The sequence below is a fragment of the Amblyraja radiata genome, chromosome 7 (genome assembly GCF_010909765.2).
Source record: "Amblyraja radiata isolate CabotCenter1 chromosome 7, sAmbRad1.1.pri, whole genome shotgun sequence".
In the NCBI taxonomy this organism is placed as follows: Eukaryota; Metazoa; Chordata; class Chondrichthyes; order Rajiformes; family Rajidae; genus Amblyraja; species Amblyraja radiata.
Genome location: NC_045962.1, coordinates 57,587,060 through 57,731,238, shown reverse-complemented (window position 1 = coordinate 57,731,238; position 144,179 = coordinate 57,587,060). Strand labels below are relative to the sequence as shown.

Here is a 144,179-nt window from a genome sequence, read left to right as displayed (position 1 = left end):
GAAGGGCCGAATGGCCTACTCCTGCACCTAATTTCTATGTTTCTAATACTGTCATTTAAGTAGACACATGTTTACTGATCATTTGCCTGCTGAGATAGTAAGAAATTCATTGCTTTTAAAAGATTTCATCTTTATATTGTAAACTATCTCCCAAGATGTACAGGTTTGTAGGTTAATTGGCTTGGCATCATTGTAAATTGTCCCTAGTGTGTGTATGATAGCATAAGTGTGCGGAGATCACTGGTCCGTCCTGTTTGATTGGTTTGAGTGTAATTTTTAAGGAGGAAACTAAGTATGTTACTCAGGGTCATTAGTTAATGTAATTTGTATGGACTTATCATAAGGCCTTTGATAAGTTTACCATCAATACCTGATCCAAGAGAATTGGGACAATGTGGCTTGTTGGCTTGCTGAGGATGATGGTCAAATGTTGCTTTTGCAATTAGCCCATCTTCTCATATTTTTCAGGATAAAATGTAATTCACCATTTTTCTGCACATCTTGCAAAATAATCTTGCAAACTAAGACCATCCATTTCACCATCCATACCATCACCAATATTCATGTCATCTGCAAGTTTACTAATGTTTGCTCTTATGTTTGCTACCCAGATTGTTAAAATGTGTAACACACAGCAGGGAATGGTCATGGGCATGGGCATGGGTGTCATTTTAAACTTTGAGCCTTTAGGTCTCGGCCTTCAAAGACTCTTTTCCTGAGTCTGGCAAAGGCTCCACTGGCACAACTCAGGCAATGGTTGACCTCAGAGTCAATGTCAGCTTTTGAGGAAAGAATGCTGCCAAGTTAGGGGAAGTGGTCAATGTTTTCAAGAGTGGTGTCGTCCACTTTTATAGTGGGTAGGGCTGGGTAGATGCTGTTTGGGTGGAGGTTGCTGTAGGACCTGAGTCTTCTTGATATTTAAGGCTAGGCCCATGGCTCTGTATGCCTTGGATAAAGGCATTCAGGATGCCCTGGAGGTCTTCTGAAGAGTGTGCTGCAATGGCGCAGTCGTCCGTGTACTGAAGCTCCATGATGGCGGTGTTGCTGACTTTGCTCTTGGCCTTCAACCTATTAAGGTTGACGAGCCCACCATCAGTTCTGTAGAGGATTGGGAGCCCCTCAATGAGATGAAGTATGGCAGTAATGAAGATGACAAACAGGGTGGGTGCGATGATGCATCCCAGTTTGACCCCCGTTTCCACAGTGAAGGGCTCGGACTCAGAGCCGCAGTTGCCGAGCATGTGACCGACATGCCATCATGTAGAAGCCTCAATATTCTGATGTACTTGTCGTGACAGCCGTACCTTGATAGTATGCTCCAAAGAGCCTGGCGGTCTACAGAGTCAAAAGCTTATGTCAAGTCTATGAAGGCCATGTACAAAGGCTGCCTTTGTTCACGGTATTTTTCCTGGAGTTGGCGTGCTATGAATATCATGTCTGCTGTTCCTCTGGATGTACACACTGTGATTCTGGGAGTACCTCCACAGACAGGGGTAGAAGTCGGTTTGCGAGGACATGAGCAAGGACTTTACCTGTTGTTGCCAGGAGTGAGATGCCCCATGTAGTTTGCACATTCAGCCTTGTCCCCCTTCTTAAAAATTGTGACTATTAGAGCATCCCTGAGTTCTGAGGGACGTTCTTCTTTTTCCCAGACCTTGAGGAGTAGGGCGTGGATGTGGTACAGGAGCTCTGGTCCACCTTCCTTTAAGATCTCAGCCTGGATCCCATCTGGACCGGTGGCCTCGTTGTTCTTAATGCTCTTGATGGCATCTTGAACTTCTATCATAGTGGGAGGTTCTTCCATGTTTTCTCTGATGAGACTCTAGGGGATGAGGCGGGTAATGTCTGGTTCAGTTGTGCTGTCACGGTTGAGGAGTTCCTGGAAGTGCTCTTTCCATTGGGCGTTGTCGTTCAGCAGTTCTTGTCTGCCTTTTGAGCGCAGGGGGTTTAAGCCACTGTAGCTTGGACCATAGGCAGCCTTAGTAGCGCTGAAGAAGCCTCTGGTGTCACCCAAGTCTGCTAGTTTCTGGATTTCCAGAGCCTTATCTGCCCACCAAGAGTTCTTAAGCTCCCTCACCTGGCTCTGGACGTCCGCCTTGGCTCTGGAGTGAACCGCTCTTTTAGCCTTGCAGATTACATCATTTTGCCAGGCACGAAAGGCTTTCCTTTTCTTGCTGTTCTATCTCTATGTCGTTCTCGTCAAACCGGTCCTGGTGTTTTCTGGACTTGCACCCAAGGATGTTTTTAAAGGTATCAAGGATGGTGGATTTGAGCCAGCTCCAGTGCCCTTCAATGTCATCAGGATATTCCTGTTGGAGGCTTCCCCCAAGAGAAGCCTGAAGTCGCTGCTGGGTGGCAGTTTCCTCCAGGCTTTCAAGGTCAGCCTTGGCCAGATCTGCTTCGTTTGAATCCTCCTCTTCCTCTTGAGTTTGATGGCCATCATGGTGCGGATGATGCGATGATCTGTCCAGCAGTCATCTGCATCGATCATGGCCTTTGTAATGTTCACGTCACGGCGGTCCCTGGCTCGTACATAATCAATGAGATGCCACTGTTTGGAGCGTGGGTGTTTCCAAGATGCCTTAAGCTTGTCTTTCTGGCAAAAGAGGGTGATGATGAGGTCATGCTGAGCACATTTGCTCAGAAGCGGAGCTCCATTGGAGTTGATGTTCCCGATGCCTTCTTTTCCTATGGTACCCTTCCAGAGGTGTTGGTCCCGGCTGACCCTGGCCCTGCCCTTTCCCAGAGTGGAGTGAGCAGAGTGGATCCTAAAGAGGACTGCTCAGTCATGGGTGCAGCGGCCAAAGGGCTCTTCTGCCTCGTTCCAAGAGTCCAGCGACTGAATCTAGCACCCACCGCCTGATGTACCAGCTCATGACTAGGGGCTTCCAGATCTCACAATCCTGTCGCCACTTGCTGATCGCCATAGGACTTAATCCAGGGTGTTAGGGTGGATTCCCTATATGGAGGGCGACTGTGCGTAACTTTGTTTAACGTGGAGAGACTGGTGCACGGCCAGCCACCACACGGTTCTTGACAGATCTGGGTCAGGATCCGGTGGCATGGAGTCCAAGACGACCGGAGACCCTTTTCTGCTGCAGCCTTCATCCACTTTCCCAGCCGTTGTGACGCTTCACTAAAGTGTGCCATCATCCTCCGCCTGTTCCACCGTTGAGGTCTTGTTTGGATTACTCTTTGTCAGACACCTCCCCCTCGACTTTTCCACCTTGGGTGGCCCTACCAGGACCATAGCTCCGGACGGCATCGCTCTCAGGAATCACTTCTCATGTGACAATCTCGGCAATCCAGATGTCAGTCACATTTGCACATCTTCTGTGGCAAGTATATCCTTTTTAGACATAAAGGCAAATCTGCACACAATGCATTAGGTGTGGTCTCACCAAGTTCCACTAAAATTGTACCTCGACTGCAAGGGAATTGAATATACAAACAAAGGTATTGTTACTTCTGTACACAAATTATCTTGCAGTGAAGTACGATGCACTACTTATCTTAACTATTCACCAAGTTTACACGTTTGCTTTCAGTGACTAATGCATTCGGACATTCAGATCTTCATCTTCATTTTGCAATCAATCATAATTTTAACCGTGGTGACTGCAGACCTCTCACAGATTCAATATTGACAATTTGAATCCCAGATGAGTCAATAAACTTCTAGAATAACATAAGTATGATGCAGCCCTGCGGAGGACAGTTCAACGTAATATCACTTATCAAACAGTAGCTTGCACTATAATTTTAACATGGACAAATAAAGATGATTCTAAACATCTTTTTGCCAAGAAATATCATTACGTTAGGCAAATCTGCATGTTAAAACTAAATATGATGTTAATATATTAATGTCACCTCATATATTTTGTTTATCCAATCACATCCACTAGATATTTTCTGAGTACAGAAGATTCCCCAAGAGCAAGACATTTATACAGGTAAGCAGAATCTATTCAAACCCCACCAGTTTCAATATAAAATCATTCCTAACTCCATATTGTGATTAAATGAGTTCAAAAGGTAGTCATGTTGAGAACGGAGTAAATTACCTTATGAGCTCTGAATTTGCTAATGTCGTGCCATCTCTGTCTGAGCAGCAGTTTTAAACAAGTACAGCTATCTTTATTTAATTTGCCTAATTTATTTATTTTTTTGCGTACAGATTTTTATTTTTTTGAGTACAGATACAGATACAGACAGTACAGATACTTGCATCAATTTTATGAGTTTATTTCATGCTCGTGTGCAGATTGCATTGATACACAGCCAAATCCATGATCATTCCAAAATGCACAAATACAAGTTAAAATGGTAACTGACAACCAAATGGTCTGCACACCTGTTGTAATTTGCTTTTTCATTACTTTAGTTTCAAGCGAGTTGAGTTAGGTTAGCACCCCTCATTGCTGATCAAGAAAAATATCTCATATGCATTGATTTAATATATGGGACAGTCAGTTTACATGTTAATTGTATGAATTGTATTTAATTGTTAAGTCTCAACATTTCTCTCTCTCTCTCTCTCTCTCTCTCTCTCTCTCTCTCTGGTATTCTGGTGGAACTGTTGATACATTCTCTGGGTCTTGGAATCTCTATCATTTTTTTCTAATGTATCTGGTTTGATACTAACTGCTACACTGGCAGAGATGTCACCTTCTGATAATATATAAAACTAAATTATGAAGTATAAGATTCCACAGCAATATTTTGAAGCCTAGTGATAATATTGATCAACATTTGCTTTTCAGTCAATATTCCCTGAACGAGTTATTTGATCATTATCCCATTGATTGGTGTGTGAACTTGCTAAGTAGAAATTGGTTGCCACATATTTTGCATTACAACAGTGGCAAAACTATTTAAAAATTCTTCTTCGCCTGTAAAGTGCTTTGGATATCCAGATATCTTGAAAGGTGCTAGATATTAATCAAATTTTCTTTTAATATATTGTTATATTACACACGGTATTGGGGGTTCAGTATTGATGTGGATAGAGAACTGGCTGGCAAAAAGGAAGCAAAGAGTAGGAGTAAACGGGTCCTTTTCAGAATGGCAGGCAGTGACTAGTGGGGTACCGCAAGGCTCAGTGCTGGGACCCCAGCTATTTACAATATATATTAATGATTTGGACGAGGGAATTGAATGCAACATCTCCAAGTTTGCGGATGACACGAAGCTGGGGGGCAGTGTTAGCTGTGAGGAGGATGCTAGGAGGCTGCAAGATGACTTGGATAGGCTGGGTGAGTGGGCAAATGCATGGCAGTATAATGTGGATAAATGTGAGGTTATCCACTTTGGTAGCAAAAACAGGAAAGCTGGCTATTATCTAAATGGTGGCCGATTAGGAAAAAGGGAGATGCAACGAGACCTGGGTGTCATGGTACACCAGTCATTGAAAGTAGGCATGCAGGTGCAGCAGGCAATAAAAAAAGCGAATGTTATGTTGGAATTCATAGCAAAAGGATTTGAATATAGGAGCAGGGAGGTTCTGCTGCAGTTGTACAGGGTCTTGGTGAGACCACACCTGGAGTATTGCTTATAGTTTTGGTCTCCAAATCTGAGGAAGGACATTATTGCCATAGAGGGAGTGCAGAGAAGGTTCACCAGACTGATTCCTGGGATGTCAGGACTTTCTTATGAAGAAAGACTGGATAGACACAGATTGTACTCGCTAGAATTTAGGAGATTGAGGGGGGATCTTATAGAAACTTACAAAATTCTTAAGGGATTGGACATGCTAGATGCAGGAAGATTGTTCCCGATGTTGGGGAAGTCCAGGACAAGGGGTCACAGCTTAAGGATAGAGGGGAAATCCTTTAGAACCGAGATGAGAAAACATTTTTCACGCAGAGAGTGGTGAATCTCTGGAACTCTCTGCCACAGAAGGTAGTTGAGGCCAGTTAATTGGCTATATTTAAGAGGGAGTTAGATGTGGCCCTTGTGGCTAGAGGGATCAGGGGGTATGGAGAGAAGGCAGGTACGGGATACTGAGTTGGATGATCAGCCATGATCATATTGAATGGCGGTGCAGGCTCGAAGGGCCGAATAGCCTACTCCTGCACCTATTTTCTATGTTTCTATGTTTCTATGTTATCACAAACTATATCTAACTAGCACCTAATCAGAAGCCATTCTTTTCATATCCCTCTTGTTTTTACTTGGATTTGTTGTTCATCTGTAACTTCTCCTGGTTCCAATAATAAATAGTCAACCTGACACTTCAACCACAACTTTGTTTCTTCACCCAGCTTTCTAAGTGTTTCAAACATTTATTTCAGGTTTCCATCATTGGCTGCATTTTTAATTATGTTTGTTAGTGTAATACATGGTTCAACTTTCAATGCATCCAATATGTATTGGTTTTCAGTAATAACACAAGTAAAATATTTTCTATCCAGTGTTGTAACCTTGTTGTTTTTACTTGTTCTGTTAAACAGTGTTCACACTGCAGGATCATTTCACCGCCAGTGTCTTTCCTGTAATTTCCAGAGGGATAACTGCACCTACTTCAATGCTCAATTCAGCCCCAGTAACGGGCACTTCATTCTGCACTGTGAAGGTAGGCTCTGAGTTAGTTGAAAGATGCAATAAGTGCAATTGATTAGCAATCTTTGCATGCTTAAAATTTCCTGCTGCTAGTGCAAGCAAGGAGAAATCTGCTGTGGACTATTCATGGTCAATCTCCTTGCTGATCAAGGGTAAAATCTCATATGCATTGATTTAATATTTGGGACTTAGTTAGTATACATTCATGGTATGGGCATCATTTACCTTCTTAATTGTCAATGTTTTCAGTGATTCTAAAATTGATGTGTGTAACTTTGGAAGTCCACTTTACAGGGTTGAGATAAACTTACTGTCATTGGATCGCGGGTGGTTTGAGTGAGGGAAATGCTCAAGGAATGTCCATTTAAGGCAACATTTCTTCAGAGAGAAACAGAGTTAACATTTCAGATTCATAATCTTTTAGCCACACGGAATCTTTGGCTTGTGTGGCTAGATCATTTTACAATGGTGGATCAGGAATGTCTTAAGGAGAAGGATTTTATTAACCTGAGGTCTGCTAAATACAGGTCAAGGAAACATAATATTTACAAGATATTTGTGTGACATTATAATCATAATCCAATCCAATGGAACTGTATTTGCCTGGTTCCATTCTTAGCTATACAGCCACAGCTACAAAATCAATGGTTACTCTTCCCATGCCTCTACTTTTACCTCTGCTGAACTCCAGAGCCATATGCTTGGCACTTCTATTCTTACAAATATCATCCGAAAACACAATGTTGTTTTCCACGGGCCTCTGCCAGAACTTCTTTTGGCTTCTCCACAAACTCTAGATGCCTTACTACTTGCCTTTGTTTTGCAGCCTGTGAATCATATGTGTGAAGGATATTTTACTTCATTGAAGACTTTTTATAAATAAAAGTTTAGTTGTTGATGTGAATATGTGAATAATAAGGACAAAAGGGAAAGTTTGATTTCTGCCTACCCCATTGTCCTTGCATGTTCAACTGAGTGGATTTACAATAAATGTATTTTAATATATTGCCAGGTTTACATATCACAAAAAACTAGCAAAATATATATTATCCATCTTTACCTCAGAAATTATTTTTTTCAGTATGCAATAAGGACTTAATGATTATATATATTATTATTATTATTATATTTATAATTTAAGACTGGGAGAGAGTTTTTAAATCACAATATAACAAGAAGAAAACCAATCCTTAAAAATATTATGGAGGGAGCTTAGAAAGTACAATAACATAAATTCTTACTCTTTTGTGGTGGTCACATGGGGAAATGTGCTCAAATCTCACAACTGTGATTAAATTGACCAGGTTATATAATTCATAATATTATTGGTCTTGCAGCCTTTGGTGTACCTTGCACCAATTGTAGTTAGTAATGTTTGGATCCAGGCCTAAATCGTATCGTGAAGAAGAGCTTGATGTCTACCAATGATCAGAGCACGAGTGGGATGGAGAAGTCAAGTGACAGAAGCATAGGGTTATATTAAGGACAAAAGGGATGATCCTTTAAGTAGACAGCTAATCTGCATTTGGTTGAATTGGTGAGCTACAAATATAACATACAAAACTGAAAGATTTAAATTGTTGCATGTAGTACCATTCTATTCAAACTATTAGTCACAGTGATTGTTGCATAAAAATGTGCCCTATCAAATTATGCTTCAATTTGGAGGCATTTTCCTAACCTCTTGAACCTAATCTCTTGAACTTTCTGTATAACAATCACAAAGCTTTTCTGATTTAAAATAATAACAGGCAAAATTATATTACAAAGTGCATAAAGTTAATTCTATTTATCAAAGTCATAGAAAAGGTGAAATGTTGGATGCTACAAGAAGTATTTAATTCTACAGCCATGTAAAGCATGAACAACAATTTATTTTGAAGAACATCAGTGTTCCTGGAGGGAAATGATTTAAATTCTTTGTTTTCCCAGTCATTTATAAATGTTTTGAGTTAATTTAAACTTTTGTTTGAAAATTAAATCTGGTAAAAATTAGATCTTGTAGCCTTTGTAAACATTCATCTTTACTGTATAGTTTTCTGTTTTCTCTGGTCAAGTGGGACACTATGATGGTGAAAAAACTTTATAATTTCAGAACTAATATTGTCAGTGGTCGTGTTGTTAGGCAAGATCAAATTACCTGGATATCATCTTATTCATATTTCATTATAAAGCTGCTGGTTGCACAGAATTAATGATGAGACATAAGTATAATAGGCATTGTTGCGTTGCAGGGTCAGTCTCGTCTGTTGCAGCTCTCAAACTAGTCTGAAATATTATCCTTCCTGATTGCATTGCAAGTATTCTATATGCATACCAACAATCAGAGTAATGAATAACCTAATAGTCAGGGGGAATATTAAAGATAGTTCAGGGAAGAAAATTGCATTTTTTAAAACATGCATAGTATTTTGTAAAGTAGTAGAACAAATCTGTTTTGTAGATTTTCTTTCCCTTCCAGGAATGTCATCTGCTATGTCTTCCGAGTAACTTTTGTAATATCTTACTATATTATAGCAATAATAAATTGACAATACAGTGCCTAAAAATAATAATTTGTTTAATTTGCAACATGATCTTCATTTGTGCCTTAATCCAAATTCTGGTAAGCCAACAATTATTTATGATTGTAAAGATACCCACAGGTTTTGAGAATTTGGATCATTGATGGAAAAAGAACATGTTTAGGATACAAACAACTATGTTTAGTAAAGTAGAGTGAAATGCAGTATACATGATTACAATCAAGCCACCCACAATGCAAGGATACAATATTTAGAACAAGATAAAAAAAAACAACTAACGATAGCTCAAAGGTTTCCAATGAAATAGATGGGAGGTCCGGACTGTATTACTGATAAGAGGACGGTTCAGTTGCCTGATGGGAAGTAACTGCCCCTGAATCTGTAGGGATGCGTTTTCAAACTTCGGTACCTCTTGCCTGATGGGGGCTGGGAGATTGGAGAAGAGAGGGAGTGACTTGGGTGTCCTTGATTATGCTGATGGCCTTGCTTGTGTAGGGAGTGAATGCAACAGTGAGATATCATAGAACAGTGTGAAGAAATGTTTGATGGCCGGCGTGGACAGAAATGAAAACGTTAGCTCTCTAAAAATTCAGCCTTAAAAAATTCATATTTACTCGAATCCAAAGAAATTTACTAAAATCCATAGAAACCCCCACTAAGCGTAAAAATAATGTACTATTATAGCAGTCTGAATGTGACAGAAAACAAAACAATGCAAAGAATGTCAAACTACCCTGAAGCTGGAGGTAACTTAGAAATTACAGACAATCTTTAAGAAGGAGATACAAGAGACTCCAGATGCTCAATTTAAGGCTGCACAATGGTGCAGAGGACGATCTGTTGCCTCAGAGCACCAGAGATTTTAGCACCAAGTTTTATCCTCACCTCGGATGCTGTCTGTGCAGTTTGCACATTCTCCCTTTGACTGTGGGTTTTCTCCCTGCTCTGGTTCTCTCCCACAATCCAAAGACTTGCAGGTTTGTAGGTTAAATGTGTTGGAAGGAACTGCAGTTGCTGGTTTTAACAGAAGATACTCCAGCGAACAAAACGCTGGAGTAACTCAGCGGGACAGGCAGCATCTCTGGAGAGATGCAATGGGTGATATTTCGGGTCAACACCATTTTTCAGTCAGAAGAAGGGTCTCAACCTGAAACATCACCCATTCCTTCTCTCAGGAGATGCTGCATCCCACTGAGTTACTCCAGCATTTTCTGCCTATCATAAGTTTGAGGGTTAATTGGCTTCTGTAAATTTCCCCTGGTGTGCACGATGTGGAGGTGGAATAACATAGACCTCATGCGAAAGGGTGATCGATGGTTGATATATGTGAATAGCTCGTTCTAAGCTACCCCCAATCGAGTTTCAGTCATTAAAATACTGAGTCAAGCACATACGCATCTAAACTTTATTTTGGAAAAACACAATAACAGTTCCCCACTACTATACCTAACCACCGCGGGTTTGATCCTTGTATCTGCTTGGCCAAGCCCTTCTAGCCTCATGCAAGCAGAGACACTCCAAAAGGTCACGCAGTCCCAAGCATTCTTCCAGAAGATCGACACAGGACCTCATGGGGGCTACCTTTTATAGGTCCCTGAACCTTGAGGGGCCGAACCATATGGGGGTGGTCTCTTTACAGTCCAATAACAGATATCGATTAACACAGTACATGATAGACATTTCATTAACCTAATAATAAAAATAGAGGAGGTGGAGAGGCTTTTCAGAGGACAAAAGAGCCGGAAATCTCCAGGACCTGACAATGTTTCCCCCTCTACTCTCAAGCTCTGTGCCAAACAGCTGGCACCGGTCTATACAGACATTTTTAACCAGTCTCTGCAAACATGTACTGTCCCTGCCTGCTTCAAAATCTCCACTATTGTCCCTATACCCAAAAAGGCAAGGATTACTTGTCTTAATGACTACAGGCCTGTCGCACTAACCTCTGTAGTCATGAAGACACTCGAAATGCTTGTGCTGGCCAAGCTGAAAAATATCACAAACTCCCTGCTGGACCCTCTACAGTTTGCATATCGGGCCAATAGATCTGTGGATGATGCAGTCAACCTGGGCCTGCACTTTATCCTACACCACCTAGACCACCAGGGGACCTATGCGAAGATCCTGTTTGTTGATTTTAGCTCTGCATTCAACACCATTGTGCCAGAGCTCTCCAAACTTTCCGAGTTGACTGTGTCTGAACCCTTCTGTCAGTGGATCACCAATTTCCTGACAGACAGGAAGCAGCATGTGAGGCTGGGAAAGCACATCTCGGACCCGCAAACATTCAGCATTGGAGCACCGCAAGGCTGCGTACTCTCTCCTCTCCTCTACTCTCTCTACACCAACGACTGCACCTCCACACACACCTCTGTCAAGCTTCTCAAGTTTGCGGACGACACAACCTTGATTGGACTGATCCAGGATGGGGAGGAATCTGCCTACAGACAGGAAGTGTCACAGCTGGCATCCTGGTGCCATAGCAACAACCTAGAGCTCAATGCTCTTAAGACAGTGGAATTGATTGTAGACTTTAGGAGAGCTCCCCCTCCCCTCACCCCACTCACCATCAACAACACCACAGTTACATCTGTGGAGTTGTTTAAGTTCCTGGGAACTATCATCTCCAAGGACTTTAAGTGGGGGGCTACCATCGACTCCACAGTGAAAAAGGCACAACAGAGGATGTACTTCCTGCGGCAGCTGAGGAAGCACAATCTGCCACAGGCAATGATGGTCCAATTCTACACGGCCATCGTAGAGTCTGTTCTCACCTTCTCCATCATGGTCTGGTTTGGCTCATCCACCAAGCCAGACACCTGAAGGCTGCAGCGAATCGTCCGATCAGCAGAGAAGATTATTGGCTGCAACCTTCCCTCCATTGATGAACAGTACACTGCAAGAGCCAGGAAACGAGCGGGCAAGATCATCTCTGACCCCTCTCACCCTGGCCACAAACTCTTTGAATCACTTCCCTCTGGAAGGCGACTCCGGACTGTCAAAGCTGCCACAGCCAGACATAAAAACAGTAGTTGCTCTACTCAACAGCCAAAAATCTGTAGCCTCCCTTTGATCTGGTATTTTGTTGGTTCACATGCTTGATCAATGGTGTTTTATCATTAATGTTTTATTATTATTAATGTTTAGTGTTTTCTGAGTCATTCGTAACTGTCACTGTATGTCATGGTGTTACGTGTGGGCAGAGCACCAAAGCAAATTCCATGTATGTGAATACTTGGCCAATAAACTTACTTCCTTACAGTAACCAATACATTGTATTCAAACTGAGCTTCTGGAAGGAAGCAAACATAGCAACATTTGCCCAGATATTCAAGAAACCAAGACAAGGCTCAACACTTAACCCAATCAACATCTAGCAAAGTAAAGCTTTGCAACAATATTTACAATGTGTATGTCTGGTTTGCATTCACCCAATCCGTTTCATGCAATTTACACCTAATTGTAAGAATCTGCAGATGTCCCATTCTTTCCCTGCAACTCTTATCTGGGCTCTAGACAAGCTGGCACCATTCTGCACCTTGTCCCATTTCTGCAGAAGGCACATTTAAATTCACCAAATGGCCTAGCAGCACAGAAGCCTTTACTCAATTTTAGTGGCATGGCATCTCCAATTTGACCAGAATTAATAGGCCGAAGGGCCTGCTTCCACATCTCTCAACCAAAGTGCAAAGTATTGAAAATGTTCAGCAGATCTGGCAACATTTATGGAAAGAGAAATAAGGTTAAGGTTTCATGTTGCTGAATGTTCATTATCATTTGAAGTTATTGATTGTTTTGGGAATCTGGTGTAGCATATGAGTGATATGGCCTGCCCTAAGCTGATTGAATGTTCATCAGTGCTTAGCAAGACAGTCAGTAGCTGTGGAGAGAGAAACAGAGTTAACGTTCAGGTCAAGAACCTTTCATCAGTTCTTTTACTGAAAGCATGAACTCCTCTTTCTTTTTCCACGGTTGCTGGCTGACCTGCTGAGTGCTTCTAGCATTTCCAACAGTTCTTTTAGATTTCCTGCATTGAAAGCATAGAGCAGGGCAGAGAGCATTGCCATGTGGTGGACTATAATTTTTATTAGATCGATTCCTAGGGCAGCATGGTGGCACAGTGGTAGATTTTCTGTCTTACAATGCAAAAGACCCGGGTTTGATTCTGCTTACGGGTGCTTGTCTATATGGTGTTTGTACGTTCTCCCCATGATTTTCTCCAAGATCTTCGGTTTCCTCACATACTCCAAAGATGTACAGGTTTGTAGATTGATAGGTATAAATGTATAAAATGTAAAATTGTCCCTAATGTGAGCCAGGTGGTGTTGATGTGCGGGGATCACTGGTCGGTACGGACTCAGTGGGCCGAATGTGCCTCTTTCTGCTCTGTATCTCTAAATTAAACTAAAATCCAAACAAATCTGAGGTCTTGATCTACAATGTATCTTCTCTTTATTCAATCAAAGGCTGTGTACAAATGCTGTGGTGAATTTCATCATCAAAATCTGCCATTGCCAAAAAGGTGGCTTCAAACATATGGGAACCAGTTCATATTTCTAGAGTCTCAACGTGAATCTTCATTATCAAAGAGTATTGTTGCTCAGCAGAACCGGATTGGTAGAGGACCTTTGCTTGTGGAGGCTGAGTCTAAGGCGCACCCTCGAATGTTTCAGTGAAACATTTGACTGTTGTTTGGAGAGCTCAACATCCAAGCATGAACAGCAGATCAACTATTGAGGCTTGGTTAACTCTGATACTAGAGAGGAGTTGCAATAATTTAAACAGTCATAAATAATGGCAGTGCTGCCCCTTACATTTGTCTTAGGTATGTTTTGTGGGCCTCCAGAAAGCCAGAGCTCACATTTAAGTCTGAGCAGACAGGTAAGGATGAACCTGGAGATGGATTTCACTGTGGTGGCCAATGCAGATAACCTTCTGTAGTTACCATAGTCCATATATTAACATCTTTTAAATATGCACATCGATCATTTTCAGATAAAAACACGTTTTTATTTGTTTTACCTTCAACATCAAAGATTATTTTAAGAGAAGAAATGTGACAGCTGGAAACAGTCATGTTGCTGTCTACTTTGCAATGTACAAGAGTGTGCTGTGAGATAATCACGTAATTCATATAAACAAAGATAAAAGTTATTTTCATATGTACCATGCCTGTGGATAGTGTTTGCCTAAAAACAATGCAAACATGACCTCCTAGTGTTGTCGTAATGAAAAATGTAAAAATTGTGAGTATGTAAATAGTCGTTTCAAATCCAGATAATGCTTCATATCACCATATTATAAAATATTTACTAATGCAGGATATTAGAATATTTGTTTATATTCTGTGCTTTTTTTTTCAGGTCCCAATGTACCAATGGTCTCTGTCCATAGCACAAGCAATCCAAACAGTAAGTATTACTCAAGAATAATAAAATTAATTTAGTTGAAACCATGGGCCAGGGTTCAGTCATATACATGTATGTTGAAAATATTGCTGAAAACAAATAATCTCACTAGATCCCAAAACAGCAAGTGAAAGCCTTTTAATTTTGTAAAATGGAGAGCTGAAGTGTTTACTGTTATGGTTACGGTAATTATGGTGCAATGAACAAATGCAATTGACACTTGACACTTCAGTATACCCTCACTGTCATTCCACCTTATTCTGAAGGAGCTCTGTCCTTCAATACAGCCACTGAGATTCTGCATTTTGCTTAGATTTGCATCATTGCCACCTACATTTGTAAACAAATAGGGGGGAAAAAGTCCAATGGTTTTTAATTGAAGTTTTCCCCTTTGAAAATTGTGAATGCAGCAAAGGACATCACATTTCTAAACAAAAAAAGGCGACAAGGGGAGAGAAGAAGTAACCAAGTGAATAATGTTTTTTTAATGATAATTGAGTTTGACCTTCTGTTGCCTTCCACAAAGTGCATTTTAACTTAATTGGCCATTAGGAGTTGAAATGAGGCCCAGTCTGTGTGGTTAGGTGGATGTAAAAAACTCCACATTTTTGTTTAGAAAGACATGTGGGGTTGTAGGTTTATTGGCCTGTAAAATCAATATTCTCCCTAATGTGCAGGGAATGGATGAGAATGTGGAATAAAATAGAATTAGTGTAATTGATGGTCGGCGTGGATCTGTGGGTCAAAGGGCCTGTTTCCATGCTGTATCTCTAGACTAAAGCAGCATGGTTGTTCTGTTGATTTTTTAAGTTAACATCCGCTCCTCACATAAAATAACTAAACTAAATGTTTGAAATGCTTATCCTGTTGCTATTTGTAGAATTGTGCAATGCATAAATTCATATTTTCCCTATGTTGCAACAGGGACTATTTCAAAAGCACAAGTGGTTGCTATGTGCTTTCAAAATGCGGAGGTATTCACAGTATGAATTTTATAAAATGGATAAAGATTAGTATTTAACATCTTTTAAATATATTGGTCAGCTGTAAAACTGCATCGTGATTACTTCTGAATAAAGGATAAACTTGCCTTTGGCTGTCAGGACATTTGCAACATTGCAGGCAGAACCTGATCTCTCCCTTACAATAAAACCCTGTACATCAGAATAGGATTGCCAGCAGGGGTAGAGGAAGGCTTGTGTACACAAAGGATAAAATAAATGTTGACAACTCGCTATGCCACAGCCTGAAGTTTAGCCAGAACTGTGAAAGTTTAATTGTTTCAGACATGTAAAACTACTCCAAAATTATTCCAAACAAATCTTTAAAAATATTTAAATACTTAATAAAACATTTTTATCTTTACCTGAGCTCCCTAAAGGTTACTTTAAAAATAAAATTGAATTACCTGGGCAGATACCCCTCCGTAAATAGTGATGAATTACGGTAATTTCCCATCTCATTCTGATGTCAATGGGAACTCCAGCCTCAGAACACTCAGTACATTATTGCTGTCACTCAGATAAAAGTGACTTAGCATGTTTTGTTCTCACTTTCAAATGATATCTAATGCATTTAATAATTAGAGCAAGATTGGGCCTAAATTAATATTAGTGATATTAAACCGTCCAAATTTTTTTGAAAATAACAAAAGCAAAAGCATACTAGATATTTAACAGCCAGCAAAACCTAGGAGTCTACCTTGCTACTTATCAATGTTTTAGCAGAACTTGGCATGGGTCTATTCTGATCCCTCAATGTGATAGGATTTATTTAAAGAAGGCCCTTATATAGCAAGCAGTCTTGATGCTAAGCTTCATCCAGCAAGTGGGTCCTGGAAAGGATCTACAAAAGCAAGTGCAGCGTTTCAACGTAAGTTAGCATCAAGCATATGAGGTTTCCTAAAAACAACATATTCTAGACCAGTAATAGATTTCAGTGTGATTGTATTCTCATAATTTTACTTGTCGTGTGTTTATATTATGAATGGATCTATTAAATGATCTTCCATTGTGAAATCTTGACACCCATTAAATAAGTGGTAAAATAAAATGTGTGCAATTTGAAAATGTTAAGTAACTTTGTGGATTGATGTAGGAACATGTTTTCTTAGTTTCATTAGTAATCATTAATTTCTTTTTAATCATTTAGGCTCCTACATATTGGAAAATAATACTGTTCTGCATGAAATTATCAAAGGAAAAAGGATCCACAAACCAGAGTACAGGACTGTGCATATTTATGATTATGGTGCGTCAATTATTTTCATTTTTAATTATTTTTATTGCATAGCAATGAGTTATACAATAAAGCTTTGCTCCTTTGTAACAGGTTGTTGGAAGGTATCCAAACGTATTGGAAATTTAAAAAAAAAGAAAACGTACAACATTCCCTATTAACAGGACAATTCCAGACAGAAAACAATATTGTGCAGTAAAGAACAGTAACAAAGCAGATTCTACCTAATATCTCAAACTGTCCCATAATTTCACAAGGTAGTTTGGACAATATTTGGCTAGTTAAAAGTAAAACAAAATGGTGACAATCTCACGTTGCAGGACTATTCCTCAAACATACCTTAAGAGTCATTGTCAGTGATTTATACATTACAGAAACAGGCCCTTCAGCTCGACTGATCTACAGCGACCAAGATGTCCATCTAAGCCTGTGTTTGGCCCATATCCCTCTAAACCTTTTCTATCTAAGAACCTGTTCGAATGTCTTGTACACATGGTAATTGTACCTGCTTTGTACAACTTCATCTGGCACCTTGTTCCATATACCCGCTACCCTCTGTGTGGAAAAGTTGTCTTCCGGGTCTCTTTTAAACCTTATCTCTCACCATAAATCTATGCCCTGTAGTTTTACTTAATTACCCTGGGGGAAAAAAACAGGGTATATAAATACACCTTATCTAAGCCACCATTCATTTTGTAAACCTTTATAAAATCACAGTTCAAAATTCTATGCACCAGGGAAAAAACTCCTAGCCTCCAGCCTCTCCTTCCAAGTTAAGCCTTCCTGTCCCTTTAACGTCTTTGTGAACCTCTTCTTCACCCTTTGCAGCTTCATGACATCTTTCCAATATCTGACAACCAGTACTGCACACATTCTTTACAGTATGGTCTCTCCAGAGACTTGTACAATTGCAACATCACAATCCAACTCCTGTACTCATTGCCTTGACCAAAAAAAGCAAGGATGCTGAAAGCAGTGTTCACCAGCTTGTCAACTGTGTCACAATTTTCAGGGAACTAAGTGCTCGTACCTCTAGGTGTCCCTGTTCTACAACATTTTATAGGGGTCTACCATTTAGTACTGCAAATCCTGCGTTGGTTTAACGTCAAAATGTAACATCTTGCACTTTTCGGAGTTAAATTCCATAATCCATATTCCATATTAAATTTTGTCTGTCTAGGAACCTTCTGAAGAGCAGGAGTACATTTTTTTTAATGAGACTGCAGGAGTCCTCCAGTTGCTCCCAGAACCCACAGATGTGCATATTGATAGGTTAACTGGCACCATAACCTGCCTCTAATATGTAGATGAAGGGTAAATGCTAGGGGAAGTTGATGGGAATATGGCAAGAATAAAATGGAATACATACAAAATTAGTGTAGATATAAGTAATTGATTGCTGGCACACACTCAGTGGGCTGAAGGTCCCTTTTCGACGTTCTGTGACTTCATCTTGTTAGGCAGGATACACCATACGATTCATTGACCTATGAGTTAGGTTTAGCATAATATATTGGGGAGGATCAAGGTGAATTTGAATTGCTTGTTCTCAAAGCATTCCATTAATTTTCACTATATCAATTCTTATTTAGTGTGATCATTGGAGATTGCAATGAATTTCAACAACTCTATTATGATCGTATCATCAGAACAGTATAAATTAATCCATACAATTTTTTGTATTTGGGAATAGATTCATTCCTGTGTCTAATAAGAAAGCAAGAGCAAAAAGTATCCCTTTATCTGAATAGACAAACCGATGATGTGCAGAAGCAGTTGCATAAATACTCCTTTAGCAAAAGATCAACTGACGGCTCAGAAAAACAACAAAAACTGATATTTTGTGTTTACACATGAATTCATGCATGGAGGCCCGTGGGAGGCAAATCAAACCCATTGTCCTCCATGAATAATTCTCCTTGGTACAATATGGACCACTCTCGAGGTGAAAATTTACATACAAATTATCAACATAATTCAGCAATGCCATTACGATTGGCAGCATTTGAAATCACATCTATCGTTATGGTCATCAGTTGGGAATGAGGTATATTGATGGTTTGGAGGGGGATACATCCTTCAGCCAGCCTGCAATAAACATGATCTCAGATGATTTGTGATTACTTGTCTGTTCAATATATTGCTGTAACCTTAACCAAGGCATAATAAAGGTTATACATTTAAAAGTAACAATATGGAAAGTGAGATCACAGAAACATTTTTTCTCCTTTTCCAAGTCAGTCAACAGAAGGTATGAAGTTTATTGGAAGAATAATTACTTCTGTCGATATTATTTTCTACTCTTTCTTGATCACTGCTATTTTCACTATCTTGAAAGGTTTCAATGTTTTTATTTTCTGAATTTTATATCTGCTGGTCATTGGAATAAACGTATTGATTAATTCGTCTACAATCTTTTGATTTAGTAAAAACTTTTTTTTTATAACAGACCTGCTTTGTCTGCACTTAGCATTGTTGTAATTGTTGATCATGATTACTTGGGATGTGGTTTATCTCACATATAAAGCTACTTTTACAAACATACATCTCAGTTTTCTAAAGGACCAACCCAATGAATCCGAAGAAGGTCCGCGACCCAAAACATCACTTATCCATGTTCTGAAATGCCTCTTGACTCACTGAGTTACTCCAGCACTTTGTGTCTTTTTCTTGAAACCAGCATTTGTAGTTCCTTGTTCCTATCCAATATATATATTACTGCATATGCCAAATCAACATTCTAACTTCAGGAAAATAGAAGATGTGGACAATTTTTTGAATCATTCAAAAATCTTTGCACATGACGGAGTGCAAAGCTCAAGATTGTTTCCATCAGCTATTGAAGTTTTTCCAGAACTATTTGGACAACTTGTCTTCTATTAAATTTATAATTTACTATTAGGAACGATGCTGAGACACAGGAGTTATTCATTTGTTTGATACAGCAGTATGGTTTCTTATGCTCCCATCTAAATGTATAGTTATACCATATCTGGCAATGTAAGAAGCTTCCTGTTTGCAAAATATTCCCTTTTATTATTTATCTTTTTGAGGAAAACTGTGGACAAAGGTTATGGAAGAAAGACATGTTAAATGATTCATATTCTAATTGTCCTTTCCTATTACATTGGAAAATCATCTTTCTGCTATTGCACATATTATGAATGTGTGTAGTCATCTTCCCAAAATGATGAACAAAGCTCAGACTGGACATGAATTTGAACAAAATCTGCCATTGCAGTTTACTTTGTAATATTCGATAAGATAAACAGATTTTTGAATGACAGCCATTAAGACAAAAATTGATTATTAGAATTTAATGCAATAGATTTTTTTAAAATCTGATTAACAGAACTAGATATTTTGATTAGCATTTTTCATTTTATTACAAGCAGCATCGTTCACTGGAGAACAGCACTGGACATTTTCTATTCCCTGTGCTCTGCCGTTAAACTGGATTCATTTTTAAACATGTAATGGTACTTGACAAACAATCAATCAGAAATTAATTGAAAGATATTAAATGTAAAGATATGTTTCTGTTATTTCATCCTGTCTGACCACTCATAATATTCGCTCTTTCAATCTTTTACAGAATGTGCCTCTAGAAAATATTTATTAAATTCAGAAACTTGTTTTAATGGGAAAGTTTTGAATCTTTTTGAAATTTTGAAATTTGTTCCAGCAAAAGTCTTCCTTTTATGACTTCCATAACTTTTATCTTTGTAAATTTAGCTTTATTTTGATTCATTGTTTTAGTTAAAAATTACAAGCAACACATTCTCTTCCAATGGAATGAACAAATTCAGAATTCAGAGTTCATTTTCTTTGTGCAGAAATACGGCTTTGTCAGCATTTTTCCTAAAAGTAGGGCAATAAGGCAGAAAAGGGGACAGTTTCATGCTATTCCATGCTATGAAAGATTATCCATTTAGTTGCAGTCTTAAATATATAGAACATTCAGCTGCAAGATATCTGAAATGCTGATTAGCTTTGGCGAGGAAACAAATGTTTCACTTCATTAAAAACTATGATAACCAGTTTCTCTTCAATGCTTTGGACATTACTTTTGCTATTAATACAATCTTGTTTCTTGAGTGAATGCAGATGAGGTTACAATTGTTTTTCAACAAAAACATCAAAATGGATGTTTTTACATATTGATTGGACTTTTCCGCAAGACTTCACTTTAGATCCAGTAAAAATGGAACATCGCTGTAAGGTTTAGTGATCATTTACAAGTCAAATCTCTGATGTTACAGTCCACTCCAAATTATGGCAATGCCCAAGAGGAAAGAAGCCTTCCAAACAGTTTGCAATTGGTGTTTTGTGGAAATAGCAAGAATATCATATCTATTAATAATTAAGCCCCTGTCCCACTTTCACAACCTAATTAGCGACCTCTGCCGAGTTTGCCCTTGACTCATACTCGCAGCATGGTCGCTACGAGGTCATAGGAGGTCTTTGTAACTCTTCCTCATGCTCGTGAGTGGTCTCTGCGTACTCGTGGCCTCAAGTAGGTCGCGGCGTTTTTTCCAGCCTGATAAAAAATTTCCACGAGTAAAAAAAAGGTTGGCATGGAAAAAATTAATACTTTCTACTCATAGGTAGGTCGTAGGTAGGTTGTAGTAGATCGTGATGGTGGTCGTAGGTAGTCGTAGGTCGGTAACTGGCCCGAGAAAAAAAATGCAAACATGACATCATTTTATAATTTCCACTCGTAGCTAGTCGTAGTTGGTCTTGGGTGTGGAAGACTGAGGTTGAGGGGGGTCGTAGGAGGTCGTAGATATAGTCATAGGAGGTCGTGGACATAGTTGTAGGAGGTCATAGGGTTTTTTTTTTACTTCAGCGAGTCAACACGACCTTGACATTTTTTTCAACTCGTCTAGGGTCTTCTAAACTCATGGATTAGGTCGTCCAAGTGGGACAGGCCCTTTAGCATATTTAGCCAAATGGAAGTTATGGCTTTATATTGCAGGCTTGCGGACAGCCCTTGGTTTCTGTTTTGATCTTAAGTTATCTCATCAATTACTGATAGAAATATGTCTGTCAGGTAACAAAATCATAAATCCTATTCCATATACCAAGAAAGCATAAAAAAATACATTTCTCTCACTGCAACTTCAGCTACAGAGAATCAGCTACAATAAGTGTTCACTCATCACAATACCAAGAAAACCCATGCCAGGATAGATATATGAATTATTTTATAATTTACATGGACATTTTAAAATTATATTTAATGACAATTCAAGCAAACACAATTTTCTGAAAATAAATATATAAGAAACAGATAAGATTTTGTGAGTATTAATGAAACCAAAATATGATGTTTGTGTACAATTTAAGATTTACTCTGAACATGTTATGCCTTTATTCTCAGAGCTCACTCTACAGTTATCGTTTCCCGAGGGCTTTGATGAAAACAACCTTTATCCTGTCCTACTGTTTGTGTAAGTAATCCTGTTATACGAGATTAAAACTTGCTGCTGACATGATTCTGAAATCTCTGATTTTTGTCTTCTGGTTTAAGCTACTCGGGTAAAAATTTTGATTCTAATGATAAATCATCTCCTATTTTGTGGTAGCAGGCGCTCACTACTATTAAATATTAGACAGCAACTTCCAGTAAACATGTATATTTTTAGTCAAAACACTAAAAAGATACTGTCAGTTACAGGTATTCTGGTCTTCCCAAAGCTTTGCTGCACAACATCACGCCACATGAATCAGTATTTGCACAGGTTTAATAGAGCTGGAGCATCTTCTACCAGGTATCCAATAAACAAGCTAAAAGTGTTAAGCATGCCCATGTACAGTGCATTCAGAAAGTATTCAGACCCCTTCACTTATTCCACATTTTGTTACTTTACAGCCTTATTATAAAATTGATTAAATTCTTTTTTTTTATCATCAATCTACACACAATACATAATAAAAAAGTGAAAACAGGTGTTTAGAAATTTTTGCAAAGTAATTAAAAAGAAATAAATGAAATATCACATTTACATATTCAGACCCTTTGCTATGACACTCAACATTGGGCTTCGGTGCACCCTGTTTCCATTGATTATCCTTGAGATGTTTCTACAACTTGATTGGAGTCCACAAGTGGTAGAAACATGATTGATTGTACATGATTTACATGATTTGGAAAGGCACACACCTGTCTATATAAGGTCCAGCAGCTGACAGTGCATGTCAGAGCAAAAGCCAAGCCATGAAGACGAAGGAATTGTCCGTAGGCATCCGAGACAGGATTGTGTCGAGACACAGATCTGAGGATGAGTATAAAACCATTTCTGCAGCATTGCAGGTCCCGAAGAGCACTGTGTTAAATGGAATTTAAATTGAAGAACTTTGAAACTTCTTAAATTCTTAAGTGGAAGAACTTTGAAACTACCAGGAGTCTTCATAGGTACACAAAAAAGCTGGAGAAACTCAGTGGGTGCAGCAGCATCTATGGAGCGAAGGAAAAAGGCAACGTTTCGGGCCGAAACCCTTCTTCAGACAGGAGTCTTCATAGAGCTGGCCGCCAAGCCAAACTGAGCAATCGGGGAGAAAGGCCTTGGTCAGGGAGGTGACCAAGAACCCGATGGTCACTCTGACAGAGCTCCAGAGTTCCTCTATGGAGATGGGAGAACCTTCCAGAAGGACAACTATATCTGCAGCACTCCACCAATCTGGCCTTTATGGTAGAGTGGCCAGATGGAAGCCACTCCACAGTAAAAGGCACATGACAGCCTGTTGGACTTTGCCAAAAGGCACCTAAACAAGAATCTCTGGCCTGATGAAACCAAGATTGAACTCTTTGGTCTGATTCATTAAGGGCCTGTCCCACTTGGCGATTTTTTTCGGCGACTGCCGGCATCATATCAGAGTTGCCAAAAGAATTTGAACATTTCAAAATTCAGCGGCGATAAAAAAATGTTGCGACACTTGAAAAACACCGCGCGTCAATACGTCATCACGCCGCGTCACACAACGGTGACCTGATACGTCAGTCAATGATGCCGGCAGTCGCCGATAAAATCGCCAAGTGGGACAGGCCCTTAATGAATGGTGAATGCTGCTCAATCACCATTGATTGCAAATTCAAGGCAAAATATTTAACCTGATCATAATTTTAGAGTAAACTTAAAAGCGTGATCATTAAATGACAGGTTCAGTCTATGATCTGTACTCTAGATTCACGTTGAAAGGTATTAACTCTAGGTGGGACCTGGCTCAATTGAAACATTAAAGCATATCACGACACTGAGCAAATCGTAGTCTGAGTGTTGAAAGCAATTCCATGTGGAAATCTCAGCATTTCCACTACGTTTTGGGTCTTCTGCACAAATGAGGAAAATCCCAAATTACTAGTCCACCTCCATCAGAGATTTACAGCTATTCTCTGTGGTTGGATTCTCATGGAGTCCACTGTTGAGTTTCCCATGTCTAACCTGTCACAGGTATGACAAGACCATTATTTGAATGCCCATCTGGGGCTGCGGAAACAAAAGGAAAAAATAAAGTATAATACCTTAAAACATAAATAGTTAGGAACATCACTTTAAATTATATTTTAAGTATTATTTGATTTTTTTAAATTTAATATATCGGTTATTTATAATTACTAAACAAAATTCATTCATTATTAAGAATTTTCTAATATGCCTGATTATCAAAAACATTCAATAACATTTTGAAAATCGGAAAGTTTTTTCAGACTGCTGTCAAACCCTTCCAGAGCAGTTTCATGGGTGGAGCTTGTTCTGGTCCGCCCAAGTGACCCAGTTACATTAATATAGGTAAGGCTTCCATCAAGGACCTCCTCCCCACACACTTTATGGACTATTTGGAGGTGTGAGATTAGCTTTCAAGTTCCTAAGGAGCCAAATTTGTGGAAATGTAGCCAGATAAGTCCCACTCTGGAAAATCCCTGAGTTCAGACAAAATACACTCCGGATAATCAATGCCCATGTCAAAATTTCCTTATTAAGTAATTGTGACAGTGGGCATTTATTGGAATATTGAAGCGAAGGTAGGGATTGCTATACTGATAACTCAGTTCAAATAGTCCCCCATGTATTAAATGTCTTATAATATAAGACATTTCAGGCATAATGGACACATAATAATAGAAAACCTTATGATGATCTGGAGATTCTAGCTAATCAAGTAGAATATGGAAAAAAAGCGACCATGTGTTTTTATAATGCCTTGGTCAATTTCAGAATCTGCCACAGTGCTTTACAGCTATTACGTACTTTTAACATCGAATAACTCCTATCTTCTTCTTGCGTATGGCGTGCATAGCCTAAAGTTGGAGGACAACTTGTTCTATTTAATCTTATTTGATTGTGCACACCAGGTTGATTGCATTCGTCAAAACAGGGCGGACCACATGAAGGTTGCAATCTAACATAGAAACATACAAAATAGGTGCAGGAGGAGGCCATTCGAGCCAGCACCGCCATTCATTGCGATCATGGCTGATCGTCCCCAATCAATAACCCCTTGCCTGCCTTCTCCCCGTATCCCTTGATTCCACTAGCCCCTAGAGGTCTATCTAACTCTCTCTTAAATCCATCCAGTGATTTGGCCTCCACTGCCCTCTGTGGCAGGGAATTCCACAAATTCACAACTCTTTGGGTGAAAAAGTTTTTTCTCACCTCACTGTTAAATGGCCTCCCCTTTATTCTAAGACTGCGGCCCCTGGTTCTAGACTCGCCCAACAATCTCCCACCACAATCACTCAGGAAAATCATTAAGTCCAATGATGATGAACAAAATTAAGCTATGTGTTTTATTTAAAGCAAATATTGGTACCAGGATAAATGCTGGCCAGAAAACAGGAAGAATTGATTTGCTATTGAAATAGTAAAAAGCTGATTTTTTTGAGAAGTTGATGAGCTTTTGATTACCATTCAGTCTGATAGATGGCCCTTCCAACAGTGTTGTGCTGTAGCATCAGCTTAGATTTTATGGTCTAGTCTATGGAGTGGAACTTGAACTCTGAACTATCTGATTCACAGGCAAACTGAGCCACATCTGACAACCATCCATTTCAAAATTTATTTCCACCCAGTAAAATGTACCAATGATGTCAACATTAATTATCACATTGTCAGTGGGTGTTGGGCTGCATCAAGGGTCAAGTGGTAAGCCACATGCCATTGCGAAGGCTTCAGACTGGCATAATGTTAGATATATGTGCAGTGGGCAACTTTGCTTATAGAAAGGTAATGTGGGTCCAAAATAATATTTAAAGGTATGAGTATCAGAGGAGGGCAAAAAGGTAGGAGGTAAGGGGCAGAATAGCATGGGAGAACCATGGAAAGATAAGGAGAGATCCTCTGGCTTACATGCACTTGTATTCCCATAGTACTCTTGGCCTCCACAGGTTAGAGCAACCCTCACAAAAATATTTTGAATTCACTTTTTCTTCATGGATAGAAATGAAGATAGCTGTTAACCTTATTAGATTATTTTTTGTTTTGGGATGCATTTGTGGTTCAGAACAGTTCAAAGATGCAGACAAGTCAAATTAATGACTGTAACATTAATAGTCCCAGTATTATAGTCAATCTTAACTGTGATCTCAGGTAGAAAATAGAGATTGTTCACACCAAAACACAAATTGAACCATATGCAATTAAGATGCTGTAGAAGTATTATTTGCCTGTCAAAATGTAGCAAGAGCTTTTATGGTCTAAAAATAATTTAATTCTTATTCAATATGAATCTTTCATGCAATCTTTCCATGGTTTTATGTCTCACTGTTTTATGCAAGAAACTAAATGCAGTGAATGATTGTCAATAATAATTACTGTTGTTGTATTGGTATTTGCAGTGATGGAGCCCCAGGGAGCCAGCTGGTTACTGATAAGTTTTGGATTGACTGGGACTCAGTACTTGTCAGCTCTGATAATGTCATCCTTGCTCGCTTTGATGGCCGAGGGAGTGGTTTTCAAGGGCTTAAAATTCTTCAGGACATCCATCGAAGGTTGGGAACGGTGGAAGTCGAAGACCAAATTAGAGCAGTGCAGTATGTATTTAAAAATCTGTTCGATTTTCATTCTCAGGTTGCTTTCTGGCTTTTTTTTCCCAAGGATTGATAATTTAGAACATAATCCAGTAAACCCTTTTCTGTTGAAGAGGGAGATATGGGAAGAGAATCAGTGTCATTTTTCATCCAATGTGTATAAGAAGAATGCTGTGATTAGGTGCAATTCATTGCATTGTCTGCTTTATACGTAATTTGTAAAATAAATTTTACAAACCTTCAAAGTAAATGTCAAGGCTTATATACCTGATAACATAAATGCCAATGGTGAAAAGAAAACATGTACCTAACATTGGAGAATTCAATGTTCATTTTGTTAGGTTGTAAACTGCAAAAACAGTTTTGGAGGTACTGTTCTTCCAGTTTGTGTGTGGCCTCACTCTGGCAATGGTGGAGGCCCAGGACAGAAAGGTCAGTATGGGTATGGGAATGATGGATAAAATGGTTAGCAATGGGGAGATCCAGCTGGCTTTGGGGGAAATGAGTATGAGGTGGTCAGAAATGCTGTCTATTAATACAATGTTTGAAATAGCAGTACTACTTTAGTTTAGAGATACAGCATACAGAGATACAAGCCCTTTCGCCCACTGTGACCGTGCCAACCAGCGATCACCTCATACACTAGCACTATCCTACACACTAGAGGACAATTTACAATTTAAACCAAACCCAATTAACCTAGAAACCTTTACGCCTTTGGAATGTTGAAAGAAATCGGACCTGAAGAAAACCCAAGCAGTCATGGGGAAAACGTACAAACTCCATACAGACAGCACCTACGGTCAGGACGAACCCAGGTCTCTGGTGCTGTCAGGCAGCAACTCTCCTGCTGTGCCACCGTGCTGCCCGTTTAGCAGCTACTTGCTGTGGCAAAGTCAAAATGGTGGCTATGAATATGGTTAGAGAAGGCCATGTGGAGAAGGAGATTGAAGGATTGTGCAGCGTTAGGAAATATAGACAAGATCAAGACCTTAAAATCACTGAAGATGAGCAATCTTTTAGATTAGTCAAAACTCATGTTATTCTTAAATAATCATTATTAGAGCCAGGATGTTTTGGCACTAAAAAACTGAAATAGACAGGCAACGGCATAATAAAATTACAAAAAAGGCACGGAAAAAGGCATTTATTGACAAAAAAAAAAGGCATAAAAAGGCATGTATTTCCACCACCAAAATATGGTTAAAAATAATGTTGGTATACTACATTAAATGACAAAAGTTGCCTAGTTGCACATAATTACTAGCATTTTTTTTTTTCAAATTATCTGGTTAAACTATGCCATCTGTCAGACAGAATATGCTTCAGTTGTGAAAAACTTCTATCTACCTCAGCTGAGGTCACTGGTGCATACCCAAAACAAGTTGCAGACTCTATTGTTGTCAATATCTTGTGCACTACAACTACCTTTGAGAACTTTAGCTTTGTTTTGTATTTCTTCAAGATCTTTGTTAGCTAAAATCGCTCTCTCACGTTTGCCTTGTATGCCTTTACCTACATCACCAGGAACTTTACGAATATCGTCAGTTACTTTGTGGAAAACCTGTAAGTTATTCACTAATGTTTCACCACGTTTCTCAAGGGAAGTGATAGCTTGTGGGAAGTTTGCAAAATTGGAAGCAATAAACACAAGATAGCGGTGGAGGGACTTTGTCTGCATTATTTCACTGACGATCCTGACTGCAGCAGATTCTTCTTCTTCAAAACAGTTGATGATTTATTTTATCTTTTCAAAATTTGCAGCATAGTAGAGTACAGCAGAGAGCCATGTACCCCACCTAGTCAAAACGGGCTGAGGAGGTAGCGGAATCTCGGGTGCCATTACCTTGAACAACTGCACATGTGATGGTACTTTGAGGAAGATTTTCTTGACATTGGAAACTAGGCGATTGACATTTGGAAACAAGCTACGTATGTGCTTGGCAATTCTATGAAGTCCTTGATCTAAGCATGTCAAATGCAACATTTTGGGGAATAAAACTTTAAGAGCAGGAGCAGCTTTTTTCACGTACGGAGCTGCATCAGTCACAAACAGAAGAACATTCTCGTGTTTTATACCTTCTGGCCAAAGTGCAGCAAGTGAAGATGTAAACAACTGAGCAATAGTTGAGCTGTTTGACTTATCCAATACTTCAGATGTCAACAAATACTCCTTTGATGGTTGAGCTTCCTCCAGTGTAGCGATGACCACATTGGCAACATATCTCTCCACAGCATCGGTTGTTTCGTCTATTGAGATCCATATTTTGTTGCATGCATCTTCATCTCTAATTTTCTGCACAACAATGTTGAAGTTGCTGTCAACATAATTTTTCCATAATGATGACTTGCTTGGTATATGTTCCTCAGTGTATTTCTCTAAAAACCCTTCTCAGAGATTTGTTTTCCAATTTCCACAGTGGAATTCCAGCATCAATGAATGCCTTGCACAGATCACTCGAAAACAGAGATTTGCGACTGGAACCAGCAGTAAATGTAGTGAGGAGACAAGCTTGGGTATTTCGCTTGGGTAATCTACACCCCAGCGGTATCAACATTGTCTTCTCTAATTTTAGATAGCCCTTGTCTTCTCCCTCCTCCCCCTCCTCCTTCTCACCTCTCCTTCTGGTCCTACTATCTCCGCATCTTCCTTTCTTTATCCCGTCCCGTCCCCCACATCAGTCAGAAGAAGGGTCTCGATCCGAAACGTTGCATATTCCTTCTCTCCATAGATGCTGCCTCACCCGCTGAGTTTCTCCAGCATTTTTTGTCTACCTTCAATTTATCCAGCATCTGCAGTTCTTTCTTAAATAGATCTTGGAGAAAACTGAACCAGCGGGCAGCGGCACAAATGAAAGAACGACCGACGGTGGCGCCCCCGGTTTTGCCCCGGTGGTGGAAATTTTCTTGTAATTTATACTATGTTAACACGTTAATAATAACTTATTAATATTAACGTGTTAACATAGAAAACGTCATTGTAATCACAGTACAACTAGAGAAAATAGCACAACCTATTAGCAAAACGGCAAAAAAAGCTGATTGAGGCCCTCGATCGTGAAAAAGGCATTATCCTGGTGAAATCATCAAAAAAGGCATGAAAAGGCACATGGCATTCATAACAAAATCCTGGCTCTAATCATTATTCTTAAATATCATTAGATATCTTGCTCATCCATCATTCATGCTCACCCATCCAGCTTCAACAATCTCATATTTCGAGAGCACCAAACACAATGCAATTTATTTATTTAAAACAAAACATCTCCAATCTTATCTCATCCACAGTAGACAGTATTCAAGCTTTTAATAAACAAGGGATTTTCAACTTTATGGGATCGTTGGCAAGCCTTGACAATTTTAAATATGTGGAAAGATTGGCTGGATTATGGCTATTTACCTTAAAACAGAGGAGCTTCACTGAGGATTATTCAAAATACACAAAATATGAGGGGATTTTCCTATAAATCCTATCTATATTGCTTCATAATTAATGTGCACATATTTTTTTAAAACCTTAAAACAGAGGCGTTTCACTGAGGATTATTCAAAATACACAAAATATGAGTTTTTTTTCCTATAAATCCTATTTATATTGCTTCATAACTAATGTGCACACTGTTTGATGGAACTTGCTTATTTAAAAGGACGATAGAGGCAAAAATCCACATTACATTTAAGAAATACCTAGATGAGATATTGATAGTGTAGGGTTTTCAAATCGACAAACCAAGAGCTGAGAAATGGGCAATAAAATAAAAGACTAGAGGAAATCAGTGGGTTACACTGTATCTGTGGAGATAATGGACAGAATGTTTCAGGTGGAGACTTCTTCAAACTGAAGGCGCAGGTGGGAGAAAAGAGAGGTGGAAGTGGGGCAAAGCCTGACAAGCGATAGGTGGATATAGATGAGGGGATGTGATTGGCAGATGGGTGGACAAAATGACAACAGCCTGGGGTGAAAAGGAGGTATAAAAGGGAACATATACAGAAAGAAGACGAAGGATGGGATCCAAAGCCAAAGGGAGAGATATGGGTGGAAGACGACAGGGGGAGGGGAAAGAGAAGGGATAAAAGGGCAATATGAGACTTGGTGATGGGAGATTAACGTATAGAAGAGTGGAAAGGGTCAAGATGACTAAGGTGATGGTGGGAGAAATGGGTGTGCACCAGGGTGGGTAGATAGCAGCAAAGAAGAGAAATGGGTGGGGTGGATCTGGCTTGAAATTGGATAGTTCAATGTTCATACTGTGGGGTTGTTGGACCAAATAACCTTCTCAGAGGGCAAAGAAGCCATTGGCTAAATGGCTTTCTTTTGTGTCATAAGTGTCTATGATTCCGTATCTGTCTCTTTCCTCAATGTTAGCAATGTTAATTTAGTGTATTTAAAATGTTTCAGCATACAAACTTACTTTTCAGTCAGGACAACCTAATGAGGAGAAATGTTCGCATAAATCCTTTATTTATGATTATTTCTTTTTATTTCAGATCATTGAAGAAATTACCCTTCATTGATACAAACAGAATAGCGATTTATGGGAAGGTAATCTTCAAAATCCTTTTAAAGTTGGGGTGAATTTGACCCTTGAAAAGAAAATCAATGGGACTATTCAATATATTTTGTTTTATACATTTTGTGTGTCAGTGCAAATGCTACTTAACATGATAAATGATGATACATTTTTAAGTATTTTGTTATACCCTCCATAGTATTTATTGAGGAACTTGCAAATTAAATTGTTTCTTGCTTCATGTTATATTACAAAACAACAGGTAATCTTCCCTTGAAAACATAGGACCTGTTTATTTAAAACCGTTTTTGAATCACTACCTCATTGTTCAATTTACCATCATCAGTACTTCTTTGTTTCAATTACTTACAATTATAATAATACCTTACTCAGTTATAGTGGACAATCGACAATAACGGACACCACCTCCCATCCCCATGGTCTGTAATAACGATGGTTTAGAGTATATCAATTCTCCTGATGAAGATACTGTTGGTCTGAGAGTTTCAGGATTTAGACCCAATACCAGTGATATGTTTTCAAGTCAAGGTGTTGTGTGATTTGGAGATAAATCTATATGCATTGACAAGCTCATGTTATTAAAAAGAAGAAAATGTTGGAATCATGCGGTAGATCAGGCAACATAACTGAGAAGTGAAAGTGTTTTGGAGTCAATCTGAAATGTTATCTCTATTTCGAGTTCCACTATGCTTCCTGAGCTGTTGAGTGTTGCCAACATTTTTGTATTCTGCATTTATTTCAGATTTCCCACGTCTATGTTTATGTTTTCATTCTCAAGGCAACGGGCATTATGTCTTTCTAGGTTACATAAATTGTAGGTTTGGATGAGTAATGCAGAGATCTGGAATTGTGCATCACAAACAAAACTTTAAATCTCACCATAACAGCCAGGAAAAATTAATTCTATTAATTGAATTATTCTAAACTTTTGATTAAGGTAACTGTCTGGATCACTTGGACTTAGCCCACACTTTACATTCAATGCCGCGGGATGCAAATGGATGCACTTATTATTTTGTGGTTTGGAATCTCCGAATCCTTGAGACCCCATTGCTGTATCTAGTTAGACAAAAGGAGTGGTCAGCAAGCTGCAACTGGGTTGCAGGTAGCAGGAACTAAGACCATCCTTTTAGTCTTTTGACATCATGATAATCTGAAATATTTAGAACCACTTGAAAATGTAAATGACTAAACTGTTAAACAATAACATTTGAGATGGATAATAATTTAAAACTAATTTCAACATGTAACTTATCTAAACTAAAATAAATACCTGTAATTCGCCTTTTAGTGAAGTTTGGTGACCCCATTCAAATGCTTAAGATAGCACTAAATGCCTTAGCATGAAGTTGAGAGACATGAGGTATATCTGGTCTATCGGCTCACCCCATTCGAGGACCACTCCTAGAGATAGTGCAAAATCAAGAGTGTTTTATTGTCATATGTAATGAAATGGAACAATGCAACTCTTACTTGCATCACAACAACAGGTTTATAAACATAGTGCTCAATAGATAATATAATAAACAAATATTTTTTAAAGTTCAATTAATAATAAAAAAATTATTTGTGCAAAAAAGACAAAACTATACCCGAAGTCCCTAATGCAATTAAGGTAGTTGCCTTTCGTACCGTTCTTAGCCTGATGGTAGTTAGGAAGAAGCAGTTCTTGAACCTTACAATTTTCAGGCTCCTGTACCTTCTTCCCAATGGCTGGGTGAAATGAGATTTCAGTCACGGTGGTGTAGGTCCTTGATGATGCTGGCTGCCTTTTTGGGGCAGCTCCTCCTGTAAATCCATTAGATGGTGGGGAGATCAATACCCGTTATGAACTGAGCAGAGTTCACCAATTTTTGTAATTTCCTTCATTAGTTGCCAAACTAAGCAGTGATGCAGCCAATATGTAGTCTACAGTACACCTGTTACTATTAAAGAGAGTGGAATTAGAGATAACTTACAAACCAATCTAACCTCTAACAGATTCCATCCTTCCACACAGCAGTGTGCAGGTTAGAAAGTCTAGAAAAAGCTGATTGTACACTATAGTTAGCCGGAGTTGCTCTATTGGATCAGCAAATAGCTTGGAATTTGTCATGATATCTATGAAGGTACATAAAAGTTATAAAAACATGCCTGGTTCCCTCACGACCCCCAGTCAGGAAATACATTGCCCATATCAATTCTGACCCATTTATAACTTCAACCCAACAAGTTGACTTTTAAGTATTCTCTAATAGAATAAGTCATTCCGGTGTATCAGACCACTATATAATTCTTAACTATGTACTGTTTCACTCGCATGGCAATATCGTCATCAAACCACAATTTCTATTATGATTGTCAGTGTAGATATACAATAATAAGCAAAGTATTTTGGTAAGTACTTGGATGTTTTACAAATGAGATGAACTACATATTAAATTAAAAATAATGCCCACCATATTGTGTGGTTAGGTCAAAGTATGGATTAACATTCATTATGTATATTATTAAGATTATTTGTAACATAAGAAAGGACAGAAAACTGATGATGGTAAATTACCCATCCATAAAGTCACAGGGAAAGATAATTACTAGGGTGTATGAAGGCTGACAATTTGGTTTCACAAAGTGTCAATTTTTCATAATTTGCTGCTATTAGAATCTTAATTGTTCATTAAGCTTTTGGTTATTTTGAGTAGAATCTGTACATTTTTACATCTACAATTTATACTAATGAATGGCAGTTATTAAAATGCACATTGAAATAGGATTATCTGGAAATGTCTATTAAATTGTATTCTCATATGTTATGTGTTCCCATTACATAACTTTATACGTTAAAAATAGAACATTTGATAAAGAGTTGAGATTTTATTTTACTTTGACAGGCATATGGAGGCTATGTCACAGCTATGCTCCTTAGTTCCACAGACCGAATGTTCAAGTGCGGCGTTGCTGTGGCACCAATCACTGACTGGAAATTATATGGTGAGTAAACAAAAAAAATGCAAATCATTTCACATAGGCATTGGCAGCTGTTATTTTCAATGTTGGGAATTGCATATCCTTACAATTTGTGCCAAAGATGAGAACTCTTCAGATGTTTGTATGCTCAATGGAGGGGTGTCCATCATATAACTCATCTGTAATTTTAACCTGCCATAATAATGCCTTTATAACCTGTTTGCTTTCTTGTTACCTTCTCCCAGCTAACAATGATCTATTCTACATTTTCGTTGACCTCCATTTCCTTTGTCGTTTTCACACCTTCACACTTCCTTATCTAACTATCTCCCTCCCCCTGACATCATTCGGATCGAGACTGAAGAAGGGTCTCGATCCGAAACGTCTCACATTCCTTCTCTCTAGAGATGCTGCCTGCCTGCTGAGTTACTCCAGCATTTTGTGCCTAGCTTTTATTCTAACCTGCCAGTTATTCAGTATAATGAGTTTATAACAAGTGGTATTTATAATGCCCAGCAATGAGCAGTCCTATCATGCTACATTTCAATCTCTTTAACAGTTATTCTCAGTTTATTCATTTAGTAGTTTAGTGGCAAAACATCTAATTGAGGCTGCTTGTCAGCCTTGGTTCCTTCTGAGCAAAAGGAATGGTATGGTACATTATTTGCCACATGTATCAAGGTACAGTGAAATTCATTTTAGTATACAGTTCAGTACAAGTATCACTATACATAAGCACTTATTAGATAAGCATCTCAAATACAGTACGTGCATAGTAGTAGTTCACTGAGACAGTATACAATGTCGCCAGTTTGGAGACATTTTCAAGTCCCAGTTGTTGCAAGTGCAGGGATCTTGATCTGAGGTTGAAGGTCTATATGCAAGTCCATATATAATCCCATAATGATCCCATAAAAAGAGCTACCAAAAGGATAAGTCGGTTAAAATATGTAGTTTCATTTGAAGCTGGGAGGACATCCATGAATTCTGCTGCTCCTCTGCATTACTCCGGAAGTAATCACACTCCTTTCTCAACTGCCCTTTTCCCTTTCCCAATTGTGCCTATTCCACTTAATCGATATGTGCATTGGCATCATGATACCCAACCATTGAATACTTTCTGGAGATGATCAAAAGGTACCATAGCTTGTAAGTGTCATTTGTACGAAAACAATTATCAGGGGTGAGTATTAGGAGCACTTGTTCAGGTGCAAAGATCAAGACTTATGGGAAAGCCTCATGCATGCAGTTTTGGGACAAATGCAAGGTTTGTCTTGTGTGCTGATAGTGAGGGGTTAACATCTGAATATCTGCAGACAAAATAATCAACTGGTCTCTCGGCCTGCTATTTTAATGCACTGGTAAAAGTGTTGCAACTGTATCTCCATGCCATATATAATCAACTGCAGCTCAATTTTGTGATAATCTTCTGGCTGATGTCAAGTTGTCCAAAAATATGTTAATGTACAGAAGTTCACTCTTTAAGGCAGTGAATTTCATTTTACTGCTGGCCACCAAGTAGGTCATTCCACTACTTCAAAAAGTTAACACGAAAGGGAATTAATTAAGTTGTAAGGACTTATTATTGTGGAGTTTGAGTATTAATGAGTTCAAGGTTGTTGAGGTAATGAAATATATGTAAATAGATAAAACAGAGAAGTGATGCATGGAGGTCATGCCCACTGATAGTTCCTTGTACCATAGCTACTTCTAGAAAAGACTGAGTGTTCATGGTGCTCAAGAAATGTTGATGCCAGACATTTATCTTCTTCCTCTTTCAGACAGTAATTATTGAGCTGTCATTACAATTGATGATTCATTTAACATTTCCCTCATATTCAGTCAGAGGTTATTTATTGAAATGAAACCTAATTTTTCAGTTAGACACTCATCAGTCTAACCAAGTCATGTTATATCAGCCTCTACTGTTCCCTGCTCCACGACCTCAATACAAACAAAAAGGAAATGAGAAAAAAAGGCAAAGCACATTCTGTGTTAAAAACTTCCTTCCAGAACTGGTTGACATGTTACCTTTGTTCTTATATTTCGTATTTAAATATAGGTCAAAGACATTTGATTTTTAAAGCTCGGATGCAATGATTTTCTTATTTTTGTGATATTTTTGTGGTTAGTATTCATTGTGTATTGAGGAGAGCAACTAAGATCAGGCTTCAGACATCACCTTACCAACAACTACTCTAAATGGTCACAGTGTATGACAGCAGTATAAAATAGATTACACTATTTTACTCTGTTGTAACATATCTAAAGATTTGCACCATTATGTTCAAGATGCACTGATAAACTAGGGGCAAGATAAATGGATAATAATCAGACCTGAAAAATCGTTCAACTGATTTTATCATAACTCATTTGGTATATGGTTATATTGTTATCCACAAATTAATTAAATAGATGTACCTAAAGAGGAGTGGAACATTCATCTGTTATCGAACATCACGAATGAAGGTGTGGGTCAGTCTTTGCTAATTATTCTTTTTGCACTAACTAATACAAAAGACACCCTCCTCAAATGTAAACTTTTTTTTCTCTACACAGCTTCTGCATTCACAGAGCGATACCTTGGATTGCCGTCACGAGATGCAAATATATATCAAGTGAGTTCAGGAAGGGAAATGTCCAAGTACCAATTTTATCATTTAACATTTAAGATAGAACAAAGCTACAATTCTGGCCAAACTAAAAAAGACATAAAAATTAAGCAATAAGCCCTATTAGTTCTTCAGTGCCCCAGCACCTTATCTGGACTTCTTCATGCTAATCCGTTACTATCCATACAAGCAAATTGTCATGGTACAAGAGGCTCAGACAGATTTTTTAAATCCTTCCTCATCCACCCCAGGTATTACTGCCTCCTAAAGCTTCCATTAAAAAAAAAATGTAATTGGTACCACGAAGCAGAAATATAGGGTTAAAATTTCTCAAACAGGAGATGACACATCTACAAATATGTCATCACTTACATCATAGATTCCCTCTTGCTAAAGAGTATGCCATGAAATGGCTCCTACATTTATGTATTAAGGCACAATCTTGAAAATACAACAAAGTTGGGATGGATTCAAATTGAGAAACATAATCCTTGTGTCACTAAAATGCTTACCCGAAAGAAATAATCTTCCCTAATGTATTTTCTGACAGCTAATTCTACTCTTAATCCTCATTTTATGCACTGTGATCATAAATCACAAATAAACAAGTAAGTGGAAATTTATTCTTTATTAGCTGAATAAGCAATGTAAGTTGACCTCCACTTCTGAAATTCATTATCATTGGTTTTGGAATGAAATTTAACAAGGAGAATGCACATTCGATCCACTGTTTTTTGCAACAGTTCTCCCTCCGTGATTCATATTATTACTTCACAAATAGAGTGAAAGGATCTATCACACTGTATTTAAAATAGATATTACTAACTCAGATTATCATTGCTTGCAGGAATCTAGTGTTCTACAAAATTCTATGGAACTGAAAGATGTGAATTTTCTGATTATCCATGGGACAGCCGATGGTAAGACCTATACCACCTATCTCTCATATTTGAGTATATTAATGCTAGTCATCATCAAAATGATTTTAGATGTTTTCAGCTAATCTTTTCAAAATAATGGTTGTATCCAAATTTTTGTTTGTTGAAAACATGGCTAATTGGTGCCACAGCAACGTGTCCCTTTACTGCACATTCCCCAGAAATTTAGAGGCATTACAAAATAAACCAACACACATATGTGCCGCATTACACTATAATATGTTATAATAGAGTCAGGGGGCAGGTGCAGTGGCTAAAACCAGAGAAGATGATTGAAGAGTAGAAAGGTCTGAAGGTGGATGATTCACCTGAACAAAGATGGACTACACACCAGTGTTTTGAAAGAAGTGGCTGTAGAGATTGTGGAGGCATTTGTAGTGATCTTTCAAGAATCACTATAGTCGAGAATGGTACTGGAGGACTGGAAAATTGTAAATGTAACTCCACTGTTTAAGAAGACTAGAAAATCACAAAATGTAACACCACCAAAAGAAAGGAAATTATAGGCCAATTGGTAGCAATGATACAACAATTTGAGAATTTAAAATTCAAGTCTGCAATTTATCCCATCAGATAAAGCATAAAAAGAAGTTTAATTTGACACCTAATTCACTTTCATATCTTCAGTATTAAAAAAGTTATGGCCATTTTCATACTCGGAAATTAGCATCTTGTTCCTATTGCTTTTCCATTGACTTAACACAACAGCTGTGATCGAGGACAGTCAAAAGCCCATAACTTCCTTAAAAATTAAGAGAACTGAATTAAATTTTCAGTTATCATAGATTGAAGCATTCTGAAACAAATTTAAAACATCTTACTTGGATGACCTGAAATTAAAGCATATAATTAGTTAGTTACCTAATTGTAGCTAATTACAAAATTGACCGTTGTGACGGAAATAGTAATAAACACCCAGACTGCCTTGAAAATTCAAAAATGTGATATTCGCGAGATCAGAACTTTAATATTATTGTATTATATGCTGTAAGTCCGTGACAGATAGGTAAATAAATTACAATTTCTAGCATTAGACCAAGTCTTCATGCAGAAGATCAGTTGCTAGCAGGTACATTGGCATATCATAATCAGTAGCATCATCATACTCCTCAGATTGTAACCAATAAGCAACTCTGTACACCTTGTTTTTCCTCAACTTTTCAATTTTGGCATTGTAAACTACAAGTTTTTGCTCTTCAAACCACGCTTGACATGCCTTTCTGCCCACTACTTTTCCATTAAGAATGTCCTGTAGATCATCACATTTGGAGTAGTCAAAATTCGGATGATCTCTGCGAATGCTGTCTAAATCAGTCTCTTTTGCTGGGCATTTGGATTGACAATTTTGCATTTCTTCTTCGGAGAGATCTGATTAAAATGTAAAGGAAAAAAACCACTGAACAGCATTAACAGAAACAAGTTATTATTTGCAGTTTTAGAAAAAAGGTAGAAATGATAAAGTTAAACTCTATAACAATAGCAACAAAAAATCATATTCATCAGTTTCATCAAATCAATTAAATTCATCTAAATTCAATTACTAGATCTAAACATCTATCCATTACTTTAGAAAAGGATATATTTTTTTAATAGCCTAAGTATCCAAATAACAAACTGATCCCATTCACACAAGAATTCACAATATAACATGATTTTAAATCTCACTGTCATGAATTTATATGCCAGATGGAAGGAATTTAATGTTTAATTCCCATAAATTAATCTAGAAACATCCAATCTCAATATAATCAAAATTATGTATTGTGTAAAAAATAATGTGACTAAAACTGTTGTGAATATTTAGAATAAAAATATTGACTATGGATAGACAATTACACAAAATATAGACGATTTAGATGCTCTTATGACATGATTGTCCAGAAAAAAAATGAGGATTTAAATCATCTTGCGAGTGGGTGTTTCTGGAATGTGATCAGTTGGAACGTTGCCGTTGCCGTGAATTTTAAGCCCACATTGGCAGGAAAGACACTGCCGGTTCGTAGGGGCCCAAATAACATTTTCGCGTCGTAAAATTAGATTAAAGCCACCCCAAGAAGCAAGATTATATGTGAAATAAACTGCTTAACTTTTGTTTTGTCCTGATATTATGATCCGTCACGTTGTAGGCGTCGAGGGCATTCGAAGTTGCATTTTACTTTGATCCATCTATTCAATTGTCCAGCGATTTTTTTAAATTAAAAAAAAAAGGGTATGGAAGTCCGATCGATTTTTCTTTATTGACTAGCAGCCGGAGGAAATCCCTCTCCGACAAGCAATACAAACCTTATTTTAATCCCCCCCCCCCTCAAAGGCGCCAAAGCCGCGCACACGGCCAGTGGCAGAACTGCAGCGCCGCTGAAGGTAGGTTTTGTAACATCACTACAATTAGCCTGATTTCAGTGGTTAGTAAGATTTAAGATTCCATTATTAAGAATCTGTTGGAACTCTGAGGAAATAAATAGCAGAATAGACAAGTCAGTGGATGTTATTTACCTGGATTTTTAGAGGTTGGTTGGGTTGGCTGCCAGTGGTGCTCCACAGAAACTGTTACTTTTCACATTATATGTTAATGATGATGGAATTGATTGCTTTGTGGCCAAGTTTGCAGATGATATGAAGATTGGTGGATGGGGCAGTAGTGTAGAGGAAGTCACAAGTTTATAGGAGTAGAATTGGGACATTCCACCAATCGATTCCACTCTGCTATTCAATCATGGCAGATCTCTGCCTCTTAATCCCATTTTCCTGCCTTCTTCCCATAACCCTTGACACCCATTCTAATCAAGAATTTGTCTAACTTCCTCAAATTTTGTACCATGCAGTCATGACAGAAAAAAGCAATGAAACACACAATGAACACAATTTAACACAATTATCCATCACAGTGAATCTCCAGGCACCTCCTCACTGTGATGCAAGGCAAAAAGTATTATCTCTTCCTTGCTTGTTCTCCCGCTGCGTCGAGGCAATCGAGGCTCTCAAGGTTGAAGCCCCCACCAGGTGATGGTAAATCCCACGGCCAATTCCAAGCACCCTGAACGGGCCGACTCAAACTCCGCGATTCAGGTTGGACGAAGCTGCCATCCTCCAGTCCAGCGGACGAAGCTGCCGTTGCGGGAGCCCCCGAAAATCGGTCACCAACCAGGAACCTTTGAGATCCCGATGTTATCGTCCACAGGGCTCGCGGCCGAAGCCTCCAAAGCTCCGAAGTCGTGTCACAGCCACAGCTCCACCACAGCCTCTGAGGTTCACAGGCTCTGCCACCGAGCCCCAAGGTCGATTCCAGTTGGAGGCCGCCAGCTCCATGATACCAGGCCTCAGCGCAGACGGAGACAGAGATACGACAAGGAAAAGGTCGCATCCCCGTTGAAGAAAGAGATCAAAAAAATGATTCCCCCACCTCCCACACATACACAACTAAAAATAGACTAAAACATACACCCAACAAGACGAAAAGAAAACAAAAAAAAGAAAAGACAGACGGACGGCAGGTGAACCGCAGCTGCTTGGGCAATGCCGCCATTTTAACCACTGTGATTTTTTCTATTACAAATCTCAAATTGTGAAGTACAGAGGCAAATTAATAAATGATGGGTCTTTGTCCCAAACATTATGGCGGGCACTGTACGTTTCTCAATTCAGGACAATAAGGCAGAATGAAGTAGGATGATAGCAGACCGCTAATCATATCCCTGACATTCAGAGAGAGAAGACCATATTGTTAACAAGTTTACTGCTGGACATGGCTGAATCAACAGTGATATATCTAATTCCTCTCAAAAAGACAATGGTCTTTTCAAGGCCGGAGTATGGGAAAGTGGCAGTAGGGATAGGCAGGGTGGATATCTTTAACACCCCAAGATTGCCACCGTCATTTTCTGTAATCAGATCCTCACTATATTCTCCAAGTGAAGCTTCCTATGCTTTTAACTTAAAAATACTTAAAACCTAATATTTTTTTTAAATCATGTAAATTAAAACCAATTCTACTTAAGGGAGTTAGCAATTAAATTGTACATTGAACAGATGATTCTGCAGTCCTGGTCATTCATTTGAGAAGCTGTATTAACAGGCAATTTTGTAACATTATCTTTAAATTGAGTGCCCTTTGAGTGAAATTTCCCTTTTGGGAAGAGAAAAAAACATTTAATTATTCCTATACGTAGAAGATTTACAATTTGCCAGCCTCCCATAAGACCAGTAAAATACCTAGTTCTTCTTCTTCTTATCGAGTCCACACACAAGATTAGAAGTTGTTCATCCAGAGCTGAACACACTTCTCGGCATCTGCACAATGGTGTCTGTCTTGCGCTTCTTGTGCTTCTTGCGCGTGGTGGTGGAAAGATTGGTTGAAACAGGGCCGCGACGTGAACGCTCTTTCCTTGGCCCCTAGTGAAACATAAACACACAAAGAATTGTTTTCAGCCTACGGCATAATTTCTTTGATAATCTGCCACCCTTTCATCACAATCACAATCACAATAATACTTTTTAGCCAAGTATGTTTTGCAACATGCGAGGGATTTCATTTGCCAAGTCAGTCATACAAATCAAAAGCAACGGAACACACAAAATACATTTTAACATAAACATCCAACACAGTGACTCCTCCACATTCCTCACTGTGATGGAAGGCGAAAAACAGTTCAAATCTCTGCCCTTCTATGCTTTCCTGCAGTCGGGGGCCTCGAGCAAATTAAAAGAAAACTATGCAACCATTCTTCAATAGTTCAAAAGTGAATTAGCCGGCATTAAATATGTTGAATTGTAATTCCACTGTGAAACCAAATAAACGAACCAACCTTGTTCCAGTTTTGATCCCAAAGTGTAATTACTTGATCCATTTCCATTAGGGTAATACAATGGGCTTCAGAAGCCTCCAGTTTGAGAGAAAAATGTCATCCAGCATGTCTTCCCATTGATTCCTATTAAGATTTCTGTGGACCTGTAGTCAGAACAGAATTGATCTTGGCTATATGTCCAATAATTATATGGTCTACCTCCATTCACGGCCATGTGGCATTGAAAATGAACTGAACAGACTACAGCACATTAATATTTTCAGAGAGATTCCTGGAATATATTTTTCCCAATAAAGGAGTGCCAGATGAAAGCGATAAGAAGCCTGTAATGAATCCTCAGATGTTCAAATCTATATTATACACTATTTATTATCTGTTGTTATAATGTGATAGTCATAAGCATAAAGGCAAAAGTTTTGCGCTCATTTATATTCATAGTGTTAGATGAAAGTAATGCAATTTTACTTTTATATAGACAAGAGTGCTTCTGAATATTTAATAACATTGCAAAAATGTAATGTATTGAATAAAATAGAAATAAAAGTTCCCGAGGCTTTGCCTCCTTTACGCAGTACATGCATTTTAAAAGGATAAACAAGAAAAGCATAGCACATAGCAGCAACATTCATACATGTAAGGTAGAAATCATCTCTTTATAATAAAGAAAGTAATAATATGGAACAAGGGGAAGGAAATGTGTAAACCTGAACTGTATTTGAAAGAGCAATCTATTGAGGAAATATTTCAAGGTAGCAAGGGCCAAAGCAAAATGGAAGAAACAGGGTAGATAATTCATGAGGATAGGGACTGAAGGATGAATAAATTACCACCAATTAATAAGAAAAGGGAGAATATATTGATGTTAGAGATGCAAAGTGTCTGTCGGTACATAAAGATAATATTATTTATGTTCTTTAAGACAATCCTTTAATTGAAACTTTAAATGGCAAAATTGTGAGAGATAGACTGTATGTTTTGTTGAGAGAAGCTGTACGAAATTAGTGTGAGGAAGAATTGATCAAAGTCAGCGTTGAAAGTCTAGCAAATAAATCAATGGTCTTGATTTCATTCCAATGATCCATCCGTTTTATGTTAAGTTTGTGATTTTCTTTAAAAAATAGGATAAAATCCTTTATTATTCTACTGAATTCCAGATGTCTTAGCGAGACCCTAATCTGTCATTTTAATGGATTCAACAATGCACAGACAATTTCCCAACCAATTTTCTCATTTCCCGCCTCTCAACTTAAATAAATAATTAGCGCCATTATGAAATGAAAGGAGAGAATTAACCCGAAGAGGATATTTCAAGTGGCCATTTTGTGTAATTCTTCTGAAAGCTAGCATTATTTCATCTGCGTATTTATTTTATACATAGTATATTTGTTTTAGACTTTACTAAGTGGTATTTAAAGCAAATGTTTGCTCTTGAAACTTGAATTTTTAGATGAAAAGAAACTATGCCTTTATGTTCAAAAGAAAAGAGGAAATTAGTTAAATTGAAGATTTGTAAAGCTGAACATTTTAAAGAAATATTTTAACATTGATATTGGTATATTAATGCCATCAGATACAGTGAAACCCCTTGCATGCTATGCAGTCAAATCATATCATACATGAGTACAATCTGGCCATACGCAAGCACAACAGGTAGTGTAGAACAATCATCATGTACCAGCTACAGAGAAAGTGTGGATAAAAAAAAATAGCACAAGAGCCGCAATGAGGGAGGTTGGGAGATCTCAATTAAAGGTTTCAAAGATTTCAAAGGTCGTTTATTGACACGTGTACCAATTAAGGTACAGTGACATGCGAATTACCGTACAGCCATATGGAAAAAAAGCAACAAGACACACAACTACATAAAAGTTGACAAACATCCACCACAGCAAATTCCCCACAACAAAGTCAATCCCTGCATTCTGAAACCACTTTGCTACTGGATTCCTCTGGATTATGACAAATTACCTTTTCTAACTAAGACAGATAGCTTTTCACACAACTGCATCAAAATCAGTAACCAATATGTTATTGAAGAATGAATCCCTTAGAAAATAAGCAACTCGAGTTATCTCGTTCCACAATTTGCAATTTCCATTCATAAAATCAATGCTACAGTGCATTCAGAAAGTATTCAGACCCCTTCACTTTTCCACATTTTGTTATGTTACAGCCTTATTTTAAAATGGATTAAATTCTTTTTTTTATCATCAATCTACACACAATACCCCAGAATGAAGAAGCAAAAACAGGTGTTTAGAAATGTTTGCAAAGCAATTAAAAAGAAATAACTGAAATATCACATTTACATAAGTATTCAGACCCTTTGCTATGACACTCAAAATTGAGCTTAGGTTCACCCCGTTTCCATTGATTATCCTTGAGATGTTTCTACAATTTGATTGGAATCCACCATTGGAAAATAAAATTGATTGCACATGATTTGGAAAACACACACCTGTCTACATAAGGTCCCACAGTTGACAGTGCATGTCAGAGCAAAAACCAAGCCATGAAGACAAAGGAATTGTCTGTAGACCTCTGAGACAGGATTGTGTTGAGACACAGATCTGGGGAAGGGTATAAAAAAATGTCTGCAGCATTGCAGGTCCCGAAGAGCACGGTGGCTTCCATCATTCTTAAATGGAATAACTTTGGAACCACTAGAACTCATCATAGAGCTGGCCGCCCGGCCAAACTGAGCAAACGGGGCAGAACGGCCTCGGTCAAGGAGATGACCAAGAACCCGGTGGTCACTCTGACAGAGTTCCAGAGTTCCTCTGTGGCGACGGGGGAACTTTCCAGAAGGACAACTATATCTGTAGCATTCCACCGATCAGGCCTTTATGGTAGAGTGGCCAGACAGAAGCCACTCCTCAGTAAAAGGCACATGACAGCCCGCTTGGAGTTTGCCAAAAGGCATCTTAAAGGGCCTGTCCCACTGACGCGACTTTTCAGCAACTGTCTTCGATCTTCAAGGTCGGGGGCACTCGGCTGAAAAACCGCGAGCTGGATCGACCGTCATCGATGAAACCGCGAGCAGGATCAGACACAGACACAGACACAGACACAGACACAGACACAGACACAGACACAGACACACACACACACACAGACACAGACACAGACACACACACACACACACACACACACACACAGAGCAAAGGCGGGGGCCAGGGAAAGTGGGGGAGCGCTGTCTGAAATTCACATGGTGCAAAGCCAAGGTGATACCCGCGATGAACAGGAAGGTAAAAGATGACTAGCACCACTGCGGCAATGTTGCTCCGGCGTCGGGAGAGTCCTCCCAGCGGCCTGGGAACCCTGGAACGGCCGCTTCTGCACTGGAGGCCGCGGCTTCCGAAGCCGACAAGGCCGTGCCGGTTGGAGCTCCACAACTGGCGATCTCGTCGCGAGATCCCAGGCTCCCGGTGTAAAGTTCAGCGCCGCCGCCCGCAGCTGGTCGCTCCACAGACCCGCAGCTCCGCGATGTTTTACCCGGCGATCTCAATTTGTGAGTGTAAAAGAGTCTGCGCTCAACTCAAACTCGCAGTATGGTCGACACGTGGTCCTAGGAGGTCACTGTAACTCTCCTTCATGCTCAACAAAAGTTCCCGTATACTCGCAGCCTCAGTTTGGTCGAGGAAAATTTTTCAACATGCTGAAACATTTTCCGCAAGTAAAAATTGGTCGGCATGGTCCTTTTGAACTCGTAGTGCAGTGGAGTGAGCTAGGTAAACTCGCTAGGCAGTCAAGGTAGCCATAGGCAATCTCCTTTGCTGACCGGGCATTTTAATTGGCTCATTGGAGTTTTCAGAACCAAGGAAAACCAACCGGTAATGTTAAATGCCCGCTAAACTTTATTAAAAGTTGTCTGGCTTCTTAAAAGTGTCTCCACTCCTTCTCTCCCCTTCTCTCCCCCTCTGTGCTCGCTAAAGGACTTACCTTACACTGTGCCAGCCATCTTTTACCTTCCTGTTCATCGCGGGTGTGAATTTCAGACAGCGATTCCACACTTTCTCTGGCCTCCGCCTTTGCGATGTGTTTGCGTGTGTGTGTGTGTGCGTGTTGATGGTCGATCCAGCTCGCGGTTTCATCGCCGACGGTTGATCCAGCTGGAGGTTTTTCAGGCGAGTGCCCTCGAGCTTGAAGGTCGAAGACAGTCGCTGAAAATTTGCGTTAGTGGGACAGGCCCTTGAAGGACTATCAGTTCATGAGAAACAAGATTCTCTGGTCTGATGAAACCAAGATTGAACTCTTTGGCCTGAATGGGCACCTGGCTAATACCATAACTACGGTGAAGCATGGTGGTGGCAGCATCATGCTGTGGGGATGTGTTTCAGTGGCAGGAACTGGGAGAGTAGTCAGGATCGTGGGAAAGATGAACAGGGCAAAGTACAGAGAGATCCTTGATGAAAACCTGCTCCAGAGCGTTCTGGACCTCAGACTGGGGCGGAGGTTCACCTAACAGGACAACGACCCTAAGCACACAGCCAAGACAATGCAGGAGTGGCTTCGTGACAAGTCTGTGAATGTCCTTGAGGAGCCCAGCCAGAGCCCGGAACATTTCTGGAGGGACCTGAAAATAGCTGTGCATCGACGCTCCCCATCCAACATGACAGAGCTTGAGAGGATCTGCAGAGAAGAATGGGAGAAATTACCCAAATACAGGTGTACCAAGCTTGTAGCGTCGTACCCAATAAGACTTGAGGCTGTAATCGCTGCCAAAGGTGCCTTAACAAAGAACTGAGTAAAGGGTCTGAATACTTATGTAAATGTGATATTTCAGTTATTTCTTTTTAATTACTTTGCAAAAATTTCTAAACACCTGTTTTCGCTTTTTTATTATGGGGTATTGTGTGCAGATTGATAATAAAAAAATTAATTTAATCCATTTTATAATAAGTCTGTAATGTAACAAAATGTGGAAAAGTGAAGGGGTCTGAATACTTTCAGAATGCACTGTATATGATACTGCAACTAGCAGTAATCATATGACAGAAATGTTATGAATGCTAGGGTTGATTAGGAAATGGATGCTAATTTAGGCTGCAGGATGTGGCATGTTCTATGTTAGCCAAGTAACTGGCACTACTGTCATGTGCGGATGTGGCGTCGAAGGATGAGAAGCCGAAGCGAAGAAGTGGAAGCCAAATAACCGAACAGAAACGATGCCGAAAAGCCCACTAACAGAACGGACACAACGCCAAATAACGGACATGATGTCACCGGGGGGCAGGACTTGTCAGCGATTGGTCCAGACACCCGCGTTCATCACATCACTGGCCGGGGAGACGGGAGGATGACTGGGCACTCTGAACAGCCCCCACTCTCCCTCCCCCCTCCCCCCGCCCTTTCAGTTATTTGGCTTTTCGGCGTTGTTTCTGTTCTGTTGTTTGGCTTCCACTTCTTCGCTTTGGCTTCTCGTCCTTCGACACCAAGTCCGGGTACCCAATACTGTGCTGTATCGGATCATTTCTTTGCTATTTGTAGGAAGGAACTGCAGATGCTGGTTTAAACCAAATATAGACACAAAATGCTGGAGTAACTCAGTGGGACCTTGCTATCGTTGTAGGTGATCTTTATCTCTTCATGGAAAATTGTTAATGATGGCACTTGCTCTTCCTTTTACTTGCAGATATAGCATAATGTTGAATTTTAATAATAATAATAAATACTTTATTAATCCCCTTATTCAGGGGAAATTCAGATGATGTATGTATGGGAATTTAATTCCTTTGTCTTAATCGTTAATATATATTGTCAATAACTGGGGTCCCAGCACTGAGCCTTGCGGTACCCAACTAGTCACTGCCTGCCATTCTGAAAAGGACCTGTTAATTCCTATTATTTGCTTCCTATCTGCCAACCAGTTCTCTATCCATGTCAATACCGTACCAATACCATGTGCTCTAATTTTGCACACTAATCTCTTGTGTGGGACCATGTCAAAGGCTTTTTGAAAGTCTGGATACACCACATCCACTGGCTCTCCCTTATCCATTTTACTTGTTCCATCCTCAAAAAAATCCAGAAGATTAGTTAAGCATGATTTCCCCTTCATAAATCCATGCTGACTTTGGCCAATCCTGTCACTGCTATTATATCTTTAATAATCAATTCAAGCTTCTTCACCACTACCAATGTAAGGCTAACGTCTATAATTTCCTGTTTTCTCTCTCCCTCCTTTCTTAAAAAGTGGGGTTACACTAGCTACCCTCCAGTCCAAATGAAGCGATCCAGAGTTTATAGAACATTGGAAAATGATCACCATTGCATGCACGATTTCTAGGGCCATCTCCTTGAGTACTTTTGGAATGAAGATAATCAGGCCCTGGAGATTTATCTGCCTTCAGTCCCAATAGTTTGCCTAACAACATTTCCTGACTAATGTGGATTCCCTTCAGTTCCTTCCTCCCACAAGATCCTCGGTCCCCTAGTATTTCTGGGAGAATGTTTGTGTCTTCCTTAATGAAGACAGAACCAAAGTACTTGGTTAACTGGTCAACCATTTCCTTGTTTCCCATTATAAATTCACCGGTTTCTGACTGTAAGGGACCTACATTTGTCTTTACAAATCTTTTGCTCTTCACAAATCTATAGATGCTTTTACAGTCAGTTTTTATATTCCCCGCAAGCTTTCTTTCATTATCTATTCTCCCCACCACCCCTCTTCATTAACCCCTTTATCCTCCTCTGTTGAATTCTAAATTTCTCCCAGTCCTCCGGTTTGCTGCTTCCTCTGGCCAATTTACATGCCTCTTCCTTGGATTTAACACTATCCCTAATTTCCCTCAGTAGCCATAGTTGACCCGCCTTCCACGTTTTATTTTTATGCCAGACAGGGATGAACGATTTTTCAAATTCATCCATAAGATCTTTAAATCTTTAAGATCTTGTTGATGGCAGTGGTCTTGGATGGGTCCGGTCTGAGACCATCACTGGTGAAAACGTGGCTGACATAGTTGACTTCTGTGACACGAAATCTGCATTTTAGGTGGTTGAGCTTGAGGTGGATGTCTTTGGCACGATCTAGTACTTTTTTTAGATTGGCATCATGTTCAGCCATGTCGTGTCCGACAACGAGAATGTCATCGACAATGATGGCACATGGATACCCCGCAAACACTTTTCCATTGTGCACTTCCTCTACTGCGCGCATCGGGTAGTGTGGCCGTTTGATCGCTGTGTTTAGGTCGCTGGGATTGATGCAGATTCGGATTTCTTCCTTGTTGTTCTTTGTTGCAACCACCATGGAGGAAATCCAGTCGGTCAGGTCAGTAACCGTAGCAATGACACCCAGTGACACCATCCGCTGGAGCTAATTGTATACTCTGTCACGCATAGCATGCGGGATACGGTGTGGTGTTCGGACCACAGGTGTAACATTTGGATCAGTGGTGATATTGTACTTGATGGGCAGCTTTCCAAGCTTGTCGTCAAATAGTTCTTTGTATTGTGAGAGTATCTGCTGAGTGGAGACCCCAGTGGGAGAGATTTGATGGACAGCAGGCCCAAAGGCCTAGATCCTAGCATGCGTTGATGCCAAGCAGGGTTGCAGAATCCCCCCGAACAATGAACAACATCAGTTTGTGAGCTTGTGACTCCACATTGCAATTCAGTTCAGTTTATCCAAGTGGGATCAGTACCTCTCCCCCATAGACTTGTAACGTAGCCATAGTATTTTCAATACATTCAGTATTACAAATTCATTTAAATTCAGATAAAGACATGACATTACATTTCACGCCAGAGTCAATCTTTGCAAGTGCAATGTTGTTGTTAACGAGGAGAGAGACTTCAGGGTCAAGTTGCTTGTTAGTGGAAGCAAGCAGGGAGTGAATGTCTGAACTGTTATCTTGGCTCGCAGGGAGGGGAGCTTCCAGCTCTTGGAATTCATTATCAATAGGTTCATGTTTTAACAGGTGGACATTTTGTCATGGGAACGAATGAGCCGTGCTAGAACGACAACATTTCATGAAGTGGTTAAATTTCTTACAGTAGTGGCAAATTGTGCCGTATGCAGCACAGTATTCGCGACGTGGAGCATGGGAGCCGTTACAGTTGGAGCACCGTTCGATAGATCTCTGAGGCTGCCAGGATGGGGTGGGTTGTGGACGCCGGTTACGATAGGAGGTGTCGGTAGCATTAACATTGAACTGGGATCGTGGCCCAGAGCCCAAAGACCTTGTGTGGGAAGTCATGAGTTCAGCGATTCTGCAAGCATGTTCAGCTCGATCCAAAGTCAATTCAGTATCACGAAGCAATTCGTCTCATACCTTGTAACTGAGTAAACCTCCTAACGGATGAGATCTTCACATAAATCTCCGAAACGGCAGCGTGCAGCCATGCGTTTTAAATCACTAAGGAAGTTCTCAATAGGTTTTCTTTGCTGTTGGAAGCGAGCAAGAAACTTAGTATGTTCAATTATGGAGTTGGCTCGAAGGTCGCATAGCTGTCTGAACTTAGTGAGCAGAACTGCAAGGTCATTGATAGTTTCAGCAGGCACCGCAACCTGGTTGTTGTGATCCATAACAGCAGGCGCATAGTTAAAACGCTCTGCCAACTTCATTGCTTTAGGGCCAGCAATATTAAGTAGGATAGAGGCATGCACGTCAGGTGGAGCGTTGCGATGAGCAGCACGAATGTAATGGTTGTAGTCGCGCTCGAAGATGCGCCAACGTTCAGCGATGTCCGAGTCAAAGATTAGAGGATCTGGACGGTGAAGCGAGCTAGCCATGGTAGCGATAGCGAGTAACCAAAAACAAACGAGGTAGACAAAATAAAAACCAATATACTTAAATGCAGAGTGGGTAGGCAAGCACTTCTTGACACCATGTAACTGACCTAGTCATTCGCACAACATGGTAGAACATAGTTTATTAAAGATCACTTACAGTACACTTCAGCATGTTGTTATAGCAAGCGTATCAACTATTCGACTGCCAGCATGAGCTGAGTTCTAATAATATAAACTGCATGGTAGGCGGAGCTTCTACTAATAAAGCACTACAATTGGTTAGTGTGGACATACGTCAAGACGGCACATAGAGAATCACACTACAGATGGCACAGCATGCATGGCCTCAGCAGGGAATTGTCAGTATCTGCATAGTATTCTATGGAGAGCCTTGTAGAGTATAACAAAGCATGGAGGAAGTTGCTAGCTATTATGAATTATTTTTAAAGCTCAGATCTACCTCTGCCAACAGTTTAGAATCATCAACATTTTCTGATATCGCAGTTACACATCTCAAACTCAAAATTAGTAATACATGTTATGAATAACAGTGGTCCTGGCACTGATCCATGTGGAATAGCACTTATCCATTTTGCTCCAATATGAATAATTAATATTGTTAATCTTTGCTTCGGTATGTTTGTTAACAAAAAGCTAGACAACACAATCCGGTTAATTGCACTTCATTGGTCTACTCTTCATCATCAGCAAGCCTTTGTTATCACCAATACTTAATCAATGGGTTTTGCCAAGGCTAATGAAGTCCTGACCATACAATAGTTTTAATCCAAACATGAATAAGAGGTGGTGAATTCAGTATGCAAGATAAAAAGAATTGCTCTTAAAATTAAGGCGGTGGTTGATCAACATAACATCAGGGAACATCAATAAAATTCTGGTATCAAGCCCTCAAAGGAAGGTGGCCCTAGGACAAAGGTGCAGAAACCTAAAACATCACTTATCCATGTTCTTCAGAGATGCTGCCTGACCCACTGAGTTACTCCAGCACTTTGTGTCTTTTTTGTGTAATGGACCGCATCTGCAGTTCCTTGTATCTGCAGAAATTACTTCATCAATAAAAATTGAAATTAAGATGTTCACTGATGATTGCATAATGTTCAAATCCATCATAGTTCCTCAGACAATGAAACAGTATGTGCCTATAATGCAACACGACAATGAGTCGGGCTGATGAGTAGCAGGTAACATTTGCACAGCACAATAGAAAAGAATGGCCATCTGCAATGAATTAAAGTCTAATCACCAACCCTAGACATTCAATAGCATTACCATTGTTAAAGCCCTCATCATTAATGTCTGAGTATTAAGAAGATTTGGATGTTTGCAGGTGAGGCGGAGTGAGGAGAGGTGATCATAAACTCATCTAGGCCAACCGCATAAATGCAACTACTAAAATAGCAAGTCAGACGAAGGGACTATCCTGGCATTAATGATTCCCCAAAAGATTTCCACCATTTGCAAGAGAACCTGGTAACCTTGATTAGCATATTTCCAACAACACTCAAACACTGGATGCTATTATGGACAAAACAACTGCCTTGAATTGTGCTCTATCATCTGCTTCCAACCCCAGGGGCCAATGGTTGTAATATGCACCGCCTACCAACTGAAACTGTGCCCTGAGCACAGCATCTCCCAAATTTGAAATCTCTACTACTAAGAAGGATAATAGTCTCGGGTGCATTGAAATATGATGACCTGCTAGTTCCTTCATTAGTCACACACCATTTTTGGAAACATGTTGCTATGCTAATCGCAGATTCCTTGCCCTTCAGTACCCTGACAAAACTTTTACCAGAAAGACTGCACTGTTGCAAGAAGATGACTTCCTTCCCATCCCTGCCTTTTTTTCTTTGGAATTGACAGGTTGAAATGAATGTTTCTTCAAGTACTTTCTTCTCTCCACAAATAAAGAGAGAAGCGCATGGAGAGATAGTAAACAAGGAAAAATTTCTGCAACTCATGCAATACAAGTGAGCCAGTAGACAATTAGGAGAATCTTGAATTAAAGTACGTTAGAATGCAAAATACAATATTCTAGATTTAACAGACTTTCGATGAGGATGATGATCCATTTATATTTGCGGTAAGATTGGATTTATTAACATAGGAGTAAATTGGATATTGATGAATCTTGGTCACTTTAGCAAAGCCACAGTAAAAATTGAACTCGGGTTTTGTATTTCCAGTTTCAGCTTGAATCAGCTGGGAAATTAAAAGACTTGAAGCTTTTATAACCAGCATTTAACAGATTTATGTCTACCTCAATGACCTTGATAATTTAATAAATTTTAAAATTATATGTATAATTAAATTAGATTCACTTAGAAGCAATTTTATTAGATTTGGTGCAATCTGCTTTGACGAATGATGAATAAAGATCAGATTTACTTTGTTCTCAATGTTTTATTGCTTTTTTTGCAGCAAATGTACATTTTCAGCACACAGCAGAGCTGATACAACACTTGGTTAAAGCTGAAAGAAACTACACTATGCAGGTATTATGTTTATAATACTTGTAAATTTATATTGAGAGTGTAACACCAATAGGTTTAGGTCAATGAACAGTGTATCCTTTTAAACACTGTAATGCAATATCACCTTATTCCTCTTTGAGTCCCTTGGCTTTAATGATATTGTCCCTTCATTTTTGTTTCTGTTTGGAATAACATTAAAACTATGTTTTACAAAGACAAAAGATGTTAAAATTTGGTAACTTACCTCACAAACTGCAAACAGTTTTCCTTCCACCGATGCTGTTTGACCCGCTGAGTTCCTCTAGCATTTTGTGTTTGGCTCAAGATTCCAGATTCTGCAGTCTCTAATAATTGTGCCTATTATAACTTTAACACCCATGCATTGTCTAATTTGAAATAAAAAGTTTACTAATGTATTCAAATACCATTTCATCGTGTCTCACATTATTCCTTTAATTATTATACAGATTTACCCAGATGAAGGCCATTTTATTACAGATGAAAAAAGCAAACTTCATATGTACAGTGCAATCCTCAACTTTTTCAGAGAGTGCCTCAAGCAAGAAACGCATAAATTACAGAAAGTACCAGAGGAGGATGAATAAAATCCAACAGTAAAAAAAAAAGTAAACTCTAAGTATCTTTATAAAGACAAAACTAACAGTCTGGAACACTCAAAACCCAGCATTAAAGACCACTGTTAGTGGAACGTGGAAGTACTTAGGCAGCTACAAGAAATTTACGGGGACAGCACATTAGAGATTAAGAATCCGATAACTGGCAAAAAGGACTTGACATTCATGTGCCAGGTCCAAGAATATTTGCAAAGGAGCAGAAAAACTGTTTTGGGAGTGCATCAACCTGTTAGTACACTTTAAAGAAGCAGAATCCAATTGTGCAAATTTCATCCACACCTTCAGCTTTTATGCATGTGTGTTTTATTTGGCCTCACTGCTGTATATGTTAATAATAGTTGAGGTGTGAACAAACATTCAAAATGCACATTTATTTTCTTTTTAATTTTGTACTATCACTCACACAAAAATGTGGCATAAATTATGATGTGCATCCTTTTGTCAAACATTGTGATTTGCATATTTAAAACTTCCAAATTCCCTTGCATCTCATTTTATCATGATAAATAAAAGAATTTATACAATTCTCTTTAAAGGTAAAATGTTTTTGTAAAAATAGCTGTGGTATTGTCTTTCACTATTTGTAATTTATTACACAGTAATTTACTGACCATTAGAAAAATCTTGATTTTCAAGATATATATTTCAATTATCGCTGACGGTATAATAATATCAATTTAGGAAAGATCACGGCTTCATCATCTGGCAATAAAACGTCAAGTGATAAGATTTTGATTGGCATATTGCCACAACCATAAATGAGATCATAAGGACTTGTGTGATTCCCTTCTCTGCAACTAGGTTATTTACCACATCTGGTTTCATAAAATATACAAAAACGAATAATTGATTTAATAACCTCCATCTATTGGATTTTGCCCAAGAGAAAAACCATCGGATAGATGATATTTCAATGAGTCATCATTAAAATCTCTTCCAGATTCTCTAATTATTGGTGCATCTTCCAGTATTCATTATTCAAGTAGTGATTAGATCTACAACAAGAAACAACATCAATGTAACAAGATGGGAATTAACAGCATAGAAATATGCAATTCAGTAACTGTATCAATAGTCATTATGGCCGTAAACTTTGGCCTTGTCAGAGTGTCCTTCTGTGGAACCAGAATGGAAATTATTCCTGATATTACTTCTAACAATACCTTATTATAGTTTAGTGTGATTAAATAATTTATCAATGTTCAATCCACAAATTTTCATGTTCAATGTTCACGATAGATTGCATCAGCAGCATCTCAATAGCTGCAAGTGTGCCATCATGTGGCTAAAACATTGCAGAACATTGAGACTTTTGATAACTAAACAAGACAGAATTTTGAAAAGTAAACCAGTTCTTCACACCTTTCGTAATGCTAATTTAACATTTGTAAATATGTAGAATATGATTTTTTTTTAAAAAGCTTTTAAGAAAAGGTATTTTATTTTATGTTATTACCAAACCAAATATTATAGTTTAAAAGAAAAAATCAATTGCCAATCTTATATTATTCTCTTCCTTCACCCTTGCAATCAATTATATTTTACTATGATTCAAAAGCTAACAGAGGAAAGAGTTTGAAGCTGACATTTAAGTTATCTGGTACAATATTTTTCAAGAACTAATACTTAAGTAGGTACATCGGACATTATTGAGTAACATAAAAATAAAATACCACTCATGATTTGATGTGTATTCTGTTGATACCTAAAATGTGTTATTTTAAATTGCTGACAGTGCTTTATTTTAGCTGCATCAATAGCAAGAGATACAGTAATTATAGAGAAAGGCATAAATAGAAATAAAATAGCAAATACGGTACTTTCTCTGCTTGTTAAGAGAAGATTCCTGAGACAGTATTCTAGCATACTTCCTTTCACTGTAGATAGCTCTTGTCCAAATCACCCTACACGAACCTGCTATTATTCTACAATAAAGTGCCACAGAGCAAATAGACACTACCAGGCTGACATTAAAATATTTTCCATAATGCATTGAAAATTGTTTATGACGACAGGTCACATTGTAATTGTATCTATAATAGAAAATAATAGCATTGTAAACTATCCTTGTAAGAGCAGAGCAGCTAAATTATATAGTCAACTTGTTAACTCAAAATTTGGTTTAGTTTGAGAATATTATTGTCACATACACCAAGATACAGTGACAAGCTTTTGTTTGCAAGCTATTCAATTAAATCAGATCATACTATATACAGGTGCACAACCTTTTATCCGAAGATCCAAATAACGAAAACCTCCGAATAGCGGACATTTTTTCGGTCCTTGAAGAAAGGTCCTTGAAAACGTTCACCGAGGGCGGCCCGCAGAGGTGACAGCGGAACCTCCGGTCGGTCCTCGAAGAAAGGGGAACTAAATCCCCATTCATAAAAGAGAAGGTGAGGGTATATTGCGCGGGAGGGTTAATAATTGACAATATGCTGCTGCCTGCCCGCTGAGTTAAAAAGTTCCCACGGTAGACTCATGATACACAGTGTATCGTGAGTCTTGCGTGGGAACTTTTTAACTCAGCGGGCAGGCAGCAGCAGATTGTCGCTCCCGGCCATGTGTGTGACCCCTTCCCTCCCCTCTCCAGCTCCCCGCTCATTGCACCGGCGCGGGGGCTTTGCACTGTCTTCACGTCGGCGATACCAGCAGGTCAGTGCCAGTCACCGGAGACGTCAGGACCAACGGGACACCGACCCCCAGGCCCACTGCAAGCACGGAGATCCCAGAGACCCACAGCCAGCAGCAGCCCAGCCCCGTTCCAACTCCAGAGGAAAACTGCAAACTGGCCGGAGACGTCAGGACCACCAGAAGCCGTTCCCCGAGCTGCGCCCCCGCATCGGGACACCGACCCGCAGGCCCACTGCAAGCACGGAGATCCCAGAGACCCACAGCCAAGAGCAGCCCAGCCCAGCCCAGCCCCGCTCCAACTACAGAGGAACCTGGGTTGCGGATGACGGGGCACAGCTCGGAGCATCGTAGGGGCCCATCGGGGAGCGGGTTCCTGTTGGCCCTGACGTCTCCGGCCACCTGCCATCCTCCGGGAACTGTACCGCCCTTGCAGGAGAGTGGGGTTGTTTGCAGTTGCAGAGGGAGGGGGCAAGGGCGGTACAGTTCCCAGTCTCAGCTCCAGTCTAGGGGGGTGGCCGGAGACGTCAGGACCAACGGGACACCGACCCCCAGGCCCACTGCAAGCACGGAGATCCCAGAGACCCACAGTCAGCAGCAACTCCAGCCCAGCCCCGCTCCAACTCCAGAGGAACACGTAGGGGCAGAAGCTGATGGTGTGCAAGGTACGTCTTGTTCTTGGGGTGGCGGATGAGGGGGCGCAGCTCGGGCTGTGGGCATACTGCCACTTGTCGCCGTAGCGGCCCATCGGGGAGCGGATTCCTCTGGAGTTGGAGGGGGAGGGGGGTATTGTGCTGTTTGATCGCCCCCTGCTATCCCAGGGACAGGGAGACACAGCGGCTTTTTAGACTGGTGGGCAATCACTTCCAAAGTTCTGCCTCACACAGTCAGTACACCTCTCCTACACTGCATTTCATACAAACATTTATTCTGCAGGAAAAAACTACATTGAAGACTCAAACTCGCGACCGAGTAACTGCCAGGATCGAGGCGCAAACTCGCGACCTAGCTCGGTGATTCAACAATCACCGAGCTAGGCCGCCTAAGGGCATGTAGCCCCGCTAGGGTGACATGAGTGCAAGAGGTGATTCAATGCTGCGGGCACATTTACAAATTCAGGAATTCATTCAACACACTGCATTTCATACAGACATTTATTCTGCAAGAAAAAACGACATTGAAGACTCAAACTCGCGACCGAGTAACTGCCGGGATCTAGGCGCAAACTCGCGACCTTGCGGATATGAGCCGAGCACTCTACCACTGAGCCAGCCATTAAAATCTACGCTAAAACTTTTCCATTCCGAAGGCCGACAAATTCTGAATTACGAAAAGTGTCTGGTCCCAAGGCTTTCGGATAAAAGGTTGTGCACCTGTACTAACGTCACCTATTTCCTTCGCTCCATAGATGCTGCTGCACCCGCTGAGTTTCTCCAGCATTTTTGTGTACCTTCCATACTATATGAATGTTTAGTTAGGCCATACACAAGTACTTTTGCTTGAAAATATTCAAACGATTAAATTATTTGAATTAACTAATTTAAATAAAACAGCTTGGGGGTTCATTGTGGGGGTTTTATTAGCTTGATTTATCTGAACATAGAACAGTAAATGCAAATGAAATAAACTCCAAATTAACTTGACCATGATGTAAATTTTCCTTTCCATATGATAAAGAGTAACTAACAAATTAAAATAAAAAACTCAAACTGCTCTAAACCTTATCTTGTCTACAAATGCACAAGAACGTTTGGGAATCACCCAGATATAACTAATGATATCCCACATTTAATGACAATGTGTTTTATACCTTTTTATTCACATGCTTGCATCAGAAGCAATGGTTGAAGGCTTCTTCCAAAAGCAACTGTAACTGCATTAACGTCTTCCACCTATATCCATGATCCGCAATCAGGGGATGACACTTGCGGTGATCCATTGCAGATTTCGCTGGTTCTGTATTGTTGATGCCCTCTTCCATTGGGCCTGTGAAGGGTGATTTCAACAAGTCAAGTTAGAATGTCAAATCAAACTAGAATGTTTTTTTCCAGACAACATATCTGGATGCAGAAATTAAGGATTTGCCTTAAAATTCTAATTATTTTACAAAAAGCAAAATATCTGGACAGGCAAATAGGACAAAGGCAAAACCTGAACTGTCATAAACAGATAAGTCAACCAATTTGTAAATGCTATTCTGAGAGGAAAGCAAACAGATTTATTTCAGCTTTGGCTCAGCTGGCAGCAATAATTGATAGAAAGATCTTTATTAAACAGCTCATTCAATTGTTTACCAATTATTTTGGAGTAAATATAATCATGCAATAAATTAACAACAAACAGGCATAGACTACGGCAGCGCATCATGCAATGGAGGAGGATTTCACCGAACACAACTTTCAGATATGTTTTTTAACGAACAAAATAACAACGTCTAAGAAAAAATATACTTTAGTACAAAAAAACTTAAGGAAAGTTTAGCTGTTTGTCCTGAGGAATGCCAACAGATACATTTATCATTGAGCTCAGGACTCGTGTTCAAGTCGGCATGAACATGGAAATCTCTTACTTCTTTACAATAGATCAGCAATGATTTCCCACCCAGAGTGCATTGGAGGACTCCTCATTATAAGGGCAAGAGTGTAAATTCCCTGCAGCTTTGCAGCAGACCCTAAATATGTGATTTAAGTTACAATCTGACAAAAATGAAGACTTGGCGGGAAGGAGAATTCTAAGAATCAGTAGCTTCGCGCTCCCAAGGAATAGTGTTTCCTGCTGAATGATTTCAAATTTCCTTATAATGTCATTGTTTATAAATAACTAGTATAACATTTTAATTAAAAGCATTTAACTTTTAAAATGTTAATGTGACAAATAGTTTTGAGCTAAATATGGGAAAAGCATTAACCATAAAAAACATATTTCCAGACAAATTTGTTCATGTAACATTTCCAACTGTTATTGCTAATAGCATTTTTGGTCTTTAGAAATTGAATAAAATCATTGCAAAGTCCTGCTTTTATATACACCGCTAATAGTCCTGCTATTAAATACACTTTAATATGTTTATGTACACCATGATTTTGAAAGAGCAATAATAAGAAAGATGTTTCTATGATAAATTTCAAGATGTAATATTTCCCAGGATGATTAGCCTGGGTACTGTTGAGCACAATGCACCATATCTTCACTGGAACTGCAAGTATGCTACAAGTAACATGTTCATGTTTGCGCAATAGTGCTGTTCTATAAAGGTGGTATATAACTTCCTGTAAAACTTCTTGGAAAAACATGGAAAAATATTAACATTTATTTGAGAAGCTTGGAAAAATAGATAGGTTTTAAGTTTTTTTAAAAGCTACCTTTCATCCAACTCAAGGCAGAATTGCAAATGTTGGAGAAATTAGGTACAAGAATCATGAAGTGGACAGAAATGGAGATTAAAATTCTCTATCTATCTATATCTATCATATCATATCATATCATATCATCATCATTCAAGAGTTCAAGTGACATTTATTATCACATGCACCAATTGGTACAGTGAGATTTGAATTACCATACAGCCATACGAATAAAATGAACACAATACACGATAGAATTTAACATGAACATCCCCACACAGCAGAATCAACGTTTCCCACTGTGAGGGAAGGCAATAAAGTTCAGTCCTCTTCCACTTTGTTCACCCGTGGTCGGGGCCTTTGAGCTCACCTCAGTCGTCGCTACAAGCGGCCCGACGTTTCAGGCCCCCTCGCCGGGATGATCGGAGCTCCGTCGTCAGAATGGAGGACACTCTCAGTGGCTTGGAGTTTCCGAATCGGCCACTTCCTACCGGAGACCACAACTCCCGAAGTCCACAGGCCGAGCTGGACGGAGTTCTAACATTGGCGATCCTCGGCAAAGATCCCAGACTCCATGATGTTAAAGTCAGAGCCGCCTGCAGGCCCTAAACTCCGGAGGTGATCCCCGGTAAGGCATCGTCTGCTCCGCGATGGAATCCAGTGCTGCGCCTCCACTGTAGCTCTGGCCAGTCTCCGGCAGGAAAGGCCGCGCCAATCCAGACGGTAGGCCACGAGGGAGGGTCGGAGATGCGACTCGGAGAAGACGCATCCCGACCAGGAAGTGATTTAGAAACGGCTTCCCCCTTCCCCTCCCCAACTCCCCCACATAAAAAAGACTAAGAAACCTCCAGGAACATACTTTTATACAGACTAAAAATAACGAAAAGGGTGAAAGGACGAACAGATTGCTGGAGAGGCTGCCGCGTGTGGTGCCACCCGATTCATATTGATATCATCATATATCTCTATACTTATAAAATTCTGATCTTGAATATGTGTGTGTGTGTATAGTCACATCTTCTCGAAAAAATGACGTGGTAACGGTAAAATCTTTCCCCCGGAGTCCGAAATCGCCTTTTCTGAAAGATACATGCTTTATTCTTCCTCTTCCCCCTCCTCCTCTACCATCCTCCTCCTCTCTCTCCCCTCCCCTGGCCTCTCTCCTCTCTCCCCTCCCTCTCCCCCCCATCTCTGCCCTCTCTCTCCGTCTCTGCCCTCTCACTCCATCTCTGCCCTCTCTCTCCGTCTCTGCCCTCTCACTCTCTCTGCCCCCTCCCTCTCTGACCCCCCTCCCTCTCTTCCCCCTCCCTCTCTACCCCCTCCCTCTCTTCCCCCTCCCTCTCTGCCCCCCGCTCACTCTCTGCCCCCCCCTCCCTCTCTGCCCCCTACCTCCCTCTCTTCCCCCTCCCTCTCTAGGGAGTGATGAATATTGGGACATGGGTGAATGATGGAGTATTGCGTTCAGGAACCAGCCCTCTCCGTCTCTGCCCTCTCCCTGTCTCTGCCCTCTCCCTGTCTCTGCCCTCGCACACTCTGCCCTCTCTCTCAGCCCTCTCTCTCTCAGCCCTCTCTCTCTCTGCCCTCTCTCTCTCTGCCCTCTCTCCCTACCCCCTCCCTCTCTAGCCATGTCTGCGAGTTGGGGGCTATGCGTGAGTGGGTAGGGCGGGGGATGGGGTAAAAGGAGTGAATATAATATCAAGAAATGGTGGTTAATGTGTGAATGTGGGGGGTTGTTAGTGTGCGTGTCTGAGGGGTGGTTAGTGCGTGTGTGTGTGTGATGCCGCGTGCCACCAAACCCCCCACCCCCACGGGTCCCACTTGGTCTAGTATATACTAAAACTGATCTTGTATGTGTGTAAGGTACACAAAATTGCTGGGGAAACTCAGCGGGTGCAGCAGCATCTATGGAGCGAAGGAAATAGGCGACGTTTCGGGCCGAAACCCTTCTTCAGACTGTATATGTGTGTGTGTTTACATCTTTGCAAAAAACTATGTGGTAACCATAAAATGTTTACATATTCCGGTTGACATTTTCCCATTGTCCAAAACCACCTTATCTGAACATTTCATGCTTTATTTCTCGACATTACTGAAAATGGTTAAAAATATCAAAAGACTGAATTTAAATGACGAGCTTTCGCTGATGACGTCACAATGGGTCTGCTCGGTGCCGTCTCACACACAGAATCTTCCACGTGCTTCGAGTGACATCAATCTCCCCCCCCCCATTATTGAAAAGACGCCACCGGTGGAAGAAAGGACGAGCCCGGAGATGAAGTTGGACCCTGGATTGGAGACTGTGGGCTCCTTGGGTCGGCGCCCGCCCACCACCTCGTTCGGAGTACGCGGGTCGACGCCCGCCCGCCCGTGGCTTGGTGGAGAGGCTGCTGCCACGGGCCGAGCCCGGATCGACGCCGGTCCGCCCGCTGCCTTGTTCAGGGTCCTCGGGTCGACGCCCGCCCGCGGCCTGCCTCGAGTCCATGTCCGCCCTCATCTTCCCTCGTGTCGACGATCGCCCATCACCTCACACACAGTCCTCAGGTCGACGCCCGCTGGCCGCTTCGCTCAGGGTTGTCGGTTAGACGCCCGCCCACCCGTGGCCTCGCTCGGGTCCGCTGGCCAGCGCCTGGTGGGGAGGCTGCTGCTCTATGACCTGGGTAGGTGTTGCTTCTACCCCCTCCCCCTCCCTCTCTAACTCCTCCCCCTCCCTCTCCATCCCCTCCCCTTCCCTCTCTGCCTTTCCTCCCTCTCCGCCCCCTCCCTCTCTGCCCTCCCTCCCTCTCCACCCCCTCCCTCTCTGCCCCCCCCCCCCTTCCCTCTCTGCCCCCTTCGCTCTCTGTCCCCCTCCCTCTCTACCCCCTCCCTCTCTACCCCCTCCCTCTCTCGGGAGTGGTGAGTATTGGGACCGAATGATGTGGTGGAGTATCTAAACGACAATCTTTCACTGATGACATCACAATGGGAATCTCGGCGCCATCTCACACACAGAATCTTCCACGCGCTTCGAGTGACATCAACCCTGGTTATTGAAAAGACGCTGTCGGTGGAAGAAAGAACGAGTCCGTTGATGAAGTCGGGCCCTGGACTGGAGACTTGGGTTGATGCTCGCCCGCCCGCCCGCCACCTCGCTTGGGTCCACGCCTGCCCGCAGCCTCGCTCGGGTCCACGCCCGCCCGCAGCCTCGCTCGGGTCTGCCGTGGACCGAGCCCGGCTCAACGCCCCATTGAGTCCACGTCCACCCGTAGCCTCCATCAGGCCGACAATCACCCGGGGGCGGCGGTGTTCCGGGGTGAGAGAGAGAGATAGAGAGTGGACAGCAGGGCTGCCAACTCTCACGCATTCAGGGTGAGACTCATGTATTTCGCTTAATTCTCACGCTCTCAAGCTGCTCAAATAATTTCTCATGCTCTGTCGCGTCTGTTGACAAGACGGCAGCATTCTTATTCTCTCTGTTATTCTCACTTGACCGACAACCGTCACACACCTCCAAAGCATGTCGCCATGCAAATTTACATTGAAAGACATGGACCGGGCAGTGAAAGCAATGCTGCGCCCGGCGGCAGTCGCAGTTTAAGGATTTGCGGGAAGCGGCTGACATGAGTGAGGCCAGTGGGTGGCAGGATAGAAGTGTTCAGATGGAATGCACTGCCAGAAGTGAGCGGGGAACTGAGGCCAGATGTCCGTGGTGTCCGGATCCCAATGCTCAGCGCTTCGTGTTTCGGTGTTTCGGAGTTGGCTAATGTTATTGATTTGTAATTAGCCTGATTTGTAATTCGATGACAAAACCTTAATTTATTAATCCGGAATATCCAGGGGGATGGGATAAGTGTAATATTAAAATGACATGCAAGGTGTCAGGTTGTCTGTCACAACATACAGCCCCAATACCCCATTATTTCCTTCAGTTAAATTTTGGGAAGGTAGCACTATTGTCATTTGCCACTCAACTGTTATGTTTGTTTATCTCACTGACTATTTCTAACCCCCCCCCTCACCCCAATTCCTTTGACAGAAATGTCCCCAATCTCGTTGTTTTATTAATTGAACACATAGATGAACGTCCTCAAGGAGTGCAATCAGATGGAAACTGATTAAGATGGGATGTTTAAGAGCTTGTTCAAAGAAGGGGCATATTTTAAAGGAGTGACAGAGATGCTTGCAGGGGAATGTGTGAGAGGTTATTATTTGTCTTTAGTTTTAGCTTGAAGCTGGACATCTGAAGATTCAAAGTTTGATATAGTAATTGTGCTGATACAACTCCACCCAACCACGTAATGGAGGTTTTATTTTTCTGATGTCATTTAAACTTCACTTGGATTTCAATCACTTCAATGTAAAAATAATTGGGAATGGGGAGCATTGTAACAAAAATTTGCCCGCGGTACATATTAATTGTAATATAATAATGCATGCATATTGGTAGGTGCAATCAAAACAAAGATCTTTTTATCATTGTTGTGTTATGAATACCACAGAAAATATTATGTACTCTCAAAATCACATTAAATAGAATATTATTGCTTAAATATGTATTGTTATTGTACTTTGCATTTCGGAAAAGTCCCAGCTGAGAGGAAGACAGCAAAATACTGAAAATATTGCGGGTGAAAATGACTTCAGGACAGTTTGTTAGGAAAATGAAGGAAATGGTAACAGAATACTTATACAGCTGAGTATAATTTTATGGATGAGAAATTGTGTTCAACCAATTGATGACTTATTTGACAAAGTAATTAGCATGTTAGATAACAAGGAACCCAATGTGTTATACAAAATTTGGTCCTTGAAGTGCCCCATAAAAGATTACCGCATTAGATAAGCACCTGTGGATTTGAACTTAATAGGTTAAGTCCAGAAGGTCAGATATGGGGCTTTATGTGTGGGCCAGATATATTGCCAGAGCAGAGGGGCTACTAGGTGTGCAGTCAAAGCTGGGACAATGGGAGGGTTCAACACTGGGAACCTAAGCAGGTAAGCAGCTATGATCAGGGTAGAATAGGGGACCAGATGTAAGGCTGGACTCAGGGTCAGGAATGAGAGAATGTATGCAACTGGAGTCAGGATCACGAATAGTAACAGTTGTTCAGTGAGACCCAGGTTGCTCAACGTGGGCTAATTGCTTGATTATAATCTGATTTCCATACATGAATATACTAAGATCATTCATGTGCTGCTGTTGATCAGAGCCTGGCACTACTGTGGAGTGTAATTAGGAATGTAATTTGGCCTAACCTTTTTCATAGCTAATCCAATTTAAAGTGTAAATTAAAATACCCGCCACAGTATGCACCAGATTGCACAATTTCAACCTGAAAAATGCAAAAGCTCCTTACCATGGAAGGGGGGGACACACCCCTCCCACACCATCCCCCTCCTCGGTCACAACGCTCCCTCGGCCTTGGTCGCGAAGCTCCCTCGGCATTAGTCTCTCACAATTTCTCACTCCCAACTCTCACCCAATGTTGGCAGCCCTGGTGGACAGAGAAAGAGACAGAGACACACAGAGAGACACAGCGAGAGAGCAGGGCTCGAAATTAACAGTTGCCCGGGTGCCAATGGCCACCTAAAGTCAACCCGGAACCTAAAAGCCTGGTCATTTTGCCAGGCTTGACACTGCAGATACTGGTTTATACCGAAGATACACACAATAAACTGGTGTAACTCAGCGGGTCAGGCAGCATCTCTGGAGAAAAGGAATGTGACGTTTCTGGTCGGCGCCGGCGACGGCTGTAGTGTGGGGTGACGGAGGGCGGAGCAGCAGCGGCGGCGACATCGGCTCCACATCCACCTGCACCCCACATCCCGCCCTGATAGCGGCCGCTGCGTGCCACTCCGCCAACAGCGATAATCGCTTTCTAAACAAACCCTCCTGCATGCCGAGGCCGGGAGGAGGAAGTGGGAGGCCCCCTTCCGCCGTCTGAAGCACCTGCACCGCTCGGCCCCACATCTTCCTGTTGGCTGGTGGAGGGGAGGCGGTGGCGAGGAGATCGCAAACTGCCTCCCCCTTCGGCGGAGGCACTTGGCGGTGGACAGGGATGGCCAAGTCAGCGGGGCGATAATGCCGATGTTGTCCGAGGAGCGCTGACCTTCCTTCCTCCCCACCTCCTCTGCCCCTTCCCCTCTCTTTCTTGTACACCCCCCTCCATCCCCCTTATCCTGCGACCCCTCCTCTCCATCCTGCACTGATCCCCCTTCCCGCCTCTATTCAGTCCTCACTGACATCCCGTGCTCCCCTCCCCATGATCTATTCATCATGCACTGATCACCCTATCCACCTCACATTGATTCTCCTGCCACTCCCCATCCATCATACACTGGTCACCCAATTCATCCTGTACTGACCCCCCTTCCCATCCGTCCTGTACTGATCCACCCATTTATCCTGTACTGATCTCCCATTCATCCTGTACTGATCTCCCATTCATCCTGCACTGATCTCCCGATCCATCCTTTACTGACCGCCCCTCCATTTATCCTGCACCGAACCGCCCATTCATCCTGTACTGATCCCCCTCATTCATCCTGCACTGATCCCCCCCCCCATCTATCCTGTAGTGATTCCCCTCCATCCATTCTGTACTGATGCCCCCATTTAAACCGGCCCCCCCCCCCCCCCCCCATCTCGCATAGCAAGGGCGGCCTAACCACTAGGTGCCGCTGCAGTGGAAATAAATAATAGAAATTGCATTCATTGCAACGTGTAAAAAGAGTTGAGATACTGTATTATAATTTTGCTGCATGTCATTGTGGTATATATCATGTTGATTGGTGAATATGTTTAGTTTGTGACTTTATTTGAAGCAGAAATAATATGTGATTGCTTCATTGAGCATAATTCCGACTGGTAACTACGCACTTCGGCCGAGCACATTATCGCACGCATCAGACTATTATCTAAATGGTGGCCGACTAGGAAAAGGGGAGATGCAGCGAGACCTGGGTGTCATGGTACACCAGTCATTGAAAGTGGGCATGCAGGTGCAGCAGGCTGTGAAGAAAGCGAATGGTATGTTAGCTTTCATAGCAAAAGGATTTGAGTATAGGAGCAGGGAGGTTCTACTGCAGTTGTACAGGGTCTTGGTGAGACCACACCTGGAGTATTGCGTACACTTTTGGTATCCACATCTGAGGAAGGACATTATTGCCATAGAGGGAGTGCAGAGAAGGTTCACCAGACTGATTCCTGGGATGTCAGGACTGTCTTATGAAGAAAGACTGGATAGACTTGGTTTATACTCTCTAGAATTTAGGAGATTGAGAGGGGATCTTATAGAAACTTACAAAATTCTTAAGGGGTTGGACAGGCTAGATGCAGGAAGATGTTGGGGAAGTCCAGGACAAGGGGTCACAGCTTAAGGATAAGGGGGAAATCCTTTAAAACCGAGATGAGAAGAACTTTTTTCACACAGAGAGTGGTGAATCTCCGGAACTCCCTGCCACAGAGGGTAGTCGAGGCCAGTTCATTGGCTATATTTAAGAGGGAGTTAGATGTGGCCCTTGTGGCTAAGGGGATCAGAGGATATGGAGAGAAGGCAGGTACGGGATACTGAGTTGGATGATCAGCCATGATCATATTGAATGGCGGTGCAGGCTCGAAGGGCCGAATGGCCTACTCCTGCACCTAATTTCTATGTTTCTATGTTTCTATCATGCAAACCATCTTAAATGACCACCCAAACTGTCATTTGGCATCCTAAAAAGCTGCCTAGGTTGCCCGGCTGACAACAGAGAAAAAAAGTTAAGTGAGAGCCCTGGAGAGACACAGAGAGCGGCACAGAGAGAGGCACAGAAGAGAGACACAGAAGAGAGACACACACACAGAGACACACAGAGACACAGAAAGAGCGAGAGACAGAGAGAGAGAAAGACGGAGAGCGCGAGATGGAGAGCGAGGCAGACAGAGCGAGGCAGACAGAGCGAGGCAGACAGAGCAAGACACAGGGCGACAGAGAGGGAGACAGAGGAAGTGCTGAGGAAGAATGGAGGATACGGTTTGGAAGAGGGATGGCGAGGTAATGGAGGAGGGGGTGGAAAGGGGGGGGGGGTGAGGGGAGGAAGCAGAGGAGGGTTGGTGGAGGGGAGGGGGGAGGATAATGGAGGAGGGGAATAGGAGACTGAAGAGGGAGAGTGAGATGCGTTCACATTGATCATATTTTACGTTATTGCCATTTTACACTTTAAAAACATCAGCCACTCCTGCGCAGTTGGGGGCTATTGGTGAGTGACGGACTATTGCGTTGGGGGAATGGGTTGCGTTGGGGGAACGGGTGAGTGGTGGAATATTGTGTTGGGAATGGGTTGCGTTGGGGGACCAGGCCTCCCGTGGGGACTGTGGGCGAGTGGTCGAATATTGCGTTGGGGGGAATGGTGAGTGGTGGAATATTGTGTTGGGGAACAGGTTGTGTTGGGGAACCAGGCCTCCCGTGGGGGCTATGGGTGAGTGGTGGAATATTGTGTTGGGGGAATGGGTTGCGTTGGGGGACCAGGCCTCTCGTGTGACAGGGACCCAACGTGTCCCACTTGGTCTAGTTATAAAATTCATGTTCCTTGCAATAAAAGGAAAGAGTGATGCAACAGAGGGGTTTGAAAATATGTTTAATACTGATGCATTACTTAATTATGAGAAAATGAGGATCAGCAAACAGAGATAAAAGGTAAAAGAGAATTGATGCAAATAAGTCTACAGGTGACACCGTTTCAGATGACTTCAATTTTACAAAAAATAAATAATAAACACTGGCCTTGGAATGGTCAAGCATAGAGGCAAAAAACATGGATGAAAGATGGGTGTGGGCGGAGGGCTCTAGATATCAGTTCAGTTCAGTTTATTAGCACGTGTACCAAGGTACGGCGAAAAGCCTTTATAGTGAAATTCTTGCTATTGAGGGAGAGCAGCGTAGGTTCACCTGGTTAATTCCCGGGATGGTGGGACAGACATATGAGGAAAGAATGGGTCGACTGGACTTGTATTCACTGGAATTTAGAAGGATGAGAGGCTATCTTATAGAAACATATTAAATTATTAAGGGATTGGACAGGTGAGATGCAGGAAAAATGTTCCTGATGTTAGGGTGGTCCAGAACCAGGGGCCACAGTTTAAGAATAAGGGATAGGCCATTTAGGACTGAGATGAGGAAAACCTTTTTCATCCAGAGTTGTGAATCTGTGGAATTCTCTGCTGCAGAAGGCAGTGGAGGCCAATTAACTGAATGTTTTCAAGAGAGAGTTAGATTTAGCTCTTGGGGCTAATGGAATCAAGGGATATGGGGAATAAGTAGGAACGGGGTACTGATTTTGGATGATCAGCCATGATCATATTGAATGGCAATGCTGGCTTGAAGGGCTGAATGGCCTACTCCTGCACCTATTTTCTACGTCAGCAGAAATACAATATATAGTTGTCTTCATCAGTCAGGGCATTGAATATAAGAAGTAGTCATGTTTCAGATTTATAAAACTTTATTTGGGCTACATTTGGAGCACTGTGTGCAGTTCTGGTCTCCCCATTACAGGAAGGATATGGAGTCTTTGGAAAGGGTGCAGAATGGGTTTACGGGATGGATGAGCCAAAAACAAAGATTAAATCAATCAGGTCCTTTGAGAAGTATAAAGAATATCTTGGTGTTCTCTTTAAGATTTTTTCGGGGCCCTTTCTGGTTCTCCTAATTCCTGATTTAGTTCTATTCCATTTTCTTTATTCGAGTACCATTTCATCCTTGATGCTGAGTTTTGATCTGGGTCCAGACTTCTTATGCGATTGTTTAAATGTTCTTGGTACTTTTTTCTTCCCTTCCCAATATCGCATTTTCATTGCTTTATGCAACACATACTCGCATAGGTTGTCTAAGTCTTCCTTCGAAGAAAGACCTGTCAATCTTCTCACATTTTTGTCATTCTTGATATTGCTACAAGAACGCTTTTTAGCTGCAAAATTCTTCAGTTTTAGTTTCAAATCTTCTACCTTGCCTTCCAACATTTCAACTTTGTCGGTCAGTTTGTTTATGTCCTTCTGTTTTTGGATGCATCCCATGCAATTACAGTACTCTTGACAGCTGCATTTGTATACATAAGCATGATCTACAGCAAAAGCTCGTAAACACTTGTTGTCTGGTCCATTGTCAACATGTTGGTCAACCTTGGTTTGCGTTGCTCTCCCCGACTTTCTCCTTTTATTTGAAGGTTTTCCATCTCTGTAAGGGAGTGCATGTGGGAACTTTGGGGAGTTCGATAACAAATAACCAAGATTCAGGACCGGGTCTGGATTGAGCGTTGTTGGCTCGCCGTCCACAAAGTGCTTAGAGCACACGCGGCTGTTGTCTTTGGGGTCAGGCTGCCAATTCTTGCCTTTCACATCCTTTCGGTTGACCAGTTTGGTCCAACGCAACCGGGCTGCTCCATCCCTCTTCTCTGTCGGAAATGGGTAGAGTTTGAAGGGAGGTGGGCAGAAACAGTTTCCCGTTGAAAATTTACAGTTGTGGCTCTCACACACATTCTGCATCCACCTATTCAGGTGATACGTGCTGTTCCCACAGCCTAAAATTGCACAAATGCGCATGGCTTTGTCCTGTAACATATAAAAATAAATAACAAAGTCAATTATATGTTAATTCAAATAGGGTTCTGTAAGCATGTCCATTAAATATGCAAGTAACAATGCAAAAGAAAATGGTGCTAGTATATTGAACTAATTTATACAATCACAAGATTATAATAGAAAATTAGAATGTCAAATACTGATTAAAATTATCCAATGTAATGGGAATGAGAAGAGACATGATTAGTCAGGAGACTCGTGACTAAGTTTTGTACTACAGAACTTTACTTACACATGTACATGCAGAACTAATTCAGAAGTCAACAAATGTGCATACAGCCCGTGGCCGTGGACTAGTATAGTAAGAGGTGAAAACCCCACAAATACTTTTCATATTATCTATCGATAGTAATAGAAATCATACATTTAATTTCAGTATCCCCCCCCCCAAACAAAAACAATAAAAAATGGTTGTTTTTCACCATCACTCACTCACTGAAGCGGGCCAGCAAGCGACCAAGGAAAAGCCAATGAAACCTCCAAAATCATTGTAGTTTTGTACAAATGAACCATAAATACACCTAGTTAATAGTTTAGAAAGCAGTATTTTCTTACCTTGAAGAAGCAAAACTGGAAAATACGTATGAAATGCAGGTCAAAACAATTATCAATCGCAATGTATAAGCACATTAGCTCAGATATCGTGAATGTTATCCCGAATGACCCATGACCTGGGCAAACACACACATGCGCAGTTGTAATACCGAACTTGATTATACATTAAGAACAACTAAGTTACTAGGCTGAGAGTAGGATCATTCATGGATAAAACAGGGAATTTATGCTTGGAGTTAGAGGCAGTATGTAAAGTACTAAACAAGTACTTTGTATCAGTGTTCACCAAGGAGAAAACATGATGGATAGTGAAATCAGTGTGGAGTATACTAATATGCAAGGGCATTCTGAGATCAAGAAAGAGGTGGGTGTTTGGTTTATTTCAGCTTGGCAGCAATAGGTGAACACAGGCAGGGGGTATTTTGATAGGGAGATTGTTGGACGAAGGTCAAGGATAAAAAGACAGGTGTATGCCCGAAAAGGATAAAATGTTGTGCATTGTTAAGCTAGGGGATAGAACAGTTGGGGGTTTCTTGGAGGAGAAAGGGGAGGCGGAAGAGGGCTACTGTATGTTAAAATTGGAGAATTAAATTATCATACCACTGTGTTGTAAGGTACCCAAACGGAATATGAGTTGCTGTTCCTCCAGTCTGTGTGATCTCACTCCAGCAATGGGAATGGAAAGGGTAGTTAAAGTGGTTAGCAACCAGAAGATCCAGTGGGCCTTAGTGATCGCCGAGTCTACACTTGGTCTTGCCAATGTACAGGGGGCCACATTGGAAACAATGGATGCAGTAGGTGAGGTTAGAGGAGGTACATGTGAACCCGTGTCTCACCTGGAAAGATTTGGGGTCCCTGGATGGAGGCAAGGGAGGAGGTAAAGTGACAGATGTTACATTTCCTGCAGATGTAGGAGAAGGTACCTGGGGTGGGTGTGGATTGGGTGGGAAGGGATGAGTGAACAAGAAGTTGTGAAGTGACCAGTCTCTGCGGAAGGTGCATAGGGGTGAAGATGGGAAGATGTGACACATCCACCGTTTGCAATGACCGCTCCCTTCGCAACTCCTTCTTTCCCCTCTCTTCAACTTTGGCTGACCTTGCACCGACCCGAAATGTTGCCTATCCATGTTCTCCAGGTATGGCCCCTCACCCGCTGAGATACTCCAGCGTTCTGTGTCTTTCTTTGATATAAACCAGTATCTGCAGTTTCTGGGGACGATGAAGATCTTGTATCCTCTCTAGCCACAGCCAAGGTCCCGGTAGACAGGAGAATAGCCAAAGATATTCCCTTGTTTAAGAGTGGAAATAAGGATTTATATTAGTTACTGATTTGGACAGAGAAATGCCAATTGGAGTCCCAGGCAAGTCTGAAGTGTTGCACTTTGGGAGGTCAAATGTAAGGGCAAAGTATACAGTTAATTACAGGATACCTAACATACCTTTATGGTATGCTTGCCTTTTTAGGTAGGGGCATTCATTTTTTGACAAAATTACCTTTATTATTTATGCGAGTTCCAGTCGCGTATATCAATGTAGATGGACATAGAATTGGAAATAAAGCTAAATACTGCATGAAAATTTACCAATCCCATCAAAGTAATGCTAATGACTAGAGGAAAAATAAGATGCAGGAAGTCATGTTGCAGGTTTTTTTTAATCTTTGGTTAGGCCACATATGGAGTATTGTATGCAGTTCAAGTGCAGTTTCCTAACACTTCAAGCAGGGTGCAAGGCCACCAAATTCAAGTGCAGTTTCATGCCACTTCATGCAGGGTGCAAGGCCGCCAAATTCAAGTGCAGTTTCATGCCACCAAGCAGGGTGCAAGGCCACCAAATTCAAGTGCAGTTTCATGCCACGTCCAGCAGGGTGCAAGGCCACCAAATTCAAGTGCAGTTTCATGCCACTTCAAGCAGGGTGAAGGCCACCAAATGCAAGTGCAGTTTCCGACCACTTCAAGCAGGGTGCAAGGCCACCAAATTCAAGTGCAGTTTCGTACCACTTCAAGCAGGGTGCAAGGCCACAATTTCAAGTGCAGTTTCCTACCACTTCAAGCAGGGTGCAGGGCCACCAAACTTAAGTGCAGTTTCCTGCCACTTCAAGCAGGGTGCAAGGCCACCAAGTTCAAGTGCAGTTTCATACCACTTCAAGCAGGGTGCAAGGCCACCAAATTCAAGTGCAGTTTCATACCACTTCAAGCAGGGTTCAAGGCCACTAAATTCAAGTGCAGTTTCATACCATTTCATGCAGGGTGCAAGGCCACCAAATTCCAATGTAGTTTCATACCATTTCAAGCAGGGTGAAACCACCATACAACCACACAAAACACCACACTCACAGTTCAGTACATTCAGAGTGTTAAGTTGATTCACAGCTCAGGCGGAGTCATGACCTCTCCCTCCACCATCTTGCAGAGACTGAGCCACACCCACACTTCTGGGTTTTATAATCCCTCCCCCCTCCCACCAGAAGAGGCATGGCCTTCATGGCGTGATTGACAGGAGAGATATTCTCAACATTTTTCAAACACAAATAACACTTTTATTTTTCATTGATGGGAAGAATCCTCTGCACCTGATGAGCGGAGGGGGACTGAGTAAGGTGGCCAAAAATCACAGCCATAAGTGGTAGCGTTTTTGCTAAAATCAATATATAGTGCAAACAGGAAGTTGTCAAGTTTAGACATTTAATCATTTGCAATTTCGAACCAACCACCATCAACAACCATTTGCTGTGCTTAATTTCGAACCAGCCACCACCAACAACCATTTGGAGGAGGAGCCATCTTGGTGAACGGCTGCTAGCCAGCAGCCGTCCGTTTGAAATTCGTTTTTTTTATAGTTTTTAGTGAGTCCTGTTTTTTTGTTTGTAGGGGATATGTTCTTTTAATGTGGGGGGGTAGGTGTAACTTTATTTCTAGGTCCCTACCTGGTCGGTGTGGCAGCCTTTTCTCCGGGCTGCCCGTCGACCCGTCCTCGTGGCCTACCTGCGGGCTTGGAGCGCCGTTTCCTGGCGGGGACCGCCCAGCACCTCGGCCTCGTCGGCGGCACAGCGTTGGAGCGCTGGAGTGGAGCGGGCGATGCCTTGCCTGGGTCGCCGCGCTGGAGCGACGCGCTGGAGCTCTGGCGAGCTGGACCGCCGAGAGCAACATCTCCGGGTTGCGGGTCTGCGGAGCGGAGAGGCGGCGTGTGGAGAGGTGGCAGTGCGGAGAGGCGGCGCCGACTTTATCATCGGGAGCCTGGAAGCTCCAAACCGGCGCGGCCTTGTCGGCTTCGGTAGCCGCAGGCTCCAACCGGGAAGCGGCCGTTCCAGGTGGCCCAGCCGCCCGGTGAGAACGGCCAGGGACATCGGGCCTCCGTAGAGGCAATTGCGGTGGCCTCAATAGGCCTGACTTTGGGGTGAACATGGGGTGGGGACTGGACATTGTGCCTTCCTCCACAGTGCTATCCACTGTGGGGGGATGATTTTTTTTGTCTAATTGTAGTCCTGTAGGTCTGTGTCCAAGATGGGTGTCGTGAAGAGAGAGTGGACGCTGGCGGCTTTGGCTGCCGCTGCTCTCTCTTCAAACAGTGTTTTTGATTTTCTGTTTTTGGATTGAATTCTGTTTTTAATTTGTGTCTTTGTGATGTCTTTTTTACTTGTTCTATTCCGATTATATGTTTTTATTCCGATTACTATGTAAGGTGTCCTTGAGATGTCTGAAAGGCGCCCATTAAATAAAATGTATTATTATTATTATTTGCTGTGCTTTATTTCGAACCAACCACCACCAACAATCATTTGCTGTGCTTTATTTCAAACCAACCACCACCAACAATCATTTGCTGTGCTTTATTTCAAACCAACCACATTTTCTTTTTCAAACCACATTAAGGGCACCCAAGGTCAGTAAAACCACACTCACAGTTTAGTAGAAATGTGTTCAGTGTTATTCACAGCTCAGACTGAGAGACGTGACCTTCTCGCTTCCCCCATCTTGCAGAGACTGACTGAGGCACTCAACACTTCCGGGTTTTATAGTCCCTCCGGAAGGGGCGTGGCCTTCAGGAGAGAGAATCTCAACATTTTTTAAACACTAATAGCTCTTTTATTTTTCATCGATGGGAAAAATCCTCTTGTCCTGCACAGCGGAGGGGGACTCTGAGTAAGATGGCCAAAAATCACAGCCGTAACTGGCAGCGTTTTTTCTAAAATCAATATACAGAACAGGAAGTGGTCAAGATCAGACTTTTAGTAATATAGATATGATGATATGATTGAGCACATACTTCCTTTTTCAGTATGTTCTCTTCAACTTTTATACAGGTTTTAATGCATAAAAACAAACATTTCACTATATTACAAAAGAAAATCTCCTAAAGTATAAAGAATGTCTGCATTGGCCTTCGAGTTATTTAAAAAAGAATTTCTGCAAAGGCCTTCAAGTTATTTAATAAGGTTAATGATTTAATCTACTGCAAATCACATTTATATGCCATGTTTAGTTAAGTCAAATGATAGATCATGTCTTTGTCTAACAATTATTTTAATGTACAAAGTTCAATGTTATATCTATTAAAATCTAATTATTAGAAGTACAAAGTTCAATGTTATATCTATTATACTCTAATTATCAAATTTATTATTAAATTTGATATGCTGCCTACACGTGGGTCTCAGTACATTATAAATATTCAATTATCTATTCTATTACACCTGCGGAATATTTAATTCTCGCCAGTTTCCAAGATATCAGAACCAAATATCATTCGAGCATCACCTAAAACCTATGTCATAAGCGCATACCAGAAAAATATAACAGACTATACAGTTTGATAATCAGGCTGACACACCATATCTAAGGAGCAACACCCCTCTAATAAAACACCCAAATATAAAATGCGCTCCAAGGTTATATTCTATTTGATATTTATATAAAATATGTTAGGAAGAGGACCGTGTCCCTCGTCCAAACATATACACTGTCTATTACTCTTGAGTACAGGTCATAACATTTTCAAGTTTACTACAAAGTTAACAATAGAATTGGAAATAGGCCAAGCTCTTCCAAGAGTGAACTGGAATTCAGGATGTTTGTCCTGTCCATTGAAAGTTACATAATGATGAGAAAACAGATCAGAAAGAAAGTAAAGATCTTTTCCGGTAGGGAAAAATGTCGGGGGTTTTGGAGCAGAGGCGGGCGTCAGCAGCCGTTGAGGGGGAGAGAGGGAGAGGGAGAGGGAGAGGGAGGGGGAGGGGGAGAGGGAGAGGGAGAGAGGGAGGGGTAGGGGGAGGGGGGGAGAGAGACACACACACACACACACAGAGTTTAAATATTATATTAGACCAAGTGCAGACCCGTTGGGTCTGCTCCCCCAACGCAGCCGTTCCCTACCCGTAGCCCCCACGGGAGACGTGGTCCTCCAACTCAAGCGGCTCAGGAATCAGCAGTGCGGCTGTTTTTAAATGGCGTCTTTGAGGCGAGATGCGGGCTCCAGCAGCCATTATGGTCGTTGGCCAGCAGGAGGCGACAAAAAGAGTGAGTGGGGGGGGGGGGGGGTTGAGAAGGATTTGATTAAAAAAGTGTACATAAACACGAAAACATTTAATGAGTGGATACTTGGAATGAAAAGTGAAATCTCTACCGAAATGGAAAAAATCAGGACGTTTGTGGGTCGGGTGTTGTCGTGGCACGAATCTAAGGCTGGCAGCCAAAAGTCAGGCAGAAACATACACAGCCAGCCGGCAGCCACAGACTTTTATATTATAATAAATAGAAGATAGATAGATGGATAATAAAGTTTAGCGGGCATTTTACCTACCAGTCGGTTTCCCCTGGTCCTGAAAACTCCAGTGAGCCAATCAAAATACCCGGTCAGCGAAGGAGATTGCCTACGGCTGCTCTCGATTGCCTGTAACTAAACAGTGACCCCACTCCATTGCACTACGAGTCAAAAAGAACCATGCCGACCAAATTTTACTCACAGAAAAATTTTCAACATGCTGAAAATTTTTCCGCGACCTAGCTGAGGCCATGAGTATTCGGGAACTTCCATCGAGCATGAAGGAGAGTTCCAGTGACCTCATAGGGACCTCCTAGGACCACGTGTCGACCATGCTGCGAGTTTGAGTCGAGGGCAAACTCATCTAAACTCACAGATTAGGTCGCCGCAGTGGGACAGCCCCTTAATTGTTCATGTACTGACTACGTCATTTCAACCTATGACAGACATTCCCTTTGTATCACACACTGCCATTCCCATCTTCTCAGTAACTTAGACCAAATAGTTTACCATCTCTCTCAATCCTGATGAACGGTCTTTGATCTAAAACATTAACTATTTACCTTTCCACAGATGCTTCTGACTTGCTGAGTTTTTCCAGCATTTTCTGTTTATTAGGATCTTAAATATGTCAATGTACTATCCAAGGCAATGTGATTTGAACTGGTGAAAATATTGCACAATTATTGATGATACCATTGAGTCTGAAGAAGAGTCCCGACCCGAAACGCTATCTGTCCAATCCCCCTACAGATACTGCCTGAACAATGGAGTTCCTCCAGTACTTTGTTTTTTTGCTGATGATACCATTTGTAATTTTACCTGTGAGAGAGCAAATCATAACCGATATCAATCATGCCCTCACAACAATATTATATTTTGAGCAGTTTTCCTGTGGGAGTTTTAATTTATAACCATTGACTGGCTCTTTCACAAAACAGTAGTTAATCACTTGCAGTGACTCAGATTGGACATGTATATGTGTCTTTTTACAATACTGGAGAGATTTTGAGGACCAAGATTATTATTCAGTTTTTTACACCAATACACTGTTCTTAACAAAAATCTACCCATCATGTGAAACCTTATAAATAACAGATATAAATTAGATAACTTCAAGACTGAAAGTCAAAACAAATTTTCATGACAAGCAAATCTTCATCATTTTACCACCAATTTGGACACCAAAAATGTGACATTAAAAACCCTGCCACATTTAGTCATGAATATTTAATTCATAATTAAACTTCATATATATTTTCTGACTTTTTAAAATCAATTAAATACATTTTTTGGACATAAATTGGTCATCAAAACTAAGAAACTGAGCCAATCTTTAATTTGGTAACACACTGCCTCTTGTTCGCCTTTCCTACGGACCAAGTCGCTGACTTTATTCCCTCGTGTCAACTTCGGGAAGCTCCACAACGACCGTTACGGAGACATTTTACTTACAAAAAAATCAGCCCAAATCAAACGATCTGACGAATCGTCGGCCATCAATAGCTCAAATCCATAAAGCAATGTACCGTTTAGATCACATTGGTGAAAATGCTTTGTTCTCGCAAATAATGTAATGTTCGTTTTCTGAGACACCAAATCTTTTAGTGTCCACCGCAACTAACGTTTGTGTGTATGATGGGTAACGCACGTTGCGGTGTCCACTCAGACGGATGCGGTATTCTACTGCATGATCAGGTGAATGAAGTGGAAACGGTGTTTGCAATTTTATTGTTCCATGTGGTATTCATAAAAGCACCCGAAAAGCACCTGGACCTGATGGTATACCCGGTCGTGTTCTAAAAACCTGTGCGGACCAACTGGCTGGAGTTTTTACGGACATTTTCAACCTCTCACTTTTGAGGTCTGAGGTCCCCACCTGCTTTAAAAAGGCATCAATTATACCAGTGCCCAAGACGAGTAAGGTGACGTGCCTCAATGACTATCGACCAGTGGCACTAACGCCGGTGGTGATGAAGTGCTTTGAGAGGTTGATCATGGAGCAAATCAACTCCTACCTCGACAAAAACCTGGACCCACTGCAGTTCGCTTACCGCCACAACAGATCAAGGGTGGATGCGATCTCGCTGGCCCTCCACTCTGGACCACTTGGACAACAAAAACTCATATGCCAGGCTGTTATTCATCGATTACAGCTCGGCATTTAACACAATCATCCCCTCCAAGCTGGTTACCAAACTCGCAGAACTGGGTCTCTGCGCATCCCTCTGCAATTGGATCCTCGATTTCCTCATTCACAGACCAGTCTGTTCGTATTGGTGGAAATGTGTCAGCCTCGATAACAATCAGCACGGGAGCACCTCAAGGCTGCGTGCTCAGCCCCCTGCTGTACTCACACTATACTCATGACTGCGTAGCCAGTCACAGTGCGAACTCCATCATCAAGTTCACTGACGACACCACTGTTGTGGGGCATATCACTGATGGGGATGAGTCAGAGTATAGAAGAGAGATCGAGCAACTGTCCATATGGTGCCAGCGCAATAACCTGGCCCTCAACACCAGCAAAACCAAGGAACTGATTGTGGACTTTGGAAGGAGTAGGAGGGGGACCCACAGCCCCATTTATATCAATGGGTCGATGGTTGAAAGGGTCAAGAGCTTCAAATTCCTGGGCGTGCACATCTCTGAAGATCTTTCCTGGTCCGAGAACACTAATGCAATTATCAAGAAAGCTCATCAGCGCCTCTACTTCCTGAGAAGTTTACGGAGAGTCCGTTTGTCAAGGAAGACTCTCTCTAACTTCTACAGGTGCACAGTAGAGAGCATGCTGACCCGGTGCATCGTGGCTTGGTTCGGCAATTTGAGCGCCCTGGAGAGGAAAAGACTACAAAAAGTAGTAAACACTGCCCAGTCCATCATCGGCTCTGACCTTCCTTCCATCGAGGGGATTTATCGCAGTCGCTGCCTCAAAAAGGCTGGCAGTATCATCAAAGACCCACACCATGCTGGCCACACACTCATCTCCCTGCTACCTTCAGGTAGAAGCTACAGGAGCCTGAAGACTGCAACAACCAGGTTCAGGAATAGCTACTTCCCCACAGCCATCAGGCTATTAAACCTGGCTCGGACAAAACTCTGATTATTAAGAACCCATTTTCTGTTATGTGCACTTTATTAGTTTATTTATTCATGTGTGTATATACTTATATTATGGTATATGGACACACTTATCTGTTTTGTAGTAATATGCCTAGTATGTTCTGTGTGCTGAAGCAAAGCAAGAATGTCATTGTCCTATACAGGGACACATGACAATAAACTCACTTGAACTTGAGTAAGGTTATTGAAATAAGTGCACCTACTGTGCCAACCAGGTCGCTGGTGGACACCACGCGACAACCGTTACACAAAAGAAAGGAACAATCCTTGTTTGAGGCGTACTGTGGCCCTATCCCCGAACTCTACCTCCACTACATCGACGACTGCATTGGTGCTACCTCTGCACCCTTACAAAACTCACTGACTTCATCCATTTCACCAACTTCCAACCGGCACTCAAATACACCTGGACCATTTCCGACAACTCCCTACTGTTTCTAGACCTCACTATCTCCATCGCAGGTGACAGATTACTGACCAACATCTTCTATAAACCCACTGACTCCCATGGCTATCTGCACTACACTTCTTCCCACCCGGCTTCCTGTAAGGACACCATTCCCTACTCCAATTCCTCCGTCTTCGCCGCATCTGCACCCAGGATGAGGTGTTCCAAACCAGGGCATCGGAGATGTCCTCATTCTTTAGGGAACGGGGGTTCACCTCTTCTACTATAGATGAGGCTCTCACCAGGGTCTCTTCTATACCCCATAACTCTGCTCTCACTCCCCATCCCCCACTCGTAACAAGGGCAGAGTCCCCCTTGTCCTCACCTTCCACCCTACCAGCCGTCACATACAACAGATAATCCTCCGACATTTTCGCCACCTCCAACGGGATCCCACCACTGGCCACATCTTCCCATTTCCTCACCTCTCGGCTTTCCGCAGAGACCGCACCCTCCTTAACTCCCTGGTCAATTCGTCCCTTCCCACCCAAACCACCCTTACCTGGTACTTTCCCTTGCAGGAAATGCTACACTTGTCACTTTACCTCCCCCCTTGACTCCATCCAAGGACCTAAGCAGTCTTTCCAGGTACGGCAGAGGTTCACCTGCACCTCCTCCAACCTCATCTATTGCATCCGCTGCTCCAGGTGTCCGCTGCTCTCCATCGGTGAGACCAAGGGTAGGCTTGGCGATCGCTTCGCCCAACACTTCTGCTCGGTTCGCAAAAACCAACCTGATCTCCCGATATCTGAGCACTTTAACTCCCCCTCCCATTCCAAATCCAACTGCAGCACCTCACATTTCGCTTAGGTAGTTTACACCCCAGCGGTATGAACATTGACCTCCAATTTCAGGTAGTCCCCGCTTTCTCCCTCTTTCCCCTCCGCTTCCCAGCTCTCGTACAGCCCACTGTCACCCCCTTTGGCGGTGGCACATGGCAGTGGACAGGGATGACCAAGGCAGCGGGGCGATGATGCCGGTGTTGTCCGAGGAGCGCTGACCTTCCTTCCTCCCCACCTACTCTGCCCCTTCCCCCCTCTCTCTCTCTCTCTCTCTCTCTCTCTCTCTTGTACGCCCCCCCTCCATCCCCCTTATCCTGGGACCCCTCCTCTCCATCCCACACTGATTCCCATTCCCACCTCTATTCAGTCCTCACTGACATCCCCAGTGCTCCCCTCCCCGTTTACCCCCCCCCCCCCCACCAATCTATTCATCCTGCACTGATCACCCTATCAACCTCGGATTGATTCTCCAGCCACTCCCCATCCATCCTGCACTGGTTCCCCAATTAATCCTGTACTGACCCCCCTTCCCATCCATCCTGCACTGCTCCTCCCATTCATACTGTACTGAACCACCCATTCATCCTGTACTGAACCCCACCATCCATCCTGCACTGAACCCCCCCCATCCATCCTGCACTGATCCTCCCCCCATTCATCCTGTAGTGAGCTCCCATTCATCCTGTGGTGATCCCCTCACCTATCCTGTAGTGATCCTCCCATCCATCTGCACTGATTCCTCCCATCCATCATGTACTGAACCCCCCCATCCATCCTGTACTGATCCCCCCCATCCATCCTGTACTGATCCCTCCATTCAATCCCCACTGACATCCCCCGCGCTCTCCTCTCACAATTTTACCTACTCCAACCAACACACACTAATTCCCCTGCCTCAATCAATCCATCCATCCCGCACCGATTGCCTTCTCAACCCCCCCCCCCCCCCACCATCTATCCATCCCGCACTGATTCACCCCCCCCCCCCCCCCCCAACTGCGCTGGAAATGTCTTCAGAGCGAACATTGACTATGTTTGATAACGGAATGCAATCAAATGTGTTTTAATTCCCAATGGTATTATTTGTTTTAATCCATTAAGATGGATTAATTAAATTGTGAACACGTGAAACATTAAAACCGCAGTGTTCGACTGTCACTGCTGCAATTGACACATTATTACATAATTCATTTAAATGGCAAATCAATGCTCTTAATATGGAGTATCAGTACTGTAGTTATTTAATGAGCAACATTCACAACTATTCGTTGGATCTATCCAGGTTTTACTTCAACAGTCGGTCACAAATTTGGTCAGGAGATATTTCAGTTGAAATTTTAACGATAATTCCGAAGTGAGAATGGTGGAAACAGCATTTATCAATAAAATCTGGTGTGTACAAACTGGGTATCTTCATTGCTGTTCACAACACATACATCTAATCTGAATGTCCGGTAATGTGGTGTTTTGACACCTTTAAACATTTGCCAAAAGAACATTTGCTGCAGTTATGTCCTTTGGCCATCTCTTGTCAGTTCGTGTAATGTTTAACCTGTCAGATGGGTACAGTCGGTTTTAACAGCTATTATCATAAACTGCCATTAGAAATTTCCTTGCAACCTGTATATTTTGTTGTAGATAAATTATGTGGTAAGCAAGAGTGTTTATGTACCAATAGCAATAACAACCCATGCTATGGCCATGTCATGATAATTTTCAGTCCTTCACAGAAAACATGCTTGCATCAATCTGTAGTGTGTATGGTTAAGCATATATGTTACCATGGTCCAAGAATTATTGACACAGGTTGATCATACGCTGAATAATCCAACCACATTTTTGTTTGGAAATGAAAGAAATAATAGAAATTGCATTCATTGCAACGTGTAAAAAGAGTTGAGATACTGTATTGTAATTTTGCTGCATGTCATTGTGGTATATATCATGTCTTGAATGGTGAATATGTTCAGTTTGTGACTTTATTGAAGCAGAAATATGTGAATGCTTCATTGAGCATAATTCTGACTGGTAACTATGCACTTCGGCCGAGCACATTATCGCACGCGTCATGCAAGCCATCTTAAAAGAGGCCCGGGAGCCGTTGGAGCAAGAGGAGGAGTTTCCGGGCAGTGAGTTTAAAAATCGAGTGCGGGGCTTGCTTTCACAGAGGCCCGGGAGCCGTTGGAGCAAGAGGAGTAGTTTTCAGGCGGTGAGTTTAAAAATCGAGCGCGGGGCTTGCTTTCACTGAGGCCTGGGAGCTGTTGGAGCAAGAGGAGGAGTACCCAATCTGGTGGAAACTGCTGATTGGTGGAAGCAGACCAGAGGAAGCAGCTGATTGGGAGCAACCCCAGGTTTGCATTTCTGCTTTCTGGTTAAGGGTACAGTGAGTAAGGGTGCAGTGAGTTAAGGGTACAGTGAGTTAAGTGTACAGTGCTTTTTAGTAAAGGTACAGTTTAAAGGATTAAGGATTTTATAGTGTGAGTGAGTTGATTTAATTTGGGGGTAAGCCATGTTAGTTGAGATCGGCCCCATGGTTTGCTCATCCTGCAACATGTGGGAGATCAGGGATATTGTGGGTGTCCCTGGTGACTACGTGTGCAGGAAGTGTGTCCAGCTGCAGCTCCTGGCAGACCGCCTTGAACGATTACAGCTGCGGATGGATTCATACTGCAGCATCCACGATGCTGAGAAAGTCGTGAATAGCACGTACAGTGAGTTGGCCACACCGCAGGTAAAAGTTAAGCGGACAGAAAGGGAACGGGTGGCCATTAGCCAGCGCAGCAGTAGGCAGGTAGTGCAGGAGTCCCCTGCAGTCATCTCCCTCCTAAACAGATATACCATTTTGGATACTGTTGGGGGAGATGGCTCATCAGGGGAAGGCAGCAGCATCCAAGTTCATGGCACCACGGGTGGCTCTGCGGCACAGGAGGGGAGGAAAAAGAGTGGAAGGGCTATAGTAATAGGGGATTCAGTTGTAAGGGGAATAGAAAGGCGTTTCTGCGGCCGCAAACGAGACTCCAGGATGGTATGTTGCCTCCCTGGTGCAAGGGTCAGGGATGTCACTGAACGGCTACAGAACATTCTGCAGGGGGAGGGTGAACAGTCAGTTGTCGTGGTGCACATTGGCTCCAACGATATAGGTAAAAATCGGGTCCTACAAGGTGAATTTAGGGAACTAGGAGATAAACTTAAAAGTAGGACCTCAAAGGTAATAATCTCTGGATTACTACCAGTGCCACGGGCTAGTCAGAGTAGAAATAGGAGGATATTGCAGATGAATACGTGGCTTGAAAAATGGTGCAAGGGGAAGGGATTCAAATTTCTAGGGCATTGGAACCAGTTCTGGGGGAGGTGGGACCAGTACAAACAGAACGGTCTGCACCTGGGCTGGAATGGAACCAATGTCCTTGGGGGAGTGTTTGCTAGTGCTGTCGGGGAGGATTTGAACTAATGTGGCAGGGGGATGGGTGCATGAGCAGAGAGACAGAAGGGTGTAAAATGAGGGTAGAAGCAATAGGTAGCAAGGTGAAAAGTAAAAGTGGCAGGCAGACAAATCCAGGTCAAAAATCAAAAAGGGCCACTTTTCAACATAATTGCAGATATTAATGAATATGATATAGTTGGGATCACGGAGACATGGCTCCAGGGTGACCAAGGCTGGGAGCTGAACATCCACGGATATTCAATATTCAGGAGGGATAGACAGAAAGGAAAAGAAGGTGGGGTAGCGTTGCTGGCTAGAGAGGAGATTAACGCAATAGAAAGGGAGGACATTAGCTTGGAGGATGTGGAATCGATATGGGTAGAGCTGCGAAACACTAAGGGGCAGAAAACGGCAGTGGGAGTTGTGTACAGGCCACCTAACGTTAGTAGTGGAGTTGGGGATGGCATCAAACAGGAAATTAGAAATGCGTGCAACAAAGGTAAAACAGTTATAATGGGCGACTTCAATCTACATATAGATTGGGTGAATCAAATTGGAAGGGGTGCTGAGGAAGAGGATTTCTTGTAATGTATGCGGGATAGATTTCTAAACCAACATGTAGAGGAACCAACGAGAGGGCAGGCTATTCTAGGCTGGGTATTGACTAATGAGGATGGGTTAGTTAGCAGTCTTGTTGTGCGTGGCCCCTTGGGCAAGAGTGACCATAATATGGTTGCGTTCTTCATTAGGATGGAGAGTGACGTTGTTAATTCAGAAACAAGGGTCCTGAACTTAAAGAAAGGTAACTTTGAGGGTATGAGACGTGAACTGGCCAAGATAGACTGGCAATTGATTCTTAAAGGGTTGAGGGTGGATATGCAATGGAAGGCATTTAAAGATTGCATGGATGAACTACAACAATTGTTCATCCCAGTTTGGCAAAGGAATAAATCAGGGAAGGTAGGGCATCCGTGGATAACAAGGGAAATCAGGAATAGTATCAAAACAAACGATGAAGCGTACAAATTAGCCAGAAAAAGCAGCCTACCGGAGGACTGGGAGAAATTCAGAGTCCAGCAGAGGAGGACAAAAGGCTTAATTAGGAAAGGGAAAATAGATTATGAAAGAAAACTGGCAGGGAACATAAAAACTGACTGCAAAAGTTTTTATAGATAGGTGAAGAGAAAAAGATTAGTTAAAACAAATGTAGGTCCCTTGCAGTCAGATACAGGCGAATTGATCATGGGGAATAAGGACATGGCAGACCAATTGAATAACTACTTTGGTGTTGTCTTCACTAAGGAAGACATAAAAAATCTGCCGGAAAAATAGCAGGGGACCGGGGGTCAAATGAGATGGAGGAACTGAGTGAAATCTGGGAAGTGGTGTTAGGTAAAGTGAATGGATTATACGCTGATAACTCCCCAGGGCCAGATAAATTGCATCCCAAAGTACTTAAGGAAGTAGCCCCAGAAATAGTGGATGCATTAGTGATAATTTTTCAAAACTCTTTAGATTCTGGAGTAGTTCCTGAGAATTGGAGGGTATCTAATGTAACCCCAATTTTTAAAAAGGGAGGGAGAGAGAAAGCAGGGAATTACAGACCAGTTAGTCTCACATCGGTAGTGGGGAAAATGCTAGAGTCAGTTATTAAAGATGGGATAGCACCACATTTGGAAAGTGATGAATTCATTGGACAAAGTCAGCATGGATTTATGAAAGGTAAATCATGTCTGACGAATCTTATAGAATTTTTCGAGGATGTAACTAGTAGAGTGGATAAGGGAGACCCAATGGATGTGTTATATCTGGACTTTCAGAAGGCTTTCGACAAGGTCCCACATAAGAGATTAGTATGCAAACTTAAAGCACACGGTATTGGGGGTTCAGTATTGATGTGGATAGAGAACTGGCAGGCAGACAGGAAGCAAAGAGTAGGAGTAAACGGGTCCTTTTCAGAATGGCAGGCATTGACTAGTGGGGTACTGCAAGGCTCAGTGCTGGGACCCCAGGTATTTACAATATATATTAATGATCTGGATGAGGGAATTGAATGCAACATCTCCAAGTTTGCGGATGACACGAAGCTGGGGGGCAGTGTTAGCTGTGAGGAGGATGCTAGGAGGCTGCAAGGTGACTTGGATAGGTTGGGTGCATGGCAGATGCAGTATAATGTGGATAAATGTGAGGTTATCCACTTTGGTGGCAAAAACAGGAAAGTAGACTATTATCTGAATAGTGGCCGATTAGGAAAAGGGGAGATGCAACGAGACCTGGGTGTCATGGTACACCAGTCATTGAAAGTAGGCATGCAGGTGCAGCAGGCAGTGAAGAAAGCAAATGGTATGTTAGCATTCATAGCAAAAGGATTTGAGTACAAGAGCAGGGAGGCTCTACTGCAGTTGTACAGGGTCTTGGTGAGATCACACCTGGAGTATTGCGTACAGTTTTGGTCTCCTAATCTGAGGAAAGACATTCTTGCCATAGAGGGAGTACAGAGAAGGTTCACCAGACTGATTCCTGGGATGGCAGGACTTTCATATGAAGAAAGACTGGATAGACTCGGCTTGTACTCGCTTGAATTTAGAAGATTGAGGGGGGATCTTATAGAAACGTACAAAATTCTTAAGGGGTTGGATAGGCTAGATGCAGGAAGTTTATTCCCGATGTTGGGGAAGTCCAGAACAAGGGGTCACAGTTTAAGGATAAGGGCCGAGATGAGAAAATCATTTTTTACACAGAGAGTGGTGAATCTGTGGAATTCTCTGCCACAGAAAATAGTTGAGGCCAGTTCATTGGCTATATTTAAGAGGGAGTTAGATGTGGCCCTTGTGGCTAAAGGGATCAGGTGGTATGGAGAGAAGGCAGGTACAGGATACTGAGTTGGATGATCAGCCATGATCATATTGAATGGCGGTGCAGGCTCGAAGAGCTGAATGGCCTACTCCTGCACCTATTTTCTATGTTTCCATGTTTCTAAATGACCACCTAAATTATTATTTGGCAACCTAAAAAGCTGCCTAGGTTGCCCGGCTGACAACAGAGAAAAAAAGTTAAGTGAGAGCCCTGTAATGGCTCCATAGATGCTGCTGCACCCGCTGAGTTCCTCCAGCAATTTTGTGTACCTGTAATGGCTAATTAGCTTTCAGCTACAATTACCACAAGCAATTGAAATGCTTCCCCTGCAAGTGCCTGATCCAATATATCAGGAAAATAATAAACAGAACAGCATATCAGGTTACAAAGGCAAATGGAAATTAACGATTCTATTTGCAAGGTGGACCCTATTTTATTTTCACTTCCCTAAATAATTACTACTGTATACATTAATAAGAATGATCACACAATTAGTGAAGAAGGCCAACATCTGAAGAATCCACGTTAATTTAAGATAATTATGCGATATGAACAACAAAACAAATTTATGAGGCCAGTTGCATAACTTTGTTCATACACAAAATAAAACAGAATCCTTTTGTTAATGATGCTGTTTTAGGAGATCACCACATGGTAGGGATACAAAACCAAATAATCATAAGCATTAATTGTAGCAGTTTACAGGTCCAATCTGTCAAACTGTCTTCAAAGAGACCACATGAAGGGAGTAAAGAAGCTCCTAGGGAATTATTTTGCCTGACTTTACAGTTAATCATCTCTGAGGTCTGTTCCCAGAAGGGAATAATCCTGAAGTAACTTCAGAATGAATGATAGAGGAATCAGCATTTGCTGCATGCTTTTCAACAGTTAAGGCAAGATGTTCCTGTGAATACATTAATATAGTCAATGTATTATAGAAAGTTTGCATGAACTTACAAATTGCATATGCAGGGCATTTAGTCACGATGCAAATAGTATCACTTATAGGTAGTGTACCGTCCTTCATCATCTCTTCAATGACAGTGCGAAACTTCAGATAATGCATTGCCTGCAGTCGCATCGGAAATTGTCATGAGAGGAGCGGATGATGGAGATAGACGAGCAGACCACAAAATCATGAAGGAAATGGTCTCTTCAGAATGCTCAAGGGGGGAGATGTGCCTGGTGGTATCATCCTGTTGAAGAAAATTGCTAAGGATGACCTGATGTTTGCAGAGGGTGCTAAGATGGAATGTGAGAACCTGGGTACTGTTATCCTTGATCAGACTGGGAGAAGGGTGAGAGTGGAGATGCAGGAGATATGAGATGTATCAGGTTACATCAATTAAGATAGAAGAGAAGTCACACTTGAGGAAAAGGGAAGACATTTCACAGACACCTATAAACAAAGTCTCATCACCAGAGCAGAGGAAATCAGAAAATGGAACAGTGTTCCTTTGGAAGAATAGAGGCAAGGAAGTATAATCAAGTTAGCTGTGGGGGTATGTGGACTTGTCATGAAATTCGTGCAGAACAACATTATAGCATTTTGACCATAGCCAGTGGTCATTAGAGCATATTAGAGACTGTCCATAGTTTCTTTAGCAAACTGTTGTCATATAACAGACCCCCTTTCTGATCATTTTAGAGCGCAATCCATGACTGATAGATAAAAGGGAACAAGGTGCTGGAGTAATTTGGTGGGTCAGGCAGCATCTCTGGAGAACATAGGTAATAACGATAGACACAACATGCTGGACTAACTCGAGAACGGCCGCATCTCTGACGAGAAGGATCTGAAGAAGGGTCTCGACCCGAAACGTCACCCATTCCTTCTCTCCAGAGATGCTGCCTGTCCCGCTGAGTTACTCCAGCATTTTGTGTCTATCTTTGGAGTGAACCAGCATCTGCAGTTCCTTCCAACACATAGATAGGTCATGTTTTGGATCAGGGCCATTCTTCAGAACGAGCATTTGCAATTTCTTGTTTTTATATGCCCAATAGATAGCCTGGGTTTAGGGAAAAACGCTTGTTGTATCTTTGTTCATGCTACTCTTTGAATGCTTCCTTCACTGTTGTGTTGTATTGCCAGCAGAAAGGTTATTCCAATTATAAAATATTCAAGGATCAAAGTCAAAATGTCCCCTGGAACTGCTGACTATGGTGACATGTAGACAAGGAACTGCAGATGCTAATTTACAAAAAAAAGACAAAGCACTGGAGCACTCAGTGGGTTAGGCAGCATCTATGGAAAACATGGCTAGGCAACATTTCAGGTTGCGACCCTTCTTCAGACTGACTGTAGATTGGGGGCGAGAGGGGGGAGGGGGTCGAAAGCTGCAAGTGAGGTAGGAGCAGGACAAAGCAGAGCAAGTGATGAGTGAGATACAGCTGAGAGATGGGGGGGGGGTGGGGGTGGTGAGAAACAGCGAGAAGAGGTGCAAAACGTGCGGACCAAGGTTGGGTTGTAGGTGGAAGAGGATGGCGGAAAGGGGTAAGTGGCTGTTGGCTAGTTACCTAAAATTAGAGAATTCAATGTCCATACATAGGAGGACAAAGGGCTTAATTAGGAAAGGGAAAATAGATTATGAAAGAAAACTGGCAGGGAACATAAAAACTGCTGCAAAAGCTTTTATAGATATGTGAAGAGAAAAAGATTAGTTAAAACAAATGTAGGTCCCTTGCAGTCAGAAATGGGTGAATTGATCATGGGGAACAAGGACATGGCAGACTAATTGAATAACTACTTTGGTTCTGTCTTCACTAAGGAAGACATAAATAATCTGCCGGAAATAGCAAGGACCGGGGGTCAAATGAGACGGAGGAACTGAGTGAAATCCAGGTTAGCCGGGAAGTGGTGTTTGGTAAATTGAATTGATTAAAGGCCGATAAATCCCCAGGGCCAGATAGGCTGCATCCTAGAGTACTTAAGGAAGTAGGCCCAGAAATAGTGGATGCATTAGTGATAATTTTTTTAAACTCTTTAGATTCTGGAGTAGTTCCTGAGGATTGGAGGGTAGCTAATGTAACACCACTTTTTAAAAAGGGAGGGAGAGAGAAAACGGGGAATTACAGACCAGTTAGTCTAACGTCGGTAGTGGGGAAACTGCTAGAATCAGTTATTAAAGATGGGATAGCAGCACATTTGGAAAGTGGTGAAATCATTGGACAAAGTCAGCATGGATTTATGAAGGGTAAATCATGTCTGACGAATCTTATAGAATTTTTCGAGGATGTAACTAGTAGAGTGGATAAGGGAGAACCAGTGGATGTGTTATATCTGGACTTTCAGAAGGCTTTCGACAAGGTCCCACATAAGAGATTAGTATACAAACTTAAAGCACACGGTCTTGGGGGTTCATTATTGATGTGGATAGAGAACTGGCTGGCACACAGGTCCTTTCACAATGGCAGGCAGTGACTAGTGGGGTACCACAAGGCTCAGTTCTGGGACCCCAGCTATTTACGATATATATTAATAATTTGGACGAGGGAATTGAATGCAACATCTCCAAGTTTGCGGATGACACGAAGCTGGGGGGCAGTGTTAGCTGTGAGGAGGATGCTAGGAGGCTGCAAGGTGACTTGGATAGGCTGGGTGAGTGGGCAAATGCATGACAGATGCAGTATAATGTGGATAAATGTGAGGTTATCCACTTTGGTGGCAAAAACAGGAAAGTAGATTATTATCTGAATGGTGGCCGATTAGGAAAGGGGGAGATGCAACGAGACCTGGGTGTCATGGTACACCAGTCATTAAAAGTAGGCATGCAGGTGCAGCAGGCAGTGAAGAAGGCGAATGGTATGTTAGCATTCATAGCAAAAGGATTTGAGTATAGGAGCAGGGAGGTTCTACTGCAGTTGTGCAGGGTCTTGGTGAGACCACACCTGGAGTATTGTGTACAGTTTTGGTCTCCTAATCTGATGAAAGACATTCTTGCCATAGAGGGAGTACAGAGAAGGTTCACCAGACTGATTCCTGGGATGTCAGGACTTTCATATGAAGAAAGACTGGATAGACTCGGTTTGTACTCGCTAGAATTTAGAAGATTGAGGGGGGATCTTATAGAAACGTACAAAATTCTTAAGGGATTGGACAGGCTAGATGCAGGAAGATTGTTCCCGATGTTGGGGAAGTCCAGAACAAGGGGTCACAGTTTAAGGATAAAGGGGAAATCTTTTAGGACCGAGATGAGGAAAACTTTTTTCACACAGAGAGTGGTGAATCTGTGGAATTCTCTCCCACAGAAGGTAGTTGAGGCCAGTTCGTTGGCTATATTTAAGAGGGAGTTAGATGTGGCCCTTGTGGCTAAAGGGATCAGGGGGTATGGAGAGAAGGCAGGTACAGGATACTGAGTTGGATGATCAGCCATGATCATATTGAATGGCGGTGCAGGCTCGAAGGGCCGAATGGCCTACTCCTGCACCTATTTTCTATGTTTCTATACATAATCTACAGTACGTTGGATTGCAAGCTACCTAAGCAGAATACGAGGTGTTTTTCCTCCAGTTTGCCTGTGCCCTCACTCTGGCAGTGAACATATCTTTCTGAAGAAGGGTTCTGTGAAATGTCACCTATTCCTTTCCGTCAGTGACGCTGTCTGACCCAGTGAGTTAGTCCAGCATTTTGTGTCTATCTTCGGTATAAACCAGCATCTGTAGTTTCTTCCTACACAGTTGACAAATGAAATCTTCATATTTACGTTTAGAACATTATTACATAAAATGACTAAAGTTGAAAACTGATAGGAAGGTTATCATTTGTACCTGTGCCAAGGTATAATCTAATACAGTATCTAGTTAAAACTAATGAACACTATTCAGACTGAAAATCATCCCCCAGTGTTTTGTCACCACTAGGTCCAAATCCTGGAACTCACTACTCACTGTGAGAGTACCTCTAGCTGAAGGTTTGTCCCACGTCCCTCTTAAGTCTTGACAATACCCAAATCACAGAAGAATTGGTTTCTCAAGCAATAATTGCTTGCTTTGCCAGTAACACTTAGACCCTTAAAAATGAATAACTAAAAAAGCTAAACTGGTTATGCAGCTCTTATTCGTTGTTAGACAGTTGGCTAACCCCCCCCCCCCCCAATATTTTGTATTGTACTTAGCATTTTCCCCCAACAATAATTCTGGATCTAGATATAATGTAACCAGCTTTGACATTATGTCAAAGGGACACAATTGAAATTGATTGATTGTGCTTTCAGTAATCAGGTTTCAAGGCCAACTTCTCTGGTAAGTGACATTTAACACAGACTCCTGTAAATTTATGATTAATTGCTCAAGTATTCTGATCTGTGTTGTTTCATTCCAGCCATAACACTTTTAGAATAGTAAACATTTTATTGATTGAAAATTTCAAACTTTTTTATATATCCTTATTGTTTAAAGATGTAACCATACAACAGATGTTGTGGTTACGTTTCACTTTCAGGCCACGACAAAATGCAAATTAAGGTTAATCAATTTGTCAAAGTTTAAATTAGATATATAAAGGAAATTTTGAATTAGCTGTTCAACTGTATTTTAATTACATGAACCGGAACTGGAACAATGAAATGTGCAAAGGTTAGAACCAACAATGAACAGAGGATGTATTAAGGGAATGTTACTCCTTAAGCGTAATTTGACAAAATATTCAGGACATGACTTTATTTGATGAGATGGATGTGATTTTAACTAGACTGAGTGGGACCCGTAGGGTCCTAGTCACACAGGAGGCCTGGTCCCCCAACGCAATCCATTCCCCAACGCAATATTCCACCACTCATCCATAGCTCCTAACTGAGCAGGCGTGGCTCATTTCCCCTCATCCCCCAGCACTCCCTCACCCTCCTCTTCATGTGTGGGCGGGGAGAAGGGGAGGGAAGTGGGGTGTGTGGCAGTGGGGTGGGAGGGGATGGGGGTGTGTGTGGGCAGGGAGGTGTAGGAGGGGGCGAGAAGGTGGTGTGGGGGGAGGGGGGGTGTGGGGTGGGAGGGTTGGTGTATATGTGGGGGGGGAGGGATGTGGGAGAAGGGGAGGAGGGATGTGGGAGGGGGAGGAGGAGATGGGGGGGGGTGCATGGGGGAGGGGGTGTGTGTGGGCGGGGGAAGGGTTCTGTGGGCGGGGGGAGGGGTTTGTGGGAGGTGGGTGTGTGTGGGCGAGGTGGGTGTGTGGGCGGGGGGATGTGGGAGGAGAGGGGTGTGGGAGCGGGGGGTTTGTGGGGGGGAGGGGTTGTGTGGGCGGGGAGGGTGTGTGAGCGGGAGGGATGGGTGTGTGGGCAGGGGGGTTTTGTGGGGGGGAGGGGGTGTGCGGGCGGGGGTTGGGGGTGGGCGCGGTGTGGGCGAGGGGATGTGTGTGGGAAGGGGGGCAGGGGGATATGTGGCGGGGGAATGTGGGGGGATAGGTGTGGGGGGCGGGGGGAGTTGTGGAGGGGGTGGGTGTGTGGGCGGGGGGAGAGGTCTCGGAGAATAGATTGGGGAAGAGCCATGGGGGAGAGGGTAATATCACGGAGGAGGGGGGCAGGAGCCAGCGAAGGGAACCAGAGGGGAAGGGGCTGGAGATGGCAGTGCGATGGGGACTCACAGTGGGCGCCGGTTGTTCTCTTCCGCCGGGATCAGAGACTCCGCTTTTCGTTTGGCGACATCGGCGACATCTCCGTCTCCGCCCCGTTTCAGGTCCCTCCGAAAATTGTGTCCGGATTGGAGACCTCTGCCGGCCACAGGAGAAGAGACTAATCTGCGTGCCGCTGACTGGCAGGTGAGGAAATCGATCTGCGCATGCACGGTTTTAAGATTTTTACACCTCGCCAACTTTTACAATAAGCCACCGATCAGAATGGAATTTGGTGCACTCGCAGCACAGGAGAACGGTGAGTGAGTTGGTTCACAAAAAATCGTGGTTTACAGTTACAACTGGCTAACGATATATAGGTGAGAACAAACAAAATTAGATAAATATTTGAGAAAGAGGATCATAAAGCAATCCTGAGAGGAGACCACCTGAAGTTGCTCTGCAGCACTCGCAGCACAGGAGAACGGTGAGTGAGTTGGTTCACAAAAAATCCTGGTTTACAGTTACAACTGGCTAACGATATATAGGTGAGAACAAACAAAATTAGATAAATATTCATGGATTCAAGACTCATGGATCGACTGGTCTTATATTCGCTGGAATTTAGAAGGATGAGAGGGAATCTTATAGAAACATATAAAAGTATTAAGGGATTGGACATGCGAGATGCAGGAAAAATGGTCCCGATGTTGGGGAGTCCAGAACCACAGGTTACAGTTTAAGAATAAGGGGTAGGCCATTTAGGACTGAGATGCAAATGGTCAATTTTTGTGCTGTAAAAACTTGTGGAAATAGGGGTAACCGTGAGAGACATTTATCATACTTCAGAATTCCAAAAGTGAGGAGAAATGATGGTAGAGAGAAACGAGAGCTGAAGGGACAACAACAGTTAAAGTGGTTGGCGAACATTGGCCGTGCAGATATCAAGATTGAAAATATTGAGAATTATTTAATACTGCTGTGTGGTGTATTTTTTAAATTGCTGTTTTTCCCCCACAAATATGTAATTACTGATTCTGTTCCATTCTGTTTTGTAGTTTTTTGCACAATCCGCAAGCATTGCCACTTTTCATTTCACTGCACATCTCGTATGTGTATGTGACGAATAAACTTGACTTGACTTGAAATGAATGAAATGGTCTCCAGTAAATGCTTGAATTTGTGCTTGCTCTGTCCTTTCTTCCTAAACAATGCCTGTCATTGCTCGGGAATTAAATTTTGTTCTCAAATGGTGCTCAAGTAAATGCCCTTATTATTTCAGATTGGGTTTCATTAGACGGCTTATTAGACATTTGCAATGTGCGTGAATTAGAGATGATAGCTAGTACAATTGTGGCAGCCGGTTGGCTGAAGGTCCTTTTCTTTTTGCAACATTACTGATGAATATTTTATTATAGTTGCAGTGCCTCCTGGAATAGGTTTAAAGTTAAATGCACAAACAATGATTTTAAGTCAGTCTGAAGGTGCTTTTACACTGCAGCGTGAGGATATTTTAGATGCAGTTTGGGTTCCAACCTGACAGCACCGTGGTCACATTGCTTCTGCCTGCTTGGAAGGTTAATCTTGTTAACTTCTGCCTGCCTGGAAAAGTAATAATTTCTTTTGAATCGGGTTTTGCACATGCCTGCCCATACCCATCACTTACCTGAAGTTCACCGCTTGTACTCCAGAAGGCGTTGCGTGGCAACAGTACGGGTTATGTGTCCTGACCTCGCCTGCCGTGCAAGGGCCCTATTCTCTGCCACAGAAGGCAGTGGAGGCCAATTCACTGGAGAGAGTTGGATTTAGCTCTAAGGGCTAATGGAATCAAGGGATATGGGGCGAAAGCAGAAACTGGGTACTGGTTTTGGATGATCAGCCATGATCATATTGAATGGCCGTGCTGGCTTGAAGGCCCTGCTCCTGCACCTATTTTCTAAGTTTCAACGAAACCACTCAGGACTTACTTCAGAATTCAGGTCTTAAAAGCCGCGGTCGCTGGCTTCAGCGCTTAAAAGTCAAGACGCACTACTCTTAAAAAAAATATGACTACAGACCGCTCATATCATTTATCATCGCCAGATTTTCGGCGGAGAACGAGTGCAACGTCTCAGCTTCATACCTGCCGCCGCCAACGCATCTACGGCTGCGCAGGGTACAGCTGTCTGACTAGATCGCCAGAAAATCATCAAATCGCAATAAAAAATAAATAAATAAATTGTCGCGAAGATTTTCTGTTACGACAGACAATAAACTTTTCTGAATCTGAATCTGAAACATAAAGCAGAGACTGAAGTATAACTTGAAAAAACCCCAAACCCATGTTTCCCTGCTGGCGGGCACTCTCGTGACCCCCTCGGGCGCGGGTCCTTGCTCTCTCGCGTGTGGCTGGGCAAGATGGCGGATCTGCACATGAAGCTCATCCGCAAGCGGCTGCAGAGGAAAAGCGAGAAGATTAAACATATAGCCGCCAGCGCAAAGGGTGAGTGTTCTGCGTTAGGGATAGTCTGGTCATGGGCGAGATCGTGATATCACCCGCCTCCTGGCGTGTGCGCTCCAGCTCCGGTGTGGGGCATGGGATCAGATCCTCGAGTCCTTGGTCGAAGACTCTAGTAGCGCCAAGAAGTATTACAAACCAGATTCACCATCTCGAACAAGCTATCTACAAACACAGCCGGTAGAATCTTCAATTGCGATTTTAAAGCGAAACAAAAGGCGCGACGGAAGAGTTGCTGCCTTATAGCGCCAGAGATCCAGGTTCGATCCTGAACACGGGTGATGTCTATACGGAGTTTGTACGTTCTTCCTGTGACCACATGGGTTTTCTCCGGTTTGCTCCCACACATTAAAGACGTGCAGGGTTGTAGGTTAATTGGTTTCTGTAAATTGTCCCTAGTGTGTAGGATATCGTACACACTAGGGACAATATGTAGGTGATCGTTGGTCGCGGAAACAGGTGACGTTTCTGGTCGGGACCTGGTCAAATTAGTCTGCGCCCATCCAATTTTAAACTCACAGACCTATATATTAGATTTTTTGAGATACAGCATGGAAACAGACCCTTTGGCCCATCGAGTCTGCGCCGACCAATGATCACCTGTACGATATCCTGCACACTGGGGACAATTTACAGAAACCAATTCTATTGGATGCTGTGGTTTTGTGTAAACCAACATCTGCAGTTCCTTGTTTCTCCCCTTTGGCCGACTGATGATCTGAACAGTCAGTCAGACAGACTGAAGAAGGGTCTCGACTCAAAATGTCACCCATTCCTTCTCTCTAGAGATGCTGCCTGTCCTGTTGAGTTACTCCAGCTTTTTGTGCCTTTCTTTGTTGGATTGTTGTCATACATTTACACGTAGTTCATTGTTTTTAGGAATTAGGACCATTTAATTAGTTAAACCAAATTGTTTGAACTAATAATAAGTTTGAATTTTGGAATTTAATTTCCACTCGTAATCGAAATTTGCATGAAAGCACAGTAGTGAGTGTCATATACACCAAGACTGGAACAAGTAAATTGCTATTTGATGCAGCGTTACAGAATCTTATTGCAAGTGTCTTTTGGAGAATGGTAATCTTTAAACTGTTGTGTGTATTGCAAGTGAGGGTTTTGTCACCTAAAAGCTTTTGATGCACATGACTGGTTCCTTTCTTTCTAATCTCATACATTTAAATTCATCCAAAATAGGGTTCTCCATGTCTTAATTTGCACCATCCCAAATTACTTTTTCTTCTCCTACTCGATTCCCAGTTAAACATAGGGTAAACGCTCAAAGACTCGATCTACATCTATTCTCATGGAACATAGAACTGTAAGACATAGGAACGGGCCCTTCGTCCCATGATATTTCTGCCGCACATGATGCCAAACTGATTTAATCTGCCAGTGAGTGATCCATATCCTTCTATTCCCTGCACTTCCACGTGCCTATCTAAAAGCCTCTTAAATGTATCTGCCAGCACCACCACTCCTGGCAATGCATTCAAGATCACCACCACTCCTGGCAATGCATTCAAGATCCCCACCACTCTTGTGTAAAAAAAAAACTCCTCCACATTTCCATTAAAGTTTCCCCCTCTCACATTAGAGCTATGCCCTCTAGTGTTTGACATTTTCACCCTCAGGAAAAAAGTTCTGACTGTACATTATTTATACCTCTCATAATTTTATTTGGTTCTATCAAGTCTCCCCGTAACCTCCGACATTCCAGAGAAAGCAATCCAAGTCTATTAAATCTCTCCCTGCAGCTGAAACCCTCTAATCCAAACAGCATTCTGGTAAACCCCCTCTGCACCCTCTACAAAGCTTCCGCATCTTTCCTGTAATGGGATGACCAGAACTGCATGCAATACTCGAAATGTGACCTGACCAAAATCCTACAGGGCTATATCATGACTTATGTTTAGCACAATATGGTTTTCTCGTTCTTCTCCTTTATTGTAATGGTGACAATGTGAACTCCCTGTTGTCATGCTTCCTGACATCACTGGTTTTAAGTAATTAACATATTGTATAGGAAATTTTGGAGACTGTCTGGACAGAAAATGAGTGAAATTAATTTCAAACGGGGCATGGGAGTACCTGGGCCTTTATTTATACCTCAGCCACACACTATCACAGCAGTTCTTGTCCTTGGAGTTGTGATCCAAATATATTTTTAATGGGTTCCCAGCACATTCACCACATCATTCTGAAGCAGCAAACTTTTTTGGTGGTATTTGAGGTCTTGCACATGAACTTCAAGTATGTCTACACTCTGCGTGACAACATTGATTTTTTGTTAACAGTGATCCAGCAAAACGAAGTGGAAAATGAAATGCCACAAGATTCAACCAACAATAAAGAAAAGACTGCAAAAATGTTGACGGCTCAAAGGATTGTGAAAGAAGGGGCTGATCTGAAATCGGAAATGAAAAAGAAAAAGAAAAGGAAAAATGCAAACAACATCCAGGAATTTGGTATGTTGATAAACACAATAAGCAAGAGTAACTCAGCAGGACAGGCAGCATCTCTGGACAGGAATGGGTGTTGTTTCGGTTCGAGACTCTTCTTCAGACTGGTTAGGGATAAGAGAAACAAGAGATATAGATAGTAATGTGGAGAGATGAAGAACAATGAATGAAAGATATGCAAAAAAGTAACGATAATAAATGAAACATTGTAAGCTGTTTGTAGGGTAAAAATTAGATGCTAGTGGGACTTGGTTGCGGGAGGGATAGAGAGCGAGAAGGAATGCCTGGGTTACCTGAAGTGAGAGAAATGAATATTCATACCACTGGTCTGCAAGCTGCCCAAGCGAAATATGAGATGCTGTTCCTCCAATTTGTGTTTAGCCTTACTCTGACAATGGAGGAGACCGAGGACAGAAAGGTCTGTGTTGGAATGGGAAGGAGAATTAAAGTGTCCAGCAACCGGGAGATCAGGTTGCTTCAGGCAGGCTGAGCAAAGGTGTTCCGCGAAACGATCGCCCAGTACCGAGGAGACACGGGTGAGGGCCTCATCAATGTTGATCTTGGTTTGACTATTTCAATATTGCGAATGCAACAAGGAACAATTTTCTCTTGAAATTAATGTCAAAGGTACCAAATTTGTGTCATGATTATAAAACAAACAATGGGAAATTAGTTTGAAGAGAACCATAGCTCAAATTCCAGAATGTGAATGGAAGCAAGCAGATGGGGAACTGATCTCTTATACTACAAACCTTGCAGCACCATCCACCTTTGATGCTGAGGATTCCAAGTGCCCCATGGTCACTTTGAGCCAAAGCCACCAATTTACTACAACATTTCAACATTGGATATTTTCCAAATTGGAATTATCAGATTTACTGCACAGGTCAATGTTCCTGATCGGTAAACTATGTGCTTAATAGTGCAGGGAACCAGAGAGAGGTGTTCAAATCCCTCCAAGGCATCTGTGGGATTTAAATCTAACTAACTAAATAAATCTGAAGAAGGGTCTTGATCCAAAATGTCACTTTTCGATGTCTTCCATAGATGCTGTCTGACCCACTGAGTTGCAACACCTTGTGTCTTTTTTGGTAAACCAGCATCTGCAGTTCCTTCTGTCTCTTAATTAAATATTAATTAATATTAATTATAATATTAATATAATATCACAGGGGGGGGGGGGGGAATTAGTGTGTGTATGTGTGGGGGGTGGTTAGTGTGTGTGTGGTGCTCCCCCCCCCCCCCGCAACTGCGCGTTGAGGGCACTTGGTCTAGTATGTACGTTTATTGGCCAAGTATTCACATACAAGGAATTTGCCTTGGTGCTCTGCGCACAAGTAACAACATGACATACAGTGAGAGTTACGAATCTCAGAAAACACTAAACATTAATAATAATAAAACATTAATGATAAAACACCATTGATCGAGCAGTCAACAGTCAACTCGGAAAGTTTGGAGTGTGGTAGCTCTGCCTCAATGGTGTTGAATGCAGAGCTAAAATCAACAAACAGGATCCTCGCATAGGTCCCCTGGCGGTCGAGGTGCTGTAGGATGAAGTGCAGGCTCAGGTTGACTGCATCAGCCACAGATCTATTGGCCCGATATGCAAACTCCAGAGGGTCCAGCAGGGAATTTGTGATATATTTCAGCTTGGCCAGCACAAGCCTTTCGAGTGTCGTCATGACTACAGAGGTCAGTGCGACAGGCCTGTCGTCATTAAGACAAGTAATCCTTGCCTTTTTGGGTATAGGGACAATAGTGGAGACTTTGAAGCAGGCAGGGACAGTAAATGTTTGCAGGGACTGGTTATATAATTAAAGGCAGGTTGACTATGGTCACTGGTCTTGTGATGTTTAGTGATAACTCAGAAATTTTCCCATGTAAAATGTGTAATTACAGCATGACGTGTTTACATAAGTAATTCCATAGTAAAAATGAACGTATGCATTTAGAAAAGGAAATCTGTATGTAAAAACACAGATGTATTTCTGACCTCTGGTGAAAACAATCTCCAAACCCACACTCAATGTTTAAATGGAGAATATGCCATGTCTTGTCCCCTTGTGTACAAAGCTATAAGAAATAACTAGGCACACTCTTGAAATTTAACAAGTATTGGGAAAACAATGGATATGTGAGCTTCTATCAAATAAGATGATTAGGTTATAGCTTTCCAAATTGTTACTTCAATATATAACTAGTTTGGTCATAACGGGGTCTAATATTGCTGTCTTTTATATTCATCCTGCGCTAAAACAGATAGAATGAAAGGTTCTGGTAATAGTCAGAATGTGAATGGAGATTGATTGATTTGATTAATCTCAACATGTTGACCAATGACATTGGGGTCAAGGAACATTATTTATTTATTTGTACTTGAACCACAAAGATAGTTGATTTGCCATCTTGCTCTGATGTAGCATTAAAGTATTACGTATGGTCAATGGAAGGATTTTGTTTTATATCTAACTTGCAAATTCAGATTCAGATTCAATTTTATTGTCATTGCACTTTTCAGTGCAACAAAATGGTTTAGCCTGCAGTCATAACATAGAACAAACAACAAAACACACACTCAACACAGTTCAACATCCACCACAGTGAGTCCACCAGGCACCTCCTCACTGTGATGGAAGGCAAAAAGTCCGAAAGCCGTTGTCTCTTCCCTCCTTGCTCTCCCTCTGCGCTGAGGCGATCCAGGCCTCCGATGTTTAGGTGTACTTGTTTAGATGTACTTGATGCCTTATGAGGCATTTATCTGCTCCCCCATGAAGTGGCTTATAATATTTAGCATCATTTGGAGAAAGCAGTAACTTGGAATGGAAAAGCACAGTTTTATACCTATTGTTTAATAAACTGTATTTTTCTCTCTGGTAGTAGTTGCAGCAATTCATGCTCTGAAATTAACTGTTTGCATTTATGCACAGCTATAATTTAATTTAGCAAGAAAATGTGGATTCAATTGCTTACGGATTCAATCCTTATAGAAATAATTCAGATTCATTAATATTTAACAAAAAAAACTATTGACCCAGCCAAAGAACGCAAAGCATGCTTTCCTCTGTACTTGTACCAAACAGTTGATTAGTTGATGCAGTGGTTATTTTATTTCGAAAATATGAAGGGTTGATGAAAAAGAAAAAGAAAATGTGAAATAATTTCTGTCAAACTTTCCCAAGGAATGTAAGGTAATCTTTCTGGAAAAATGCAATGAGTAGAAGATGTGGCATATAAATGATGTCCATCAAAATTCCTGCTCATTTACAGCAGTGCAGTCTTTCTGGTCGATTACCCAACCATTCCCAAACTGGCATTTATTTGTGACAATGGGAGGTAACCTAACTGTTGACCAATTTATTTTCAATTTCCAAATTTCAGATATCAAAAAACAAAAGTATGCAAATTGCAATAAGAATGATGAATTGGAAACGAACAAAGATGATACCTTGGCGGTGGAGCAAGATCAGAAGAATGAGCACAATGAAGAGAAATCCGAAGATGAAGGTCCAACATTGCCAATGGGGTTGACAGGTAAACATATTTCCGAGGTTTAAGTATTGAATGCAGTATTCAGAAGCAAGCTGTTACAATGTCATTGAAGAATGTTATTGTTGTATAAATCTTCTTTAATACAAGTATTATTTGATATGTGGAAACGATCAATCTTCTGGGCTGGATGTTGTATAAGTTAGAAGACAAGAAGAATAGACACCGTGTTGGAATAACTCAGCGGGTCAGTCAGCATCACTGGAGAACATGGATAGGTGATGTTTCCGATCAGGACCCTTCTTCAAGTTGCAGTCCGAAGAAGGTCCCCAACCTGAAATGTCACCTATCGATGTTAGTCCGAAATGTTGCCTGACCTGCTGAGTTATTCAAGCACTGCCTTTTTTTGTGAACCATAGAAACATAGAAAATAGGTGCAGGAGTAGGCCATTCGGCCCTTCGAGCCTGCACCGCCATTCGATATGATCATGGCTGATCATCCAACTCAGTATCCCATCCCTGCCTTCTCTCCAAACCCCCTGATCCCTTTAGCCACAAGGGCCACATCTAACTCCCTCTTAAATATAGCTAAATAAACCAGCATCTGCAATGCCATGTTACTACAGACAAGAAGAGTCATTACTTTTCTCAAGAATGGTTGTGGTGGTGAAGTAATGGGATAAGAGAATTTCTGACAAGGCCCTCTCAAAACGCATTTGATCTCTGTGATCTATGAGCCATTTCAGTGGACATGAAAAAATCTGCCACTTTATTAAGAAACTGAAGTTGCACTAGAAAAGGCAGCACATTTCCTTACTTAAAACAATATAGTGAACTGGGTGGGGTTTTACAGCAAAACTGTGATTTCATAATATCTGTACAGATGCCACGGGAAAGGAAAAATAATGTGACTGCTGGAAATTCTGAAATAAAAACAAAGTACTAGAAATGCTCAGCAAATTTTGCTACCTCTTCAGCACTTGGGTGTTATTTTATATTTCAAGGATGCTTGTGCTAGGTTGTGGTGAGATGAACACCCTATGCAGTTTTGTTTGCTGCAATTATTTCAGCAGTCTTTATTCAGCAGGCAGCAGTTGTATATATAATTGTATTAGAGAATAAATTGGTGCATGGGAAATGCTTCATGGTCTGGGTCAACATAAAGTAATTTAATATCAATTTTAAAGAAAAGTTGTTATTTAGAATGTATCTTGCAGTGTAAATGGAAATATTCATTTGCTGTACTGTGGAATATATTTGGTTGGTTAAAGATCAAGGAGTGATGTGAGGATAATCTTTTTCACGCAGCAAGTGCCCATGATTGAATTCACACCTTGAAAGGATGGTGAAAACTGATTTAATGTTTGTTTTGAAAGGGGAATTGGAGAGATACTTGAGAGGAAAGAAAAATATTGGTTATCGAGCAAAGCTGATGAATGGAGCCGATTTGATTGCTCATGCAAAGAACCACTGTGGGTTTATTAGGTCAGGTGGCTGCTTTCCTTGCTGTAAATAAAATAAATAAAATGTGGGATTTTGAAGTGGAACATTTCTGTACAGTTCAGCAAAATAATCTCTGAATGTGAAGGGAAGAAATGCTTTAACTACGGTAATTTTAAGACATTCCTCCATTTTCAATCTATTATGTGATAGTTTTAGGAGCATTTTCAGCAGAATTTGGCTATATTGGAATAGTTTATTTGATTAACTGGTCCTTCAAAGGATGCCTTTTTGAACTAATTTTATATTCACATTTAGGGGCTTTTGAAGCTACTGCCTTTTCTTCCCTGGATGGCCTAGTTAGTGAGAATACTTTAAAAGGAATTGCAGATATGAGCTTTACTCATATGACTGAAATTCAACAGAAAAGCATCCGACCTTTGCTGGAGGGCAGGTAAGTTGAGTTAATCATAAATATAGAACTTGCTCAGCAATATTTGTGTGTTACTTAGGGGACCTATGCGAGGATCCTGTTTGTTGATTTTAGCTCTGCATTCAACACCTTTGTGCCAGAGCTACAACACTCCAAACTTTCCGAGTTGACTGTGCCTGAACCCCTCTGTCAGTGGATCACCAGCTTCCTGACAGACAGGAAGCAGCATGTGAGGCTGGGAAAGCACATCTCGGACCCGCAAACGCTCAGCATAGAAGCACCGCAAGGCTGCGTACTCTCTCCTCTCCTCTACTCTCTCTACACCAACGACTGCACCTCCACAGACACCTCTGTCAAGCTTCTCAAGTTTGCGGACGACACAACCCTGATTGAACTGATCCAGGATGGGGAGGAATCTGCCTACGGACATGAAGTGTCACAGCTCGCGTCCTGGTGCCATAGCAACAACCTAGAGCTCAATGCTCTTAAGACAGTGGAATTGATTGTAAAGCTCCCCCTCCCCTCACCCCACTCACCATCAACAACACCACAGTCACATATGTGGGGTCTTTTAAGTTCCTGGGAACCATCATCTCCAAGGACTTTAAGTGGGGGGCTACCATCGACTCCACAGTCAAAAAGGCACAACAGAGGATGTACTTCCTGCGGCAGCTGAGGAAGCACAATCTGCCACAGGCAATGATGGTCCAATTCTACACGGCCATCGTAGAGTCTGTTCTCACCTTCTCCATCATGGTCTGGTTTGGCTCAGCCACCAAGCACGACACCTGGAGGCTGCAGCGAATCGTCCAATCAGCAAAGATTATTGGTTGCAACCTTCCCTCCATTGATGGCAAGGGCCAGGAAGCGAGCGGGCAAGATCATCTCTGATCCCTCTCACCCTGGCCACAAACTCTTTGAATTACTTCCCTCTGGAAGGTGACTCCGGACTGTCAAAGCTGCCACAGCCAGATATAAAAACAATTTTTATCCACGAGTAGTAGCTCTACTCAACAGCCAAATAACTGTAGCCTTCCTTTGATCTGGTATTTTGTTGGTTCACATGCTTGATCAATGGTGTTTTATCCTTCATGTTTTATTATTATTAATGTTTAGTGTTTTCTGAGTCATTCATAACTGTCACTGTATGTCATGTTGTTACTTGTGGGCGGAGCACCAAGGCAAATTCCTTGTATGTGAATACTTGGCAAATAAACTTACTTACTTTGTCAAGTACACCTTATTTGTACATCTTCCATCTGCTATGCTGTTATGCATCCCTGATGAAAATGAGCTCTGTTGGGATGAATCATCTGATTCAGCTACTACAAGTATGCTAATACCATTTCATCACAGACTCCTCTGCTTTCCTATCAGACTGTCTATCCTGTGTTCACTCTTGTAATTTAATGTGCAACAACAGAAGCAATCACTATAGATTATTGCTGCAATTTCAGTATAACAGCTAGAACATCTACCATGCCGCTGTTATTGTGGGTTTTTTGCAATCATGGCATGCAATGTGACTGAAGAATTTCAAACTACAAATTGTTACTGTTTCATAGACTACCAGCTTCTATTTCCATAGCATTGTCTGTGTGCTCTTCTAATATCTGCACTGGATCCTTCATCTTGCCTTTGTCCCAGTAGATGTAACTATTCCAATGCCTCCCAGACAGCATCCTGTCCTGCATACACTGCAAACTTCAGCTGTGAAAATTCTATCTCCATATCCTATCCCAAAGGACACTGAGGGACATAATAAATGTGGTTATTAATTTTGAGGAGGGAATATTGTTACTTTCAGAATATATTTAAATTATATTCTTCTGTAATTGGTATATTGGTCCACAATATTTGATTCCAATAAATCATCTAATTTAAAAAATAAGTTTATAAGATATGTTTGTCCAGACGCAACATACCTTTTCAACGGATGTAGTAAGAAAAGTTAGGTGGAATTTTTGAGACAAGTCTTTAAAATGCTCATTTAACTTTTTTTAGGGATATTCTGGCTGCTGCAAAGACCGGCAGTGGGAAAACATTGGCATTCCTTATTCCTGGTGTTGAGCTCATCTACAAACTGAGGTTCATGCCAAGAAATGGTAAGCAAGTGGCTCAAATCTTAAGTATTTTAATTGAGTGCAGGTCAAACGCTATTGGGCATATTTATTCTAACTTATAAAAAGATTTTTAGTCAATTAGAATGTCTTCAATTTGGATGGGGGGGTGGGAAAGATATGTTTCTACTTTTAAAATAAGACCAAATAGGTATTGCCGTTTTACAAATCATTGGTATTGCTGTTTTACAAACTAAATTAATTGAAAGATTGACTTTTATGTTGGGAGAAATGACCATAATTTCAAACCTAACAAAAATATGCTGTTTGAATCATTTGTTAAATTGTATAAAAGATTAGACATGCAACTGAATATATATTTGAAGCATGAATAAATTTATTCAGCTGAAGGTTGGTCTATAATAGAAATATATTTTTCCTCAGGGACGGGCGTCCTCATTCTTTCACCAACCCGGGAATTAGCGATGCAGACATATGGTGTTATGAAAGAACTAATGGCGCATCATGTTCATACTTATGGATTGCTCATGGGAGGCAGTAATAGAACTGCAGAAGCACAAAAACTGGCAAATGGAATCAACATGATAATAGCAACTCCAGGCAGACTTCTGGATCATATGCAGGTATTGTGCATTTATCACTTCACCTATGAATAAATATGACTTCACCTATGAAGAGACAGGCTGTGAGCCTGAGGAATAGATGTGCAGGAGGTGCATCCAAGTGCAGCCCCTTAAAGATCTTGGTAGGGAACTGGAACTAGAGCTGCAGCTGGACGACCTTGGGCCTCAGGGAAGTCATTGGAGGTACCGAGAGGATGGCACACCTGTGTAGACAGAGAATAGATGAGTGACCACCAGGAAACGGAGTAGAAAAAGAGTTCAGGGATCCCTTCCGGTCATTCTCCTGAAAAGCAAAGGTTTCAAAGGTCTTTTATTGTCACATGTACCAATTAAGGTACAGTGATATGCGAATTGCCATATAAAAAAAAAGACACATAACTACATAACATAAACACCCACCACAGCGGATTCCCCACATTCTTTACTGTGATGGAAGGCAAAAAGCCCAATCTTCTTTTTCTTTATTCACCCACGGTTGGGGCAGTCGAACCATCCGTCGGGGCGATCGAAGCTCCCACAGCCAGCGGTCGAAGCTCCCGCGTCGGGGCGATCAAAGTTCCCGCGTCGGGGTGATAAAAGCTTCTGCAGCTTCGAGTTCCTAATGTCGGTCACTGACCAGATACCGCGAGCTCCGTGATGTTAAGTCCGCAAGCACCCACAGTTGGAGCTCCGAGATCGATCCCTGGCAAAGGGTTCGCGGGCTCTGCGATGTTAAATCCTGTAAGCTCCCCGCGGTAGAGCTCTCAAAAGTCGGTCTCCAGCCAAGGCCGCCAACTCCACGATGATAGGCCGCAGTGTGGACGGAGATACGACACAGAAACAAATTGCATCTCTGTCAAGGTAAGAGATTGGAAAAAGTTTCCTCCAATTCCCCCACCCCCCACATAAAACAAGCTAAAGAACACTAAAAACATACATTTAACACATACTATTAAAACACAAAGAAAGAAGGGAAAGACAGACTATTGTCGAGGCAGCCATTGCTGGCATCACCCTGGAAAGGCAGTACTCCACTTTGGATTCTGTTAAAGGGGAGTGATCGTTTAGCAGAGAGCAGCAGGGGCCAGGTTCTTGGCACCTGGCACTGAGACACAGTGGGTAGGGTGAAGTTAGGCAGAGCGATAGTAATAGGGGACTTGAATGTTAGGTGTGCAGGCAGGAGATTCTGTGGCAGCAAATGGGACTCCTGGGTGCCCTCTTGCCCCTATGGTGTCAAGGTCCTAGATGTCACTGAGCGGCTGCAGAGCATTCTCAAAGGGGGAGGCTGATCAGCCAGAAGTTGTTGTTGGCACAAATGACATGGATAGGAAAGGGGATGAGGCCCTGCGGACTGTGGATATAGGGGTTTGGCAAAAGGGTAAAATGCAGGACCTCAAGGGCGGTAATCTTTAGTTCACTATCAATGCTCCGTGATGGGGCAGGTAGCAATAGGAGAACAGGACAGATGAATGCGTGGCTGAGAAGTTGATGCAGGGGACTGGGGTTCAGATTTTAGGACCATTAGGAATTTATTTTGATCTGCTGATTGAGATCAGCACACCAATACTTCTACATCTAAATCCTAAGAAGGCTTAGAAAGTTCAGCGTGTCCCATACAACCCTCACCAACCTATTGAAGTACCATAGAAAGCATTGTAACAGGATGCATCAAAGCTTGGTGTGGGAACAGCTCCATCCAAAACCCCAAGAAATTGTAGCGAATTGTGGGCGCAGCCCAGGTCATCACACAAACCAACTTCCTTTTATTTGACTCCATTTATATCTCACGCTGCCTGCAACACAATCAAGGACGAGTCGCACCCTGGCCACTTCCTCTTCTCCCCTCTCCCATCTGGCAAAAGGTATAGAAGTGTGAAAACGCACACCTCCAGATTCAGGGACAATTTCTTCCCAGCTGTTATCCTACCACAACCAGAGAGCAGTGCTGAACTACTATCTACCTCATTGGTGACCCTCGGACTATCCTTGATCAGACTTTGCTGGCTTTACCTTGCACTAAATTATATTCCCTAATCTTGTATCTATACACTGTAAATGGCTCGATTGTAATCATGTATTGTCTTTCTGCTGCCTAAATATCACGCAACAAAAGCTTCTCACTTTATCTTGGTACATGTGACAATAATCTAAACTGATACACTGATCTCTTCTGGGGCAGGGGTGACCTGTACAACAGGGGCAGGTTTTGCTCGTGCTACTCAAGAGGGTTTAAACTGGAATGGCAAGGGGTTTGGAACCAGAATAGCAGGTCTGTGCGGCCACAGTGTCGCAGCGGTAAAGTTGCTGCCTTACAGCGCTTGCCGCGCCGGAGACCCGGGTTCAATCCCGACTGCACGTGCTGTCTGTACGGAGTTTGTACGTTCTCCCCATGACCGCGTGGGTTTTCTCTGAAATCTTCGGTTTCTTCCCACACTCCAAAGACGTACAGCTTAATTGGCATGGTGTATGTGTAAATTGTCCCTAATGTGTGTAGGATAGTGTTAATGTGCGGGGATCGCTGGTCGGTTCGACTCGGTGGGCCAAAGGGCCTGTTTCCACGCTGTATCTCTAAAATAAAAGTCTGCAAATGGAAGGGCTGATGTGAAAATGCAGGTTATGATAAACAAATCTCAAAAAAAGGACAGGCAGGGAGAGGTTCTTGAATATGGGGATATTCAAGGGTTAAAGTGTGTTTTCTTCAATGCATGTATTGTAGGTAAAGCTGATGAACTCACAGTCTGGATCAGTGCTTGGAATTATAATGTGTTAGCCATTACGGAACCTTAATTGCTAGAAGTTCACGACTGGCAGCTTAACGTGCCTGTATTTTGATGTTTCAGATGAGATAGAGGGGGCTAAAACATAGAAACATAGAAACAGACATAGAAAATAGGTGCAGGAGTAGGCCATTCGGCCCTTCGAGCCTGCACCGCCATTCAATATGATCATGGCTGATCATCCAACTCAGTATCCTGTACCTGCCTTCTCTCCATACCCCCTGATCCCTTTAGCTACAAGGGCCACATCTAACTCCCTCTTAAATATAGCCAATGAACTGGCCTCAACTACCTTCTGTGGCAGAGAATTCCAGAGATTCACCACTCTCTGTGTGAAAAATGTTTTCCTCATCTCGGTCCTAAAAGATTTCCCCCTTATCCTTAAACTGTGACCCCTTGTTCTGGACTTCCCCAACATCGTGAACAATCTTCCTGCATCCAGCCTGTCCCCAACCCCTTAAGAATTTTGTAAGTTTCTATAAGATCCCCCCTCAATCTTCTAAATTCTAGCGAGTACAAGCCGCGTCTATCCTGTCTTTCTTCATATGAAAGTCCTGACATCCCAGGAATCAGTCTGGTGAACCTTCTCTACTCCCTCTATGGCAAGAATGTCTTTCCTCAGATTAGGAGACAAAACTGTATGCAATACTCCAGGTGTGGTCTCACCAAGACCCTGTACAACTGCAGTAGAACCTCCCTGCTCCTATACTCAAATCCTTTTGCTATGAATGCTAACATACCATTCGCTTTCTTCACTGCCTGCTGCACCTGCATGCCTACTTTTAATGACTGGTGTACCATGACACCCAGGTCTTGTTGCATTTCCCCTTTTCCTAATCGGCCACCAAAGAAGTGGGGGAGTTTATTTGCTAATCAGGAAGAATGTCACAGAGAGGGCATACTGGAGGGTACCTCTACCGAGGCATTCGGACTTCATAAGCTGCCATAGCTTGCGAGGAATACTTGTCTTGTCCCAATATTTGGTAGACTAAATTACGGAATTATCTGAAACCCTATTTCTTGTACTTGTATTAATCTTCTCTATCCCCAGTGGTTTTGACATGTTGACCTAGACCTTTATTTAAAATCTGGATGTTTTCTAAATTACTTTTCTTTTGAACAGAATGTTTCTTCCCTTCTTTACATTTGTTTTTGTCTGTCCAATTTTTGCATGTGTTTATTGTGTGTATTTTTGACATTCATACTTTGAGAAGAGATAATTGGATGGTGAGGCTGATTTTATTTCCTAATCATATCTTGACAGAACACACCAGGATTTATGTTCAAAAACCTGCAATGCCTTGTGATAGATGAAGCAGATCGTATCCTAGAAGTGGGATTTGAAGAGGAATTGAAACAGATAATCAGACTTTTGCCAAGTGCGTTAATCCAGTGAATTTATTATTCCGGTAGAGGAATGATGTGTGCAATATTTTTTAGTATCCTTAATGAATTTTCACCTTGATAAAGTTTCTCGAAATACATTTCTGAATATTTTCCATTTCAAATTAATTTTCACAGTTTGCCTCAGTGGTTGCTAAATCTTCCTTCCTTCTTAGCATTTTTAACTTTAAGCAGGCTATGTCAGTGTTTGTGGAAGCTGAAATCGTTTGCAAACCTGATTTATGAATCTTGCTCCATTTCATATTCCTTGATCTGTTTTAAGGATATGAATGTTAATTTACTTTGCAGATTTGAATACCCAAAGGATAGTAAGCACAGGAATTTTAAATGTTTGATTATACTGCACAACTAAGCATCTTTTTGGTGTAATCTGGTATTTTTCATTAATACGTAGGTTCCTTAAAAATGACTATAACTTTTTTTATTCTTGACAAACAATTGTCTTGACGTTTCGAAGTGATTTGATTTAATTCCCTTTCATCATATATTTGTCGATATGTCTACAATTTTATTCATTTTATTCCTGCTTTTCTGAACGGACTCACTGCACCAGCATGATTCTGCCAAGATCAATTATCTTTACTCACAATTAATGGATACTGTTAATGTGAGAGCACAGATACTGAATTCCATCCAAGCACCTTCAGTAGATTTTGTATTGTAACATGTACATTTGAACATTTAAAAAAAATCTAGGTAGATTTCCAGCTCCCACAGATTCCGACTTTGTAGCCTAAAAACTTGTACAAAATTAAATTGCACATTAGAATCTACAAAAATTCAGTTGCAAGCTGTTACTGCAGAAAATAAAAGGACGCAGTCATGTATGCAGAAGGTGCAAGACATTTTTTTAAATCCCAACATCCCTTACAAGCAATTATTTCTCAAAAGCTCATCTTTTTGAATCCATAATAGTTTGTTTCAATTTATCCAACTCTGACATTTAAAAGTTTCTCCAATATGAGCATTAGTTTTAACTTAAGCCAAAACTAACGTTTTACTTTGTTAAATGATGGAGGAAAACTCATTTTTACTGAGTTTGCACGTTCTCGCTGTGACCGCGTGGGCTTCCTCTGGGTGCTCCAGATTCCTCCCACATTCCAAAGACGCGCAGGTTTGCAGGTTAATTAGCTTCTGTAAATTGTCCCTAGATTGTAGGATAAACTAGAGTATGGGGTGATAGTTGGTCAACGTGGACGTGGTGGTATCTTTAAACTAAACTAATTGGCAATTGAAGGAAAGCCTGCCCTGCAAAATCAAGTTTTGAGCAAAAGCAAATTAAATTTTTGTTGCAGAACGGCGACAGACAATGCTTTTCTCTGCCACACAAACTCGAAAGGTGGAAGATTTGGCCAGAATCTCATTGAAGAAAGAGCCCTTGTACGTTGGCGTTGATGATGATAAGGAAACTGCAACTGTAGATGGCCTTGAACAAGTGAGCTGAATGTTTTAGTGTTATGTGTGTGTTTGCTGACTTCTATATATTGCATCATTGTACAAACGAAGACAAGCATGACATAATTTATCAGAAATTGTAAGCATTTAACATACTTTTTACAAACATGACTCCAACATTCAAAATATTAGTTCAGTAAACTTACAGAATTTCATTGTTTTAATTCACATCCAATGCATATGACAAACTCTCGACTCTTTATCCCATGATTCATTTGCAGTTAACTTGGCAGTCATTGAAATTATTAAGCGTTGTGTGTTGATAGAAAAAAAAATCCCTGGATAACGATCAACTGAGTCACTGTGCTGTGCTTTTCTGAGAAGAGATTTGTTTGTGGAGTTATTCACACAATCCACATGATCACAAACTTCATTCCTCGGTTTTTATCCTTGATTTTTATCCACATCCTGATCTCCTATGCCACCTTCATAAGTCAGTTGTACCCTTCCTCTTTGGATTTCTTAGAAATGTGTTAATTCGCTGCTTTACTTTCCTTTTAAAATATCTTCTGGATCATTGCTTTTTAGTATATGCTTCACTCGCCATCTTGCATTTTACTTGGATATTACAATTGGTTTAAAATGCAGTTCATTTTTATTTTTGTGCACATTGAACTCATTGACCTGAAACATATTAACATATTTCTTCCACCACAGATAGTGCCTGACATGGGTGTTTTATAGATTTTTAAAATTTTGGTTTTGCAATATCTTCAACACTCTGCTTTTGTTGTGTGTCTTTTGTGTGTTTGTTTATTTCCAATAATATAGACTTTCTAATGCTACAATATATCGGTTGCTTTCAACCTCATTCCAGGGTTTTACAATAGACAATAGGTGCGTGCAGGAGTAGGCCATTCGGCCCTTTGAGCCAGCACCACCATTCAATGTGATCATGGCTGATCATCCCTAATCAGTACCCCGTTCCTGCCTTCTCCCCATATCCCCTGAGAGCTTTAAGAGCTCTATCTAGCTCTCTCTTGAAAGTATCAAGAGAACCGGCCTCCACTGCCTTTGAGGCAGAGAATTCCACAGACTCACAACTCTCTGTGTGAAGAAGTGTTTCCTCGTCTCCGTTCTAAATGGCTTACCCCTCATTCTTAAATTTTTATTTTAGGAGTGAAGATAACATCCTCACTGATACAGTTAAAGCCCATTACTTGGTTGTCTTTAATGAAGATATAACTTTTGGGGCAATGCACCATGGCTAGTAATAATGGGAGGATATTGAGAATTGTGTAGGAATGCGACCTTCCAAAGATCCTTCTAGATGATAGGACTGGCAGTGTAATTTTTTTAAAAATAATGTTATTTGAAGCGCAAAATGTTAGAGCAGGAAATTATTCTGGAATTGCATTACAATACTTGTTAGACCATAGCTTTAATATTGCATATAGTTATGATTGCCGCTTTACAGGGAAGATGTGCTTGCACTGGAGATAATGCAAAGAGGATTTGTAAGGATGTTGCCATAGCTAGAAAATGGTACCAATGAAAATAAATTGGATCGGATCCAATCGTAGAAACCATTTTTAAACTTTTTTTTTACCATGATCTGAATTGAAGGAGTAACTCATCTGCTATAAGTTTCAGTCATCCCATATCAGTGACAATAAAGGAGGCTAAATGTGCAAAAATAAAACTGTTTTTCGAACAATTTTTATGCCAACACATTTCCTATCACTGATTACTTAAGGTTAAAATGTATTTTGCATTTTCAAGGTAGTTGTTTATGTTAAATAATAAACCAGACTATTACATCTTCTATTTCAAGTTCCAATTATCGTTCAAATTCCTTCAAAGATTTGTGAAGATCTGTAAACAATGTAAATTATTTGCTGTTCAAGAAGGAACTGCAGATGTTGGAAGATCGAAGGTACACAAAAACGCTGGAGAAACTCAGCGGGTGCAGCAGCATCCATGGAGCGAAGGAAATAGGTGATGTTTCGGGCCAAAACCCTTCTTCAGGCTCAGACTCAGACTCGGCCCGAAACGTCACCTATTTCCTTCGCTCCATAGATGCTGCTGCACCCGCTGAATTTCTCCAGCATTTTTGTGTAAATTATTTGCTGTTTGCATATATTCAGAATCTTGCAATTTTAGACTTTTTTGGCACAAAAACTACAATGTTGACATTACAGGAAACGTAATAAAACACAATCTTTCAGTACACCACTTGTAAAAGAACGTACAATTCATGTATAATATTTTAATATGTATTCATTTATTTTACTTTACATTTAGGGTTATGTGGTTTGTCCATCGGAGAAGAGATTCCTGTTGCTCTTCACTTTTCTCAAGAAGAATCGTAAGAAGAAGCTCATGGTTTTCTTCTCTTCATGCATGTCTGTGAAGTTTCACTATGAGTTGTTGAACTACATTGATCTACCTGTAATGGCAATTCATGTAAGTAAAAATTGCTACGCTTTCCCTTTGATTCTGACAACCCATTCATCTGACTATAATTAATATGGTATTCAAGACCTGTCGAGTTCCTCCAGCACTTTGTCTTTTTTTGTAAACCAGCATCTGTAGTTCCTTGTTTCTGTATTCCTCCAACAGTTTCTCTTCTGTTCAAGATTCCAGACACTCTCCTAGTGGCAGCATGCTGTAAGGGTTGTAACTTTGTTTGCTCCTTAACTTTTAACTTCTTGCTTATCACTCTTTCAATGTTACTTGTTATTACTTGATTTCAAGACACGGTCTAACCTTTCTTAAAGTGTTGATAACACTTTTATACGCTTCAATCGTGTAAAGGATGGAGACAAGAGGAAAAAGAGCTTCTCCAAGGAAGGAGCGTGGGGAAGGCGCAGCTTCCGACTGGTATCTTAGAAGCAATATCGAAAATGAACAGAGAAATTAAAACAAGATTCTGCAGTTTGGAAGAAATGATGAAAGGAATTTTGAGCAAATTGAAGGAAGTTCAAAAGCTGATTATGTTACAAGATGAATCTCGTGAACAGAAGGAACAAATTGATAACTTGCAAACCTTGGGTCAGGAATGAGATTTGAAGATTGAAATACTGGAAAGGAAAATGAACAAAAATACTTGGGCACTCGAGCAATACAAGACTAAAAATATGGTTCTGGAAAACAGAAGCCGTTGACTGAATCTGCGAATTGTTGGTTTGCCTGAAGGTCAAGAAGGGGATAATGTTATAAAATATGCCTCTAAAATGATAGACTTTCAACATCGAGCATTATGAAAATCTTCCAACTTTGGATAATGCACACAGGATCGGGAAGAAATTTGGTCTCCAAGATAAACCGAGACATTTGATCATTCGGTTTCACTTTCTGCAAATGAAGGAGAATATCCTCCGAGCAGCAAAAAAGTTGGGCATGGTTGAATATGAAGGATGCAAGTTTTGGTTTGTCCCTGATTACAGCCGTGAGCTTATGGGATTGAGAATGCCTTTCCATAATGTAATGTCTGAGTTGTTTAAGAAAAAGCTGCGCCCTGCCTTGCTCTATCCAGCTAGACTGCGTTAACGACTCCTTAATGGTAACAACCGATTTTTTAACAATCCGCAAGAAGCTTCCAGCTTTCTGGAGGCTTATGGGGCTGAAGCCGCGACGGAATTTTTAAGAACTTCTTTGTTAGCTCTACTATTTTTAAAATGTCCATCAAAGGATTTTTTCCCGTCTTTAGACAAACAAAGTGAAGCAGTTCTTGTTTTTCATAGTTTGCACGTATTTTGACCTTGGATAAACAATATGAAGTAGCTCTTGTTTTTCACAGTTAGCATGCACTTTTTAACCATAACATTAATTTGTTTTGGATATTGAGTGGTAAATATGCCTTCTTTTTACGTTGGGGGCTGTCATTAGGAGAGATGGGGGTAGGGGAGGGATTAGGTAGCGTACTGACTGCCTACCAGTCCGTTTCGGGCTTTGCATGGGGGGGGGGGGGACTTTTGCTTTTAGTTTAGTTTTTTCTATCTTGGCGGAATTTGTACTACAAAAATGTCTGAAATGTCGTCACTTCTGGCTCCGCCTTAGATTCTTCTCCTTCCAGTATCATGAACTGCTATGGCCTACGAAATTAACCCTTTACATTCCACATGATTTTTACAAACAATGTGGATAAAGTTATTAACTTCCTTTCATGGAATGTGAATGGTCTGAACCATCCCATTAAGAGAATTTTTTTTTTTTTTAAGTTCTTCGTAGACTAAATGCTCAGATTATTTTTGTTCAGGAAACTCATGTAAGGAAAGATGACAATCAATGACTCTAAGTTTTGGAGAAGACAGCAGTTTCATTAAAATTCACAGGCAAAGATGAAAGGAGTCTCTATTTGTATTGACTCCTCAATTTTATTTGTTCATTATGAAACAATTTTTGATCCAAATGGTAGATTTTTGATGATCACTGGTGTTCTTCATAACCAAAAAGTTGTTATGGTGAATGTTTATGCACCTAATATTGATTACCCTGAGTTTTTTAAACAGTTAATTGCATCCTTTCCTAATTTAAATGAACATCTTTTGATAATTTGGAGATTTTAACTGCTGTTTGAAGCCCTCGATGGACAGATCTGCATCTGATCATGTGCTTCCAAATAAATCAGCTAGTTTTATCAATTATTTTTTACTTGACTCTGGAATGTTAAAAGCCTGGTGATTCCTACACCCAAATGACAAAGAATTTTCTTCTTTCTCATGTATTTCATAGTTACTCTAGGATTGACTACTTTATAATAGATTCTCGGCTAGTTTCATCGGTCACTGCGTGTGAGTATGATGCAATTGCTATTTCTGATCATGCACCATTGAAAGTATCAATTAAACTACCTGATTTCAAGTTTAGTGCTAAACAATGGCGATTTAATACTACACTGCTTCAAGATCTAAATTTTGTTAATTTTATTAAAGATCAGATTGCTTTCTTCTTCTTAACAAACTCTACCGAAGAAATATCCAATGGTGTAGTCTGGGATGGTACATTGACAGTAGACCATGATGAAATTAACAAATCCTTTCAGGAATTTTATACATCCCTATACCAATCAGAATTTCCTACTGATTCCAATATAATGCATGAGTTTTTAAAGAAACTGAACTTGCCAAATTTACCACATAATGAGTGTTATTAGATTAACCCATCACGGAGGAAGAAATACAGAAAGCAATCCTTTCGATGAATTCTGGTAAAGCTCCCGGTTTAGATGGGTTTACAGTGGAATTTTTCAAGTTTATTGTCCCCCTGGCTATGCAAGGTTTTTAAAGAAGCCTTTTTAATGAATATATTACCACAATCCTTTTATGAAGCATCTATTTCTTTAATTCTTAAAAAAGATAAAGACCCTACTGAAGTGACATCATATAGACCTATATCACTGTTAAATGTAGATTCCAAAATTCTTTCAAAAATACTAGCTATGAGATTGGAAAATATTTTATCGCAAATTATTTCTGAAGATCAGACAGGTTTTATTAAAAATCGTTACGCATACTTTAACGTTAGGAGATGAATTAATATTGTATATACAGCGTCAAATAAAACTCCAGAATGTGTAATTTCACTTGATGCTGAGAAGGCATTTGATAGAGTAGGATGGGAATACTTATTCATTACACTTGAAAAATTTAAGATTGGTTCAAAATGTATCTTGGATCAAGCTGATATATCATATACCTCAGGCTTCTGTACTTACCAATAATCAGAGATCCACTTTTTTCAGGCTCTTTCGAGGTACTAGACAGGGCTGTCCTTTAAGTCCTTTACTGTTTGATATTGCTTTGGAACCTTTGACCTCTGCTATTATGGAATCCCCTCATATTTTTGGTATTGTCCGTGAGAATAAGACACATAAGCTATCTCTCTATGCAGATGATCTGTTATTATTTATCTCTAACCCAGAGAAATCTATTCCGGCAATAGTAGCACTACTCAATGAATTTAGTAGTTTTTCTGGTTATAAACTAAATCTTAGTAAGAGTGAGCTTTTTCCATTAAACAATCTAATTTCGAATTATGGACAGTTTCCATTTAGATTGACTACTGACTGTTTTACTTATTTAGGCATTAAGATTACCAAGAAACACATCTTGGTAATTACATTACCAAGATCTATTTAAAGCCAATTATACGCCCCTAATTGACCATATCAGACAACAGTTTACTAAATGGTCACCAATGTCCTTATTTCTAATTGGCCAAATCAATGCTATTAAAATGTTTATCCTACCTAAATTTTTGTATTTATTTCAGACGATAGCAATTTTTATTGCTAAATCTTTATTTTATATTATTGACTCAAATATTTCTTCATATATATGGCAGAATAAAAATCATAGAAACATAGAAAATAGGTGCAGGAGTCTGCACCGCCATTCAATATCATGGCTGATCATCCAACTCAGTATCCTGTACCTGCCTTCTCTCCATCCCTTTAGCCACAAGGGCCACATCTAACTCCCTCTTAAATATAGCCAATGAACTGGCCTCAACTACCTTCTGTGGCAGAGAATTCCACAGATTCACCACTCTCTGTGTAAAAAATGATTTTCTGATCTCGGTCCTAAAAGACTTTCCCTTTATCCTTAAACTGTCACCCCTTGTTCTGGACTTCCCCAACATCGGGAATAATCTTCCTGCATCTAGTCTGTCCAACTACTTAAGAATTTTGTAAGTTTCTATAAGATCCCCCCTCAATCTTCTAAATTCTAGCGAGTACAAGCCGAGTCTATCCAGTCTTTCTTCATATGAAAGTCCTGCCATCCCAGGAATCAGTCTGGTGAACCTTCTCTGTACCCCCTCTATGGCAAAAATGTCTTTCCTCAGATTAGGAGACCAAAACTGTACGCAATACTCCAGGTGTGGTCCCAGACTAAGTAAAAAATACTTGCAGAAATTTAAAATAAGATGGTGGTTTGTCATTGCCGAACCTTAGATTTTACTATTGGGCAGTTAATACTCGCGATTTAACGTTTTGGACAAAAGATTTAGAAGATACCCTATGCCCAGGATGGATAAATCTTGAATGTGATTCTATGCAAGGGCTATCATTGGCTTCTATTCTAGGGGCCTCGTTGCCTTTACAATTATGAGATTGAATAAATATAAGACTAACCCAATAATAAGACACATTCTGAATATGGTTTCAATTTCGTAAGTTTTTTGGATTGAATGATTTTATCTTATCGAGTCCTATCATATCTAATTTTTTCTTCCAACGTTCTAGTACTGATCAAGCCTTTCTGTTATGGAAGAGGAAGGGATTAGCAGCTTTTCGTGATTTGTTTTTGGATGGATGTTTTATGTCTTTTGAACAACTCTCCAATAAATATAATCTACCTAACTCGCATTTCTTTCGATATTTACAAATTAGACATTTTTTGAAGGCTACTCTACCCTCTTTTCCATTACCACATCAACTGAAATCTTGGACATTTTTTTACATTTGAACCCTTATCAGAAATGTTTAATAACGACTATTTATGAGTTGATTTTGAAATTACAAATAATTGATTTGATAAAAAACATTTGATAAAATTAAGAATGACTGGGAAAGAGAACTTCAAATTTCTCTACCTACAGAGAAATGGGAGAGGATTCTTCAATTAGTTAATATTTCCTCAATGTGTGCAAGACACGCTCTGATACAATTCAAGGTGGTTCACAGAGCTCATATATCAAAAGATAAGTTAGCTCGTTTTTATGGTCATATACGTCCTACCTGTGACAGATGTAATTCTGAAGTGCCCTCACTGACTCATATGTTTTGGTCTTGCCCACTTTTGGAAAAATATTGGAAATAAATTTTTGTTGTTTTTCTGTAGTTTTAGGTATTGATTTACAACCTCATCCTATTATTGCAATTTTTGGGTTACCAATGTTAGATTCTACTCATCTGTCCCGTTCCGCCCATCGGCTGATTGCTTTTACTACATTAATTGCGAGAAGATCTATTTGATTTAAATGGAAAGACTCTAATCCTCCGACAACACTCCATTGGTACTCTGAAACGATATCATGTTTAAATTTAGAAAAAATTAGGAGTGACATTGTTGAACCCTTGGTTAAATTTGATAGGACTTAGGGAAGCTTTATTCAACTTTTTCACACAATATAAATTGTCCCCTCTCCAACCGTTATAATAATTATTTTACCTTTATACGGTGGAACGGACTTGACGACAAACAGGGACTTAAATTGTTGAAATTCTTTGCAGCCCAGATTCTGTTTTGCTTTTTTTTCTAGTTTAGGGGGTTTTGTATTTCTCTTTTCTCTCTTTTCTTTTTATCTTTTTGTTTTTATATATATAAGTTCTCTTTTAAACACTTAATTATATTTACATAGAGACCGGGAGGTCTATACTCAATGTGTATTTTGACACTGGACTCATATTTAGGTTATACTTGTTATTAATGTAATAGTGATCCCTATGTATCAATATCATTGTATGTTTATCATTCTTTTATTTTGTATTGTTTTTGTTTTTGGAAAAAAAAACGAATGAAAAGATTTTAAAAGAAAGAAAGAACAAGATTCCAGCATCTGTAGTTTCTTGGGTCTTTGTCTATCCAGATTATAGGTTCTAATTCCATACAATACATTGAAAAAAGTGTTCTGTAATTCATTTTCTATGTTTCCAATATTAAATGCGAAACATGTTTTAATTTCTCAATTTTCTCTAAATATTTTTAGGGTAAGCAAAAGCAAACAAAACGCACATCCACTTTCTTCCAGTTCTGTAATGCAAATGAGGGAATATTGCTGTGCACAGATGTAGCTGCCAGAGGGCTGGATATTCCTGAAGTCGACTGGATTGTACAGTATGACCCTCCTGATGATCCAAAGGTATAACATTTTCGATTTAAAAAAAAAAGTAAACACAAACTATATTACAAGCTTTCTTGTTTGGTTTATTCTTTAGTGAGGAATAAGGTGCTGGAAAGTGTCGGCGAAGCGAGAAAGACAGATTAAATGGGTACGAAGATTTAGGTCGATTGTATTGTGACTAAAATAGCTAAATAAGATGGCGGGGACCGCGCTAGCTCTTACAGTATTGTGAGATTATGCACTTGGGAAGGACTAACAGGAAGAACCAGCTTTTTTTATGGTGGTACGGCATACTGGCGCCTCTTTAAAAAGTTGAACTTCATTGTTTTGTTTTCTAGCTACGTGACACATATGTTTATTAAAGATGCATATTGGCACCTTTTTGTCTCCAAGAAGAGCACTAGAAAGAAAAAAATGCTCAAAATAATGTGCAGCAAAAATAATATATATTGATGTTCAGAAATATCATACGAATCAAATGCAAATTGTAAGCTAAGTAATTAGGGAGGCAAATAGTGACATTTTTAACGGTTGGAGAATAAGTATGTGGTAGTTGGCTGAGATTACGTTGGCAATTTTTCTTTTAGACGCATGTTTGAAGAACTGAGTGTTGTGTCTAATGGAGGATCTACTTGGCTTGGAGTCAGTCCATCATGGATTCATTGGATTGCTTCCTGGGTTTGGGGGATTGATTGCAAGCTGAAGAGAGATAGAAAAAGATAGATCCATATTCACGGGAGGTTAGGAGAAATACAGATGATCCTACAGTGACATGTAAGATTCTGAGGGGGGTTAACAAATATTTAACTGGAGCCTAGAACTAGGTAAACAATTTTTGGGGATTTTTTAAAATCTATTCAAGACATAAGTGTTAAATTTTCAGAGGGTATAAATCTTTGAGATTCTCTACTTCAATTATGGATATTCATTCAGTGAATGTATTCAAGGCTGTATACATTGAATACTTGAGGCTCTATAAGGTGCTGATAAGGCCACATTTGGAATATTGTGAGCAATTTTGGGCAGCATATCTGATGAAGGATTCGCTGGCTCTGGAGAGGGTCCAGAGGAGGTTTACAAAAAGATCCCAGGAATGAGTAGGTTAACCTATCATGAGCGTTTGTCGGCACTGGGCCTGTTCTCGCTGGAGTTTAGAAGAATGAGGGGGGACATAATTGAAACATACAGAATAGTGAAAGGTTTGAATAGAGTGGATGTGGAGAGGATGTTTCCACTGGTGGGAGAGTCTAGGACTAGAGGTCGTAGCCTCAGAATTAAAGGACGTTCTTTTAGGAAGGAGATGAGAAATTTATTTAGTCAGTGGATGGTGAATCTGTGGAATTCTTAGCCACAGATGTAGGTGGATATTTTTAAGGCAGAGATAGATAGACTCTTGATTAGTACAGATGTCAGCGGTTATGGGGAGAAGGCAGGAGAATGGGGTTAGGAGGGAGCGATAGATCAGCCATGATTGAATGGCGGAGTAGACTTGATGGGCCAAATGGCCGAATTCTACTCCTATTTCCTACGACCTGAACCATGTTCTCATTTAACCAATGCCTAATGTAAAAATTCTCATCCAGTTTTCAAATCCTTTGGCCTAACCAGCTTCTATCAATGTAACCATCTCCAGCTCCATAGAAACATAGAACATTGGTGCAGGAGTAGGCCATTCGGCCCTTCGAGCCAACTTCAATATGATCATGTCTGATCATCCAAATTCAGTAGCCCGTTCCTGCCTTTTCCCCATTTCCCTTGATTCCTTTAGCCCTAAGAGCTAACCCTAACTCTCTTTTGAAAACACCCAGTGAAACGGCCTCCACTGCCTTCTGTGGCAGATAATTCCGCAGATTCACAACTCTGGGTGAAAAAGTTTTTCCTCATCTCAGTCCTAAATAGCCTACCCCTTATTCTTACACTGTGACCCCTGGTTCTGGACTCCCCCAACATCGGGAACATTTTTTCTGCATCTATATTTTTCTATAAGACCCCTTCTCATCTACATTCCAGTGAATACAAACCCATTTGACCCATTCCTTCATCATATTGCAGTCCCGCTATCCCGGAAATTAATCTGGTGAACCTACGCTGCACTCCCTCAAGAGCAATAATTTCCTTCCCCAAGGTATGAGACCAAAACTGCACACAATACTCCAGGTACGGTCTCACCAGGTCCCTGTACAACTGCAGTAGGACCTCCTTGCTCCTAAACTCAAATCCTCTCGCAATGAAGGCCAACATGCCATTAGCTTTTTTCACTGCCTGCCATACCTGCATGCTTACTTTCAGCAACCAAAGCCTTGAAATTCAGTAACTAATCTTTGCAACTTTCCAATATGAAACTTTTGCACCTCTTCCTTTTTTATAATTTCATTGTTGCAGAACAAACAGTTTGTAACCTTATTTCTGTAGTTCCTTGCCCAAATTTTCTCACATGCTGTTCTGTCCTAATCTTTCACTTGGTGGATCACACATTTTGTTTGATAATATTCCCCTGAAGCATCTTGCTGTGCTAATTTTGAGGGGCAATATTTAATAGGGAAGATAATGTACTTGCTATGATTCATACATATTATCATTGAGGTCATTGATGTCAACATTTTACATTTCAATACCCATGGCTTTAGACATTTGTTACTGTTATTGCTTTGACATTTTCTTTCTAACTTTGCTGAAATAATTCAACCTATACAATGTTGCCAAGTTGTATCTGAAAATTCTGTAACATGTAAAATTACTCCACCAATAACAGTAACCTATATTACTTAACTAAACACATAGCTTCCATTCAGTATTTCCATTTTCTCTGGTATCATGGACAGTGAAGAGGTTGGCTAAGATCAACTGGGAAAGTGAGTGAGGGAATGGCGAATGGAATTTAACCTGGACGTTCAAAATAATGCATTTTGGGAAGATAACCAGACCTTACAAGGGGCCCAATGGATTGTTAATGATCAGCGAAACCTTGGGGCACAACCACATAGTTCCCTGAAAGTAGCGATAGAAATAGACAGCGGTGAAGAATGCAAACGGTCTGCTTGTCATCATCGGTTGAAGGATTGAACATAGGAGTTGGGTTATTATGCTACAGTTGTTGTTGGTTAGGACACATTTGGAGTATTGTATGCAGTTCTGTTAGCCTGGTTAGAGGAGGGATGTGATTAAGCAGAAAAGATACATTGGAATATTGCTTGGACAGGAGGCCTTGAGTTATAAGGAGAGACTGGATGGCTTGGGACTATTTTCTCTGGAGCGAAGGAGACTTGGGGATGGCCTTTGCAACATTAAAGTGGTATACATAAGGCAGATGGTCTATTTCCCTGGGCAGGTAGGAAATGGTAGAGGCAAGTTTAAAAACACAATGTTTAAAAGATATTTGGACAAGCGTATGGATAGTTTGAAGGGATACATACAAACACAGGATTAGTGTAGAAGGACATCTAGGTCGGCATGGACGTGTTGGGCCAAAGGGTCTGTTTCTGTGATGTATAATTTGGTGAATTTATGAATCTCTTCCCTTTAACTATTCTAACTTTGCCTTTTCACCTCGGTACCTCTATATTTTCCCAGTTTTGTTCTGAAATGTAGTCTACATTTTATAGACCTTTCAAGGTACATTTATATCACATCACTGTTTTGCAGGGTAATACTGCTTAGATATAGGAGCTTATAAATTATATTTGGCATAATGAAAATTGTAACCCCTAACCTCCACCACCAACAAGTAAAAGTGCATTTGGTACATGGGAGCAGCACCACCCGCAAGCTCCACTCCCAAATCTCACTCTGTCCTGACTTGGAACTGTATGTTCAGTTCATAGCTGTGTCTAAATCCTGGAACACTCTACTCAGCACTTCAAGAGTACCTTAACCGGAATGATTGTTGCACTTCAAGAAGGCAACTCAATAGCACCTTCTCAAAGGCAATTAAGGATGAGCAGCAAATTGGCCTTATAGTAACACCCAGATCCTGGGTGAGTTTAAACACTTCTGCATGAAAGTATTACTGCCATGTCATATTTCTGCTAGGAATATATCCACCGTGTCGGAAGGACTGCACGAGGACTTAATGGACGGGGACATGCCTTGCTTATCCTGCAAGCAGAAGAGCTGGGTTTTCTTCGTTATCTCAAACAGGCCAGGGTAAATATCTTTCATTTTAATTCCGATCCTGTTATCTAGTTGGAAATTTTCATACTACTCAAGAAGTTCTTGGCTTTTGCCTCTGTTTATTTGTTTATGCAATATCTTTAAAGACCCATCTTTAAGGGTAGGGAGTATATGGAATGAGCTGCTGGAGTAGTTGAGGCAGAAACTATGACAACATACACCGTCCACGCCGCATCTGCACCCAGGACGAAGTTTTTCATACCAGGGCATTGGAGATGTCCTCATTCTATAGGGAACGGGGTTCCCCTCTTCCATTATAGATGAGGCTCTCACTAGGGTCTCCTCGATATCCCGCAGCTCGGCTCTCACTCCCCCTCCCCCCTCTCGTAAAAAGGACAGAGTCCCCCTTGTCCTCACCTTCCACCCCATCAGCCATCATATGCAGCATATAATCCTCCAACATTTTCGCCACCTCCAAAGGGATCCCACTACTGGCTATATCTTCCCATCTCCACCACAGGAGATGCAACACCTGTTCCTTTACCACCCTCCTCGACTCCATTCAAGGACCCAAGCAGTATTTCCAGGTGAGGCAGAGGCTCACGTGCACCTCCCCCAACCTCATCTACTGCATCCGCTGTTCCAGGTGTTAACTTCTCTACATCGGCGAGACCAAGCGCAGGCTTGGCGATCGTTTCGCTGAACACTGCTGCTCAGTCCGTCTAAACCAAGCTGTTCTCCCAGTGGCCCAGCATTTCAACTCCCCCCCCCCCCCCCATTCCCAATCTGACCTGGGCCTCCTCCGTTGTCAGAGTGAGACCCAGCACAAATTGGAGGAACAGCACCTCATATTTCGCTTGGGTAATTTACACCCCAGCAGTATGAACATTGACTTCTCTAACTTCATGTAGCCCTTGCTCTCTCCCTGCATTCTCTTTCCCCCCCCTTCCCAGTTCTCCCACTAGTCCCACCGTCTTCGCCTACATTCTTTCTTTGTCCTACCCCTTCCCTGACATCAGTCTGAAGAAGGGTCTCGACCCGAAACGTTGCCAATTCCTTCTCTCCATAGATGCTGCCCCACCCGCTGAGTTTCTCCAGCATTTTGTGTCTACCTTCGATTTTACCAGCATCTGCAGTTCTTTCTTAAACATTTAAAAGTAATTTGGTCAGCTACATTGATAGGAAAGATTTAGAGGGGGATATGTGAAAAGCATGGCCAGGTGGGACAGGTGTCGATGGAGCACCTTGGTTGGCACGGGCAAGCTGGGACGGAGGGCCTGTTTCCGTGCTGTATTGCACTATGACTGACCCAGCGTTTCCCTATCTCATGCATTTATTCCCCTTGCAATTCTTTTAAACCTGTGTGTCAATACTTGGACCAGCTACTAACTGGGAATCAAAGACACTTTTGTCCATATAAAGTATAGATTCATCTTTGTTTACTATTCATTGTTTAAATATGACCAGATGAAAATTAAAATTTATTTATGAAAAAAGCTTGAAATTATTTGAGCATTATCTATTATTATAATCAAGAATAGAAAGAATGGAATCTATATCGAGTGATCATTATTGTAAAAGGGAATTTGTATGCATGATAAACATTGACTAGTTAGGTTTTTAAATTACAGTCACAAATATATAGCAATAAATGTATTTAAATAATGTCAAATTTGATTTTCATAGGTACCATTGAATGAGTTTGAATTTTCTTGGAGTAAGATTTCAAACATACAGACACAGGTAAAATTAAACCATATACATATATAATAGTTTTCATCTGTTATAATAATGTTTGAGTTTTTTTAACCAAAATGGTGGATCTGGCTGGAAACTTGAATTATTTAATACCAGTTCAAATCATACAAAAACTAATGTGCAAAGTAATAAAATTAGGCCTTGAGATCTGAAATGAAATCGGTCTGAACATGACTGAATTTAAGAGCGGGATAGTTTCACTGTATAAAGGGCCTGTCCCACTTGGCGATTTTTTTTTTTTAGGCGACTGCCGGCATCATTGACTGACGTATCAGGTCACCGAAAAATTTGCGGCGATGATGCGGCATGATGACGTAAGACGCGCGGTGTTTTTTTCGAGTGTCGCAACATTTATTTTGTCGCCACTGGATTTTGAAATGTTCAAAATCTTTTGGCGACACTGATATGATGCCGGCAGTCGCCGAAAAAATCGCCAAGTGGGACAGGCCCTTAAGTGAACAATCCACCAATGAAACGGTTGTTATCACTCGTACAGATATATTTACACAAAGTAAACCTTTTCTAATTTAAAACTAAATGTATATCAATCCATGCTTTACACATTGAAGTGCTATTTATCGGATTGTTTTAAAGGAAATTTTAACTGAGCAGCAGGTAGACAATTTAGAATACATAACGAAGAACTTAAAGAAAATAGCTTTTAAAGGACATGGACATGGACATTTCCCCTCCCTCTCCCTCCCTCCCTCCTCCTCTCCCTCAATTCCCCCAGTCTCCCTCCTCACCTCCCCCACTGCCCACCTCTCCCTCTATTCCCCACTCCCTACCACCCTCCTCCTCTGCCTCTATTCCCCCTCCTCCCCCACTCTTCTTCCTCGCCTCCCTTCTTTCCCCTCTCCTACCCTTCCCCAATCCCTCAAACTTGGTGCACTTGCAGCACAGGAGAATGGTGAGTAAGGTAGTGAAAAATCATAGCATATCATGTACCGTTTTTGTGCAAATGTAAAAACAACACAAACCGGAAGCTAACAAGATGAGAGTTTTAGTTTTGTATAGATAGACAGACAGACAGACAGACAGACAGACCAAGTGGGACCCGTTGGACCACGTCCCCCAACGCGCGGGGGGGGGGAGGGTCTGGGGGGGTGCAGCCTCACACGGGACGGCTGGTCCCCGAATGTCGGCGTTCACCCCGGATACAAGCGCCCCCCGGAGCCATTTATCCCCATCACTTGGCTCCGGCGTCGGCGTTCACCCCGGATACAAGCGCCCCCCGGAGCCAATTATCCCCATCACTCGTTCCCCCAACGTAACCCGTTTGCCCAACGCAATATTCTGTCACTCACCCATAGCCCCCAACTGCGCAGGTGCGGCTCATTTCCCCTCTTCCACCAACACTCCCTCCCCCTCCTCTTCACCCTCCCTTTTCTCTCCCCTCCGCTCCTCCACTCCCTCCTTCACCTCTCCCTCCCACTCCTTTCCCCTACCCTCAGTCACTCCCTCCCACCTTCCATAACCCCTCTCCGCTCCCTACCCCCCTGACCCGTTGGGCCCTTTTTCCCCAACGCAGTATTCCACCACTCACCCGTTTCTACCACTAACCCATTCCCCCAATGCAACCGGTTCCCCAAAGCAATCAATCCTTCCCACGTGGGGTGGGGGTCGTCGACACTTCCCGGAGCCAATGAATTGACTCGACTTTTGGGTCGGCTCTCCCTGGAGACAATTAATCCTTCCCAGTTGGGGGGGGGGGGGGGGGTGGGACGGGAGTCAGCTCTTCTCGGAGTCAATGAATGGACTCGACTTTTGAGTCAGCGTCGGCTCTCCCTGGAGCCAATCAATCCTTCCCACAGGGGGGGCAAAAATCTAACTTTCTACTTACTCCCCTTGAAGCTGCTGATCCCATGGTTTCTCTCACCTCTCCCTCCGTCTCCTTGTCCCTACCCTCAGTTACTCCCTCCCTCTCCTCTCCCCTTTTGCACTCCCCCGCTAAAGACAATGTTTAAATAACATTTCTTCTCCTTCCATCCCTCACTCCGTCAACTCTCATAGCTTCTGTATTAGCAGCAGAGATCACATTGTGATGTCATTTTCGGTTTTCGGAATCTTCACAGCAACGTGTGTCAATGGGATCCCATTGTGATTGGACGACTGTGAGATGCCATTGTGACATCATCACAGGAAGCTGCTAGATATGTCTCACTCTCACAGGCAATTATTTTCAAAGTTGGGTTTTTTTAAACTTTAAATATCAATAACTTGTGAAGTATAACATCAAATGTGAAGAAACTTGATACTAACGAGCACGGGAAAACGTTGAGTAAGATTCTGCCCAAAAAATTGGCTATTGTGTACCGTTTTGGCGTTATTCCTTGATCTCACAGACAGACAGACAAACAAAACAAGACTTTTAGTATAATATAGATTGATGAGCTTAAGTTCACTGTGGGTGGAAGATGGGAATTCAACCGTGGAATTATGAAGTTCAAAGATGTGATCTAATCCAGGAATATAAAATTGATTTTATTTTTACCATTGCTGCATGAATAAATATAGAAGATAAATATTTACACAGCAGCTTCTGAATTGTATGCTTAATCTCATAGATCAAATTAGAAAATTAGAAAACGTGGGTGTATTATATACACCCTATCACATGAAGTGTTTTTTATGAAAATGTTTTTATTAAAGATTAGTTGATGATTTTAAGAAGGTCGAGGAGAAGGTCACTATTCTACCATACATGGTTGCAATCAACTTTGAACAAGAAATGTGCCTTAGATTCTTTACGTTCATGAATAGAATGTGAGCATGGCTCTCACAGCTTGTATTCATTGCACATCCTTAATTTCCATTCAGAAGGTGCTGGTGGGTTATTGCTTTGAGCACTGACCGTCTTTGTGTAAGTAGCAGCGTGCCTCTTCTAAACTGCTCTTCTGATATTGGAACTTACCATGTCAGTGGCTTCAAGGTAAACTGTACCTATAACTGAGTTATATGGATTTTTTCACTAAATTACTCTCTTTAGCACAATGCTTTGATACTCCTTTTACTCCACTTCTAATGAGCTGACAATTAGAATTTTTTGAATTTCTGGAGGGCACATGAAGCGTAATGAACAAACAAAAATCAATTCATACTCAACTTGATTAGTTTCTCCAGTGATTTCCATTTGTTTTCATCACCTTGAATTTAAACATTATTTGGTTTTTTTTCAGCTTGAAAAACTAATTGAAAAAAATTACTATTTGCACAAATCAGCACAAGAGGCTTACAAGACTTATATCCGAGCCTATGATTCTCATTCTCTCAAGGACATCTACAGTGTCAACAACCTGGATCTGCCCAAAATAGCATTATCATTTGGCTTCACAGTACCACCCCATGTTGATCTCAGTATCCTTTTGTTGTTACATTCTTATGCTATCGTCATAAATTTGAATAGTTCTAAAACAATATTTCCCCGAATACATCAAAAAGCATTCATCGTTATGGCTTCAGATTTTTGTTAGTCCGGAAGTAGGGTCACAACCTTGAAATGCACCTGCTGATGTCTTCCACAGACGCTGCCTGACCTGCTGAGTTACTCCAGCACTTTGTGTTCTAGCAAGATTCCAGCATCTGCAGTTCCTTGTGAAACATTTCAAAGATGATGAAAAACATTTTTTAACATTCTGTCATTGGTCAGAGCTGATATTCAATGGCAGATTGTGTATGCGTGAGTGTAAACAGTAATTTGGGTGTGAGGGTTTTGGGGTAAAAACCTGTCTTTGCACGGAACATCACAAACTACTAAGTCCTTTAAAGTGCATGAACTCTTGTTCTTTGGCGCAGTGTTCATCAGGAATCCCATATATAGTGCATTCAGAAAGTATTCAGACCCCTTCACTTTTCCCCATTTTGTTATGTTACAGCTTTATTATAAAATTGATTACATTCTTTTATTTTTATTATTAATCAACACACAATCCCCATAATAAAAAAGTGAAAACAGGTGTTTAAAAATGTTTGCAAAGTAATTAAAAATAAATAACTGAAATATCACATTTACGTAAGTATTCAGACCCTTTACTCAGTACTTTGTTGAGGCGCCTTTGGCAGCAATAGCAGCCTCAAGTCTTCTTGGATACAACACTACAAGCTTGGCACACCTGTATTTGGGTAATTTGTTCCATTCTCTGCAGATCCTCTCAAGCTCTTTCAGGTTGGATGGGGAGCGTTGATGCACAGCTATTTTATAGACAATAGTCCCTTTCTTGGGGTCCAGTACCAACCTGATTTTCCCAGTCTACCTGCATGTTGAAATCTCCCATAACAACCACAGAATTACTTTTGCTACATGCCAATTTTAACTCCTGATTCAACTTGCATTCTATGTCCAGGCTACTGTTTGGGGGCCTGTAGATAAGTCCCATTAGGGTATTTTTACCCTTACAATTCCTTAGTTCTATCCATACTGACTCCTGTTTCAATGTCACTTCTTGCAAGGGACTGAATTTCATTCCTCACCAACAGAGCAGCCCCACCCACTCTGCCTACCTGTCTGTCTTTTCGATAGGAGGTATACCCTTTAATATTCAGTTCCCAGCCCTGGCCCTCTTGCAGCCATGTCTGTGTAATTCCCACAACATCATACTTGTCAATTTCTAACTGAGCCTCAAGCTCGTCCACTTTATTTCTTATACTTCGCGCATTCATATACAAAACTTTGACCTCGGTATTCACCTCCCCTCTCGCACCGCTCACAATTGGCCCTGACCATACTATCTTATCCCTTCTCGAACTTTCCTTCCCATTAATTCAAGAGTGTTTTGTAATTTTTCCTGTACTCGCTTCCCCTTCAACTCTATCTTTATACTCCCAATTTGTCAATCCCTCCCCCCCACTATTTAGTTTAAAGCCACATTTGTAGCCCTAGCAAACCTGCCTGCCAGAATGTCAGTCCTCCTCCAGTTAAGGTGTAACCCGTCCCTTTTGTACAGGTCACCCCTACCCCAGAAGAGATCTCAATGGTCTATAAATCTAAATCCTTGCTCCCTGCTCCAGCCCCTCAGCCACACATTCAGGCCAAAGAGTTCAATCTTGGTTTCATCAGATCAGATAATCATGTTTCTCATCGTCTGTGAGTCCTTTAGGTGCATCTTGGTAAATTCCAAGCGGGCTGTCATGTGCCTTTTACTGAGGAGTGGCTTCTGTCTGGCCACTCTACCATAAAGGCCTGATTGTTGGAGTGATGCAGATATAGTTGTCCTTTGGAAAGGTTCTCCCATCTCCACAGAGAAACTCTGGAGCTCTTTGTCAGAGTGACCATCGGGTTCTTGGTCACCTCCCTGACCAAGGCCCTTCTCCCCCGATTGCTCAGTTTGGCCGGGTGGCCAGCTCTATGAAGAGTCCTGGTGGCTCCAAAGTTCTTCCATTTAAGAATAACGAAGGCCACTGTGCTCTTCGGGACCTGCAATGCTGCAGAAATTGTTTTATACCCTTCCCCAGGTCTGTGTCTCGACACAATCCTATCTCGGAGGTCTACAGACAATTCCTTCGGCTTCATGGCTTGGTTTTTGCTCTGACCTGCACTGTCAACTGTGGGGCCTTATATAGACAGGTGTGTGCCTTTCCAAATCATGTGCAATCAATTTAATTTACCACTGGTGGACTCCAATCAAATTGTAGAAACATCTCAAGGATAATCAATGGAAACAGGATGAACCTAAGTTAAATGTTGAGTGTCATAGCAAAGGGTCTGAATACTTCTGTAAACGTGATATTTCAGTTTTTTATTTTTAATTACTTTGCAAAAATTTCTAAACTGTTTTCGCTTCTTAATTCTGGGGTATTGTGTGTAGATTGATGATAAAAAAAATGTTTAATCCATTTTAAAATAATGCTGTAACGTAACAAAATGTGGAAAAAGTGAAGGGGTTTAAATACTTTGTGAATGCACTGTACACATCCATTCAGTTCTCCATAGCTATTCTTGTGACCATTCTGAAACTTGCATTGCAGATGCCGCACCAGGCCATGATGCGGCCATCAGGATACATTCTGTAGTGCATCTATAGGTTTGTTCGAGTATTCGGCGACATGCCAAGTCTCTTTAAACTTCTAAGAAGGTAGAAGCACTGGCATGCCTACTGCATGATTACATCTATTTGCTGGTGATCTAATATGTTACCCCCCCCCCCCAGGGGGTAACATGTTAAAAGTTGTTAACTCTCCACAGTCAACTCACCAATGAAAACTGGTGAATAGTCTCCTGATCTTCCCCCCTCTAAAGTCACTGATTAGTTCTTTGGATATTGAGCAAGAGGTTGTTCTTTCCAGATGGTCTATCCCCAGGTAGAACACTTAATCAGATGTTCTATCTCTCCATTGTACACTGATTCATCACCATCCATGATTTGGCTGATCACTGAAGTGTTGGTTAACTGGTTAGCTTGTCGCATTGAAATTGGAGCCAGCACAGTTGAAAATATGGGTGCTGCAATTGTTCTTCCTGTGTAAGATAATTTAAAGAGTCAAGAGTGTCATATTACCTTATGCCCCTAAACGGAACAATGAAATTCTTACATTCAGCGGCATAACAGATATGTAAACCGTAATAAAAGACCATAATAAACAACAAAAAAGTTATATTGTATGTTAGAAAGGTATCGATGAATCTCCCTCCTATCCTCTGACTCATCGTCTTCTGTTATTCGTCCAGCAATGGTGGTGTCTTCAATGAACTTGAAGATGGAGTTTGCACTGTGTCCAGCTACACGGTCGTGCGTATAGTGTGAGTAGAGCGGGGGCTGAGCACGTAGCCTTGAGGTGCTCCCATATTGATGATTATTGAGGAGTGAGTGTTGCTGCCAATATGTACAGATTGTGACCTGTTAATGAGGAAGTCGAGGATCCAGTTGCAGAGGAATGCACAGAGATCCAGTTCTATGAGCTTGATAACCAACTTGGAATAAATGCTGGTGTTGAATACCGAGCTGTAGTCTATGAACAACAACCTGGCATATGTGATTTATTGTCCAAGTGATCCAGTGCAGAGTGGAAAGCCAGTGAGATCACATCCTCCAGTGACCTGTTGTGGCGTTAAGAAAATTGTAATGGTTCAGGTTCTTGTTGAGGTAGGAATTGATATGTGCCTTAACCAACCTCTCAAAGCATTTGTGTAGGAATGAACTGCTGATGCTGGTTTACACCAAAGATAGACACAAAATGCTGGAGTAACTCAGCAGAACAGGCAGCCTCCCTGGATAGAAGGAATGGGTGATGTTTCGGGTCGAGACCCTCTTCAGACTTTGGATAGAAGGAATGGGTGATGTTTCGGGCCGAGACCCTTCTGAGGAATGGTCTCGGCCCGAAACGTCACACATTCCTTCTATCCAGAGATGCTGCCTGTTTTGCTGAGTTACTCCCAACATTTTGTGTCTTGTCTGTCAAAGCATTTCATCACTGGGGTCATTAGTGCCACCATCAGTAGACATTGAGGCACATCGCCTTACTCTTCTTGAGCAAATCGGTATTGTAGATCTTTTAAATCTGTACCTTTCCTTCTGCATAGACTGGTGTGTTAACTTTGGGTTAGGCTCGCTGGTTAAGCAAGTCTGGAGTTCAAGCCGCTAACTTTTCTGGTGAGAAAATCTGAACTGGGACATTATGTTTATTATTCTAATTTACGCAATAGACCAGCTCACATTCTGAAAAGGCTAGGGATAAGAAGGCTCAGTGGTGCAGTGTAGGGCTGCTGTAAATTATTCCTAGTGTTGGTGGTGGAAGGAGAAGCATGATGCAATTGTGAAGATAAATATGGGAGAATGGGACTGATGAGTTCTGACATACACTCTATGGATTGCTGTGATGTAAGAGAACATGAGAAATGCAAATTTAATAGAATTTCCAGACTAGGTCATTTTGATTTGATAGTTTTTCATGCCTTTTGCATTTGTCATCATACATCTTTTCTGATAGACATTTTGTCATTAGTGTAATGGAAACATTCTTCCAAATGAATTCCACCATAAATTGCCATTCTGTGTGCCTGCATATGGTTTTCTTAACTCTGTACTTTAGATATAAATGCCAGCAGAGGAATGAAACTGAAGAAAAGAGGTGGTGGAGGTGGATTTGGATATCAGAAGTCCAAAAATGTCCGTAAAGCAAAAATCTTCAAGCAAATTGGCAGGAATAAGGCAGACAACAGACAGTTTTCCCGTTAGATGACCGTTTCAAAGCTGCCATTCTTTTAAAAAATAAACCATAACAAATATATTTTACCCTTGGTTAACTGCCTTTGGCTAACCAACTTGGGCAACTTTCTTCAGGCCTGAACTGAATCAAGTTAAGTCATGGTTGCAATTCTATTCCTACAAAGTTATATCTTTTTACACAGTGCTCAAGTTTAATTTGAGTATATTGTTAACCTGTAAACTGATAGCTTTACAATATTTTGAATTATAATAAATGGATCACTGATATTTTGTATTCAGACCATCACATTCCCCTTTCTAGGATAATCTTCAATGGAGGTGTTTAATAACCGCATTAACTTTGTGACCTATTGAACAAATAATTTTGATGTATATATAATTGTCTAGTCTTGTGACTGCAATAACTATTCCATACTAGTTGCCACAATCACATAAATTCACTTGGATAGTTTATCATTTAATGGACATATATTCTGCTTGATCAACATCTTTTTTTTAGTTTTGCCAGATTTTTTCCCCCATGTTTAACGATCTCTGCTGTTGCTTTTGTTCTATCCAAAGATTATGCCCAGAAATCTCCCTTGAACTTATATTGTGATCCATTTTATATTCTAGTCTGCTATTGTATTGGGGGGGGGGGGGGGGGGGGGGGGGGGAGGGGGAAGTATGTGTAAGCTTCACATTGAGTGATTTCCACCAAAATTAGAGCCAGTAGAAATCATCATTCCTGTGCCCCATGGTCACAAGATCATCTGTTATACAGTTACTGTTGCTTCTTATGCCAGCTGTCATTGTGCCCACTGCTGTACAGCTTATTTATTCTTCATTGGCCACCCTAAACAATTTTGCATAAGCAGAACTAATAAAGAGAAGATTTTGATCCTATTCGGCTGTGCTCACTTGAAGACTCTTTCATTAATACTTTGGTTTACACTGCACAGCTGATAGGTTTCCTTGGTGAGAAGCCAGAATGGTAAACAATATTCCAATGCCAATATTTAAATCACCTGCATAAAACTTCCATTTAGCAAACCAGGTAGCAAATAACAACTGTGGAGCAATACATGATTCTGACTGCTTCCAACAGTGGTTGATAAGATTTTATTTATTTCTGAGATGGGGTAATAAATTGTATGAAGGAAGATAGATGACTTAGGCTTGTGATGACTTGGACCACAGACATGCAGTGTGTAAGAGGACTGTTAACACTTTAGATTTGTGGTGCACTGTTGAAAAGAACCCTGCGGAATTCGTGCCATAAATTTTATCCGAAACTGCTGCTTACTCTACTTCAAGCTGTCACCAATGGAAAGGAGTTAATCCTATGTTCTTCAGACATTTGGTGAGAACATCTGAATTGGGAGTTCTCAGGTTTAAAGACTCTTCTGGGAAGATGACCTGGAACAGATGCTTTTTATTTTGTATTAGGCAAGTACATTCAATCTTTGGTTTGTGCTACATAAGTAAACTTTTAAGCATAAACATCATACCTCACCAGAATTTAAGGACCTTTAACTCTAGGGTGGCTACATTACAAATCTGGTCTTCATGCAAACATTGAATTATTTTCTAGTGCATTACTATTACGACAGCTCTTTACTTTCAGTATACTGAATCTTCCAAGAGCTGTGAATTTCATTTCAAGTAAATTGTTCACTGATATTACCAGTGTGTGAGTGAATGCTAAAATCTGATGGCGATTTAGGAGAATATAGGGAGATAGTGTAAATGCGTGGTGACACAGACCCAGTGGTCTAGCAAGCCTGTGTCTGTGCTGTTTCTCTATAACAATTCCTCCGCAAACAAAACAGTCCATGCCTGCATAAAGAAATCTCAATAACATTCAGACATGGGTGGAATTAGGCTGCTTGTTCACCTAACCTCAGTATTCCATGGCATGGCCATCAACATCCTGGAGGTCATCATTAACCAGTAAGTCAATTGGATCAGCCAGATAAATGATGGCTACAAGAGCATATCAGAGGCTGTGCATTCTAGTGAGAATTACTCACTTTTTGACAGCATAAAACCTCACTACCTATAAACTACATTGAGGACAGCACAGGAGGAGGCCATTCAGCTTTTCATGTCCACATTGTCTAACGTTTCACCAGATCATTTGCTGTGGTCTTGTAAATTTTACTCACCAATGTATTTTTCCAATTCCCACAGGCTACAATGGAAATAGCTTTAACATGTTTTGCATGCAACACTCCATGTTGTTTCTTCTCACAGAAATACATCACTTCACATTTCTCTACATTATCAATGGATATTTATTGTCACATATGCAATTAAACATTACACAGTGAAATTCATTTTGCATGCAGCTTACTACCAGCTTATTGGTAGCTTTTTGCTTTCTATTGGTAGTATCTTTGCTCTTCACAATAAAACCAAGTTTTCTGTTGTACACAAATTTAGAAATAGTAATTTACAGGAAGTCCAGGTAATTTATACAGATCAAAAGAAGCAATTGGTCTAACACGGAATCTTGGGAATAGCTTTAACCGCCTAACTCCAATCCAAAACACAACAATTCACCATTCCTGGTGGCGGCGCGACTCGTTGCAGCGGCTCCTACAGCCTGTCTGTCTTTTTTTTTATTTTTGTCTAGTTAAATGTAGTGTTTGTGTTTTTTTAAGCTTGGTTTTAAATGTGTATATGTGGGGGGTGGGGGGGAGGGGGAAACCGTTTTAAATCTCTTCCCTGTTCGGGAGACCCGACCTTTTCCCTGTTGGGTCTCCGTTGTCGCTGGGGCCTAGCACCGTGGAGCGGCCTCCAACCTGAACGACCCGGGGGCTCGGGAGACTGCGGATCTGCGGACTACTCACCATCGTGGGGCTGGCCGGCCTCGGTGCGTGGGAAGCGGTGGTGACTCGCTGCTGCGACTCGACTCCTGGGGCTCGGAGGCTCCAGCAACGCAGCCGCAGGTCCGGTGGACTGGGACATCGGGAGCTCACGGGTCCGGGGGGAGAGAGAGACCGCTTCCCGGAGCTCCCGCAACGCAACTTCTCCAGCCCGTGTCGCGGGGTTGGAACGACCCGGACCGGGACCGTACATCACCTGGCGCGGCTTCATGGCCGTGGGACTCACCGTCGCACGCTGGGGCTCCGACCTTGTACTTTCAGACCGGGAGCGGGGCCGTAAATCGCCCCGCGCGGCCTAAAATGGCCGGGGGACTTAGCATCACCCGCCTGGGGCTTGGACATCGGGAGAGAAATTGAGAGCAGGGGAGAGAAAAGACTTTGCCTTCCAACACAGTGGGTTCACTGTGATGGATGTTTGTGTGAACTTAATTGTGTGTATGTCTGTAGGACATTGTTTTTGTTTGTATGGCTGTGGAAACAAAATTTCGTTTGAGTCTCACTGGGGCTCAAATGACAATAAATTTGTATTGTATATTGTATTGACTCTCTGTTGCTTAGCTAACTCGTGGTGTCAATGGCCCTTTTAATATGTGCTTCAGGAAATCCATGTACACCACATCAACTGTGTTGGCCTCAAGTTCTATCATATCGATTGAACATGATGTGCCCTTAAATCAATGCCAGATTGCCGTGATCTGGTGATTTTAAATCCTATCCTAGATCAATGGTTTCAAAAGATCTCCCACCCCCAAGAATAAACCGCAGGATTTATCCTTATTTCCTTTTTTTGAATCCGAGAATAACGTTTTTTTGCGCTCCAATCCTCTGGCACCATCCATGTATCCCAATAACATTGGAAAGATTTCTTCCCATATTTCCATTAAAATCCCAGGAGGTGTCCCAACCAGCCTTGGTGACTTGCCAGTTTTAATTTCAGCCAACATCCTAATGTCTCCAATGCTATTTTTATTGTTTCCAGTATCTCAACTAACCCCTGCATTGAATACTCTGAAATCCCTTGCTTCTCGGTGTAAAAAAGGGATGCACAGTGCTCATTTAACACCTAAATACTGCCCTAATCATTCCCATACAAGTTCCCACTCTTAACTTTAAACAGTTACTTGGAATTTGAAGCCAGTTGATATAAAAGTCCTTTGTTGTCAACAGAAATAGACTGTACATTGGAGATCATCTCAGTAGAATCCCCCAAATCCAGAGGACATCATGTTTATACTCTTAAGATCAAAGATAACAGCAGGTGATTCCGTACAATTTCTTTAGCAAAAATGATCTTGCTTCAATTTGATATTTTGAGTCTGACAAAAGTTTCCACTGCATTACACAATATCAAAATAGCAGAAAGTACACCTCTGAATGTTCAAACACCGTTGCTAGTTTGGATGGGTCAAACGATTATGAGGACAGAGAATCCAGATCCCCAGAATTAGTGTTCTTGCTCTCAAGTACAAAAATACTCCAATTACTGATATAGACAAATATGCCTATGGCCACATTTGATGTTCCAAGTGACAAAGTTACTTCACACCTACCGTAACCTATTTACATTTGAATGATGCAGAGGACAACAGAAAACCTGTCTGTAATGTACATGAGAACAGATATTCTGAAAACTGGTTCTTGTTTTCGGTGAACACTTACGCTTGGTCTGCCAAGGCCTGCTGGATATTCTGATTGCTAACCACTTTAAATCCCCTTCCCATTCTCATACTGATCTTACTGCACTGGGCCTCCACTATTGCCAGAGGGAAGCCACAACACCACTTTGTATTCCGTTTGGGTTGTTTACAACCCAACACTATGAACATTTAATTCTCCAATTTTAGGTAACTACAACGGCACCCTCCGCCTTCTTCCCCCACCACTTTCCCCTTTCTCCCCTCTCCTCGGGTATCCCACCTGAACGCATCTATGTTTCCACCCTTCACCTCTTACACCTAGCTATACAATTCACAACTCTTAATCATTTTGTCTCACATCTGTCTTTTCCTCTCTGGCCTTTGTCTAACTATCTGCCTATCAAAACCCCCTCTCACCTGTATCAACCTGCCAGGCTTTGCCCTGTCCTCTCTGCCAATTTTCCACCCCCCCCCCCCCACCCCACATACAATAAGTCCGAAGGAGGGTCCCACCCCAACCATTGCATATCCATGTTCTCCAGAGATACTGAAACATAGAACTGCAGATACTGGTTTACAAAAGAAGACGCAAAGTGCTGGAGTAACTTAGCGGGTTCCAACAGGAAGTGCCACCTATCCAAGTTCTGAGTTGCTGCTGACACTGAGTTACTCCAGCACTTTGTGTCTTTTTTTTAGACCAGCATCTGCAGTTCCTTGTTTCTACCCGTTTACACTTGTCCTGTTATCCCACTTTCGCGGCCCATTAACCTACAAGCTCGCACGTCGTTGGGATGTGGGAGGAAACTGGCCCACCCGGATGGAAACCCCCGAGGTCAATGGGAGAACATGCAAACTCCGCACAGAAAAAGATGTGGAGATTGCAGAAGGTCTTGAAAGATTACCTCAAACAAGGTGAGTGAAATCGCGGCACAGATTAATTGAACCCTATCCCTCTCGTAACTGTCTCAACACGGATTCATCCTGATCTTGGGACTTATGTTTATCTCTGGGAACAGGTATCGTCAACATGCTAATTGAGTATGTGTTACACGATGAGTCTGAACCGTATTTGCATGGAGTGGCGTATGCGACTTTTTAGGCGGCAAAGGAGGCTATGAGGTCGCCACATGTTTGCCGGAGGTGGCCAGGGTGCCGCCTGCATGGTGGTGAGTAGTTCCCTCATTCTCGTAACCAGTCGTGGCTTCATTCTGGTCGCCGCTAATTTTTCAGCATGTTGAAATATTAGCAGCGACCAGAGTTTTGACACCATGGAGAGTAGCGAGAATTCTCGTTATGTAGGTGCAGTGGTAATGGGTTACCAGGTCGTAGGTTGTCGCTGGTGCTGACACCCATCGATGAAAAATAAGAGGGGGGTGGGACTATAAAACCCAGAAGTGTGGGCGTGGCTCAGTCTCTACAAGATGGAGGAGGGAAAGGTCACGACTCGCTGTCTTTAGTGGCCATGCACCCTGCTTGAAATGGTATGAAACTGCACTTGAATTTGGTGGCCTTGCACCCTACTTGAAGTGGTAAGAAACTGCACTTGAATTTGGTGGCCTTGCACCCTGCTTGAAATGGAATTTTAAGGAATAGCAGTGTCAACTGCCAGCCCACCAGCCATGAGTAAGTGAGCTGACAGCATAACAGGCTTGAGTGACTGAGCAGCCAGCCCAAGAATCCATTTGGCCCACAATGTCCATACTAGCCCTCTGGAAACCAGTCCCTTCAGCCCACAACACCCATATTAGTGCTCCAGAAAGCCCCCCCTCCTCCCCTGGCCACCAATATTGGAATTGGTGGAGAGGTGGAATATTGTGTTGAGGGGCCAGCTCTCCCGTATGATGTTGGGACCCAACGGGTCCCACTTAGTCTAGTATACTATTAAAAGTCTCGTCTTGTTTGTCTGTCTGTCTGTGAGATGAAGGAACTACGCCAAAACGGTACACAATTGCGCAATTTTTTGCAGAATCTTATTCAACTTTTTCCCGTGGTCACTAGTATCCCCTCCCTCTGCACCTAGGAAGGATTCATTGTCTCCAGGGAGCGCCGACGCCGACCCAAAAGTTGAGTCCATTCATTGGCTCCGGGAAGCAGACATATATATGGCCGTGAGCCACGTTCGTCGTCACAATGACCTAACAATGAGATCCCGAATTTCATTTACATTTAAAAAATCGTGATTTTCATTGACATTGACTCCGTTTTAATCAAGTCTTCCATTTTTATTAACAGCTAACATTTTGTTTAAGTTATTTTAAAGAAAACATGCGATTTTCATTGAGAATTTCATTTTAAACAAAATACCATGATTTTCATTGTGGGGTGTGGGATAGGGGAAGAGGTTTCATTTAAAAAATAAACATCGCGATTTATTGTGGGGGGGGAGGTGAGGAGCTGGGGAGCAGGGAGATAGAGGGAGAGGAGGGGGTAGGGAGGGGAAAGTGGGGGAGGTGAGGAGGGAGAGAAGGGGAAATAGAGGAAGAGGTGGGGGGTGAGGAGTGGGGTAGGGACGCGAGAAGGGTTAGGGAGGGAGGGAGTAACAGGGTAGGGGAAAGGAGAGGGAGGTAGGGGTGAGGGAGGGAGTGGGGGAGGAAGGAGAGGGGAGAGAAGAGGGAGGTGAAGGAGGGGAGGGAGTGCTGGGGGATGAGGAGTAGGAAGAGGAATGGCGAGGTAATGGAGGAGGGGAGGGGGAAGAGGGAGGAGGGAGGGGGTGGGGAGAGGGAGGATAATGGAGGGGGTGGGAATAAAGGATTGAAGAGGGAGTGAGATGCGTTCACATTAATCTTAAATTTTACGTTATTGCCATTTTAACACTACAACTTGCCAGCCGCGCCTGTGCAGTTGGGCGAGGGTTGCCGTGACTTGCGTCACAACGGGAACCCATCAGCCGAGCCTGCGCAGTTGGGGGCTTTGGGTGAGTGGTGGAATATTGTGTATAGAGGAACTGTAACCACGTGATTTTTTTCTATTACATTACAAATCTCAAATTTGTCCTGGGGCAAATAAATAAATGATGGGTGTTTGTCTCAAACATTATGGAGGGCACTGTATCTTCAGGCCAGTACACTTTCCATTGTGTGGTGATACTCAAGAAGGGATAAATTCTGAATGCATCTGGCACGTCAAAACTGGGCATTCAAGAAACATTGTAAATCAACAGCTGCACAAATGTATACAAGCAGTGCAGAAAGTGAAAACAGCAGCAACACTATACGTGATTAAAATGAGGTGGTAACCTGAAGCTGTAATGCAGGACAATGTGGATCCTGCGCAGACCTAATGAATCCCACAATCACCAGATTAAATCAAAACTATGTGGTTTTGCCACAACTGGTGGAGGGTGAATTAGATAACAGGAAGCAATAGGTCCAAGAAAAGACCCTTCCTCAAAGTCAGGGACAAGTAAGGGGTACAAAAGGCTGAAGGGTTCACAACCATCTTCAGTGAGTAGTGCCAAGTAGATGATCATCTTTCTAATATTCTTCCTAATATTCCTGTATCAAAGTAGCCAGTCTTCAGTCAATTCAATTCGCTCATCATGGCATCAAGAAGTACTTGAGGTTATTGGGGCCAAAGTCACATCCTAGAACTAGATGCACCTTCAGCCAAATTATTTCAGTACAATTGCAACACTGACATCAACTCGATAAAGTAAACAATTACTTGCGTAGGTCCAGTTTACAAAATCAATACCA

General features: G+C 41.5%; 3 protein-coding genes across 5 annotated transcripts in view; 2 read left to right on the top strand and 1 right to left on the bottom strand.

Moving 5' to 3' along the window:
* Window positions 1-54,989, top strand: part of dpp10 (dipeptidyl peptidase like 10) — a 683,609-nt gene extending 628,620 nt beyond the window's left edge. Inside the window, exons 15-26 of the mRNA XM_033024629.1 lie at window positions 3,909-3,956; window positions 6,456-6,577; window positions 14,453-14,500; window positions 16,649-16,747; window positions 22,119-22,188; window positions 26,574-26,768; window positions 31,254-31,308; window positions 34,168-34,267; window positions 36,803-36,861; window positions 37,703-37,775; window positions 53,778-53,851; window positions 54,298-54,989. Coding sequence (XP_032880520.1) covers window positions 3,909-3,956; window positions 6,456-6,577; window positions 14,453-14,500; window positions 16,649-16,747; window positions 22,119-22,188; window positions 26,574-26,768; window positions 31,254-31,308; window positions 34,168-34,267; window positions 36,803-36,861; window positions 37,703-37,775; window positions 53,778-53,851; window positions 54,298-54,435 — 1,081 coding nt within the window. The 3' untranslated portion in view covers window positions 54,436-54,989. The remainder of the gene's footprint in view (window positions 1-3,908; window positions 3,957-6,455; window positions 6,578-14,452; window positions 14,501-16,648; window positions 16,748-22,118; window positions 22,189-26,573; window positions 26,769-31,253; window positions 31,309-34,167; window positions 34,268-36,802; window positions 36,862-37,702; window positions 37,776-53,777; window positions 53,852-54,297) is intronic.
* Window positions 54,990-69,881: 14,892 nt separating this feature from the next.
* On the bottom strand, window positions 69,882-96,662 carry LOC116975475. 3 transcript variants are annotated; one of them, XM_033024627.1, is made up of 2 exons: window positions 96,488-96,662; window positions 69,882-71,004 (listed from the first exon to the last, which is right to left on the bottom strand). In XM_033024627.1, the coding sequence occupies exon 2, from the start codon at window positions 70,993-70,995 to the stop codon at window positions 70,135-70,137; it is 861 nt and encodes a 286-aa protein (XP_032880518.1). In that variant the 5' UTR covers window positions 70,996-71,004; window positions 96,488-96,662; the 3' UTR covers window positions 69,882-70,134. The 3 variants fall into 3 exon arrangements, with proteins under 3 accessions (XP_032880518.1, XP_032880519.1, XP_032880517.1); XM_033024628.1 differs by having other exon boundaries at window positions 96,578-96,641; XM_033024626.1 differs by having other exon boundaries at window positions 96,187-96,494.
* A 201-nt stretch (window positions 96,663-96,863) lies between these two features.
* ddx18 (DEAD-box helicase 18) lies at window positions 96,864-136,862 on the top strand. The gene is made up of 14 exons (XM_033024625.1): window positions 96,864-97,002; window positions 99,312-99,482; window positions 102,858-103,010; window positions 104,724-104,859; window positions 106,843-106,943; window positions 107,343-107,542; window positions 111,563-111,677; window positions 112,998-113,137; window positions 115,402-115,563; window positions 121,813-121,965; window positions 125,977-126,090; window positions 127,744-127,800; window positions 130,995-131,172; window positions 135,841-136,862. Exons 1-14 carry the CDS (start codon window positions 96,918-96,920, stop codon window positions 135,984-135,986), a joined length of 1,911 nt encoding a protein of 636 aa, XP_032880516.1. The 5' UTR covers window positions 96,864-96,917; the 3' UTR covers window positions 135,987-136,862.
* The last annotated feature ends 7,317 nt before the right edge of the window (window positions 136,863-144,179 follow it).

Excerpts from the sequence above, each read along its gene's own strand:
- LOC116975475 (XM_033024627.1), bottom strand. The coding sequence starts at position 70,995 with ATGCGCATTTGTGCAATTTTAGGCTGTGGGAACAGCACGTATCACCTG.
- ddx18 (XM_033024625.1), top strand. The coding sequence starts at position 96,918 with ATGGCGGATCTGCACATGAAGCTCATCCGCAAGCGGCTGCAGAGGAAA. Across the intron at positions 107,543-111,562 it reads GACTTCTGGATCATATGCAG|AACACACCAGGATTTATGTT; the intron begins GTATTGTGCATT and ends ATATCTTGACAG. Across the intron at positions 126,091-127,743 it reads GTTATCTCAAACAGGCCAGG|GTACCATTGAATGAGTTTGA; the intron begins GTAAATATCTTT and ends TGATTTTCATAG.